At 43.2% G+C, this 108,156-nt stretch overlaps 3 protein-coding genes across 7 annotated transcripts; all 3 read right to left on the bottom strand.

Moving 5' to 3' along the window:
* Window positions 1-22,479: 22,479 nt before the first annotated feature.
* ACTA1 (actin alpha 1, skeletal muscle) lies at window positions 22,480-24,874 on the bottom strand. The gene is made up of 7 exons (XM_076334102.1): window positions 24,784-24,874; window positions 24,553-24,693; window positions 24,058-24,382; window positions 23,756-23,917; window positions 23,344-23,535; window positions 23,042-23,223; window positions 22,480-22,895 (listed from the first exon to the last, which is right to left on the bottom strand). The coding sequence occupies exons 2-7, from the start codon at window positions 24,679-24,681 to the stop codon at window positions 22,752-22,754; spliced, it is 1,134 nt and encodes a 377-aa protein (XP_076190217.1). The 5' UTR covers window positions 24,682-24,693; window positions 24,784-24,874; the 3' UTR covers window positions 22,480-22,751.
* A 4,140-nt stretch (window positions 24,875-29,014) lies between these two features.
* NUP133 (nucleoporin 133) lies at window positions 29,015-66,461 on the bottom strand. Of its 4 annotated transcripts, none has more exons than XM_076334098.1 (26): window positions 66,260-66,461; window positions 63,215-63,333; window positions 62,311-62,414; window positions 61,135-61,242; window positions 59,255-59,386; window positions 56,556-56,726; window positions 55,751-55,906; window positions 55,587-55,657; window positions 54,854-55,001; window positions 53,792-53,939; window positions 52,909-53,066; window positions 51,647-51,738; window positions 48,141-48,304; window positions 46,525-46,619; window positions 46,178-46,402; window positions 45,069-45,191; window positions 44,514-44,613; window positions 43,260-43,502; window positions 41,867-42,000; window positions 40,079-40,237; window positions 38,494-38,629; window positions 36,586-36,704; window positions 35,019-35,099; window positions 32,924-32,988; window positions 30,421-30,509; window positions 29,015-29,372 (listed from the first exon to the last, which is right to left on the bottom strand). In XM_076334098.1, the coding sequence occupies exons 1-26, from the start codon at window positions 66,442-66,444 to the stop codon at window positions 29,236-29,238; spliced, it is 3,462 nt and encodes a 1,153-aa protein (XP_076190213.1). In that variant the 5' UTR covers window positions 66,445-66,461; the 3' UTR covers window positions 29,015-29,235. The 4 variants fall into 4 exon arrangements, with proteins under 4 accessions (XP_076190213.1, XP_076190214.1, XP_076190215.1 ...); XM_076334099.1 differs by having other exon boundaries at window positions 46,525-46,616; XM_076334100.1 differs by lacking the exon at window positions 35,019-35,099.
* A 4,492-nt stretch (window positions 66,462-70,953) lies between these two features.
* Window positions 70,954-101,619, bottom strand: ABCB10 (ATP binding cassette subfamily B member 10). Of its 2 annotated transcripts, none has more exons than XM_076334097.1 (13): window positions 101,496-101,619; window positions 89,334-89,534; window positions 88,791-88,993; window positions 86,999-87,133; window positions 85,219-85,365; window positions 84,274-84,409; window positions 79,374-79,469; window positions 75,931-76,140; window positions 75,565-75,644; window positions 74,031-74,211; window positions 73,733-73,776; window positions 72,179-72,213; window positions 70,954-71,585 (listed from the first exon to the last, which is right to left on the bottom strand). In XM_076334097.1, the coding sequence occupies exons 2-13, from the start codon at window positions 89,494-89,496 to the stop codon at window positions 71,294-71,296; spliced, it is 1,722 nt and encodes a 573-aa protein (XP_076190212.1). In that variant the 5' UTR covers window positions 89,497-89,534; window positions 101,496-101,619; the 3' UTR covers window positions 70,954-71,293. The 2 variants fall into 2 exon arrangements, with proteins under 2 accessions (XP_076190212.1, XP_076190211.1); XM_076334096.1 differs by lacking the exon at window positions 101,496-101,619 and adding an exon at window positions 99,496-99,853.
* Between the last annotated feature and the right edge of the window lie 6,537 nt (window positions 101,620-108,156).

Here is a 108,156-nt window from a genome sequence, read left to right as displayed (position 1 = left end):
AAACCAAAGCACTGCAGCACCGCCAAACACACCACCACCACCACCACCCCCATATTTCGGGAGCAGCACCCAGCGCCAGGCACGGGGCTCACCCGGAGCAGGGCCCTGCAGGCTGCCCCAGCACCGAGGGGCCCCCCTCTGCCCAGCAGCCCCCCCTTACCTGCGCTGCTGCCCCCCGCCCCCGCACCGGGGCGAGTCTTGAGCGGGACAGACCGGCTTCGCGGTCGCCCTCCAGCAGCCGCCTGCTCCGGCGGCCCCGGCTGGGCCTCGCCGTAGGGGTGCCGGAGCCCGGGTGCTTCCCCGGCACCGGCTGAGGCGGGAAACCCACCCTGCCTCCCTGCTGAGGAGGCGGCGTGGCGCAGCCCTGCTCCTGCCGGGGGATATTTAAAACCACCGAGTACGTGCAGTGCGTCAGAATTAACGCATTTGCGACAACAATTGCTTTTTTGTGTAACACCGCGGCCGGGGTGATTGCTGATTTAAGCTCTGTTTCTGCAAGACAAAAAAGATGGGTAGCAGTAGGGGGCCTGCCAAGGGGAGGGGTCCCAAGAGAGCAGGGACCAATCTCCATTTTGCATTAATCTGCTTTAAAAATCCATCTCCAGTGAACGCCAGAACAGGATTCGCCTAATCCAGCCCTGCGTTAGGCGGCCGTGCTCGTCTGGGAAACGAAGCGCTTTGGAGGTAAATGGAGGAAACAGGGCGGCCTCTGCAGCCGGCCTTCGCCCTCCCGCACGCCCGCACAGAGACACGGCCGCGCTGGCGCGGCCACCCGCTGGTTCTCCACCAAACGGCTGCGCCCCTCGGCCCGCGAGCGGTTTCTGGGTGTTTCCTTCTCTCTCTCACACTCCATATTTAAGGCGTCGCACCCGAATCCTGCCCCCGTGGGCTATGATTGTCCCGGGGAGGGTTGCTGCGGTGCCATCGCCACCGCATCGCGCACACTTCACAGCACCCCTCTGAGAGGAGGCAGCATGATCCCCCCTCGTCCAGCCCCAACCCTCTGGCCGACAGGTTGCAAAAGCCCCATTTTGGGTAGCTGCAGACCTGCTGTCCCTCCGCAGCACGCAGCAGGGCTCTGCACAGCGGCTCTCCGTCCGCCTCTCCAGCCACCGCTCCAACACACGGGGGCACTGACGGATTTTCAGAAACAGTTGTAGGAAACGACTTTTTTTTTTTTTTTTAATAAGGAGGCAAACAGTATTTTTGCCTTGCCTTGCCTTGCGCCTCCTCTAACTGGTACAAATGAAAAAAATGCAAGCTGACACGGATATCCAGGATGGAAAACGCTGGCCCAGACTGTTCAGTGTAACAGAAGTGTGGGTGGCCTTAACGTGAGGGGACGGTGTTTATACACGGCACCTCTGCCTGTGCAGCAGATTGATGCAATCCCTGATACAGCTAATGTAACCCAACTGGTTTAGTTTAATCGATGCTCGGACCGAGCAGAATATAGCTCTCAGTTTTTACATGGACCGGTTGAGGCTTTGGAAGCCAGTGGTGCCCTGGGGTGAGGGAGGGGGGCACAGATGTTGCCTGACCTTTGCAGAAGCACTGGGATATTTCCCTCCAGCCCTCACAGCCCCCCAGCCCTTGCAGTTATGGCAACAGCCCCGTGACAGCAGGATATTGGGGAAATCCAGGGTCCCCCCCTGCGATTCAGGAAAACGCAATCGGGAGAGGCCAATTGCATTGGCGTCCAGGGCCTGGTGCCACAGGCAGGCACGTTGTACAGCTGCGTTCATAAACCTATTAAGCTCCATTTTAAAACCAGTTAGAGCTTCTCCAGCTCCCTTCGGCTCTGCCGGCTGCTCTCGGGGGTAGGCAGCAATGGAGCTACAAGGGAGCGGAGCCTGGGCAGCGTGCCTACCGGGAAGACAGGCACAGATATAGCACCCCTGACATGCCAGCCATCACACAACAGCTTCAAAAATGAGTGAGGAACTCCTTCTGAGAGCACCTTCTCGCCATGCTGTGCCGTGCGTGCATGGTGCCTTATCCCAGGCAGATGTACAGGAGCCTTGCCTACGTGCTTCGCTGGAAGAAAACCAGGCAGACGCAGCAGTTTTCCCCCTCTCAGCGCTATCCTGGGGATTACATTTGGGAGCTGCCTCGCTCATTCATTATTCCCACTGAGGGCTCCGGTGGCAGCTGGGTTGTCCCTGCTGCCTTCTCCCATTGCCCTTAGTGGTACCTCTGTGGTCCCACTGCGCTCCAGCCATGCCCTCAGTACCACCTGCTGTAACGGAGGGTGTTTCTTGGAAAATAACAGGGGACAATTGGTATGAAAATACCTGTAACTGAAGACGGCACTAGCGAAGGCTGCCATAGCAGCGCTGGCTAGGGAGGAGAGCAGATTACTCCCCAATTAATCGGGACTCTGGTTTCTTACTCTGATATTCTGCTCAGTCTATACGAGCAGATGACATTAGTGGATTTCATATAAATGGGCGAGGTCTGAGGTTTGCAGCATTTGCTTTCCATCTAGAAAATGCTATTTTGTACAAAATGTCATTTTGAGCCAACCTGCAAAGTATTAGCTTGGCAGTAGTGGTTATGAAAAGGCTGCTGTTGTTCCCAGGTATCATTTCAGAGCAACAATTGATTACGGCTTTTCCTTCCCAAAGAACTTCTGTCCCCAGTTTAGGAAGACACAGCTGTATCGGAGGTACACGGATACTCTCTGATGGCTTCCCTTCCTCATAGAGAAGAAAGGGTTCGCCTTTTGCAGGGCCAAACTTCTCCTGGGGTGCCCAGAAACCTGCCGCCCAGTTATTAACCCGTGTCTCAGCCATCACACATGAAATGCCAGAACCACAAACACCAGATCCTGGCACGCAGTCTGTCAGTTCCCATTCTCTGCATTTTTTCCCTAAACTCTGCACTCTTCAGAGCAGGCGTCTACTCTTCATATCAGCCTGCAAGATGTCAGCACTTCGTGAATAACATAGTATTGTTAGTAGCTGCCTACACCCATCCTCTCCATCGTGCCGTACTGGGTTTAGGGCCTCTATCCCTTGCTGGCGTGAAAATGAGTGCCCGGCTGCCCGTGTGCTACGAGGCAAGCTGCACCTTCACACTCCCGCTCCAGTTTCTCCTTCTCAGCGCATCCCTCCCACCCAACGGTTTGCACACGCATCCCACAGCGCTGGGCAGATTGGCAGCAGCTAGGCTTGGAAAATAACTGGGGACCATTTGTATAAAAAAAACGATGACAGAAGCATGCAGAGATACCCAGCAACGCTGATGTTGAAAACCACACATTACCCAAGGCTGACGCAAGCAGCAGCGGTCGCTGTTGGGCACGTTCCCCGCGGCCTGCCACAATCAATCTTCAGGCTTACAGTGCAGGAACCTCCAGGCAACAGGGCCCAGTGTCCCTCCATCCCAAACGGGCTTCAGAGCACATTCGGCAGCTCTGAGGGAGGATGCTGAGACTGTCCTGGGTGAAGGACAGCTCCTCCCTCACCCCTTCAGCTAGAGCCAAGCGGCTCCGTATGTGCCAGACAAGAATCATTCCACGTCCTCAACACAGCAGCTCTGGATGTTCTCAGCGTAGCTGTATAAACATTATTATTTTTTTAATCCTAATGAGTTTTGGCTTCAACACCTCGTGGCAGAGACTTCCATGGGCTGAGAGTAGCCAGTTATTAAATGATTCCTGGATGAGGAACTACAATATTTATGACGCTGATACTAGCACTAGAATGTCCTCCCTTGCATATTTTGCCAGGTTTTTTCCTTCATTAAAAAACGAAATAAAGACACCACTTGAAATTCTAAACATGTTTTTTCCTTTTAAAGTACTTTTCCCCTGAGGATCTTAGTTATGCCTCTTAATCCTTATTATTGCTCTCCTACAGGTAGCAAACCAGGTGGCCAGGTAAGTCAAGAGTTTCAGACCAGATCAATGGCAGATGGCTGATCAATGCCAAACCCCAGAAGTCCTGATTTCCTCCGCTACCTCCCTTCGAGTGGGAGCACCAGAGCTTCTCTCTAGGGAGGAGAGCAGCCTGGCCTGGGAAACAGTCTTATATCTGTCTGAAATAACCACAGCAAGGTCAACAGCAGAGAGATAACTTGATTTTTATGCAAAAAGTAGCAGGAAAAAAAAAATGAGCGTGTATGTTATTTTGCAGAGTGCTGTCACAGAAAGACACAGGGTAATTGTGTGGGGTAGTTTACAGATGGTTTTGACTTGTAGTCTTTTGCCATTGCACTTCTTTGTGGCTCCGGGCAATAAGGGGGGACAGCGGACAGTTTGTATGTAGTAGGAGTGGAAAATTACATGTCAACACAGCGTTCAGATCGGCAGACTGGCTTCCAGCCAAAACAGGAGCTGCCATGATCTGAAATTGGGCTGCTGAGCTATCGCTTGGGTAAAGTCTGGGGGAGAGAGGAAACAGGGAAAAGAAGGAAGCTGTTTCTCATAGAGAACCGTATTTTCGAAGTATTTAACAGCATAAAATCCAAACCAGCAAGAATATTTTGCCAGGCAGGGAAAAAACACAGGCTTCCTAGACCTGTGAAACTCTGCCTTCACCTAGATCAGTGAAGCTCTGCCAAATACTAGGGGTAGCTGTCCCAGTCACCTCACAAAACAAGCCATCGCGCTGTTAATAGAAGCCTGGTTAATCCCACAGATGCGGGGTCTTTGGTTTCATGGGCTATTATCCCTTTTAAGTCTGCACCAGCTGCCCACAGGGTAACCCTGTCATGAGAGAAGGATCAGAAGAGCCGGTTCAAATGCTCTGCGGGGCAGGTTAGCCAGTGGTACTGCACTGGGCTGCAAAAGTCCCCCAGAACTGCCTGATGCTGTTATCCAGAGCTCTGGGAAATTTAGTCATGGCCGGGATGGGCTGCAACCTGCCGGGAAAGCCCTGCGACCCCCCTTCCAGCAGCTCTGAGCACAAATCTTGTTACTTGTGCAAATGTCTCATTTTCCTTGGAGCAACTTGAAGCTTTTTACCATTACAGCTCTGAGTGGCTGTGCCTCCAAGCACCCACGGCAGCACAGTTTACAGCAACCTCAGCAGCTCCTCCAAGCCTTGTTGATGGTCCGTGCTTTGCATCCACCTTTCTAAGAGATGTAGCTCCTTGGGTCGTGTGCTAGGGATGTGTGCCCAGGAGCAGGGAGAGAGGTCTCCCACTGTCCAGTGTCCTCTGCCTGCTGCAGCAGCAAGCCCTGGACTGGGCACGGAGCAAAGCTGGCTCTTCACCACGTGATGTGAACGCAGCTCAGCTCCCAGCTTAAAAACTGTTACCATGGGCAAAGAACAAGATCCCTACTGGTATCAGTCTTTTTTCCCCCTTTCTTTTCTTCCTAGCTCCTACTCCTTAAGGTTGCAAGGTTGCACACCACTGCTGACAGGTCAAGGGGATCCCAGCAAGGGAACAGATCTTAGGGCCAGCAGTAACGGGGTACTTGTCAAGGTGCTGCCCCCAGCAACACATCTGCAGGCTGCCTACTCAGTCCGAGAAAAATCCAAGTTTACGTGCCAGCCAAGGGAGAGGCAGGAGAATCAGGAGAGATTCCTTGCCTGCTCTCTTTTTATCTCCTGCTTGAGCAGAAGGCTGGCCAGCGAGTCTGAGTCGCTGCCTGGCTGCTGCCCGCTCCCATGGCTGAGGCGAGGAACCGGCTTCCAGCTGTGCAGCTCCCCATAGGCAGTGCAGGGGACCCCGCTCTCAGCTACACACCTGCGTGTTTTCCATGATGGATGTGGGTTTCCCTAGAGGTGGGCACGGCTGGGTAGGAGCAGCGGGGAGTGGGCGCAGGTGGAGGTGGCTGCATGCTTGCCCCGCGCCACCCCACCACATCCCTTCTTCCCAAGTGGCCAGTGAATGGGGTGTAACTCCAAATTCAGCTACTCCCTGAAAATCCACGTGTTCGCTGGCCATCACCAACCTAGGGCTCTTCTAAAGGCTTGGGGCCACTTTTCCCAGCACAGCTCGGTGGCTTTGTGGATGCACCTCCCTCACACACTGCATTCCCCCTTCCCAACAGCCACCCCTTCCCCCTCCAGCAAATTAACCCTTGTTCCCCCATGTTGTCCATCAGATTTGCTTGCATCCCTCTGGTCTGTGCAGGCTGCCTGCTTGCCTTTCTTTCCAACGGAGCAAAATGTGTTTCTTCACAGCTGGATTATCGCAGGTGGACCCAGGAGCTATCACCTCTCATGGATTTCCTGGGTATAATCCTGCTCCAGAAAACCATCTCTGGGCTTCCTCATGCCTCTGTGCCCTTCTAGCTCGTTCCTGCATCCCTCTCCCTCCGAGGTACAGCATGGGAGCAAATAGGAGTGTTGGTGGGGATGTGCTGATTTACTCCTGCAGGGAAGGGAGACTGTCCCCAGATATGTGCCCAGCTCCCAGGCTTCCCTCAGGAGAAAGGGCAGATTTGGTTCAACATTTTGGATCGTGCTGTAGGGACAGGTGCTCTAGCCATGGTGAGGAGGCAGGAGGAGTGCTGGAAGGCAATGTCCGTGTACGTGTCCCCTGCCTTGGTCCCCTCTGCCTTCCCTCACCCTATTTTGCTTTCTTCCTCTCCCCCTCACCAGCTCTGCTCCACACTGTCAGCCTGGCCACATCTCCAGCAGGAGCTGGGGGAGAAGCTGGAGCCAGGATGGGAGGTGAAATGCTATGGGAACCTGCAGCCACCTCTCCTTCTCCATGCTTAAAGGGAATAGTTCAAAACCAAGAAACCCAGTCTGGGAACGTCTGGGTTCTGAAAGTCTGTCAGAAATAACTTGTGTTATTTCTGAAGTTCCCCTGAAAGAAAGGATAAGCAAGGATTCAGGCAGTTCTCCATGTGGAGGGATCTCACTTCCATAAAAAAATCATCAAGGCAGAACTGGGTAATGCTCCAAGTGGCAGAGCCCAACACATTCATTTGCAACATGCAAGACATTATCAAGTTTGTGGTCTCAGTAACACCAACAGGATGCCACCTCCATGAGCCAAGGCAGAAGGCAGCCTGTGTGCACCCATTCAGGGAGAGGCAGGCAGTGGAGAAGTATCTGAGCCCACACACTTTCCTCCAACCTTATCTCAAGCTCATAAAAAGCTGTTCCCCGCTCGTACTCCCATCCCTCTGGAGCTCTGGGACAGCAATCTGGCCACTGGCTGGGATTAATTTTACTGTCGTTCCTGTTTGTGTTCCTTTTTCAATCCCAGGCACATCTTCCTCTCATCCTCTCATTCCTGGACCACAGCACGGCACCTGAGAGGCTGGTACGGCATTTGACACAAGCAAGGGATTACAAATCTCTGGCAGGGGCTGGCCACCTCTGAAAGCCAATCTGTCACTGGGAGAACACAAATTTTGGGGGAGAAAAGGAGGCGCCTGTGCTGTAACCTGCTCCCCATCTCACAACAGTAAGGGAGTGCTGCTGAAATGATCAGCTCTGAAAGATCAGTGCTTCAGACCGTCACCGCTGGGCTAGCGTCACCTCTAGGTGATGGGGACAGAAGCCGTTCCTATAGCTTCAGGCTGTTTTTTCCAGCATAGGAACCTGCATGCCTCACCATTCCCCACATGCAAACCTGGCACCTGCCTGTCATGGGGCCCAGTGCCGGTCCTGAATCTAACACCAGCCTACTCAGTGATGGGACAGTTTCCCAAGCAATAAACTGATGGGTAATAATAAATGCATTGTGGAAAATAATTTAATGGTTAAAAAAACTTCACAGAATTTGCAATGAGAGGGCTAAGGAACAAGCCCAGCTCAAGTGCGTATTCCTGAATCTGATTTTAAACACCAGAAATTAGTGGCAGCTCAGTGTTGATTCTTGGCTGATTTCACTGTTAGTTTGTGAAATCTGTATAACCTAATCTCCCCCTGGAAATGGTCGGCCTTCAACACAGAATAAACCTCATCCAAACATAAACTCCATTTACAGACCTCAGTGGCATGACTGTGTGCTTTGAGGTTGTCCATTGAAGATTGCCCCAGCCGTCTACTTTTTTTCCAAAGCATCTCCAGCACCAGTTCAGAAAAGCCTGCATATTAAAAGCTCTTCCCCAGCCCACCTAGAGAAGCAGACCCCAAGGACCTGCCGGCTCCAGCTGAGGACAAGGGGTGGATGATGGTGCTGTGATGGGGCAGGGGGCAGGAGGAAGGCTATGCCAAGCCCTCAAGAGGAGGTTTCCCTTCCCTGGCACGCAGGAGTCCCAGCCTCTTGACGTGACACTGCTGTGCCCTGCCCAATTTCAGTCCCGAATAAAGCCACTCGCATCGAGGGCTCGGCTCTCTTTGTACCAAACAGGAGCAGGGCTCAGCTGCTGAGCTGAGCTTCTAAATTGCTTCCAAAATTGCACAGGGGCAGCAAAAAGAAGCTGGCAAATGACTGCTGGGAAGGCAAAGTCAGGCTTGGGAACCATGAGCAGTAGGCTGGGGGCAGGCTGACGTCCCCCTTCCCTCCCCGGCTGGCACCTTGGCTTGTCCTCACTTCTACCTGTTTGGGAAGAGCGCTGGCTTGGAGGATGAGCAGTCGGGCCCCATCCTCCCCGCCTCTCACCTAGGAGCTGCCACCTTCTCTGCCTCTTTAAGTCAGGGTAGGGGGGACCTCTCGAGGAACGGCATCCCTAATATGGTCTCAGCTGCACTGACTGGCTGGGGGCTCCCGGAGGAGGAATGGAGCCCCTTATAAAAGCACCCAGGTCCTCCCACAAAGGCAAACCTCCCTGGGCTTTAGTGGAGCTAGAGTGAGGCTTGCTTGATATGGGAATTTTGTCTGCCCTTTGGAGATTATCCAGGCTTTCTTGGGTTTTACACGGTGCGAGGCAGTGGCCTGGGCTCTGCATCACCTGGTGGATGCCAGCTGAGAAAGCCCCTTTTCAAGCAGCTCGCGGCTCCTTCCAGTGTCACTCTGTGGAGGAAACCTGCTGGCACCACCCTGCCTTGCTCCCTGCTCCCCGTTCCTGGCCACCGCAGCAGCAGCACATGCCTCAAAGGGTGCAGACCAGTGCCACCATACCAGCCCCCACCTCATCGCTCCCCTCCATGGCAGGACCTGCAGGAGCTCTGCTTTGGTTTTGCTTCTTCTAAATCTGCCCAAGTGCCCATTCGTGTGCCCCACCGATCACCTCACCGCATCCGTATCCTAAGCAGCATCCTTGGCCCCGGGAGCCATGCATGGGAAGCCCTCTGCCCCGCAGCACCGGCAGGGGCTGGACCCTGCCCACAGCAGGGCCGCCGTGTGCACCATTTCTCCCCTGCCTTACTGGCGGTGGGGAGGTGGCAGCACCCAGGGAGCCGACCCTGGCAGCCCTGATGGGATCAGGGAGGGCGCTGGGCCAGGGGCGGGTCACACGTGAGCTGGGGTGACTGGTGCACCCAGGTCCAGCCCCAACTGTTTCCTAGGGCGTGCACATGGCGGACACTTGGAGGAACACGTGTGCCAGGTACCTGCTGGGATGTCCACCCCAAAAGTAGTACCACCACCCCACATGGCCAACACGAACAAGCGGCAGAAAGGATGGCGCTCTTCTAACAGGTCTTCCCTGCACCAGGGCATCAAAATGAAAAAAGAAAGAAAGAAAAATGAAGGAAAACATTTTACTCGTTCTAGAGAGCAAGTCCCTGCCTTACTCAGAAATAGGAACTCGCTAGCTGCTGACTACGTGTTGGGGCAGCCACCACCGCGGCAGCAGTGGAGAGCACAACAAACGTGCCGGAAAACATGCTGCAGTTCCCCATTTAGAACAGGGCAGTCGGGGGCAAATGCAGCCCTGCTGAAATAGCGCTTCGAAGGGGAGCTAGCCCAGGCAGCCACAGTTTAAAAAAAACACGGGCCTTGAACAAAATGTCACCACCGTGAAGGCATTTTCTCCGGTCCCGCATGAAAAGCATGGCACACCTTTAAATGGACATAAAATGTGCCACCGGCAGGGTGGGTTCTATTTTTAACCCTTTGGAGTCTGCAGATGTGCAAACCCCATGTGTGCAGGTCTCCGCAGCTAGCAAGGGGTGTGCAATCAGCCATTTGGCTATCGGACTGGGAAACGTCCATGTAGTCCGAGGCGCCCCGGGGAGGGCGAGACGCACACTGGCGACCCACCGGTAGCTGCCGGCAGCAGGACAGTGCTGCCACGGAGGCTCAACCCGTCTGTTAGCACCACTGAGAAGCCGGGGAGGCTGGACGCCGGCCATCCTGGCCTGTGGTCTGGCATTGCCCTGCGCCCCACTGCCCCTTCTGCACGGGCAGTAAGCGACATGCACCCGCCAATCCGGCCCTCCTCCATTTCTGTGATTAAACTGCCAGCCTACCTGGGGCGAGGGCGTAGTCTGCAGCCCCTCACGCCGTCCAGCATTTTGTGGAAGATTTCCCATCCTGTCTTAAGGGCTTCCTTATCGGTTCCTTGGAGAAGGCCTAGCTGTTCAGCAGAACACAGTAACAATTTAAAATACAGAAAAAAAAACACTACAGCCATTTCCCCAGGTCTCTCCAGATTAAAATTTTAATACATTTGTCTCCAGACACCTGTTTGTCCCCTCTGGTGCTCTCCATCCTAAAATACTCCAGCAAAGCAGCCTCCCCACAAGGACAGTCACCGAAAAGGCCAGCTGCTCTCCAACGGCAGCTATGGACCCTGCGGCGTCCTTACAAAAAAGATACCTCAAATCTGCCGTCACACGGCTTGGTGCCTGGATTTCGGTTCTTGGGGGAAGGGGAGCAAGTGTAACCCGTGCCCAGCGGGAAATGCATCCCCCCCCGGGCACCAGAAATTATCTTGAGAATGGTTTTGACAAATGGATGCCCTTGAAAAAAACCTGTGCACCACTTGTGAGTGGCTCCCCTAGAGAGTGCTGACATCTGTGTATATTGTTTATAATGAATTATCTACTCGGCACGGGGAACCTGTTGGCTCTGGAGAGTGGTGTTAGGCTGACTTTCATCTCCCCAGCTTGTTGGTGTGAATCCAGCCTGAGCCACCTGTGAACCAGACCTCTCCCTGCACGACCCACCGTGGTGCCCTGAGCCCACAGTGGCACTAGGGGGGGAAGGCAGCTGGACCCCCATTGTCCCCGCCGCCCTGTGCAAAATGAACCGTCGGTGTCCAGAAACACCGCTGTAAGTGTCATCAGGGCTGCACGTGGAGAATTACATGCTGGTTTCCCTTCTCAGGGGGCCAAGGGCGCTGCGGAGGGCTGGTTTTGGAGCAGCGGAGGAGCTGGCTGTGCAGCTTGCCGGCTCCTGCCCCAGCACTGACACTCACCTACCACCCCGGCAAGAAAGAAATGACTGCCACTGCACCCACAGCTCAGCCTGGATCAGGGGTGATGGATAACACGAGGAAATTCAGGGGATACAGAACTAAAAAAGCTGCGCTGAGCTGAGCTCGACGGAGAAGCTCGGTACCAGCTACGTGCTCGCTGAGAGGAAACGCGAGTGTTATCCACGAGCAAATTTGAGCTGTGCATTTTGCTAGCAGCAGCTGACTAGCAGCTAGCTAGTAAAGCTGACGTAGCTTTACTCCTGAGAGAGGAGACCAGGAGTTTGGGACTCTGGGTTGTGCTCCTGGCACTCCCACAGCTGGGTGGACGTCCCTGCCCTCCCCAGGCTCCCGCTCCCCCACCTGCGCAAAGGCAGAGCAGCATCTTCCTCTGGCTGTGAAATACTAATTCACTTGTAGTTGTACTGTTGCCTGCAGTACGGCAGTATGTGATTGCTTCCTTACGCTGTCCCCACGGTGCTCAGACCAACTGCCTGCCCAAGACCTCTGTGGAGGTGCTCAGCAAAGCTGAATGAATGCTACGGCAGCCCGGCCTTGCTAAGCTGGGCAGGAAAGGAATTGCCTTCCTGTGAAGTCCTTCAGAGTCAAACAATGTCCACCAGAAAGCGGTTAGCTCCAGGAGGCACACAGAAAGAGGCAAGCAGGAATAAACCCAGTACCTTCAGACACTAAAGTCTCAGAAACAAGCAACTCTGCAACCCCACTGGTCTGCTTTCCAAGGAAGATTACAGACATGCTGGACCTGCCTACATCGGTATTCTTAATCTTACAGCTACCTCCTAAGGCTCCAAGGAAAACAGAGAAGTAGGTCTCCTGCAAAAATCACCCTCCATCCCTCCCTGTCAAACGTCTCTATGAAGCAGAGCAAGGCCACACGTACCCAAGATTCTCCCTGGACATTGCTCGGGGGACAAGTTGGGCCAAGGATACAAGTAGAAAGAGCCTTCATTAAATAGTAAACAATGAGCAATTTCATTTCCCAAGATATGACAGCTGTGCCAACACAGGGCTCCACGGTCAGCTGAGGCAGAGGGGCACCGTGCCTGGCTACTTCAACGTCACCAGAAAACGAAATAGAAAGACTTCATCTGAACTGGTTTCCTCAAGAGGACTTTTGACTACCTGTTTTTTTGTACAGTCATTCCAGAGGCTTTGCCTGTCCCATGGAGTCTAAATACTCATTTACTTGTAGGGAACTTCGTGTGTGTCCGTGTATGTTACCAAGCACACTGACTGCATCATCCTTCCTTCTGTGAAGGCAGACACGGCCCTCATGCCCCAAGGTGGCCCCGAAGATGAGGACTTGCGTGTGTCCCACATTCAGCCATGGTCTCTCGTTTGCCCGGTGCATTTGCAGATGACCACCATGGAAAAACGACTGACAGGGAAAAAGATGATCATGCATTCATCCAAACCACCCTTTAAAAACCCTTTGCATCTGTTTGTCCCTCTTTGCCCTTTGCCTGTGGAGAGGTGTTGTGGTTTAATCTCAGTTGGCAACTAAGCACCACGCAGCCACTCGCTCACTCCCCCCCACCCGGTGGGATGGGGGAGAGAATTGGAAGAGCACAAGTGAGAAAAAGTTGTGGGTTGAGATAAAAACAGTTTAATAATTGAAATAAAATGATAATAATAATAATATGATAATAATAATAATAATACACAAAGCAAGTGATGCACAGTACAATTGCTCACCACCCGCCGACCGATGCCCAGCCAGTCCCCGAGCAGCGGCCTCCCCCGGCCAGCTTTCCCCAGTTTATGTACTGAGCATGACGTCACATGGTATGGAATGTCCCTGTGGCCAGTTTGGCTGTGCCCCCTCCCAGCTCCTTGTGCACCTCCAGCCTTCTCAGTCGGTAGAGCATGGAAAACTAAAAAGTCCTTGGCTAGTGTAAGCACTACCTAGCAACAACTAAAACATCGGTGCATTATCAACTTTGTTCTCATCCTAAATCCAAAACACTGTACCAGCTACTAGAAAGGAAATTAACTCTATCCCTGCCGAAACCAGGACAAGAGGAGACAGGCAGAACAGGTCAGGACTCTTCCTTCTGCATTTAGTGGCACCACTGCTGCGCTCTCCAGTACGATTTCCACTGCGTACCTCATGCACCCTTGCCCCATCACCCCTGCCCTCCACCTGCTTGATGGGGAGATGTGCACCACTCTGCACGAGTCACTGATTTGGACATTTGAAGAAAACACTGAAAGGGACTCCCTGCACAACCCAGCAGCTGTGCACAGGGGGTCTGGCCGGGTCCTTGTCGGGGACGGATGGCCCATCTCTGCCCCACAGAAGGCAGCAGCAGGCAGGGCACGGGGAGCCTTTTCCTCCCCATTGCAGGGAGCAACACAGACGGTGTCAGAGACCCTGCACCGGCAGTTTACCCTGACGCAATGTCTGGGAGGGCTTCTGCAGGCCGGCATTTGGTAACACGCTTTTTTCCCCAGCTGGAGCCCTGGGGAGGAGGGCACAGCTCTAGAGATGTGTCCGCTCACCCTCCTGCTTGTCTAAGCCCTGTCAGCACTGAGGCACCCCACGGCCGGCTGCCAGCCGGCGGGCAGCGACCCGGAAACAGCACTCGTGTGCAGCAGGGCCCTGGGCAGATGCCGGCGGGGACCCCCACTGAGACTCCGCTCCTCTCCACTAGCAGGGGTAGGGATGAGCTCCAGCAGCTCCACACCCTCCCTCCAGGCACCGTGCATAGGGAGCAAACCACCGGCTTGATCGCAGTCGGGTTTGTGGGCATGCTTCCCTGGGATAACCTTGCCCTGGTCCTCCACACATCCTAAAACACAGGCAGGGGCTTGGCCCAGATGAACCCTCACTCTGCTCTTCTTTCCCCACCTTGCGCCCTGCAGACTGAAGTTGACGGCCCGCGCCTCCTGGACTTTTTCATGGTGAAAAAGCTAAGTGGCACATAAGCTCTGCTCTTCAGAAGGCGGTGGGCGTGCAGAGATTTGCCATGCCCTTTCTAACCTCCCTTACTCTTCTAAATTATTCCCTGTGTCCCATAATACGCCACCAGAATCCCTTCCACAATTTGGAAGGCTTATTTAGCAAGTCAGATATAGCAAGGCATGAATTTATAAATAGAGAGGGGCATGGTTGGGGACTGTGCAACGTGACTCATGAGTCAAACTGCCAGTGAAGAACTTATCAGACATTTGCTTTAAATATTCATTTAGCAATACCAAACCCTGCTCACGGTTACATCTACCATGTAAAAACACCGTTCCCATACACGGTCAGTGTATTTATGGTAATTTCTCCAAAACTACTCAGAAGCCACTTACCGTCTTGCTGGTTAGAGATAAACCAGGGTTGAAAAGGAAAATACCTCCTCGGAGCTTGAGCCTGCCCTCGCTTCCAGCTCTGCAACTCAGCGCTCTTTCCCAGCGCAAAGCCAATGGGACGATGGTAATGTCATAAAACGTTTTCTCCTTAAATGCTTTTTTTTCCACCCATGTATCTTATTTGTCAAAGCTACTACTCCTACAGAATACCTGTGGTCCAGACTTGGGTCTTACTGCTTTTCAATTTTCTTCTATACCCCCATTTGCTCAACCGGTCCTTAATTCAGACTGATTCTTCTGCAGAAAATGGAGAAAAATAGATGTGAATTATGAAATCATCAATAAAATCTCTACAGAACAGGCAATAAATTAAATGCATACATCTTAGACATTTCAGAAAAAGAATATTTTTTAAATCTTTTTCTTCCAGCTGGTCATTTCATGCCCTCAAGCCATGCCAGGTTCTGGACTTACAACAACAAAATTAATTATTCCCTCTTCCTCCCTTCTGCTTCCTCATGTGATTGCTTTTATTGCTATGGCTTTGTTTCTTAATCTGGGACCTGATCATGCAAGCACTTAAACGTTAACCAAATCTGTTGTCCTCTCAGCGGCTTCAGTGAGGATAGCTTGCATGAATCAACTCCAGCACGTTTGCAAATTGTTAAATCGAGGATTTGTCTAACCCAGCAGAGGGTATCTGAGACCGGACAAATGGGCTGAAACTTTGCTGCAACGCTGAAATAGGCACAAATAGTAAAAATTAATACTGAGTGCAATGTCAATACAGGACTCCTGGGAGCCTTCTCCATCGTTTCTGTGCTGCGGATCATCCCAGACACCTTCTCCTTTCATGGCCTCTGTGTCCACAACTCCCAGTATTTGTTCTGTCCTTGCCCAGACCCCCCTGCCCAGGCACGAGCCCTCCCCACGCCACCTGCTGACCTTGCAATATTTTCCATGTTATTCTTTGCTCTCCCCTTTTTATTTTTAAACAATGATGCACATTCAGCAGGTGTGCTCCCTGGGCTGCCCGCTGTCCTGCTTCAGCCTTTGCCTGGGGAAGCTTCAGCCGATGAAGAAACCAAGCGCCTCCAGTTTGGAGAGCTACACCTGGTTTCTGGATCCCGGTCAAGATGTGACAGGAGTTATGTCAAGTTGCTTCTCCACACAGGAACATGTGCAGCAGGCACTAAGGAAAAAAAAAAAAAGCAAGGTGTCAGCAGAGGTTAAGCACCTCAGGGATTAAATGACACCCTTTTTAACTTGGACTTTGGATTTAGGACCAAGTTCCACTTAATGCCATATTTTGCTGTCTAAGCAGATCAATCTTCTTTATTAACCTGTCTGGCATTTAACCCCTCAGATGTGAACAGGGGGATCATAGCCCCTCGACCATGCAGTCTCGGCCAGGATGGGCTGGCTTCAGTGGGCTAACAACAATAAAGGAAAGAGGGAGTAAATCTCAGAGTAGTAGGTCTAAAATCAATTGCCATGTTTTTCCTAAAACATTTATCCCAAGAGAGATTTCTCATATTCTCCCTGAGTTGGCTGGATTGAATACTGTAATCCTCCTAAATTTGCCACTTTTATTGGGTTTGAAAAATAATCTCGTCCCACAGGGCTCTTGCGGGCCAAGTACGGATGCATTGCACCTAGAGCAAGGACAGAAACTGCCGGTGTTTCGGGTTGCTGGTGTGAACAGTTCGGGAGGAAGAGGGCAGTCTGGGCTCTCAGCAAGGCGACGGACTCTCCGGAGGCACAGCTGGAGATCCTCAGCACTGCCGGCGGCTACTGCAGCTTCTGGCTTGTGGCCATGCTTGGAAAACGTTCAGATTTCAAGACTTTCTCTGGTATTTGTGCCAGGAAACTGGGCTGCATGACTTTCAGAGCTAAATTTAGGATTGCAAGTATTTCACATTCCTCAAACACCTTCTATGACAACATCTCAAAACCTTGCATGAACATCAGCTATTCCTCATTATCTTCTTTGAGACGGAAAACAGAAAAGCCACTTTGCTGGCAACAAACGGAGCCACATGTGTTGACTTGCTTGTGGTCACAGAGGAAAACCATGACGGGCTTGGGATGAGAAGGGAAAAAAGGGAAAGAAAAACAACCTCCCAGTGTACACTGCTCAGTTTCTGCAGTCACAGAAACAAGGCGTATCACCTGCGGCAGTGCTGCTGGGATTAGGCAGGAACACCACCATCTCTACTTCAAAATGGTTGGGGTTAGAGAGCTCTGGTAGCTCTCTGTTGGGTTTTTTTGGGGGTAGTGGTTTCCAGGACAAAAAATCCTCATGGAGGAAATACCCTGTTCTACAACCTTTTGAAAAGTGCCCCAATCCCTACACAACCATTCCGAATAACTCGTGGCAAGAAAGTGGATGGCCTCAGTACCTGGACCACACATCATTTTCAGCATGGGACGTGGTGCAGAGTGCGCAGAGCTCCCCGCTGCGCCTTTTGACTGTACTCCACAGGCGGATAGCCTGGTGACAGCATTGTTCTTCACCAGCAAACTCAAACCAGTTTAGATCCTCATGCCCCTGTTATTTTAACCATTCTTTGTGATTATCGTTGCTAAAGGGAATTTAAAAGTCTTACAGAAGCAGATACAGTTGCCCTGGGAAACCTTGTTTGCTTCTTTTGGGTTGACCTGCTTCAGACCTCCTCCCACCTGCATGGCCCGCCATCCCTCCTTCTGCAGACAGCCATCTCCCTGCAGCCGCAGGGAGGTTTGGGAAGGGCAGGACTATCCTGTCATTGTCTGCTCCCCCAGCATGGCTGGCAGTGCTGTGGGTCTTGCACCGCGCTGGCGACCAGCCCTTCCCCTGCTCTCTGGGTGTCCCCTTCCCAGCACTGTCCTAGCCAACGCAACACCAGCAACCTAAACTCAGCACCGGCCACGGTTAATGGCAATGTAAACTCATTTTATTTTGCACGCAAATAGATTAGGTGATGTCTGTATCTGAGGGACCAGTAGGTGTGAGATGAAGGGTCACTATCTCCTGTCACCACCCCAGTGCTGCATGTGGGAGCACCTCTGTCCCTGCCTGCATGCGCCGGGCACCAGGGCAGCTCTTCCCCTGGGAGAAGGACAGAGCTGCAGCCACACGGAGGTCCCCCTACACTCACGTACCTGAAGTCCTCTCAGAGTGCTCCTGCTTTGGTGAAAGAGGGCAACCTAACCAGAAGAGCTACGGGACACAATCTCCTTTGCAAATACAACTCAGGTCCTCATGGAAGAGCCCAGCTGCGTTGCAATGAAATAAACATGCCTTCGTGAGCCAGGGTCAGGCACTGGTGCCTGTTGCCATTCTCCTTATGCTGCTCATCTCTGAGCATGCGTGAGAACCCTTTTATAAGGCAGGCCTCCCCCTTTTCCCTCCAGCAATGCTATTTCTCAGCTTTAAAGCCTTGTTTTCCCTGGAAGGGAGAGAAGCTGCTGGAAGCCAAGCAGTGAGGGCACAGGGGGGCAGGGAGAGCATGTTTGGAGGGTATTATGGGTGCGAGTGATGTGCCAAGGAAGAAAGCTGCTTCCAGGGATCTATATATACGCACCTCCCCGAGGTGGGGTTACAGAGAGGCTCATTCCCGGGCTGCCTGTGGCACTCCCTGAACAACCGCAGCCAGAGCTGCCTCCGAGCCACACACTTCAGTTTCAGAGCATGGCCTTAAGCAGCCGAGACAAGATGGGGTTTGGCTGTGGTCCCTGCAGGCACAAGAGGATAAGCTGCCGAGGGTCGCCGCAGTGCTGGAGGTTTGCAAGCTGCTGGTCCCAGTTCTGCACCGGGCAGTGTAGTTTCAAGGTTGACAGGATGCCTTGGGGTGGGGAAGAAGGAGACCCCCCGGGCAATAAAAGGTTTCTCCATCATCTGCTCATCCCCATCAGACACAGCGCACATCCCCAGTAGGAGCCAGCAATACTCCTGGCTTTCCCCGCTGCAGAGCAATCAGAAGCTGCTTTATTTTTCAGGTCCTGAACAAATAAAAAACAGAGCCTTTGCCAGCTGCAATTGCAACTAATTCCCCAGGCTTCAAGCCGGACCCTTTTGGTCCCCTCAAAGGCTGTTCTGCCCCTGAGGGACTGAAGAGGATCCCAAAACCTGCCAGCAGTTCCTGGGAAAGAGCGAGAAGCCGGGGGATGCTCCGAATGGTCCTGTCACTAAAGCTGCCCACCCTGACTGGCATCTGTCCCACGTGGGAGCCCTCCACACCAGCACTGCCTGCTATTATCCATCGGTTGATCAACAGGTTACAGTCACCCTCATGTGCTCCTTTTTCCAGCCCCAGGAGATGTACCATGGAAATCTAAACATCTGTGTAGCTGTTTTAATTATTTTTTAAAGAAAAATGCCTGTTCAGTTCAGAAAGAAAGAAAGAAAGAAAGAAAGAAACAAACAAACAAACAAACAAACAAACCCTAACAGGCAATGTTCCATTTGATTATTTTTTTCTGTGGATTAATGAAATAGAAACAGCAAAACATTTTCTTATAAAATAAAAGCATTTGAAGTTTTGAACAACTGTGCTTTGAAGGGCTTTGTTTTAATGCTTCACTTTCAAAAATAAAGAATGCCAAAGAATGTGTTGCTTAGAAGTTTCCTGTGAAAAATAATGGTAATTTTCAAGTGGCCTCTATTTTGTCCTTTTACTAATCTCATTGAATAAATATTATCGGCCAAATGCCCACAGGAGATTAACAGTCAACTGAGCACGCAGTGGAGCTGCACTGGTGTCAGTGCTGAGAGGGTGTTCAGGTCCTCTCAGCAAAGCCAAACCCAATAAATACTGTAGGTCAAAGTGCTTTTTGTTTCTGCGGTTTTGGAGTCCCAGGGGAGAAGTGCATCAGGGTGCCAGTTCCCTTTCCCAAATGGGGGACAGAGCCGTGACATTTTGTGGGAGGTGGCCCATCCTGGGCCACCTTTTGCTCTCTGTGCAATGCAGATTACCACATTAGCAAAATCTCTATCAAAACAAAATTAGGAAGCACCTTCAGCTCCCTCATCTTCTCCAGGACCCCCTTTGTTCTTCTGCTCAGAGGCTCCTTCAAGCCTGTCCCTCAGAACCCAGGTTTTCCCTGTTACTTAGCTTCTTAAATAATTTTGCTAACGACCCATACATCTGCAGACCCTGGGGAAGCTTACATCAAAGCCCAGTCATGACCGTGCCAACCGAGCTCATTTAAATAGCCCCACATAATTTTTGTCCCCTCAAGGACTCTTTCTTTCTCCAGATTTTCCATCCCTTGGTGATATTTGCATCCAGGGCAGCTTCTCGCGTTGCCCACTGGGTGCAACTGCGGAGCCAAGCTACAGAGGGTTGTCCTGCACTGGTCCAGCCCCAGATGTAGCAGGCTGCGGGGCAAGCAGTGAGCTACAGCCCCAGAGGATGCTGTTGGCGCAGGCAAGAGCCATTCTGCCATTACCCTCCCTCCCACGGCACGTCGGTGTCCTGCATCCTTCCTTCTATTCGCTTTTACTCCTTTGCGGTCGCATTTATTCCTTTGCCTCTCCCAAAACAGAGGATGCTGGTCCTGGCGATCCTTCGCCTGCCGCCAACAGCACTGTTACAGGCGCAGGGAGGATAATGAAATTCTCGAGAAATGCACAACAAAGACCAAACCCGGACTGCTGTGCACAAGCGAAATTTCCCAAAACGCCTTCCCACCACCAGGGCTTATAAACCATGTGAAAATTCAACTCACCTGTTTCCAAACAATCTGTATCTTCGATTGCTGAAAATCCCAAGCCCAAATACAAAGCTGGTTTCAGATTAAAGAATGTGTTTTGGTTTGAAATTAAAACCTGAACAGGTTTGGTTTGGTAGGCTTAAAAAGTCATTGTGTCTCAGTTCATTGATTGAGCAACAAAAACAATAAACCAGTCATTTTTTTCAGCTGTAAAAAATGCACTTTTTGGCATTTAACTTCAACAGGATGAAATCGGCACTAAGACTATTGAGAATACCTGATGCTGTGGGTTAGTATGAGACAAAATGCTGCTGTTAGAGAGAGCAGACAACGAGATGCCAGTGGCAGCATCAGCCTCCACACGCCAGGCAGTGCCCGTGCAATGCCCTGGCTGCCGGAGGACTGCCCTCTGCCCACGGCTGCGCTCACATGAGCGGTCCTAAACTCAAGTTTGGCACGGCAAAATCTAGGTCTTTGTTCAGAGGGAGCAAGCATCCCCTGCTCCCACTGATTTTGATGGGGCTGGAGGGAGGGTGGCTGGCTCAGCATCACTCTCCCCAAAAATCAGCTCCTTCTGTTGTGGGTTTAGGACCCTAACTTTAATCATGCAGGTGGAAAAGCTGAGTCTGTGCTGGTACCCCACAGCGAGCGCTGTCTAATCCACGAGGCTGCTTTTCTAACTTAACTTTTATATGTTCTTCTAAAATAGCCTTTTAATCAAACAGCAGAAGCAGGTCCTGAAATCCATTTTGTAACACCACTTAAGCCACAACTGAACCTGAGATCAGGGGTCAAGTGCTGAGGACTTAACGTTAGTTAGGCATCTCCCCAGATCCCAACACAGAGCTGTCAGATGAAATATGTGCCACTACGCAACAACTTGCACACACGGCAAGTAAAAGCTCGTGTTTGGTCTTTAAGAAGCAACCGCGTTTCTGCTTTCCAGTCCAACCCCAGTCACTCGGAAAGGGATCTCGGCTCAGGAGCTCCTAGGGCTGCCCAGGGGCCTCCCTGCCCCCAGATACCAGGGAAGGATCAGGCCAGCTCCTCCTGCAGGCTTTTCCTTTGGGATAGGGCTACAAAAAAGTGTACTCACATATGGGTCTCACTTTAATGCAGGTAAAAGCAGCCAAAATACAAAACGTGCACCCTTAGCATAATCTCAGCAGAGCAAAAAACCTTCCTGGGCTGGAAGTTTAGCTGAAAAAATAATCTTTTTTCCCAGCACTGCTGTCTCCGACAGCAAAGGGACACCCCAAAACTCAAGCACTACTTTCCTGCCAGGGCCCTGTGCTCCAGGAGGAGTCCTCCTCCAAAGGCTGCCTGCTCCTGCACACGTGGCCTGACCCAGGGAGCTGTGCCAAGCCTAGCAGGGCTTAAGGGTGGCTCCCCAAGGGACCTGAGTACCTGGTGGGGTGGGGTGGATAGTGGAAGTAAAGGGGGGGGGGGGGCCAGAGACCCCCATCCCAATAAGAGAGAAGTGAGACAGGCAGGGGCAGCTTCCCCACCTCACACTCTGCTCTGCCCCCTCAGAGGCAAAAAGGGCAGGCAAAGGCCTGCAGCAGGGGGAAGCCCCTGGGGTTTTCCTTCAGGCTCCCGGGGAGTCCCTCCGTGAAGGATCCGGCCCCGGGAGGGGCTGGTATGGAAGGGCAGAGGAGGGGGTGGTCCCTTTGCAGGCAGCCCCTCATGTGCGACCACAGGCAAGGGCAAGCATGTCAGGCAGGGTGAGGAAGTGGCCCTGGCTGCCCTCAGCCCCCAAGGGACAGCATGATGGCAGGCGGGCTTCCCATAAGTGGAGTGGAAAGCTTTCTATTTAACCTGCACCCGCCACCTGCCCTCAGCCCCAGCCTTGCCTCCGTCCATCACAGCTTGGAGCTACATGACCATGCCAGGGCTACTTTTTTGGCAGGCTGAGCCAAATAAAATCCTTTGCAAGCCAAGGCTCCAGGTAACCCTTTCCCCCCCTGCGTCTAGGAGGAGCACGCTGCAGAGCAGCGGGCACCCACCTTGCAGCAGCATGATGCAACACACAGGCACCCCCGGGCTGCTCTCAGCACCGCCGAGCTCTCTGCAACCCAAGCAAGTCAGGCAGGGCTGGCCCCTCAGGCTGGGGTCCTGCCCCCTACCCGCTCCTCCTCCCGTCTGGGGAGCTCCAGCCCCACCACCCACTGCCCTCGCTGTTAGACGACGCACTATGTCAGCAAGCGATGGAAGAACCCGAGCAAATGATGACAGAAACAACCGCGTTAGGGGTGTGACAGAATGACTGATGATTTAATGCTTCTTGAAGTTTTTTGTTTCCTTCCACAGGGCATTGGTTTTAAAAACAAACAAAACGAGGTAAAATAAATTAATTTATGTACACTTTACATACACTGTGTCACGTGGAGCTTTGCAGCAACAGTAACCAGAAATCGTTACAAAATAGAAAGTTACATGGCTGTTGCAGGTCCTCGGCAGCCTGCAACCTAGAAGGTTGTCATCCTGAGCGTGGTTGGCAGTGATCACGTAAACATGTTTAGAAGCATTTACGGTGGACAATGGATGGGCCAGCTTCGTCGTATTCCTGCTTTGTGATCCACATCTGCTGGAAGGTGGACAGGGAGGCCAGGATAGAGCCACCGATCCAGACAGAGTACTTACGCTCAGGTGGGGCAATGATCTAGAAAAAGCCAAGAGAGCTGAGATCAGTAAACAAGCAACCGCTGCGGGTGACAGGCAGAGGGGTGTGCACAGCCCCGCGCGCTGTTTGCGGGAGGGCGAGAGAAGGCTACTCCTGCGCCTGGGTCCTTCACGCTCCAGCCTTACCTTGATCTTCATTGTGCTGGGGGCCAGGGCTGTGATCTCCTTTTGCATGCGGTCAGCAATACCTGGGTACATGGTGGTACCCCCAGACATGACATTGTTGGCATACAGGTCCTTCCTGATGTCAATGTCGCACTTCATGATGCTGTTGTAGGTGGTCTCATGGATCCCTGCGGACTCCATACCTGGGCGCCAGGAAGGGGAGAAAAGCGGGCACAAGTTAAGTGCAAAGCAAGAGCGCTATGGGAGGACTCGGGAGAGAGGGGAGAGCTGGTGGGAGGAGAGAGGGAAGGGGGCACACACACCAATGAAGGAAGGCTGGAAGAGGGTTTCTGGGCAGCGGAAACGTTCGTTGCCGATGGTGATGACCTGCCCATCAGGCAGCTCATAGCTCTTTTCGAGGGAGGAGGAAGAGGCAGCAGTGGCCATCTCGTTCTCAAAGTCCAGCGCCACATAGCACAGCTTCTCCTTGATGTCACGGACGATCTCACGTTCAGCTGTGAGGGGGAAGCGAAGGCATCAGTGATTGCAAAGGAGGAACAGGGAATGCTTGCATCTCCTCCATAGGTCTGCTAGGACTCCAGACCCCCAACCACAGGCAAACTCCCAACAGGGAGCGCTCACGGAGCTTGCAATGGGGTGAGAGGCTGCAGCACCCCTGGAGGTGCAAGGGTTGGAAGCGAGGGGGGACATTTTGCAGGAGGGAATAGGGCTTACCTGTGGTGACGAAGGAATAGCCACGCTCAGTCAGGATCTTCATCAGGTAGTCAGTGAGGTCCCGGCCGGCCAGATCCAAGCGCATGATGGCATGGGGAAGGGCGTACCCTTCATAGATGGGGACATTGTGTGTCACACCATCGCCGGAGTCCAGCACGATACCTGGGGAAACAAAAAGCAGCCACCTGAGACACAGCCCACGAAGGGCCCCGCCCTGGGGGACAGAGCACTTGTCAGCTGTAGGGCACCAGTCCTGGGTGTCCTTGCTTGGGGAAAAGGGCCAGCAGGACACTTGCACTCACCGGTGGTACGGCCAGAGGCATACAGGGACAGCACAGCCTGGATGGCCACGTACATGGCAGGGACGTTGAAGGTCTCAAACATGATTTGGGTCATCTTTTCACGGTTGGCTTTGGGGTTAAGGGGGGCCTCAGTGAGCAGGGTGGGGTGCTCCTCAGGGGCCACACGCAGCTCATTGTAGAAGGTGTGGTGCCAGATCTTCTCCATGTCGTCCCAGTTTGTGATGATGCCGTGTTCAATGGGGTACTTCAGGGTCAGGATACCTCTCTTGCTCTGGGCTTCATCTCCTACGTAGGAGTCCTTCTGACCCATACCCACCATGACGCCCTGCAGGGGAGGAAAGGGGGGGCTCAGCAACCTCTCCACGGCCGGCAGCGTGGGGCTCCCCAGCGGGCCAGGCGTCCCCCCTCCACGCAGAGGGCTGGGAGGCAGCAGGGACCCGCAGCCATCGCTGTGCCAGGGCTTGGGGAGATGCTCGGAGTGGGGCGGCGCCGTACCTGGTGGCGGGGGCGGCCCACGATGGAGGGGAACACGGCCCTGGGGGCGTCATCCCCGGCGAAGCCGGCCTTCACCAGGCCGGAGCCGTTGTCGCACACGAGCGCGGTGGTCTCGTCCTCGTCGCACATGGTGTCGGCTGTCTGCGGGGGCACAGGGGCGCAGGCTGAGCCTCACGGCCGGCCGGCAGCCGCAGGGAGGGGGCGGCGGGGCCGGGGCTTGCCGGGGCTTACCTGGGCTGGCTGCGGACGCCGCGCGTCGGGCCGCTGGCAGAGAGGCCTCCCGCTCCTCGCCGGGTAGCTCGTGGGCCGCCGCCGGCCGCCGAGCCTTTTATCGCGGCGGGCGGCGGCGGCGGACGGCCCCCAGGAATGCGGCCCCGGCCGTCGCCATATTTGGGCGTCGGGGCCGGCGCGGCCCCGGCCCGGCGCTGCCCAAAGAAGGCGCTCCTGGCCGCGGCCCAGGTGAGCCAGGCCCGGCCGTATAAGGAGCGTCTGCCGGGCCCCCACCACCACCACCCGCGGCCGGGGCCGAAATAATCCCCCGGCAGCGCCGGGCCCGTTAAGGGCAAAGCAGGTGGGGGCCGCCGCGGCAGCCCCGCCGGGCGCGGGCCCGGGCCCGGGCCTTTCCGCGGGGGCGGCCGGAGCGGGCCCGAGCCCGCCGGGGCGTGAGGGCGGAGCGGGCCGCGGCCCCGCCGGGGGCTCTGTGGGCCGGGGGAGGCGAGGGGCCTTCGGCTGTGCGGCCGCGACTAGCCGCAGCCCAGAAGTTTGGGGCTGCGAAGGGAAATATGGCCCTCAGGGACCTTGCCTGTAGGTACAGGTGAGCGCCAGGGGGGAGGAAGGGAGTCGTGAGAGGAGGCGAAGTGAGAAGGTAGATCTGGGGTTTGCACGTAGTACCATTGTACATGGCGAGGGCCCGTGTAAAAGCCACGGCTTTACACGCTGAGCTAAGCCATGCATTTTTTCTTCGCTGTGATTTAAAAATGGAAAATAAATGCAGGGGATTACATCCGTGAGGCAAACGCCTGAAGAGAAACCCGGTGAAGCATAATCCTGGTGACCGTCTGATCCCAGAAGCCTGACGTAGCGTGAATGCTGGTGCCATTACCGAGTACCCATTGCTGGCCGCTGAGCTCGGCCGGGCAACGCGGTGTCCTCCAGCTATCACTGCGGCTCATCCTTTCCAAAAGGAGCGCAGTCTCACAGGCAAGTCATCTCTGACGAGCTGAAGGTAATGCGTAAGTGAAGAGGAACAGTTCACCTCCTTCAGCTATGGATATTTAAGCAGAGATTCCATGTGGGACACTGGGAAAATTTTATAAGGAAATTCCGGTTACCGACGGAAAGAAGAGGCAGTAACGCAAGCAGATTTGCAGCCCTGTCAATGAGTCGATGCAAATCAACCTTCAAGACCTTCTCTGAAGGCACAACTGGCCAAGGGTAAATCCTTTTAAAATTTAGGGAGTCAGGAGAGGAGGCAGAAGAAATAGTAAGCCAGAAGCGCTCATGCTGTGAGGCGTCTCCTGCAACCAAAGGCATTTTTGCAGCTGATTTCCTCCACTGCAAGGCAGAGCAGAAGGGCCAACAGAGAAAAAGACAATTTTTCTTCTCCTTTATTTAATTTCTGCACCCTCCAGTTTGGCAACGTTCCTCTTTACCTCTGGCTGCTCCCTATTTCATTCTGCTGTAGATTTTCATTTCCTGTCGAGTTATTGTATTAAAGTACACTGGGGATAAAACATGCTATTCTTTCATACTGTTCTTCCACTTCTCGTATTCTTCTTCAGTTCTGTTGTTGACAACTGGCAGTACAAAAATCGGAAGCCTGAAAGCACTTAAAGGCATCGCAGCCATCAAATCTATTTACAGAACTGTAACACTCCGTCGTGGATTCCAAAATATGGTCAGTTGTGTTGAATCAGAAATCAAGTAACAGAAAGCCTAACGTCACTGAAAGATAAACAGTCTTAATCCTTCAATGAAACCTGACACAAGCATAAACCCGCTCTATCCCTTCTGTTTCTTTTAGTTTTCTCTCTACCCCGATCTAGTTTACAGCAAAATGCCCGATAGCAATGTTAAATTCTTATAGTTCTGTGTAAAAGATCATTTGCCGCACTTAGGTCTGATATTTAGCTGGACTCATGGAATGAATTTGGTTTTGGTCCCAAGTCAGAAAACATGTGAAGCTAGTTTCCAGAACAGAGCTGGGCACAAAGACCACCACTATCCACAACGCATAGCTTCTGAAATCGATCACAAATGACAACTGATAAGCTTTCCTGCTACTCTGGTCACAACAGAGGATGGAAGTGCGGATATCCTGTACCCTGTGTGTTTTCCATTACTGAGAAAACAACTATTTACGAAACAACGTATGCTTCCCTATTCAAAAGGAGCTATCCATACTCCTTAAGCCGTTTTAACCAAAACCCCAGCCTTGTTGTCCCAAGTTTATCTGGTTTTGTTACACTTGGAAACAACCTAGAGCTCTGGCATGACCTTCGATATGCGGTGGTAAACGAAGGCATCCTCCCCGTACAGTAATCTGAGACAGGAGTTCTGCACCAGAACAGCTTATTACATAATGAAACGGAGGACGGAGAGGAGGAATAGCCCCAAATCCCAGCCTCTTCGAGCTTCCCAACAGAATAGTGAACCAGCTCAACATTCTTACTACAAGAACATTAAACTTCGGTTTAGACATGGGAGTTATTTTAATGAGGTTTTATTTAAATAAACTCGTTGCCTGTAGCCTTCTGTTTTGGCAGTAGTCAGATGGAAAGCCCTTGTACAAGTGCCAAATGCCTCCCAACCCAGCAATAGAATAAAACATTCGTTGTGAAGCCTACATGGCTGATCGTTTCCTGAGAACCTGGAGAAAGCTTTTACACCGACCGGAATAAACCCATCCCAGCAGAGAAGCCAGGCACTTTGAAACAGATGGATAGCTAAGGATGAACAGAAACGCCTGCTTCTGGAGCAAGCTTTCTGGGGCTCACCCTGCCACTCCTGACAGAATCCGGGTGGTCGACAGTCTAGGAAGGGATGAGATCCCCAAAGCGTTTTACTGCGGACGGTCTATTAAAGAGATTCCTCTTCAAGCAAAATTTAGAGAGTCTAGTAAAAGTTCAGGTGGAACACATTTTGGCAGGGGGTGGCAATCATTTGTTGGATTATTCCCTTTCTCCCAAAATGCTAAGTTTATCACTAATGAGAAACCACCTTTAAAATGACATTTAAACAAGCACGTGGAATTCTTCTAAAGCTTTAAATGACCCACTCCTTTGAAGCCGCAGCTGGGAGTTATACCCGCACTTCTTTCTCCCAGCCATGCAAGGCTGCAGAAGAGTAAAGTTCGCTTCTTAGAACCATCTTAGATGACTGCTAGTGCATTTCTTTCCCATATTAGTTAGAACCTCTCTAGATAAATCTATTCTTCCAAACATGTTCAGACTCTCAGCCCAGCTTACTGTATTAGTACAGGGAGGAGGGGAAGCCACGGAAGGGGAGCTGTGCTTTTAAAACTAGAAACTGGATTCTCTTCAACCAGTTTAACTTCTGACCTTCTCAGCTGTTGGATCAAGTTGTTGCAGCAGGCGTCAAGCCAGACAAGTAAAACATAAGGGCATGCAAGTTGCTCTGCATTCACTCTGGCTGTTGAGCTACTTGCAAAAGAAAGGTACAACATGTCAGATTGAAGTAACTTTTATTTAAAGATTAAAAATCCGCTGCCGATCACAATAATTAAAATTGAAACGTTAAATGGATTTTTTTTATTCCCATGCCAGAGATAACTAAACTGGGGCAGTGGGGTTAAAAAAATAAAAAGTTAGTGGCATCAACCAGTAGAGAACAAGTCGCCGAGTAAGGAAGATGGTGCTGGACTCCCACACTTTCATAACCGCTTTCTAGGTTTCTTCCGAGCCTAGGTTCAAGCAGTTGCTGTGAATGACTGCACGGTGGGCTGCTAATCTCATTCTTACATGTATTCTAGAAATCTGGATGTAGCTTTAATTAAACTTAAATAGATAAAATACTAAAATGTTTTAAAAAAGTTTAATCTTACAGATATAAACTGAAAGAATGGTGTATTTACTGGACCAGAGGACTCTGAATGAGAACTGTGCTTTATTCCTTTCTGTCACGGACAAGCCGAGTGACCAGTGACGAGCCAGTTATCCTTTTTGTGCCAGTAATCTTTAATGCAAAACTGAAATTACCTGGTTTCTACAGCAAAGAGTGTTGTACAAAGAGAGAGTAATCTTCTAGAATAATCATTTGTTTCTTCAGTAAGCTACACAGTCACCCCGCACAAATGTTTTCAGTATGTTCTCTGACTGAAATCATGCCCCAGTGAAGCGAGAGGAAGTTTCCATCTGCTGCAGTAGGTCCCATATTTCACCCTGCGTGTCTGTGGGTCTCAGGCAGGACTCATACCAATGAAGACAGAAAATGAAACAGCAAAGTTTATGAAAGGCACAGAAAACGAAAACTTTATTTTGCTTTTGCCTCAAAACATACCTCTGCTTCCCCTGACTAAAGTGCCAACATCTATAAATTTAAGACCAAGTCTATTACTCGTACAGATTTTATTACAAAGATTTAGCAAAAAAAGAACAGAACGTAAAAAAAGTATACATTAATTTGACAGTTCTTTAGAAAAAACATTTTAAAAAATAGTGAGAATCACGCTTGCCCCTGAACATAGAGTTCGTAGTTTGCCTGTAACACAAACTTGAAGTAACCATTGTATTTCAAGTTGCCAAGTTCATTCGCTTGCAGCAAGTCCTTCAACTCCGGTAAATATTCACTTAACTGAACTCCTACAACACAAAACCTTTTATTACAGCACTGATAAACGTACTTTGCATTAGCAGTTAAGATGATTTTTAAGTAAACACCTGTGCCTGCCTCAGAGTTAAATTACTCTTTTGGAATTGAGAAGTTCTAATTCTATTATACATGTCAAGAAATACAATAAAGCTTAAGTAGCCTGTAAAACTGCAGGTTTGTTTTTTTTTTAAATAATTTCCTACCCAAACAGAGCTTCTCAGTGAATTTATGATTAAACCTAAAATCCTTAAACCTAAAATCCAAGTCTTCACATTACACTTCACCAAAATAAAAGAAATAAAGAAAGAAAAGAAAGAAAAGAAAGATCAGTCATGTAATAAATACTTGTATCATCAGTTGCAACATTTCAGTCTGGGCTGTGGGAATCTTAAAAAAGGAAAGAAATTGACAGGATTGAACGCACAAAACTAGAACTGTTCTGAAGAACTTAATTTTTGTCTTTTTGACATGGCGCCTTCTCTGTTCTGGAAAAAGTTCATATGCAGTAATATTTCAAACAGACTTTGACTCTAAATTGCTTCCCTCCTCTCCCTCCCCCCCAGGTGTAATTTCCATGGCCACAACTTCCCATGGTCAGCTTTGCCTGGGGGTGGGGGGGGTGTATAATCTTTTTTTTTTTCTGCTTTTGGGGAGGGAAAACAAAACCAAACATTTAAGCTAAAATAGATTAAGCTCTTCTGAGTAGCAGACAGTTATTAATCCCTTATCTTACAGAAGATATGTATTTAACTCCAGAAGACATACTTTACTGTACGGTAAGAAACTGCGAAAAATCCAATGGCTACCCTACTGAGCAAATAATTTGCAGGTACTAAGATTATAACCAAGAAATCTGCTCCTCCCTTATCCCCTCAACATTTTACAGAGATAGAATTAGCTCCATATGACTGTAACTATCTAGTGGAATGCATATGGAAGTTTTTATTACTCTGAGAATTTATTAACACTACTTATATATCAGCTTTTGAAACAACTAAACAATTTCAAGAAGTTCAATTATATTTAAATACACTTTACCTTCTTTCAAGAGTTTTTGTAATATTTTCACAAATATACTATCTTTAGATGCTTCAATTGGATCATCTTTACCATCTGAACAGGACCATCTGCAAGTCAAAAGGAATAATTTGTGGAAAGAATTGCACAGATGAAATCAAATGAAAACTAAGAAGAAAAAATATGCAGGAAATTCGATAAATTATCAAAGGTGATTAATACATGTTCACATGTAAGTGTTATGTGCTTGGCTATAGCTCAAAGCAAGAGGTTTTTTCTATCTTGTGTTAATTATTCTTTATTCCAAGAGTAAAACTGCAATAAAATTGCAATACTATAACATAGTCTAGTTAGGAGGACAATAGAAATGCTTCCCATCTTCTAAACTGTAAAAGAAAACATTATTTCTTTGATGAAATAAAAAATATTATCCACCAAGATAAGAATAACCTATTCTCAGTAATTCTATTTTACAATTGAGATGATGCAAGTATAGATTTATTTTTTGGTAGAATAAAGCAAGAGCAGCAATTTGCTAACATATTTGAAAAAAACAAACCAAAAAAGCTAGCACTGAGAAAAGGAAGGAGGAGGGAAAAAACCTGTAAAATCTAAGTTGCAGGCCTGTAACAGCACACGTAGACACAGCACAAATACGGTTTGTCTCATTTGTGATTAAATGTGAAGGTGAAGACTCACAAATGCAAATCTCATCTGTGATAGAAAAACGTGTTTGGGATTTTCTTAAGAGAAAGATTATTTTAAATGACAATTTTTCATCTTTGCAGATCTTTTTGTGTAGCAGTTTTAGGTCAACACCAACCTAACTTCTTTTGCTGTGGTTCTAACCTCCGAGTTGTTAAAATTTCCTGTTCCATATGTTGAACTGACAGACAAAACCAGTTCTCCTATCACTCCCTGAACCAACATGAACCTCCTTGGGCCAATGGGACATGCTTGCAACAGATCTGGACCCTGCTCCCAGAAGCTATTACTGACAAATCCCCTGTACTTCACCGAAACCATGGTTTTACCCTGGATGTCACTTCAACTCCCAGACTTCTAGGATTTCATCTTTAATTCTACTGGGAAGAACATGAGGGAAAGGGACCTGAGGAAACAAATCACGCTTAGGCACAGATGAGGATAGCGAGGAGCCTACCAGAACGTCAGGAGCACGCTCAGCAAGGCTCTCCATTCTACCCAAGAACCTTACCACCATTTGTAGCTGTCAAGCTAGAAAACAGATGCCATCCTTAAAAGTAGGTACTGCAACATGTCAAATGCTTACTTTTGCACACAGATGAAAGTTAACACTACCTCTTTTGAAATAGCAATCAACCCCTTCGTAAGCCTTTGTGAGCCTTGCTGGACTGGAAACTCAACTGGGACATCAAGTTTTCTAAACACTGTTCAGTGCAAAGTGATCTCAAATTGCATCTGGTTAGCTAGCGGAGTGGGCAAAATCTTGTCAGCATTATACGTGATTTGAATGGTTTAAATATTATGCCTAAAACTCTGTTCTCGGCCCAGGGTAGACAAGACATAAACCAATTATTGGACTGGTGCCATGCAGGAGTTCTGGATTCTTCTGTCTTGAAAATAACGGGAAGGGAAGAAAACCCTTGGAATAGTGTGAACCTGTTTCTGCATATTACTTGTGTCACGTGCGACAATAACTTAGTCACGCAACTAGGAATTTATTTTCTACAGACCACTGTCCTTTGGAATCTACCCTACGCATAAGCGTGAATTCAAATGCTGCTTATTTCCATTTTAATCACAAATGGCACAGTGCATTTGGAATGTATTCTCTCCTCATCTTTTCTTCCTTAGGTCCTCTTGGAACACGGATAGGAGCTAGAAAAGCTGGGTAACTTCTGAAAATTAGAAAGGAAAGGGAGGAAATGCCATCTGAGTTATTTAACCTGGGAGAGAACAGTAGCACTGCTTGGTGAGAAGATTCTTCTGACCAATTGGGTTCAGCCTGTATTTGGTGTTGAACGTCCGTAAGAGTGGCTCTTTTAAGCAGTATTTAAGGCTTCGATCTCTTACAGTCAAGAATGCAGCTTTAACTCAAAAAGGTCACGAACTTGTCGATGTGGTTCAATGGCCAAAAATGAGTGAAACAGAAGTTTGCAGGAGTGACCTCTGCACATCTTGCTCTTAAAAAGCTTCTAGTTGAGATGCTTCAAAGGAAAAAAAAGTTTCAGCATCGGTCATTTCTTTTACCCTAGCAAAGGGTTCAAGAATGAAAGCTGCATGGGTGCATTTCTGTCTCAGGTGCTGAGAATGCACAGTAGGTTGCCAGTGAGCTAAGCAAACAAAGTACTACAGATTTTTTTTGCTAGGGTTTCACTTTACAAATAAAAAGACACATTCAGATCAGATACTTTATACTTTACTAACCTCATACTATGAAATTCTATCTTTTCAGTGAGCTATAGTATACTAATATATATACTAATTCTGGAAAAGCTATGTCACAAATACTCCCAGTAATTTATATTCATATTGGACTTACCCATCTCTTTGGAGAGCCTTACAGAGAATTTTAAGTTTAAGATCGTTTACATCCACTTCCTCTTCCTTCAATTCATATAAGGAGAAAAGACAGGTAAGTTGTTTTTGTTTTTTTTTTTTTTTAAAGAAATAATCACTCTGTCACACAGATTATAGCAATGAATTAGATTCTTCAATTACTGAACACTGTTTTTAAGCACGTGCTATTTTAACAAATGACACGATCAGACTGTTGAAACACCAAAGACTGTTCATTTCCATTTGAAAACATGGCTCAGACTTTCTACATCACCCCATGACTGCCGAAGACTACCTACCTCAATTTGAAAAAGGGCCTATTTTAAAGCACATGAACAAATACCAATTTGTAAAACAGTGTATTCTAGGCAAGTTTTATTTTAAAATGTGCTAAATGGTGACTGAAGTCAAGGCTCTTTTTTCAACATGGCCAAGCTAACTAGCACGCATTAGTGTCCACGTTAGGATGTATGTTTTATGAATATATTAGTAAATGTCTTCAGAGAGACACATTTGTATTAGAAATGGCAGTCCCTGCATTGCACAGAAACTTTGAGATAACTGGTGTCAGAGCCCGTTTTAAAATATAACGTCAGAAAAAAGACCACATTTTTTTCCGCCTCTCAACGTCCTGAAGCATCACATCTACTTTAAATTCCCCTCATAGGAGATAAAAGAAACCACGAACTCTTCAATTTAGAAGCCTGGAAGCAAGAGGATGGGTCTCGACTTTATGATACGCTTTTGGAAGAGAAAAGCAGGGAAAACTAGGGAACAGCTAGTTTTTAGACTCTAGTCTAAACCACCATCTCGAATTTGCGCTGAACGGTTCTACTCAAGTTGTTAGAGACGCAAGTATCTGAGCAAAAAGTCACTTTGAATCTCATGTTTTTAGAGTGACATTTATTTTATCTAGATGTAAAAAACCAGTATAGTTCTCTCAGTGTTCATGAATTGTGTTGACAAAATTTAAGAGGAAAACTAATTTAAAAGAAAGAACCAAATGAGTTCACTCAAGTTTATTTTACTGCAAAATATCATTATTTGGACTATTTATGTTGTAAAAATGAAGGAAGTTAGAAAAAAAGCATTGAAACTTTCTTTTTAAACTAAAGAAAACTAACTCAGAGTAACATGCTACTCTAAGTAGTAATACTCTTTCCTCAGTACACAAAACATAATATAGTACTAAACACAGGACAAGCAAACATATTCATACATAAAGCGAAAAAAAACCCTAGTTAATAACAGTAATGTTATTCAAAACAAAATTTGATAAAAGAAATGCAATTAAAAATTATTGAAAAATCAATTTAAGTTTTAAAAACAATTTAATTATGAAGACATTTATAATTGTCAAACCAAAGTTATTGAAGGCCAACAAAATGGCACAATGGTGTTTACAAAGCACTACTACAGAGAGGATTTTAACTTGGAGCCCTACCCAGACTAGCAGGAATTAGGATAATCAGAAGAGAGCTCTCATTTTCAATTAGTATGGAATACTTTCACTGAAATACAACTTCAGCTTTTTAGCAAAGACTGTTGTTAATTCAGGTTTGATGCTCCTCAGAAGTTGATTTCTTCGTGCTTAGCGGAAAATTACTCCTGACAAGATACTAGATCATACAACGAGATGCAGTGAGAAAACAGATAGCAAATCTGTGGTTCAATGCTATTTACGTGTTAAAAAGCTGGTGACTATCCCACATTATCTCATGACAATCAGAGAAACTGCCAATAGGGAAGACGCAAGAACTAAACTACTGAAAACAGAAGATCTTCGTCCTATTTGGAGAAAGCCTGTAGGGCAGCAAGGCTCTAAGAAAGAAACTATAGACTATAAATGGGAAGTGAAGATGAAGAGTGTCATTTTTCTTAAATGATCTAAACCACATTTGGCATTAAGTCTCCAGTGACTTAAAAACAAACTGAAAAAACACATCAGGGGTTATTTTTAATTACCGTACACTAAGCTAATATGTTAACTAACTACAGATGCACCATCCTAGCTTAAATAATAATAATTTAAAAAAAAAAAGTCTCTGGATTAGAAATCCTTCAAAAACTTTTCCTACCTCATCAATATATTCCAGTAGATCAAGTGCTTTCTTGAAGTCATACTCATTGGCCCTTCTGTTCTCATCACATATGTATATCTATGATACGAGAGATTAACGTAGAGAATTATTTTTAGCCTACAAACTAATGTAACTGATATCATGGACAACTCATTGTGGGAAGACCACCATATATTTTCCGCTTACGTGACCTTCTCATGAAAATATGTCTTGATTCAACTGCAAGTGTTTTTATAGTAAGGAATATACTTAAGGTTTTAGAGCAGCATTCCACCTACATGACAATGGTCTGTGGACAAATGATATTGGATATAAGGCTGCTAGGTTTCAAATTTAAATGCCATTTAAGGCTGTAACATTCCTGGACTATTGTAGCCAGAGCTCAGCTCCACAAATAAGCTCTCAGAATTATTTCGGTAATTAAGCTCAAAGCAGTGCTTAAGCACACGTACTGCCTTTCACCTTTTAAAAACAGAAAAGTTTGCTATCAATATTTCATCCCCACTCCCCAACAAAATTCTAAATTAGTACTTTAAAGGAAAATTAACGTTAACGCTCTTTTTATTCACACTTTCCGAGTTTCATTCTCGCGTTGCAAGTAGGAAGTATAAACATTGGTTTGACAATAGAGAGAATTCAGAAGGAAAACTGTCACGGTGCTAGAGCTTGCCAACTCATGAGTGACACTTCCTAGTCTCCCCTAATTCCACAGATAGTCTCACTTAAAGATACAGGTAATGACTTCAGAATCTGCTATTAGCATTGTTATAAGAAGATGAGGAGAATGTAAACAAGCACACTATCAGCTTTTGATTTTCCACAGGATTACAGGAAAAGTAAGGACTTGCAAAATAGACACCTAGACAGGACCTGATTTGTTTTACAATGTGTCGTTGTTGCTCATTGAATATTTTTTGTGTGCATCACTGGGTGGTAAAAATACGCTGCCAACAAGCAGAAACAATAAGGTTACTGGTGGCTGGCTACCACCAGAAAGGGGTGTGGAAAGGGAGTCAGCGCTATTAGTGATCCCAGTACTGGAGCAGTTCATGTTTTTGTTTCGTATGGGTTGGGGGTTTTTTTTGGTTTGTTTTTGAAAAAGAAGGGAAAAAAAAATGGAAAGACTTCAGGTGCCTCTTTGCAACAGGTGACCAAAAGCCTCTTCCTGCTTCTAGCCCTTTCTTTTTCTAGATTGCAGCTTGTTCCTTCTGCCTTCCAAGTTCTGCCCTACTGAGAATGTAACAGAAGGTAAAAATTGTCTCATAGCCAAAAACTGGCTTAGACCGGTAAATCAACTGGCACTGATTTGATTTGCTTTTTCTTCTAGCAGCACTCTAAAGCACACGTTCAACAAAAAGAAATTTGAACTAAAAACAGCATTCTGCAGTTTGGTGCTGGTAGAAACTAAGCAAAGATAAACAAATTCATGCATCAGACCTTTAGGTGCTTAGCAAGTCATGTAAGGGATAAAGACAGCTGTGCTCTTCTCATTTATTTTATTGCACAGAGGCAGAAAACATACTGGAACTTTACCTGTGTAATGAAGAAAACATGAGATACTTACGTCAATGAGCTGAGATGCAGACAACACTGGCATATCGTTGAGGTTCAACTGTTTCTCTGCCAGTAATTGTTCAGGAAGTGTCTCCTGATGTAACAGAAAGCGTTCCTGTTCTGATATTTCTTGTAGTCATTTAAGGAAATGAATGTTTCATGTTATTAATGGAACAGTAATAACAGTCAAGTCACAATATTATTCAGGTCTACAAGTGTTTGTTACGAAGCATTCTATTTGGACGCTTATCTATGTTCCTGAAGCACATAATTACTTCCACTTCAATATTGTCATCCTGGTGAACTAGTTCTTACTTTCCACTCAGGCTGCCAGTGTAACGCAGACTGATAACTCTTCTTTTTTCTCAAAACCACAAAATGAATACATAGGATTGGAGGGAAGTTGTTGCACTATGCAGGAAGGTAAGTTGGTTGCAATTTTTAGGAGCTACCTTTTGGCTGAAGACTTGTGCCATGGACCTGCTCCATCTCATGAATTATTCCACTTTTGATTGTTTTATTTTCCAGTATAATCTGCTTCAGGGTTATAAACTTATTAGGTGGAAACAATCAAAATGGAATAATTTCAGCCACAGTATGTGAACGCTCCCCCCCCCAAGTTCCATCGCACGGTAGAAAGGAGCATTTTATCTGTTTAAACGGATAAGCAGAACGCAGCAGAAATAATTACTCTTCATCAGTAGAAAACTGATACAAAAAGACCGTAAGTTTTAAAAGCTATGTCATGTGTCATACGGAAGCATGTAGCAGAGTAAAATCCAGACCAAGTTTTGAGAGTCCATTACTCTACTGAAATAAAGCTTTCATTTCCTCATTTTTCTATGGTTTTCCTATTTAAAGGTGAGATTCTTCACATTAGTATAGGTTTTTCTCACAGCAGTGAGAAAAACAAATTTCAACTTCAAGATTTCATGCAATGCTATATCATTTAAAGGGCAGATGATATATTATTATTACAAGCTAAAAATAATTTGTGAAGCCTACTTAGTTATCATAATTATCCCCAGCCTTTTTCAACAGGATTTCTTTTAAGAATTGTACAAAACATAATGGATAAATATGCAGATAAATAGAAGTAGGCTTGAGTAGTAACCTTGAGTAATATTTCAAAGCTTTCCCCTGGTGGCCAGTATTAGCTTAACTATTAGTGCAGAATTGCTTTTTCACAAACTCACAGCAACATGTGCTGCACAAACAGTATCAGGAAAAGGGTATTTTCCAAAGCGATAGGAATGGCAGAGCAGTGGAACTGTTGCATTTGGTAATGAAGCAGAATAGGTATTCCTACTTTTCCCATTAACAACTTTTCAGCTACAGCATAATGAAACACTGTCACTGTAACCTTTCTAGATACAGAGAGAGAGTAAGATGCTGAGAAAGCACTTCTTGATCACGAATATATATATTTGCGGGTACATTATTACAATACAACATAGTTACAGGATTTCCTTGTACAGCCTAAGAGTCTCAGAACTTGAGAAGAATTCAAACTTGAGAGCCACTCAATGAACAGGCTTTAAGAAAGTAAATCATTTTTACCTTGCAACTGAAATATAAAAATGCAGCTTCATCTACTTCAGAACCGTCTAATGACTTCTCAAAAAGACTGTGCAGCTTCTTATTTATGCCAATATTTTGTGTTATTAGAAAAAGTGAAAAGGTACAAATTTCCCTTGCTCATAGTCCTAACTCACAGGTGAAGGTGAATACTAAGGTTACTGCCTTATGCTGTATTCCTTATCCTTCCTGCAATGAGCAACATCATCAGCCCGTTTATCCCTACCACATTAAGTTAGTGAATTTATTAGGCTGAGGGCTCTATCTGCAAAATTAACATGATTCTAATTCAGTAACATTATTAGTCTATTCTTCGCTTTGCTCTGGTTTTATTTCTTACCTTCTATTTTCTCTTGCAGTATATCTTCTGAGAAGTCAGATGCCAGTGCAGCTAATTTGCTCAAGCCAAGAAGTGTTTTCTTCTTCGCAAAATATCGGGTCTCCATATTTGCTAAAGTCTGCAACGTTCTGTGAGCCTGAAATTAATAAAGATGTTAGGAACCAGTTTTAGAATTTAACATCAGAAGGTTAACAGATAAGGATTTAATCTGAACTGCAGCCTCACAGCTATTTATTGTTTGTAATACTATAACCCTTATTTTTAAGAGTCGTATAACTTGCACATTAAAACTCTGCATTACACTATTCAGGAAGAGATATAGATCTCTACTCAAATTATATCCAAAAAACATTTTCATTACTAATCAAGAAAAATTATCTTATGATCAAAGGATAAATTGCAACTTCACATATTATACCTCTGGGATCTTATTCAAGGCTTTGCCATAAAAGCCAGGCAAATATGCTTTGAACAGGACAACTCTGCATACAGATTGATTTACTTGTTAATTCAGGAATTTGAAAAACAGAATTATACGTGTAACCGCTGCAGCAACCACATATTTAGGCAAGAATTTGTCTGTCAGACAAAGGAACAGAAAATTTCTGAGCACCTACTCAGAAATAAACTATCTAGACTGAATTACTTGTATATTTTAGAATCCTTTTCCCCTCTTCATAATGCTTTGCTATAAAAGACAAAACCTCAGTCAACACAAACGGAATATTACAAGACTCTCAGGGTGGGTTTGGGGTTTTTCTTGTTGTTGTTGGTTGGGTTTTTTGTTGGTTTGTTTTTTGTTTTTGTGTGTTTTTTTTTTAAGGGGCATGAAGTATTATCAACCTATAATTTGCAGTAGGATAAACGTTTCCATGCTCTGTGTGCTTAATAGATGTCCACATGGATTGAAAGACGACATTTTTCTTTAGAATTAGTTCATTTTCTGAAGTGAAATACATTCATAAATCTAGCAGAAGGAAGGGAAGACTGACCAACAGGAAGTAGGGAAAGAACAACTGGACAGCCTACAAGGCAACAAAGAATCAAGTTTAAAAACAATGTCGTATTAACCAATCCACATGCACATTAGCTATTAAAAAAAAATTGCTTTTATACTATGAATATAAGTGATTAAAGTAATCAATACCTTTTTTTACTTTTGTGATACCTCCAAATTCCTTTGCTTTAAATAGTTAGTTTTGAAATATGAATTTCAGTTTTTCCCTTGCTGGATAATCTGATAATGCTATTAATATTCACTGTAAACTCCCAATTCCACCAACGTGGTGATCACGTAGCCATATAAGACTTCCTTGATGCAAAGTATTAGTCACCAACAAGGGATGAAAAGCAGCCCTAATTTCCATTACATGGTGCGGTGGCTTATATGATATACCAGGTGGTGCCTGGAGGAAGGCTTTTGGTACTCCATTAATAATCCATGTCATCTCTCCCTTAAGTCACCTAGATAAGCTGTCTTCTTTTGGTGATGAAGAGCCAGAACTAGATAAATTTGCCTACTTGAATATGTACTTGACTCATTTAACATATGGTATTTCTGTTTGGTTGTATTAAGAGATCCTACCTTTTGCAAATCCTGACTATTGATTTCATGTAACCAGCTCAGATGCTCATGAGCTTGCAAGAAACTGGCCAGCTGTCCGTGCTGAGCAATAGGCTGAGATAACAGCTTCCCTCGCTTCCCTTTTTCTAAATACCAGCGAAACAGGAAATCTGAAAAATTCTGAAGATAATAGGAATATGAGTAGATTTTTAAAGTTACATTTAAATATCTTGTTTGTCTTCTAAGGCAAAATGTTTCATAAAATACAATTGGTAAGAACATGGTAAGAACCTGCTTAACAAAACAAGGCAGACACACAAAAAAAATAACATACTGCTGATGAAAAAACCTAAGAGTTCTGATAGAAATAGTGTTTAAAGAATTCATCAGCTACAGTGCTGATACACACGGCACGGTTCATCCTTCAATGGAAATGAAGGAAATGCCAAATATAAATTCTTCATGTTAACCCACAAGAATGGAAACAGGCATCACATCACCCACAATTCTAATCTTATTTTTTTACCTGTTACTTCCCCCCTGCCTCAGAACTCTGTGCTTACTACTTCCTTTCATATACGTTTGCTTCTGCTGTCACTGTTTTTGAAACATTCCCTCCTACTTCCACCAACTGAACCTACAACCTTACTTCTCTCGGTCATTGTTAAAAACGAATGTCTTTTTTTTAAAAAAACACCTATTTTATCTTCAAAAACTTCAATGTGACATAACTAATCAAGGTTTATGTTTGAGATTTAACTTAGCGTTTTCAGAGTAATTTTAGAATAATGCTAAATTTTAATTGCATTAACAATTTAGAAAATAAAGTTTGAAGAGGCCACCAGTCTGATATTCTATCCATCAGACTTGATCTATTCAGCTCTACATTTGCTAAAGTAACTTTTCAGAAAGTGTTACTTTTTTCCTTAAAAAAAAAGCCTCTGAAAAGAACAAACAGAGAATTTATCCTCTTCTTTTGACAGTATATGTGCGTATTTAACCTTCACTATTAAAAACGTTTACTATAATTTCTGTTACTAATACTTTTGCTTGTTCTTATTAAACAACCTTTCTCTACTCTCTTTATTAGGAAACCTGTAGACTGCAGGATTTCTCTTTTCATAGTTGTTGAGGAAAGCTAAACAAATTGATCTCGCCAACTCTCAAATTAGGAAACTTTTATCCCAGTCCCCCTCACTTCAAGCAGCCTCTGTTGCCTTTTCCTCAAGCTTTCCAATTTTTCAGCACACTCAGAGGTTTTTACACCAGATTTTGACAGACATTGGAAACATTGTCTAACAAGTACCTGGCAGGCCAATAAAAAAAGACCACAGCAACATCCCTATCTTCCTACTCTTCTTAACTACTTTTCTATTTATACATTTAACAATCTCATCTTCTCTTTTGGAAATTATCCTTAAATTCATATTACATTAGTTTAATAAAACAGCAGTGCACTGACTACAGCACCTCCGTGAACAAGTCACAAAATGCCGAAAGATGTTAAGAGTGAGACAATGTGTTTGAGGCACAAAGAAGGTCCCATGGAAAGCCACTGCCCATACAGCTAGCACGTGTATTTCTGCTGACATGCTTTGCAGTCTCGGGGTAAAATATGCCATTGAGTTCTGCACAGTGAATCTCGACTCCAATTTTCCACATTACCCCCATATGTATATGTGTAAATACACACGCATTAAAAAAACAGACACACATCGCCCGCGCCCCCCCCCCATCATAACTTTTGCAACATTTCAGGTGCAAACGTATTATAAAACACCGTCTAAAGGAATGAGAAGAAAGAGTTACCTGATCTGCAAACTGACTCATGTAACGTTGTAATCTGGCCTGGTTGTCTGTCTGCTCACACATTTGCACCAGGATATCAAAATCACAGTACTTCTCTGCTAAAGCAGCTGCCATCTGATACTGTCCCAGGGAAACTAAGTAACCAAGAAGAAAAAGAAGTTGTGTCAGACAAGCTCATCTCTGGCTGTTGGATGACTGAGAGCAGAGACCAGAAAAATGAAAACAAGTTTCAAGCGTTTACATCACAGAGATACTTACACGTTCCCAAAGAAACATTCACCTTACTGCATCGATACTCTGTGCACACACAAGCTCACATACCTACCACCTCTGTCCCCCAATACAAGAGGGAAGAAGAGAAGTTTAGAATACTAAACGGCCAGTATACATCCTATTTTTTCTCTGAAAATTAGCAGCATCTGCTATTTGTGCTTTTGGGGGGGGGAGGGGGGAATCAACCCATGACTTAATATCTCTATTAATATCCACTTGATCACGCAAAGCAACCAAGCAGCAGGCAAAGGCTTTTGATAACAAACAGAACAAGTAAAGACAGCATATTTTGAATACAGATCCTATTATTTAAAATCTTTCATTTTGGCTCAAATACATTAGAGTGAGCAGAACATGCAATTTTGTCTGTAAGGAAATATTAACTTTAGATTGAACATAATGATATAAAATGTATTTACAAGCTAACAGAGCCCATGAATGTCAGTAAAACTGACAATGATAGTTTAAGAGACTTTTCTTAAGGTTTAAGAATGTTAAAAGGCAGGGATTATTAGACTGTTCAATTTATAGCATTCATTTTTAGTCTAAAAAAATTAAACTTTATAAGCTTACTAAAATGTATTTGCTCAGAGTTATTTCCACTTAACAAGGGGTCTTTGCTTTCAATTGCTCATTAAAGACTCGATCACATCTGACATGTTAAACAGCAGGTTTGATTATTAAATAATCAAGATTCGAAAAGTAACTTTTTCTTGAAAAAAACTAAACAAACTTTCAGGCATATAAATTTATGTCAACTAGCAACAATATAAACATTTAGAAATCGATTTATAGGCTACTTTCAGCCAGCTGGCACAAGATAAATTTCTGCAGAAAAATATAACAAGTTAGCAAAAGAAAAAAAAATTCAAGCAGCAACGTGTCTTATTAGAGGTATGGGCACGGGTGCAGTCTCAGATGCAATTCTGTAATCTGTTGTTATTTTGTAAATATCCCATTAAATCATAAAAACAGCCATTTATACTCTGAAGGCAAACACGTAGAACAAATACAATTCATACACAGATGCCATTTACATGGCATCTCCATCAGATTTGCATCATTTCCTCATCGAACGGAACATTTAATCCCTGCATTAAGGAAAACAGACAGTACTTACGGAGAGGAGACAAGAGTTCTGATCTTTTCTGCACATATTCCATTTCCACATTGCTGTATCTCTCTTGATCAGCAGGGCGGTCCACAGATTTCAGCTGAGAAACATAGCCATCTAGAAAACAATCCAGTAGTGCCACCAACTGTTCAGCCACAACGCTACGGAGGTTACTGTCCACCTGGGGATACACCATCTTCAGAATGATTCCGTGCTGACGTATTATTGCTGTACGAAGGCCACTAGATGCTTGGGAAAATTACACAGTGAACATTAAAACAATAATCATATCACCACAGGAATCTATGTTGAAGTATAACAAAAACATTAGTACGTATAATTTAAAAAATATAAAGAAAAAAGCTAATAAACATTTTAAAAATCAAAGCAATACTATAAAAAAAACCCCAAAACCCAAAACAAACACATACTCCCATCTACCTTTACATATTAAATTTGGCCAAAATGTAGTAAACAAAAAAGAACAGAAACAAAACCACCTCCTGAACTACACAGATCTACATTGTCAACTATCAATACCAGCTATTTTTCAGAAGAGAATCACTTGCGCGATCTGTAAGCGAAGTAGAGAATACACACAAGGAAAAGGCAACTTCTGTTAACCTTATTTAAATACTTGGGTGTAGTCATCAAGATATAACACACCCAAATAGCTTGCATGGGTCCTGCTTTTCAGAAGATTTTTATTTTGGGAGCACTAAACAAGTGTGGTTTATATGTAGAGGCCACAGGGAAGCTTAAGCACCAACTGGAAAGTGCTTGCTTCTGCAAACATTTGTTCTGATAGTTTTTCATGTTATTAAACCATCAAAACAAAACACTTAAGGAAGTGGAGAATCATCAGTCCTTTTAAAACAGTTATAGATCACATTTTACGATTCATTTTAATGCTATGTATCCCACAGGTCTGCCAACCAGAACCAGTGCATGCTTAAAAAAAAAATAAAATAAAAAAAAAAAAAAATCAGCTTTGTCTCCCAAACTTTGTTTTTGTAGTCAAATTTGCAATGCAAGTTTTAAAGAATTATCATCAATACTGGACAAAATAAGCGTTCATTGATTCATTCCATTTCATTCACCAAATGAAAGCTTTAGCTTCTCCTATTCTTACTGACAACCTTGTAGCAGCTTTTAACAGCAAGTTTAACATTCAGATTGAAATTCTTGTGTTCTGAAACTCATGAAAAGTATTTTTATTTAGGATAGATAGTTAATGAACTAGTAATAATAATTTCTCACCTGTCCATGGAATATATTCAGGTTCTCTTTCTGGAAGCTCTCCTGTTTTATATAAAGAGGCTCTAGATTGACGATACTGACAGGCAGCTTGCAGCATGTCCTATTTAAGGGCAAGGACATAAGTACTTTAAAGTCTACCTGCATATACACAGACTGTAAAAGATGTCGTCTTTTATAATTCTGAAATATTCTTTTAATATCCCCCTTCTTTCTACACCACTTTCTCAGTTGTATAGAAGAGTACATACTGACTGAGCAAGAAACCCCGGTGCTCAAGCATAAGCTCTTCGCTCTTTGCTACGTACTCATGCTTTCACAACTTCCAACAATGCTGCAACTTCTCAAATTCTCTTCAGCAGTGGCTCAGGAGGAAAAGGAATGTCCCTAATTCTGCATGAGACCATCTTTTCCTTCTTAATATATTTGGACATGTGAAAAGTGCATTCACTTTTGCTCTCATATCAGTAACTCAGATGTACTGCACTCAACTTGTTGAGTGCTCTTCAATATTTACCTTCCCCTCCCACAAACATTTTAGTGAATGCAGTTCTGTACCTTAATGATGTTGTTCACGTTGACAACTATCTGGGCCCATTCAATTGATTCAATAGGCATATCTTTCAGGATTTGTTCCTCTTCTTCTAGTAAGCATTCAAAGATGGAATCTATCTGGGACACCTTAAAGATAGAAAGAAAAATTGCACTGAGCACAAACACATCCATTACCAGCTGATACCTGAAAGCCAAGTTATGAGTTGTGTAGAAAAATAAACAAATATTAGTAGAAACCACATCAATAGCCAAATATTAAAAGGTATCAACTACTCAAATGGATAATGAACTCATCAGCTTATATTTCATACAATACTCAGAATACATGAATTGCCTTATATCTGCACTTAAATCTGGAAGAAAAAAAAATATCCTCTTTTTTGAAGGCAACTCCATAAACTTTCATTAAGCATATTCCTCCATATTCTTATGAAACATTTGGCAGTAGAACCTTTGTTAGATAAGTATACTGGATAACATACCTGCTTTAAAATAGCAGACTATTATTTCTATTTTCTTTTACATTTATTTTTCTCCATTAGCAACTACTGTCCTCTACAGGAAAAAACTTCCTAAGAATAAATGTTTTGTGTATAGTTCTTCTCAAGAAGGAAGAAAGAAATAAAGACTGGGCACTTGACTGGAATGCGGCATAAAATGAGAACTAGTTTAGATTCACTAATGTTAGAGAGGGCAAAAAATTATGAGAGACTGAATTCCATCCAGGATAGCTCATCAAAGCAGCTCTCCTATCTGGAAAGCTTCATACTCTTCAGTTCACCCCTTAAGAATGATAATTTAGCATACGTTTTCTGATGTGCCGGAGAATTTCACTTGTCTTTTTTATTGCTCATCCATGTAGGTTAGTTGGAAATAATAACAACTTTACTTCTGCTGCATGAAATTCATCAGAATTCATGTTTCAGCTGCAGACATAAAAAAGTATGTACACTAAAGTGAGGAAAATATTACCACACCATCCCTATTTAAAGGGAAATTGTGTAAAGTTGAACTGATTTTTAAAGGGAAAAGTTTCAAAGTACACATTAAAGCACTGCAACTTTTACTACATGCGATACTATACAATGATTCAGAAATAACAGGTTTCTTACCTCTCGAAAGAACACATCTGCAGGGGTAAGACTTGGTGGAATGTCACACTCCCTTTTGTTTAATGCGATCAGTATAGCAGCATTCACTAGATCAGGGAGCCTGGAGTGGTGATTCTTGAGAACAACAGCTGCTGCTAGTTTCTCTGCGTGCTCACAGAGCAACAATCGAGTTGCCATCAGCATCCCTCGTACTGAAAAACTGCCCAGACGTTCAAATACACCAACCTTTTATTAAAAAAAAAAATGAAACACCACATGCACTTTAAACAGTGTTCTAGAAGAATTACTTTAAGACAAAGTAATACTCTACTGTGTGTGCCAATACCAAAAGAAGAGTAGAATTTTACCTGATGAAGAAACTCAATGAAGAAGGAATGTGCTTTTGTCTTATCCTCTAGCTGATGAAGAAGAATGAGAGATGTGGTGCTGAAACCAGCTGCTTCTAAAAAGAGAAAAATCTTAGATCAGAGCACTTGATATCTTCACTTCTTGGGTAACTATTTTTTTTTGCCTCTGAGGTTTTTTGAACTCTACCATAGCTGAAGTAAAGCCTTTAGAAGAAATAAAGTATCTTTAGATCAGTACAACTATTCTGAAGCACTCAATTCATTATGCTGCTAAAGTAGCAGCTCACCAGCTTATTCAAGTTCTAGTAAGATTCAGATTCAAATTTTTATCTTTATTATGGACTAGCTATTGCTAAATTTATTATGCCCTAGACCACAGCTACTACAAAATAAAGCGTTAACAGGCATTCAGACCTAATTGACACTGCATTGCCTGCACAATTCCACTGCACAACATAAGTGGTTGCCCAGCACTGTTCTACTTTTCTTCTTCCTCAAATGAGCTTGCGTCTGAAAAGCCACCTAACATTTCCATCCGGACAATCAGGTCCTTAAAGGAGTCAGTAAGGATGATGGAAGCTTCCTCCTGAGTATCCTCACAAGTATCTCACCTCAGCAGAGTTCTCCAGAGCCCAAGTTATTTTCCTATTTCAGAATTTTTGTATATTCTAAGTGTGCTTTAAACCAAAAGACTACCAAGATACAAAACCTCCGAAGAACTATCACTATGAGCAAAATTAGCAACACTATTTCCAAGAAGCTATCAATTTTCACTTCTTGCTTTAGCCAGGAATAAATGCAGATAAGCCACCAAATTAGAAATAAAGTTGATTCAGAAAATACTAAGGATCTGATGCCTGACAATTTCTAACCAGCTGCCACACAGAAACAACAGCAGGAAGCATCAGCCATCTGTAACTATTTACTACATGAACTTTCAAACTAAGTCTCTGCCTAGTAACTGGCAACTGCTGCCTAGAGGTCCCGAGGACCGCTTCAAATTAACACCGTTCGTAAGAGACAGGGAAGCATGAACAAAGAAGTTTCTTGCTGAAAACGTGTCTGCTTTAATCCTTTACGTACAACAAATACTCCAAAATAAATTTCTCTAGACCTCTTTTAGGCAGACATAAATACCAACGCCCCACAGGGATACGAGCTCACTCTACCCAGGATCCAAGCCTACCACAAGCTGTGCAGCCACGCTGACAAAGGGCTAAGCATGAGCAAATAAGCTCTTTCTCTCAACGTATCTATTTGTGGAAAATACTTTAGATCTATCCAAGGAATCATGGAAACACTAAAGTGACGCCACCTGTTCCTTGCATAAAGTACCCTTCTCAGAAATGTTTTCTTTGCTGTTTGTGTTTACTATATGAAGTCAAGAACTAACCACAGTAGACTGCAAGTTTATCTGGCAGCCTCATAGGACACATCTTTTAGCCTTTCTGGAAATATGTCGAGTGGTGGAAGAGGGCAAGGGACACCTATGCCTTTTTTGCAAAGCTTAAATTATAATTTTATCTAGAGTACTATAGACAGCTTTTCACCAAAAAAAACCCCCAACAACCAACACAAAAAACCCCAACAAAAAACCCCCACATCATTAAGTTTACCTTCAGGTACAGATTCAGCCCATCTTGGATCAGAGGCAGGGTAATCATCCATTAAGTCCACACTGATCTGAGTCACTGCCCTATCCAGTTCAGCATCAGAATCCAGATCTGAACTACTTGGAAAGAGCTCAACTACCATGCTTTGTGCATTGACTATATCTTTCCTGAAATGAAAGAAATACAAAGTATGTGAAATAAAAACGATAGGATTATAGGAACAAGAACCACTCAATTAGTAGGATTTTCTGATATGCTTTTTGTAAAGTGATTATAAACATTTAGATGCTTTAGATTATAAACATCAAGCATTGTTTGGGCTATCTTTAAACTAATTACGGATAAAAGGTCTTCTGATTCTTTTAAAGCAAGTAGGCTGCACAATCTATAAAACAAAAAAGCACAAGCCAGGAAGTGTTTCAAGTCACTTTTTATCCTATTATCCCTATTATCATAGAATGGTTTGGATTGGAAGGGATCTTAAAGGTCATCTAGTTCCAACCCCCTCCTTGCCATGGGCAGGTATACCTTCCACTAGACCAGGTTGCTCAAAGCCCCATCCAACCTGGCCTTGATGGCCAGGGATGGCACATCCACAACTTCTCTGGGCAACCTGCTCCAGTGCCTCACCACCCTCATAGTGAAGAATTTCTTCCTAATACCTAATCCAAATCTACCCTCTTTCAGTTTAAAGCCATTACCCCTTGTCCTATCACTACATGCATTTGTAAAAAGTCCTTCTCCAGCTTTCCTGTAGGCCCCTTTCAGGTACTGGAAGGCTGCTAATAAGGCCTCCCTGGAGCCTTCTCTTCTCCAGGCTGAACAACCCCAACGCTCTCAGCCTGTCCTCATCTGGGAGGTGCTCCAGCCCCCTGATCATCTTTCATGGCCCTCCTCTGGACTCGCTCCAACAGGTCCATGTCCTTCTTATGTTGGGGGCCCTAGAGCTGGATGCAGTACTCCAGGTGGGGTCTCGTGAGAGCAGAGCAGAGGGGCAGAATCACCTCCCTCGACCTGCTGGCCACGCTTCTTTGGATGCGGCCCAGGATGTGATTGGCTTTCTGGGCTGCAAGCACACATTGCTGGGTCATGTTGAGCTTTTCGTCAACCAACACTCCCAAGTCCTTCTCCTCAGGGCTGCTCTCAATCCATCTCTGCCCAGCCTGTATTTGTGCTTGGGATTGCCCTGAACCATGTGCAGGACCTTGCACCTGACCTTGTTGAACTTCATGAGGTTCGCACGGGCCCACCTCTCAAGCCTGTCCAGGTCCCTCTGGATGGTATCCCTTCCCTCCAGCGTGTCGACCGCACCACACAGCTTGGTGTTGTCAGCAAACTTGCTGAGGGTGCACTCAACCTCACTGTCCATGTCGCTGCCAAAGGTGTTAAATAGCGCTGGTCCCAATACTGACCCCTGAGGAACACCACTCATCTCTGGTCTCCACTTGGACATGGAGCCGTTGACCGCAACTCTTTGAGTGCGACCATCCAGCCAATTCCTTATCCACCAAGTGGTCCATCCATCAAACCCATGTCTCTCCAATTTAGAGACAAGGACGTCGTGCAGGACACTGTCAAATACTTTGCACAAGTCCAGGTATTATTATTATCAAGAGAATTATTGTTATTTAAGAGAAAAGATTCATCATACAGAGCTAAGTCTGGATGTCTCTGGTAGCTAAGTCACCAAATTTCTATTGCTTGCTTTAAAATCCTCTCAAGAGTACACGTAATCACTCCCACAAATGGCAATAGAGTAAAAGCTCTCAGGAAAATGCTTCAGCAAATATAACGCATTATTCTTATTTCCTATAATTTCAGAGAATCCTATTCTATTCAGGTCAATAAGAGTAAGAAGTATCCAAATGCTTAAACCTCCAACATATGAAGTTTTACTGAAGAACTCTATGTAAGAAGTATGCAATATTCACAAAAAGCACTGATTTGATTTTGTGACTAAAAATTATAGTATTCCAACTGAGAAGGGATACTGTGATTCCAATACATTACCTGATTTTGGAAATATTTATACTTTTCATGAGACTTTCAGTTTGAATGTTTATATGACCAAGATATCTTGAAATGAAAAACAGCAGTGCATCCAGAAATTGCACAAAGGTTTACTAAAGCAAACTATACTTTTAAAAACTGGAATATACTGAATCTTCTATTAAACAACCTTCCATTATTTGCTCTGCATCAACTGCTTGGCCATCTGGACAGGCCATTGCCACATCTGTTCTGTGGAAGATTTCTCCGTTCATTTTACCATACTATTTGTCTGGAAAAAGTCTGAATCAATACTATACACATCGAATTATTAATTTCTTCTGGTTTCATAAATAACCCAAATTTTAATCAAATTAACATTAAACTTTCATACTGTTTCACACTGTTTTCCTTACTACCTCCTACTTTCTTCTGACCCTGTTTCCAACCCCCTTGTTCACATCCTCAGTGATATCAACTTTCATATTCGTTATCTGTGCTCTCAGACCTTAGCTACTCCAGTCACCTCAGGACTACAGCCATCTTCAGCAGCAGTTCTGTTTACTGACATGTCCACTTGTGAATACATGTAGATCTTCTTTCCAAATTCTGTGCATGTTTACAGATCTTGTCTTGATATCCTTTATTATATATGCCTAATCCCCTTCATAATCTTCTACCTCACATGCAGCTCTATGTCAAAAGCACTCCTACTTCCTGTTATCTTAAATCTGTTCTTTCCAAGTTTTAAGACTAAGGAGATTAGTCCTAAGAGGGTTTGTGGGTTGGTTGGTTTTTGTGTTTGTTTTTTTTAATAAATATATATTGAAAACAATCCCCTTTAAATATAACTAAGCTAAGTCTACAGCTCTGTTTATCTTCTTACCTCTCCTCTTCCTCCTTTGTTTACATCACTCATCTCAACATCAAACCTTTCAGAGGCATTGCGTGCCTCCCAACAGTCAGGTTGCTTTAATCAGGATAGTTTGACGAACAGTGTATTTCCTTCCACTCCCACTCCCCCCATATCAGTCAATCTAAAAAAAGATATCATCTTGCCACAGAATCTGTCATGCTAGTTATTCTTTGTGGCCACGTAAATAGTAATTAAACATATTCGAAAGTATTACTGAAAACAGCTATGCAAATAAAAATGAGGAAGAAAATGAAAGAATGTTTTTTAACAACAAAACACCACTTACTAAAAGAATAAAGAAGTCAAAATAACAAAGTTTAAAGTTGTTTCACTGGCAGTAATGTAACATCACAGAATTTACACAGAGTAAGCAAAAAGTTATTGAGATTGTAGAAGTCTGCTCCTTTCTAGTGCACGTATCACTTCTTCACTAGCTCAAGATTTATCTAACACTTTCCTAATAAAGATGTGCACGTGTCATTAAAATAGCTTTAATTAAAACAGCACAAGAGTATCTTTACCAAGACAATCTCTTACTCAAATATCAGAGTGCCTTCAAGAATAGGAAACAAAGCAAGCCTTAAAAAACAAGTGCAATTTCTACCTGCAGTACTGTAGAAAAGCACCTTTCAGTAATTTAGTCTTATCTTCTTGAGCTATAATTTCTAGCCTGCCAGTTGCGTCAAACGCAGGACTCTGAAAATGCAAAGTAAGAACTTCAGCTGAAAGACAAATATCAATCTTCATTATGAAATGAAAACAATTTTTCTAAGTAGCAACAACATAGATTTAAAATAAAAATGCCACCTGGAAGCAGTTGTGTTTATTACACCAAACATAAACCCATAAGATACATTACAATGAAAGTCACACCGTGGTTTGACCTCAACCATTTTAGTAAAATTCACACAAACTGCAAAGGAACTTAGGGCAAATTGTTTCACCAGTCAAACTTTTTATGGTAATTTTAAACATTTTAATAATCAAAACCAACATTTTTGACAGAAATTAAAAAGGTATTCATGAGTACTATCACCCACAAAAACAATATAAGTGCAGACAAATCTAAATAGAGATTAGTTCAATAAGAAAAATATAGTTCCATCTGAGCAATCACCACAAAGTGGAAGACCACTAAAATACTAGTAATAATAGCTGATTTAAAGGTGATTTAATTGGAATAAGGATCGAAACTCACTATTACCCCATAGAAATATTTGCCAATTTATATTGTAACAACTTTTCTATCCTTCCCTCCCACTCCAGGGACATCTCCAGGGCACATACATTTTAAACAGAACACATTCGATGTAAATAAGAGCTTAATAAATGCACATTGCACAAAATATCGACAAAAATACTTCAACATTTTTATAAGACTATATTAAAAAAAATATATATAACGGAGCAGAAACAATATTCAGCCACTATATAGCCCTTCTCAGCTTAGCCTCCAAGCTTTTCACAGCACAATAAGAAAAAAGTGTCTCATGCACAAAGGAACTGACACAAAAGACTGAAGAAACCATACTGATCAAAAAGTGAGAACAAAGTCTGAGTCTCTGCAGTAGCGTTATATCAGGCCTAGTGACATATAGTAATGCATCCACGTGAAAAAAAAATACAAATTTCATAGAAATCTCAACTTCAAAACAAAGGAAAACAAAAAAGTTACTCAAATTGGCAGATGTTGTAGAATTTCTTAGGTTTTGAAAACTGCCTTCATTACAAGTGTTTGAGTCTCTATTTAAAAAAAAACTTTAAAACTCAAACAAGCTAGGATTTCCACAGTGAAAATTCAAAACTGCCAGAAAAACATTTTATTTCTACCCTCAGTTTTCAACCAGCCAAGCAAACAACCATTACCTCACTTCTTGGTCCAGCAACAGAAGAGGACAGGGAATCTTCAAGGTCTTCAGGAAGCACAGAAATGTTTTCCCTGGACAAGATGGTGATAAGTCCACTTTTTTTGGTAAAGAAGATGGGGAGGCTAGTACAGGAACCTGCTCCTAAAATGCTATCTCCTAAGATGAGGGTGGGGTGGGGAGAAAAAGAAAAAAAAAAAAAAAAAGGCACATAAATGCCACTAATTCAAGACAAAAATGTAACAGCTTCATAGACAATTATTAAATTTTGTCATGAACCAACCAACCGTAACTGACAACTGCACTTGACTTACAGAAATTGTGGATACTATTTGCTACTCAAGATGCAGATTTCCAGATACTGCAAGTTTAAAAGAAAAAAAAAAAGAAAAAAAATCTAGATTCAGGTGATTCAAATTCTACCTAAGGACCAGTGTGCGCATCCTACTTGAAGATGCCTCTGAAGGTCAAGGATGACATACTTAGAGGCAGCTGACACAGGCACCTAGTATGAATTTTAGGCTGACACAAAGTTAACTTCAAGAAAGAAAAAAAATTAAAAAAATCCACAGTGAATGTTGGGGAAAAAAAAAAGGGGCAAAAAAACCCCACAAACAAAAACCCCACCCTTTCATACACCAAGAGTGAGGATCTACTTCATTTTCATCCGAAACGCTGTAGAGTAAGCAGTAACAATACTGGATGTCACGTCAGTGCTTTCTCCATACACTCATGAGAAACTCCCAACTTGAAAGATTTAATAAAGAGAAAAAGGAGCATAAATATATAAATGATTCTGCCCTCTGAGAAATCTAAATACTGTAAAAATATTCAATGAGAAAGTATCAACGAATTGTGATTCCCCCGCTGCCCCCGCATGTTACCTTGTATGCCAAATATGATTTTCTCCTGTGGTAAAGAAATTCTTCCAGTTCCAGTGGAACAAGCAAACACTTCATCTTCCTTATAGAGGTAAGCAGCATGGCTAAAATAATCTGGGACTACCAGACAGCACAACACTTCCTCTTCTGACTGAAAGAGTTACATATGAACAATGTCACATACGTAATCAAAACCTTAAACAAACATCTAACATTTTAAAGGCTGATCTGAGTTGCCTGAATTTGTTTTAATTTTAAACAAGATATGGATGTAACTTATAACCTAAAAAACCAAACAAAACCACTTTTAATTTGCCCTAAAACTTAAGATCCTGGGTTTTTTTTCTTCCATATATTTTTTTCTTCCATATATTTTTTTTCTTCCATATCTTAAATTCTTGCTAATTTCACATGGAGAGATAAGTAAACAGGTCAATTATTCTACAGTTTTCACACTCTCCTTCCATCTTAAGATTCAATTTTAAGATGCCATTACAGGTAGAGGGGAGAAGGGGAAGAGCAGAAGTTGTTTACCAAAGAAAGTTAATACCCAAGTTTATGCTTCCAGAAGAGATAGCACAGACGAGGTACACTAAGGACAACCAACGTGTTCTCCCCTCCCAGCAAGCCAGCTGTCTAGCAAGGACCAAAATACAGGTCTCTCAATTCCTTGTCCTGCTACAAGAGTCTGTCAACAGAGTCTGAGATCTGTTCTAAATAGATTGCATGAGTATACCATAAAATTACTCTGTAGAAACTTTCACAGACAGGACAAAAATTAAAATAAATCAGTAATAATCAGATGTTTAGACTTCTATTTTTGAGGCTTTTTTATCTTATACTTTAAAATGTAAAGCATAAACTTTACATACAGTTACTATTAAACATTAAAAGATGCTAGTACACATTTTCCTCACAATACTACGAATAAATACTTCCAAGAACAACCTTAAGACAGAGGACTTGATTTTTCCTTTAGATGAAAATCTGATAGCTGATTTATGTACAGGAATATTCTGAAACACTGTGCATTCTTAACTCAGTTTCAGACCCTCATTTGCATACCTGAAAAGATGGATTATACTGTGTGACCTCCACAACAACATCATCAGACATCTGGTAGCCTTTATCTTCTACTGTTATCAGAGTGTAGTAGACAAGACATGGACAATCTCCAGGATGCCATGCTGCAGCAAGTATCACCAGTCCATCACTATTCAACAACAGGTATCACACCGTTGAGAGATGATTATTACATATTTTACTTGCTCAAACTCTACCACTCACAAAAACAGATATTTAAGTACAATCACAAATAAGTATTTTCCAATACCGTATTTTTTTAATAGAAGGAAAGACTATACTATTTGTTCTTTCAAGCTGTTTTATTAACAGTATTCATACTGCAGCACAAACTGAACCAAGGCAGTTGTGATTTTATGCAATTAAATTAAATACAAGAGATTCTGAATTCTCTGCACTTGCTGGAACAAGTTACAATTGCTTACTTGCTGCCTTTGTAACATCAAGACAAAACGAATACCCAAACCTGATAAAATGACACTAAAAAAGTGAAAGGAATTATTCTTAGGTACAAACTTGTAATGCTAAAGAGATGATAGCATGAAGTATAGGATAACCTAGTTATCTAATACGACGTGCTTATTTTATCAACAGTGACACTCAAGTAAAATTAAATTGCAATAACTTACATAAAGTTTTTGCAAGAAAACAGAACACTTTAATTAAACACATCTCATTAATGTAAGTCTTACCAAATGCAAGCGTACTTCCTTACCGATTCTGTTGCAAATCCATGTATTGTATATTTACTCCTCCTTTAATATCTTCATAGTTACTTTCAGAACCCTAAAAAAACAATACATCTGACTTATAACTATATATAAATAGGCTATTAATTAAACAAACACATAAACCCTTTCCAGGTGAGTTGGCTCTTACCCAAATTGCATCTGTAATATGTTCTTTCAGGATTCTGTTGATATCCCAGCTGAGAGTATAACGTTCTGATGAATCATCAATCTCCCATTTGTTTAGATTCAAACTTGTTAGCATGTAAAAGCTTGATCTCTCTTCGTCCCAAAGAACGCTAGAAATCTGCATTTAAAAAAGAAAAATCTAAAAAGGTTAAAGCACAGCCTTAATATTTGGCTACAACAATCTACACCACTCTCAGTCCACAAAAAAAAAATCACTTCCTTGGGCAACCTACACAAGTTACATTACAAGATAAGAGTATTAACAATAATTTCCAAGACAAGTCTTATTTTATAGATATAAGAACATCTATAGTAAGTGTGTTTCTTATACTTTCTTCCAACTTCTGTGGAGTTCATTGACAAAGCTCAACCTAATCACCAACCCTTGGCAACACTAAATCAGAAAAGTAAAATTACAGGTTACTGTTAGTTTCTTCAAGTAGTGGTGAGGCTATTACTAGAAAGAGGCAAGACTTTGAATCATTGCATAATACCCAGGAAGTATTACTACTTTAAAGTCTCCTTTTATTCAGATCTAAAGAGCAAGCCAGCATTCTCCTTTACAAAGCATACAGATTTATTTGGTTTCTGTCTGTCTTTCAAATTTCAAAGAAATAGAAGTAAAATAAATGACTTGAGTCTTGTCTCTCTTTTTGGTCATCATACATCCTTACACAGTCTTTTCTTTTTTCTGTCTTAAATACTGAGGCTAGAAATTACAGAGAGAAATTAAAGCAGATTACTATATGAATGTTTTTCAGGCTTACCATGGCATCATGTCCAGGAGACAATATACCCAGAAGAGAAGAAACCTTTCTACCAATTCCAGAAAACATGCCCTGACCCTGTGGCAGGGCATGCTGATGAATCTTGCCAGAACTATCTGGTATCAATCGAACTAGCTGGCCTCTGGAGGACGATAAAATAAAGCTTCCTCCCTAACAAAAAGAAAAAGCAACTATATTAAAAAAAATAAAAATCACATTCCTGAAACAATTCTATTGCCAGATAAAATTCTTTATGTCAGCTCATAAGGGTAAACACTAAACAAGAACAAGACACAAGGCATCCATAGTACCTGAGAGCTAACAAAGAAGAAAAAAAAAAGCAGTTATCACATAAAAAGGCTGCTTAAACAAACTTTCCACATCATTCTCTATGCTTGAATCAGTGCAGCGTACACCTCACAGTACACTTTTTTTAATTTTAAACCATATTTTTGAAAAATATGAAAATATATTTAATCAATCTCTACAGGCACTACTACATGTAACATTCATATGTTGAACTACAAATTAAAAAATAAATAACATTCATCTTGCATGTGTGCATTTAAAACCTGAAGTGTTATTAAGCACACTATAGCTTTTTTTTTTTTTTTTTAAATAGCATCCTATCCTACAGGACACTAATCTAAATGAACTGCATATCAAATCCTCCATCTGGTTATGTCAAAAAAGACTGGTGTAGGTAATTAAAAAATGAGTAGTGCATTAGTGAATGTGTAACTGAGAAAAGATATCACAATGCTAGTGTCAGACCAGGAAAGAAAACAATATGCAGATACAAAGAAAGAAGTTGTTTTCTGTTGGGGTTGTTTTGGTTGGTTTTTTTGTTGTTGGTTTTGATTTTTGTTTTGGGTTTTTTTTTTAAGAAATAATAAACATTAGCACTAAGTCAAACATCTGACTGGTACTTAGGGCTGGCAGAGACTCATTTTCTTATTGCATCCACGAAACTCCATTTCAGTTTAACAACAGAACTAAAATCTCATTTAATCCTAATGATGAAAAATAGCGTTACCTTTGCACTAAGAAAATGTGAAAAGTCTTGTACGTTATGCAAAATATGCACTCCATTGTAGGTGCTTATATACCTCATTTAGGAGGCAGAGACTTCTGTTAGTGCATCTCTTGCCTGTCCTAACGGGTGCCTCTACATTAGCACTTTAATTAGTATCAAGAGCCTGTTTCTGAAGCGACCTTTTCTGAAGCAACCCCACACACTACCTGCTGGATCACGTCACGTCACAGAGCAGTCTGAGTGTACCAGCTGTACACCCTTTGAATGAAACTAAGCTGAAAGAGGGGCTCTGACCACTAACAGATATTCATTTCATGCAGCTAGGCTGGAACTAGTTTAAAGTAACAACCCCCTCCCCCCAAATGGCCAGGGTAGACACTGGCATTGCCTCAGCACTAACCTTGTTACTTTATAGATTCTCAACTATTGCCTTTCGCTACTTGCTAACATAGATGTAGCCTTCATGCCCTCTGCCACCAAGGCATTAAAAAAAAGGTGCCTTCAATTCAAAACTGACCGAAGTTTGTATGTTACAGGGAACAAACAAAGCCTGTTAGATATACAACAATTTTCAAAAAAAAGGAATGCTAAGGGCCTGAAGGTTGCTGAAAGAATGAACTGTTCTGTACAGGAAATGCTCACAAAATTAAAAAAAAAAAAAAGCACCATTTTCATCATCATACTACATAAAATTTTGCTAAAGGTTAAATCTGCCCAGTGACAGGATGACTAATTAAGTACAGTTGTCATACACGTAATAATGCAGCTTTAGAACATTGATTAATAAAAGGGTTCTGCTCTGAAAAAAATAAAAAAAAGTTCCTCTAGCTCTGAATTCACACTGATGTCAATGTTTCAACTACAGGTATGATAAGACCTTGCTTTCCTCATCTTGGTATCTGAAACTTGGGCACAATTCAACTCTAATAGGGTAGACACGTATTAGTGTTTCTTAACATCTTGAAACTCTTAGGAAATCTGTTAGGTTTACAAATGTTTATGACATGCTGATGCCCTAAAATAATATTTATAATACAGGATATGAACAGTAGATGTTGAAAAGGTCATGAGATAAAATGTAATTTAATTGATAATAACTACTTTTGAAGATAACACATACTGTAACACACATTGAATTTTTGGATATATTCCATTTTGAGAGTTTTCCCCATTTAGGGACATCAACAGCAGAAAACAGAATTTCTAAGAACAACTCATAATATACTTGTTCATTACTTTCATACAGAAATCTCTCAAATTCCATCACTAGTGAGCTATACCACAAGACGCTGAGCATGTGGTCTGCGGATTCAGATGAAGTAGTTCTCTGTTTTTGTGATAGCAGGGTTTCTACCACTGGGAGTAATCACAGTAGTAATACTGACACTCCTCATAGGCTGAGGTACCAAACCAGTCCTGTCAACCTTGTGGTTGAATCCTGCATGCTTCCCCAATTTAACATTATTGTTCATGACTACCAGTCATCTCTGCTACTTAAGATCATCACACTCATCAACAATCTCTGAAATTACTCCTCAGAATGTTTGATAGTTTGCTTTGCAACACTCATTGGAGATTTAGGACTGATAGTGTGGAGCATGCTTTTTAATTTTTAAATTAGGAATTAAAGCAGTATTTTAACATAAATCATACTGTACCGTACCTTTACTGCTGTTAGGAAACTGCACAGAGAGCCTCCAAAGTCTGTAAAAGTCTCCGTATAGGAACCTTCATGTGCAAGGTTGGGCCAGTAGCGCACAGAACCTTCGCTGGTAGCAACCATTATTGCCAGAGACTTGAAGTGAGAAAATAATTAACAGAACGTGCAAGATAATAATAATCAGACTGCAGCTTTAACTAAAACATGTTATTTTACATATCAAGATTGTGGGTGACAAACACACAAAAAAGTAGTAAATACATATGGATGCACACTGACAAACCCAGAACTGAACTGCAAATGATTCTGTAGCATAACTTAATACGTGCAGGGAATGTTATACTCGCTTATTTTGCTAACAATAATATTTTCTACTGGTTCTTGCTCCTGATAATTCAGGGTCTGCTATTGAAATGCAAACAAAACTTACAGTTGCAAGACAGAAAAGAGCCTGTGGAGAATTCCAGATGCCAAGAGTTATAAGCCACTATGGAAGACTTAAAATGCAGACTGTAATTTAACGAAGAAGCTGCTCTAGTGTCATTAAGAGAAATACCAAATCACACGGTGGCTCTTCTCTTCATAAAGACATAAGCCCACAGTGTGCCTACATTAGGGCTTCTGACTCGGGAAATCACTCAGATACCAAATTCAAAGCGTGAAGCAAGAGACTGTGTTCAAGTAGAGATTTAGACAGAAAGCATTGTACCTAATCTACTGGTTGTTGAAAAAAATCACAGAACAATAGAATAACTGTAGCTGAGAGCTGTTACTGAGCTCCTTGGAGTTTTCTAACTGATTTTTGACCAGACACAGATCTTCACAAAGGAAAGCAGTTGGCTAATGAACATCATAACAATTAAAAAACCACCACAGAATACATTGTCTTCTGTGATTCCTGTCTGTTATTTAATAATTTTCATTTTAGTGAAATATTTTCTACCACTAATATTTCTACTTCACTCTGTAAAATCATAGTATCTATGCATAGCTCACAAGCTGAAGAAAGATGAAATAAAAAAAAAAAAATCTTGGTTTAGGTGTATTACTTCCTCTTAAGCTTCTTTAGGTATGACTAAGTCATAGAGCATTTGGAGTTTTATGAGCTAATCACAAGATACTAAGATTGCTTTTCATCATCTGGAAGTGTAATACAATAACAAGTCAAAAGAAAAGAACTTATTACATATCCTGTGCTGCTTCTTCCTTCCAAAGACAACTGCCTGTCCAGTTTTATTAGAGCACCACATATATTAACTGAAAACTACACCCAAACTGAAAATGAGAGCTTCTTGTCTTCATGGATGATAGTAACAGACACATTAACATATTTTCAGAAAACTTAACTGATCTTCAAACCTCACCCTCTAGCACAGTATGTTACGAAAAGGCACTTAGGAAAGTAATCAGTCAAGACAGATTAAATCATCTGCCTTCCCCGTGCCAGCTTCCTGGCCAAGGGATGGTGCTGGTGTTATTCTTCTCATCCATGTGTACTCAGAATTAAACCACTGCTGACCACCTTTTTTCAGCCAGCATGCATTTAAACTGCACTTGCTTAGACTGAATATTTGTTTGCCCTGGTGTTTGTTAACACAATACTTCCTAGTTTACTGTATTTTTATTTGTTATGAAAGCAGACCAAGTAATCCTTAGGAAAACTATTATTTAGTCTGATCCTATAACATGTACATGGTGTAATTTGAAAAGACTAGCAGAATTTTGTTTATTACAAACATATTTATTGCAAACTATCAATCCTGACCTTTTGAATAGATAGCACAACACCAAACGCAGTTTTCAAATAAGTACTTGATAAAATAGGATATATTCAAAGTTACTCTAAAAGTATTTTTAAACACTAAAATTTAAAAGCTGATCACCTGCAGAGAAGGCGCTTCACCTGAGGAACTGAGACAAGATATAGCTGCTAAACTAGAACTCCACTGGAAGTCACTGGGTGGCAGCTGCAGTTCCTTGCACAGAGATAACTGTAAGAAACAAAGAGATACCATAATAAATATGAGACTGGAAGAACTTATTCCTCTGCCATAAGTCTTTAGACTTTTTGACCCTGCTAACAATTAATTTCCAACTAGCCCAGACACTGTGTAAGGGAACCAAAAGAATGTCACAAGACATTTTCAGCAAGGTTGTCACAACCAGCAAACAGCTAAAAAACACCTACTTGTACATTTTCAAACATCACTGTTTTTCTTTAGTTATTTCTGAATGTTTCTCACAACACTACAATATTGAATTATTTCTTTCAGAGGTGCAATTATTTGACCATTCCTTAATACAATATGCTAACAAGGCAGCAAAACAAAATTAAACTAGAAGTGCTTGAGAAAGCTCACTAGGTATTAACAGAGTGGATAGGGGAAACACTCCCCCCCCCCAAAGTTAAACAATCAGAAAAATTTTAATCCCTTGAAAAATCTCTACAAGTACCAGAATGTGTATACCTGACACTCCACTACATGTGCAGAATATGTATAATTAACATACATTGCACTAATTGGAAGATACTGATTTTGTAACTACAGGTTTCCCCTGACCATACTTGCTATTCACTGAAATTACGCTGAAAGAAACACTGCCCAGAGGGAAAAAAAAATTCTTGACATAAGAAACCTAGATGAAACATACGTTCAGCACAGCTGAAACTAACCTTTTTTTTTTTTTGACAAGTTGAAAATCAGTCCCAGAATAATCTAAACCAATCTGTCACATATCAACTAGTTTTTAACTATTAAAATAAGCTTTATCAAGACTATCTAACATAAGAAACACATCTATTAAAAAGCAAAGAATTAACCTTAGTGTTAAGGTGACAATTAAAACTGAAGAGAGGAATATAACAAAGTTAAGCTCCCTCAAAAGCCTGAATTTCAGTTACTGTTGCTAGTATGACTTCATACCAACCCCACTGCTTTTGGGGGAAACCAGACGAACTCCAATTTATAAAGAAACTCTTGCTTTAAAAAAACACAACTGAATTACTTGTTCAACTAGCATAAAATATAGAAGTTTTTCCATCTTGATCTTTCAGTTACCTTAGCTACTGGAGACTGACCAATCTTCCAGATAATCAGCCTCTCTTTATGGACTAGCCAGGCCCATCCACTTTCATCCACTTGAACACTCAGCTGGTCATCAGCTACACAAAAAGTAATTTTTTTAAAGCATTCAGATTTTTTAAAACACTGCAGAGTAACCTTAAAACCAATAAACCTTCATTCTCATATGAAAATAAGAAATATATTTTCTATTAAATTAAATTCCATGCTAGAATTTCCATGTATTTGATTAAGATACCAAATTACCACATATAGTTTAAAAATCCATTTGACAAACGCTCAACTTTTGAGAGTGAAAAGCAAGACAATCCTAGAAGCTATTTCCATCAATTTACAGCAGATTATAATAGCTTTGTAAATTGCTCAGCAATTTTTAAGATACGCATTTTTGGTTCCTCTTATATCTACTATAAAAAGAAAACTTATCTACAGGGAGAAATTGCTTAGGAGACCAATTTCTTGAACTCAGGGAAAGGTTTGTATCACTGGGGCTTTTAGAAGTGATAACAAATGTGGATTAAAAGAAAAAAAAAATTAGAGCATCCACTCTAAGTCACAACAGAACCAAAACAAGTGAAAAAGGTGAGAAAGAACCAATAAGCAAAAGTTACTAAAAAACTACTATTGGCTTTCTTTATAACCTTGGACTTTACGGTATATTGGTTAAGACAGCACCTGAAGGATATTTACATGCATCCATACCCACCATGGGTGTTATTACAATTATAGTTACATAGTTAACCAAGCTGGAGTCAAACCAAGGCACAAACATTTCAGTTTCCACTGTAAAGTCAGCATTTAAATGGCATCAACAACATGTTAACACTTCTCTCACCTGTCAATTTTCACGAGAAATATAACAGATAAAATCAGTTCTTACCATCAGCCTTCTTCAGGGCTTCCATAACCTTAACAGGCAGAGAGGATCCAAAAGCCTTAACATCATAGTTAATAGTCTCACTTGCTGAGGGATGCTGGATAACTCTGGTAGGAGTCGCTCTTAAACAAAAAAAAAGTTATAGTTAGGTTTTTATTGTTTCTTCATCAGTTTCAACAGACATTCACTTCATTAGTATCTGGTTAGAAATAGTTGTGATGAGATGGGTTTATGTAAAATAAACGTGGTCCCTCTGGGAGCACCATCTAAAGCAGCAATTTGGTGGCCTCCTTACAAGTCGTTAGCTGTCACCAAGTTCCTTTATTTTTTAAAGAACCGATTTTGAATATGCATTCCTCCCCCAGCAACAAAATCACTGTCCAACTTCTCTACGTTCTGGTTATCTATAGAATAAAGCTATCCACAGTGCCAGGAGAAGCTCAACAGAAGTTGGTCCCTGACTGCAGGGCCTGTTTCCATCCCCAGTCCTAACACTGCTGGGCAGTACGCACTGTGCGACACTTTGAACACCCGTGGCAGGTTGGATCAGCTAGCACTTCTGCTGCCCTTGTTTCACTGTGGAGACTGCAGTTCTTATCTGTTTCAGTCATTATTTGTTTCACAATATAATTTCTAAAAGCTGCTTTGCATCTTCCCCCACCTTCTCTCTCTGGAACAGCATAGGTCTGTCTTGTCTTTTGAACATGGTTAAGTGGGTAAATTTCTCTGCTTTTAGAAGATACTGCCCTTTTTTTATTTCTCCTCACAAGTAAAATGATGTCACAGACCTCCCCAGTGTGAAGTGCCAAAAGATGATGATACACAGCTAGAAGACAAGCCTGACACCCGGTTTGGAAAAACACCGTATTAAACAGACCTGAAGTAAAAGTTTCCCAAAACTGAAAATGGGCAATCTTGTTTATCTCAACAACAAATAGCTGCTCCTGAGAAAAGAGATTCTGAAATTGATCTGGGGCTCGTATTAAATCTCAGTTTTGATTCACATGGAAGGGAGAAGAGGGGAAGCTGAGGAAAGGGTGGGGAGAACCGCGTAAACTTTGACAGTTTTATCTTCTTTTTAAATACAAAGGTTCTTATATTTTCATATTTTTCCTATACCAGGGATACATCTGAGGAACCCTCAAATTCAAATGCTAGTAAGAGATATTTATAACACTGAACATGGGGTATTGTATATGTATAGTTTTAATGTACAATACCACTTTTAAAGAACCTTAAAACTGTTCAACTATGAAATGTTTTAGTCAGAATCTGTTACCATGAGAACAGAGTATATGAAATATCCTACAAAGAATCTGAGAGCACCTGAGAAACCACAGACTAATAAAGTCTTACTACTCCTGTAGGAAAGTAAATGAGCAAAATGAGTAAACATAGATTAGTAACTCTCATAGATTTTTTCTTTTTTTCCTTTTCATACAGAAAAGTCATGCCTAACAGTTCTATCAGAATTTTCTGAAAAAAAGGCAGTGAATACAATCCAGACAATATTAAGTACTTCAATTTCCCAAAATCTTTCAAAAAGATCCCTTATCAAAGATTCCTAAAGAAATCAAGCTGGGAGGTATGAGGAAAAGTCTTACTTTGTAGACCAAACCCTGTATAAAAGAAAGCAAAAAGCAAAAATAATACAGAGGAAAGAAAGGCTAACTTATACACTGCAGGAAAGTTTCCCTTCTATAAATCTGCACTGGCATCTAAAATCTTCAGCACAGTTGTAAAAGAAACCAACTACCAGAGTGACAGCGTCTTGACAGTACAATATTTTTTAGGACAGTCAAACAGAATATCTGACTTACTAAATACAGGCTAAAAGGCAAAACAGAAAACATCATGACAACTCCGCTTCTTGAGTACTAGGGTGACCTAGCATGCACACATCTCAAAAGGATACTGTAGAAAACCTACTGAAAAGAGATTTAAGGATCATCAGGGATACAGAATATCTTACAATACATCCCAACAGAAAAACAAATGGTAAAACTGCATTCGTGAAACAGTAATGTTGTAACCTACAATGGCTTGAGCATGCAAAAATGAGGCAGAGTTTGCAAAGAGAGACGAAATATTTTGTTAAACCTTCTTGTATAGATAGTTGAAAGCAAGAGCTTTCAGGCAGAGCCCTCTCATTAGGCTCATTTAGAAGCATGCCTTGATACATTTACTGAGGCACAGGATCAATATAATCTAATTGCTGACTCTTACACATGACCAAATGACACTTTTTCCCCTCCTTTTACTCAGTAAGGTCAAATGATTTTATCTAACTAAAAGCCTCCGTGTCTGCATCTGGGTTTTGGCTGTGTTTGTAAGACTCGAGGAAGAGATTCAGACGGCAAGCACTTGAACACCTGGCCCTTTTTTTTTTTTTTTTCAATTATGATACTTTTTTGCTACTTTTTAAAATCACTAGCCTAACTTCCTATTAGCTCTCTCAACAATTAGTGCTACTTCAGCAAACAGAGAGCGAGTCCGTTCAGACCCTCAGTAATAGTAATCTAACTGCGTATGACAGACTCTCGCCCCAAGTAACAACCGAGCAAGTCTCCCCTGAGCGACGAGGCGGATGACGGGACTTGCAGCCAGTCTACTCTGCACGCCTGCAGCAAGGGGCAACGCCACTTCTGGTCGCTGTGGCTCTCCGGTCTGGTGGCCGGAGAGCGCCCGGCGGAGGAGCAGAGGCGCCCGGGGCACACGCCGCCGGGCAGCTCTGCACGCTCCCTCCCCCGCCCCTCAGGGGGCCGGGAGGCGGCTGCACCACGGGCAGCGGTCCCCGCAAGCCCCGGCTGCAGCGCCTGCCGCGGAACCCCAGCAACGGAAGGCTCGGGGTCTGTTCCAGAAACGGGAAAAGAAGAGATGGGGAAACCCTCAGGGTCCGAGCGGCGCGGCCCGAGGCGGGCGGCAGCCCGGGGAGGCCCGGCCCCGCCTCGGAGCGCGCCGGGAGGGGCGGGGCCGGGGCCCAGGCAACGGCCCGGCGGGAAAATGCGGCTCGCGCCCCCTCGCCCCAGCCCGGGGCCCGGGACTCACCGGGCGGAGAGGGAGCCGCTCCTCCGCGCCACCGGGGAGAACAGCACCGGGGAGCTGGCTGCCGCCACGACGGCCAGGTTCCTCCTGCCGCCCGGCCGGGAGAGAGGGCTGGGGGCGGCGCTGCCGAGGTTCCTGCGGGCCGACCCGCCGGGGGTCCGCGGGGAGGCGGGAGCCGAAGGGAACATGGCTGGGGAGAGAGGCGCGGTGCCGGCACTGGGCTCCCGCCGGGCGCCGGCTGACCGCGTCACTGCCGGGCGGGGCGAGGAAGAGCGGCGCGCGGCGCAGCCCCTGCCGGGGAGCGGCGGAGACCACGCGCCAGCGGCCCGCTCAGGCGGCGGCCCGGCCTTCGCGCCCCGCCGACAGCCTTCCCGGCTCTGCCTGACACAGCCCGGCAGCGGGAGGCTGCCCTCGTAAATACATCGCAGTTGTTACAGGCTCAAGCGGTAACGCAGAAATTGTCCGATTTCCACCTTAGCTGCACCAGTGCTCCTGCCGCCCTCAGAAGAGGATTTTTCCTCTCCGGAGAGGGAGAGCAGAACGAGAGCGCTTCAAGCCCGCCGGCACGTCGCGACCTGCGGAGGATGGCTGTTTTAGCTAAATTTCCAATTAACGAAAAACACGGAGAAAACATATTCCGTGCAAACCTTGGTATGTTTCACATCTATGGTAAATAACAATCATGCGCTACAGCTATTCAGTGGTATAGAATTAGATTTTCATCTTGAAGGGGAACTAAATTTTCTCACTGAAAGAAAATAGTCAACGACATTGGTTTGTATGAAGAGGCTTTCAGAAGGTACGTATGTTCCATCTACTTGGGGAAGAAGCTGAGTTGTTTGTATATTATCAGTGAAGCTAATGAGTTAAGATAAAATTAACTAAAACCAGGATATTCAAAAATTTCCCATCATTTTCCAAAAATACGTTCTTTGATTAAAAAGAGTTACGGCTGTTAAGCTTTCTATGTGGATTGTGGTCCAATATGACTGAACCTGAAATGCAGAGGAGATAAACTTGGGATGCTTCATCTGCCAGTAGTGAAGTATGAGGCACCTGTCTGCTTCAGAGCTTTGCCTTTTAACTTCACCCCGTCTCCTTTTGCTTTGATTTTATGGGAAAAGCAAAATAGGAACATTTAGTGGAGCTTCACTACACTGTTACATTAATGTGGTATCCTTCCATGTAGCCGCCTCTATTATACTTCATGCGGCGATGCTAAATCATCATGTTTCATCATGAAAAACGAACTAACCAACCAAACCAGAAAGTGCACACACAAACAAGCAAACAGGGAAAAACTGAGTAAAATTCAAGCTGCCATCCGTATTTCCCAACACCCATGAACGGTGACATTCAAATTATTTTAAAAACTGAAAGCTCCCCTTCACATCTCGTTTCTAAAATATTTAAGGTGACGCAGTGTCAGCAGTCGTTTTTTGCCAATTGAATCCTGTATACACTTTGCTACACTTCCTCGGGGAATTACTCGGCTGCCTTTCGCTGTCCCAGCCCTGTGTTAGGAGCTCCATCTTCAGGAGAGAGGATACAACTCAACCCTTAAACCTCATTTTTGACACAGAACTGGTTTATGCTGATATCGGTTAGAGACTTAACCAGTTTTTGAACTGGGACACGTGTGGTATTTGTTTGTCACGTGAAAAGGTGAATGTCCAGCAGGCAATTCTGACAATACTGACCTAGTGGGGACTTGAACTAAGAGAATGGAAATAGTGGATTTACATTAGAGCCACAACTTCAAAATATATGGGATTGATAATCTTTTTACTTCTGATTTTATTTATTGATCGATGGATTGAAAAACAGTGTAGAAAATACTGCTTGGGTAGACTAGCCACAAATAGCTGCCTACCTATTTAGAAAGAAAATTAGTTTGAAGGGATAGCAGCAAACTCCATCATCTGCAGAGCAAACAAAATTCTCATGAATTGGTTAACTGAATACAGAGTTCCCTAACAGGTCAGAGTATTAATCTATTAGACCATTGCGTCATGAGTTTAAGACCCCGTAAGCAACTGGAAACAATTCTCCCCATTCAAGACAGCTGAAAATGTCAAGCAGTGGAAATGCAAAGACAGAATTGGCGGAGATCACAAAGGCAGGATATTCTCTTCTATTACTCCCCTAATTGGAACCCGCTCCCTTTTCAAAGATTGCAGTATTGACAGAGAAGAGGCTCTCTGTGTCAGAAGATTAAAGCAAAAAGTTGCATCAGCTACTTGAAACCTGAAAGTTCTTTCAGAGATGCCAATCATTCACTGCAGTGATGATGCTGTGATCAGTACTCTATTTAAGCATTAAAATAAATAGTTTAATAAGTAGTTTAAGTAATAAAGTTACTCAAGACACTTTATTTTCAGTGTCTTATTTCAGGAAAACATTCATGCTGTCAAGAATCAGAAAACTAATTAGGAACACAGTAAAGGGATTAAGCGTACATTGAGAGCTGACCTTTCATTAAGTCTCCAAAAACTCAACCCTAACCAATACATTCAATTTAGCAAGGTAGTTTTGAAAGCAGTTAAGATACAGTCTTTAAGCCCCAAAAGCTTTGTACCAAAAAGCTTTGTAAGCTTTGCTGCTACAAGGACACTTTGAAACCTCTACCAATTCCGAATAAGGCCTGGCCTTTCCTTCAGGAAATGTTGGGTAAGTTTGATTTGACTTAGATTGTATCTACCTGCGATCAAAAGCATTTCTGAGTACCTTTTGGCCTTTGGAATACAGAGCAGCACAGCTGTGTTTTGAGCTGTTAATACCATCCCTCACGGAACTGAACCTTTTCCTACTAACAGTAGCTTAAACAAAACAAATAGCAGATATACATTATTACTAAAACCTGAAGGGGGCAACGATGGAAAATACAGTCAGTGAGTGTAAGAAAGTTTGGTTTATACTTCTTTCTGATGCGCAGTCAGATACTCTCATGTTAAGCCTTTTCTACATTCCATGGCCCCTTTTTGCCCCATGGACCACACTACACAAGACAGCAGCATGAAATAGTGGTCCTCAGCAAAAGACGCCTATCAGGATTGTTACAGATACACCAACAGTTTCCACCTTAGACAGGAAGGTCTTCAACTCTTGTAACAAAAAGAATGCAATACTTCAAATTTTCTCTTTCTCACACCTTTTTTCCTCATTAAGCTACTAGGGCTCCTACAGTTCAAAATGCAACCATACCCAGGGTTGACCAACACTGCTGTGGAAGTATCCAGCACGCCATGTGTGCACATCACATACACTGTAGGTGTGTAAACCACAAATCTGAAGTTGTCCAGCAAAGCTTTCTACTTGCAGATTACTGACACTGTTTTCTCACCTTGTTGAGGTCTGTGGTTTGTTCCAAGGAGCATTTTGAGTGGTTCTAACCTGAACAAAGTCTGTTATCCAATGTTATTCATTCACCTTTCTGTGGACTAGAGCTTTTCTACAGCTTTTCACATTTTTTCTGTAGACTGCAACACCTGCCAGAACAACTAATGAACAAGAGACATAAAACATTCATTCAGTTCGGCTGCAAGTAATTCCTGTAACCTGTGTAAACACATGAATAAAGGGGCTCGTTGCATCTCACATAAGGAGATATTACATGAATAAAGATTAAAGTTCAAGCCGCTCTAAATACATTATAAAGAGAATAATTAGTAGTCAACACTGAAATTAAACATTGGGTCAGTGGTATTTTTGGCATATCTTTAATACAATATCTGCTTCTAGTAAAACTGTATCAGAAGATAAAATTACATCTAGATGTAATTTTATTTTCATTCCTTAGCACAGGGATCTCTTTAGCGTTTTCACTATATTCCACAAAGTGCCATTAATGGCACATTAGGTAAACATTTTAAGCTTGCTCAGCCCTAGGTATCTCACCTATTGCCAATAAAGTTTTCCAGCAACAAGTTTTCCTAGCATAGATGAGTTTTAATGTGACCTGGAAAGTTTCTAGCTTTTATAAATTATCTTGTGGGGTTTTGCATCTTCAGAAAGTCTAGAGAGAGTCTATTGGAAGAGATTCTTAAATTAGAAACATGAAGCCTACTCTTTACTGCCAAGTGTACCCTCCTGCAGTTATTCAAATTAATGTAATGCTATTATTTTACTAGTTGTTCTTGAGAAGGTAGTTTACTAGTTGTCCCTAATAAGGTAGTTAGGCAAAACCTGGGATTTCTATGAATGAAGTTTTAAGTAACAATGAAAAACTTAGATATGCCTTAAAAAAAGGACAAAAACTTACATATGTAAGAGCGTGTTCTTTTGGACCTCATCTTAGAAAGGAAGTGAAACTAAAGAACTGGGAAAATAGAGAAGGGAAGAAAATGCATGCAAATTTTAGATTTTCCTGTGCTGACTTAATATACTAATACACTTCCTTTGTCCTTATGTAAAGTCAGTTAGGTTTTTTTTTTGGTTGCTCTTTTTGTTGTTTGTTTGGTTTTTAAAGAACTTTCCTCCAACTCATGCTTCCATGCTCTCTAAAATGTGTTCTCATATGTAATTCTCTACAGTAGCTGTAGATGGTGATCATAATCAACTTTCACATTTCAGAACAAATGGTAACTGACAAAACTTTCAGAGTCTGTTAGTATCACGCATTTTTGAATTCCAGCATTTTAAGACTACTGACAGGCACAGAAAGCAAAAGTTCCTTGAAAAGGGAAGAGACAATGATATGAAAATGATAAAATTGTCATTTAATTACCCTTAAAATACTGAACTTACTTGAGAACGCAGCACATCATCACACAGTGCATTACAGCAAACAAGATTCTAAATGGTCTCAATTAACATAACACACAGCAGAAAGATCTACACACTGAAATTATCTCAATGTGATAGACATTTTAAAAAGTTGCAATAATTATTAAAAAGCTTTCAATACAAAGTTTAAACACATTTAAGTTTCAAAAGAATATTTTGTACATTTTGGAAAAATATAACATTTACTTTACATAACTGGAACATAAGTTATACTCTTTGTAGTTTGTAAGCTTCCATTATTCATACATTCTCTCATACATTTTCTTTTAATACATCGTTTTCTCTGGATTGTAAATCTAATGCAAAAGTATCACTATTCTGAAGAAAAGCTTGTTTCTGCATTAGTTTCCTGAAAAGTCCATTTGGATTTGCAAGTAGTTCCTCATGTTTTCCACATTCAAGAATTCTACCCTGGCCAAGGACTGCAACAAAATCAGCATTCTGAATAGTAGACAGACGATGAGCAATGATTAGGACTGTCCTCCCTTCCATCAGCCGGTCCAGAGCTTCTTGCACTAGATACTCATTTTCAGCATCCAAAGCACTAGTAAGAAATGGGAAGCAGGGAGGGGAGAGAGGAGGATATTTGCTATTTTAAGACAGGTTAGTTTTGTATGCATTAGGCTTATTTTGCTAAAACTGCAAACCCTTGCTATTGCTGGTGAAGATGAACCAATGGAACTGCAGGAAAGTTTTGTGAATATGCTTAGTGCGCACGTCCAAGTTATAGGCATTACATATTTTCATATGCAAAAATATGCATGAAGAAATAACACTAAATTAATCCAGTGGAAAAAATTAAGTTACACTGCAGTATAATCATCTCTCTTTAACACCAAGATCTTCGTTTAAACTAAAGATACAAAAAAGCAAGTTACATACTACAAATTTAACTCCATGAAAAATTACAATACAGTGTACCAGCTATCCTTCCCACTTTGCATAAACAGCTTTTATCACAGGTCTCCTAACCAACTCACACATTCTAGAATGCACATTATTTTTCTCTACCCACAAAAAGAAGGGGCTAGATAATTTGTGCAAGGACATGCAGAGAAAGAAAGAAGAGAGAACACCTCACATATCTGAGTTTTACAGATAGGTAATTTCTAAGTTTCCATTTATTTTCTTTCTTACCTTGTTGCTTCATCTAACAGAAGAATTTTAGGATTCTGAAGAAGGAAGTAGAATTGGTTATAATAACAATTAGACAAGATCTGAATATTTATATCAAGAGAGAACAGGATTCATACAGCTTAAAACTCCAAGTAAATGTACTTATTTCATTGAAAGAACTGAGTGTAATTCAAAGCATTACTTTTAAGAAGTCTAAATGCTAAGAGGACAAAACAGAAACAACACTCTTCCATCTTGAAATTTTGCAAACTAAAGTAAAAGAACACTATTACCAGATCACTATTTGACAGGTACAAACTAAAGGTGGGAGATGATTTTTAATGCATGCTTGGCAGCACTGTGGTCAAAAGTTCAATTTCCTATTTACTGCTCTTACGTGGATCTTTCACAGCGGCTGAGCTACCCTCTGCTTGCAGTCAGTCTGCTATATGTAACTGTCTAGTAACAAAAAAAATAACAAAAGCCTACCAACAAGGAGTATTTCACCCACAGATGAAATACATAGTACTTAAGAACTAGCATTTAAGAACTCTTCCCAATTAAATAAAAAAATAAAATAAAAAAAAAATCACCAGCTCTCAAATCCCTAAGAAGCCTCTTCTGAATTACAGTACATAATCCAAACTTGCTTGATCGAGTTGACAGTAAAAGCTTCAGACTTTATCTGGAAGAGAAGGGACTCCACTGCACCCCCCAATCACATATATATCAACTACTCATTTATTTTTTTTTTTATTCCCCCCAAAATAAAGTCTCTACTCCCATGAACTGTACTTGACATGAAATGCAATCAGCTTTTCAGCATTCGTGGTAAAAGAGAACTGGTATAATGAAAAATTCCCAGCAATCTAACAGAACTGGGCATGCTAGGATGCTAGAGACCCGTGCGGCTTAACATGAATGTAAGCTGGGTTCAGTAAGGCTCAAAACTTCCAGCTGAGCATCAGCACCAAACTGCCTCCCTGCAAGGCCCCGTGGCTGTCCCTGAACCAAACTCCCTGTCCTTCTGATCCTCAGAAGCCGCCTCAAATTTGCACAGCACAGAGCCTGCCCTAAAGCTAGACCCATGCCAAACCTCAAAAAAAAAAAAAAAAGACACAACATTGTGCCTGAAATAGTGTCTTGTCCCAAATCCAGACCAGCTCCCCTCAAAGCCAAGATGGGGCATCTATAGTGCTAGTAAGCTGCAACCCAGAAAAATCAACCCATGAATGACAGAGATCTGAACACAGAGACAGAAGTGTCATGTATGAGTTTACGAGCACCACATTCTTAAAGTCTTCCTTCACCCTTGGCCTGGTCTTATGAAAGTGAGCCATTATGCAGTGATTTGCCATCAGTCTTGGCAAGAATTATCGAAAAACATGACTGAAAGATAGGAAGAAACACTTACATAAGTAAATTGTCTTCAGTTAAACCACTCAGCCCTTTCAAACGTCCTCATTAATGTAAGAGATACTATTTTCTTTTTAAACCCATTGAAAGACCTCCTCCTTTTTAACCCTTCCCACCTCCCCACTGAGTAGTTAAATAGCTATTTCGGTACTGGCTTACCTTGAGCAGAGCTCGAGCAATCGCAATTCGTTGCTTCTGTCCACCTAGGGGAAAAAGCTCAGTAAATGGAAATAGGAAGAGAGATGTGAAGTAATTTTAACTGAATGCTTGGGCTGAGCAGAATTAGGCACATGTACTTTGGGGGGGGGGGGGAGGGGGGGGTGGAGATGAAGGAGGGATTTTTTTAATACTTATGGCAGGCTATGACTTGGAGAAAAAAATGGTAACAAAAAATAACAGAATTTTTACTTCACTCTATAGCATCAAGATTTTTAAAATAAGCAATGTAAAGATGTACCTGAAAGCAAAATGCCTTTTTCTCCAACTACAGTGTCAAACCCTTTTGGAAAATCTCTGATAAAACTAGCAGCATTAGCTATTTCAGCAACTTTCTGAATCTCCTCTGCAGTCACAGTAGAAGGATCCTCTGCACCATAGGCAATATTTTCAGCAATAGAACAGGAGAACAGAATTGGTTCCTGATAAATTCAAAAACACAACTAATATGGTAGATCTGCAGTTACATGCATGTATTGTCTATATCTCAAATAACATAAATCCCACTTAAAAGACACAGCATTACTTTCTATTCTATCCATACAAAAGAATATGTAAGCTAGAGTTAATCGAATTAAAAACGAACAAATAAATCTAACACCAAAATAGGCAGTGAAAACCAATTTAAAAAAAAGTTGCTTTTTTAACTGACAAAACGTAACATAACCCTCAATTCCTAATATTTGAGGAAGAGTTCAGAAAGAGCTATTCATCCAAACATCAGAAAACCGCCCTTTGTACTTTACTACATATCATCATTTGCAACAATGATGATTCTTCTCTTAATCTCTACACAGATTTCATGGCATTTTGTGCATTTAATTTATATTAAAGCTTAAAACAGAGAAGAGGACTGGCAGATAGGACAAGAGATGTAAAATGGGAAAATGTCTGAAACAAGGTAAGTCTGCTCTGTTTATAAAATAAAGAAGAGTCATGCTATAGTATGAATACCAGTATGAATCTCCTACTGGTAACTCAAGTGGAATACATACATTCAAAAATAAAAATGCTGATGTGCCCACAGGAAAATCATTTTTGCACAAAAGCTTTTGGTGGCATTACTACATAAAGTAGATGTTTTGAAATGCAACATATACCCAGTTATCCTTATGCTTTTAACCAGAACATCAACCTAACAGTTAACTGCACTGTGAAGCATCTGGGGAGAAGAGGGAAGGAACATGCATATTTTAACTGGTCAAATAGTTTATTTTTAAGAGACCACTGAACATCTCTCTCTGTACTTCCAGAGTTTGGGGGTTGCTAGGGAAGGAGCACTACAAGTGTAAGTGCCAACAGTGCTGTATTTTCATGCTTTCCTAATGGAATTGTGTTTGCCTGGAAACAACACAGGGCACAGAAGGTCAGTTTTCAAATGGTTGTGTAAAATATGATTGTGTAACTGCCATTAATACAAAATGTGATTAAATGGTAAGCTTCGTGTTACTTTCTTCAAATCACAGCAAACTTAGAGATGGTCATAGGTATACAATTTGCAACAATGTACCTTCCAGTCTCCACATGCACACTTTTCTTCTAAGCTAACGCTTTGAATCTCTATGATTATGTAAAAAAAAAAGACTGCAGAATAATGGGACTAGCTCTGAATACTTATTTTTAGAAGAAAGCATGCACAACAGCAGTTATGGTGAGATGGAGGGATTTCACTGAGAAGCAAGATTATATAGTTTTAAAAAGAAGAAAAGTGAGGCACAGCTAGTTGATCACACACAGTTAGTTCATTCACTTAGAAATTTTTTTTTCTTCCTTACCTGACTCACTGTACCAATCTTTGTCCTGAACCACAGTGGATTTAACTGACGGATATCAAAGCCATCAACAGTGATAGTACCTTAAATTAAGAAACAGTAAAGTCAAGTGTGTACTGACAAGTACTGAAAAGAGCCGGAAAGAACAGTTGAGAACAACAACCCTAGGGGAATCACTCACTGGTGGATCAGAAATGCAAAGCTATGCAGGCATCATGACAAGGTAACCATACAACCCAGAGGGAAGCACGGTGCATCAGTGGAATAGTCACATCAGGACCTCACGCACAGGAACCCCAACTGTTCATAAGATGTATCTGAGATGCAGAGCATCAGTTGTCACGAATGAGAGTAACACACAAAACATACCTGAGATAGGATCATACAGCCTCAGCAGAAGGGATACAATAGTCGATTTCCCTGTACCACTTGGGCCAACCAGAGCCATAACAGAGCCAGCCGGAATGGAAAGGCTAAAATCTTTGAAAATGGATGTTTCTGGACGTGTTGGATATGCAAACTCAACATCCTTGAATTCCAAAGCACCTCTGAATGTGTCTTTGCCTAATGTGATTCCCTCTGTATGACAAAGAATAAAATACAGAAACGTGAACAGAAACAAAAATCAGCTCAGCCCTCCTAGAACTTGATTTACAGACACCCAACAGAAATATCTATCTCCATGTTAAATCTAGGGGTAACTGCAAGCCACAAGTCAGGACCACAGGGGTTATATTTCAGCCATGACTGAATCAGTGTGGTACACCACTCGTTCCTGAATGCAATTTCAGGTTGCTCACCAGCAGTGAACCTGCAAGAGGGAGAATTTGCATCTTGCACCTAGCAACTAACAATGTTCACCTCTAGTAGAATTATCTGAATTTTTAAACATATTATAAACAATTTAAGTTTTGTCAATTAGGAACAATGAAATAAAATGGCATTGTTGAAAGCCAAAGTCCCGTTGCCATAGAACAGATGCAAAAAGAAAAATATTGCAAATCGCTTACCGCCCTTTCACCGAGCCACAAAAGTCACCTGAAACACCCTCCTCTTTGAACAAGAGCAGTTCCCTCTCCACTACCTGTTAACTGGGTAGCTTTTAAGCAGAGGCTGTCACCAGAATAAAGCTGCTGCTATGTTTGTTCCATTAATGGCCATTTTTTAGATTTTTTTTTTTTTAAAGTGGAAAGTATATTTAATAAATTCAGGACAACAGTGTATTCAAAGACCAATCAGAGGCATAACTCTTAGGCAACAGTTCACTGAAACTAAAATCTCAGTTTGTGAAATACCGTAACAAACCATCATGAATGAATGATTGCCAAAGTTAAATAAAACCAACTTCTCTCTCGAGCACAGCATTTGATTTAAACAATTATCTGAAAAGACTACCAGTACTAGAAAAAGCTTATAAATAGCTAAAACAAAGAAACACAATTTCTTCAAGCCCTGTTAAATCCCAGCTAAACATATCCATACAAAGCAAACTAAGTGGACAGTGGTGCTGCATTCCTGAAGGACAGACTCTCTAACTCTCTCTAACTGACGAAGTTCCTACTGGTTTTGTGAAAACTGGCAGCACCAGAGCAACACCCAAGTAGTGTTTGTTCATGCTAAAGATGTGATTCAAAACCCTTAATTCTTTTCAGATGCAATACATGAGTAACCCCCAACTAGCCACAGCACATGTTTGGTTAAACAGGTAACTGTGGATAGGAAACACAGACACCCATCGGTAGGAATCAAAATTTCACTAGTCCTGCTGTTCCTAGAGCAAATAATTTATTTTGCTTTTCTTTCTATCAGATTCCCTCCTCTTCTCAGGCTTTCGGTTTAATGGTAGTAGCGTAGAAATGGCAAAGGCAAGAGCATACAATTTCAGACTCCTTCCTTGACTTTAATCCATGGACATGCACATTGTAACTTGTTTGTTAGGTAAAAGCACAATGGTCTTCTGTAAACCTCCCTTTGGGAAAAGAAATGTATTTGCTAAATCCCGTGCTAGCAGCATAATCCTTACTATTATCAAAGTAACAAGTAATTACTTATCTTTATTCTCAGTTCCAGTTATTGCACAGTCTATTCCATGACCTGAAACACTGAAATCTACTGCAATACAGGAAGTCTGGTACCACAAGTCCTTCCTCTATATATTACTGTAAAAATATCTAAAAGCTATATACAGGATTATGCTTGTTTCTTGTTTGGATTCTAGATACAGGGAAAAGAGACATTATAATTTGTTCCTGAGATATCTGTTGTTACCAGCAACAGCTACAGTTCCACGAAAATAAAACCTAAGTAGCCCAGAGAGTAGATGTTTCAGGTGGGTTTGGACAGTAGAGAAATAGTCTCTTGGGTTTATTTTCTGATGAGCCAGAAATCAACTATAATTGCTTTTTGAGACAAAGGTTTATATCTTTTCCTATGTACTTAGTTTATAGTGAAAGGAAACTTAGAAGGAGCTTTCTGTAAGCCTATGCTACGTGGACATCTGAAACTTTGTCCGATTTATGTTCGGTCTACAAAATAAAGATTGTTTTCTGGATGTCACTATTGGTGTAATTGAACAATTCGATACCTTCAGTGGGAAAGACAACTTCTGCCCCAATACTACTGCTTACTCTGCACTGGCGCCACTGTAAAGATGAAGACCACTGAAATAATCCAGATTAAAAAAAAAAAATCACATCCAAATGATGATGAAATCAACAGTCGCACTGAGTCTATGAAGGGTACAGCAAACTGCAGCGTGGCACTGGATAGTCAGTCATGGCAGGAAGTTTAAGCCAGCTTCATTGCTAAAGACAAGAGTGTGCAGCTATCCCTTCGTTAGCCAGTTGGTGGTTACCTTTTGGGCAAACGGCTGGTATTCTAAGTCTGCCTCCATCCATTGGAGACAATACTGTTACTTTTCACTGGCTATGTAAAGCCTGTGCACATTGAAAAGCATCCTACAGACAGGCTTGCAGCTGTGAAGAGAAAGGAGACAGAGGCCAGACTGTGACTTGGTGTCCATCAGATTAAGAACTTGAGGAATTCCAGTGCAGGGAGACAAAAGCAGAACAGAAATTTGAAGCACAGCATTTCAAAAGAACCCCTCTGTATCAACCAACTCAAAAGATAAATCTCTATTCCCTAAAGCCAGAGCTCACTCAAAAAAATGTTAGGTCTGTTGGATGTTCTTTTCTGACTCTTCCTCTTACAGCAGCCCTTAAAAAGTTTCTAAATTAGAGGACCATACAAAACTTAGAGGGAAACTACAGTGTTGACAGCTCATCTGGACTCTGCTATATTGCATTTCTTAACAACATACAGAGCTGGTGAAAACTCATGTATGACTTTTGCTTAGTGGGATGCAGCTGATTAAACAAAACAACAATTCACACAGAAAGTATCTTCTACAAGTAGATCATTAAACTACTTTAATGGAGACAGGCAAATGCTGTTTATACAAAATATACTCAATACTGGAGGGCGTTGTCTGGCTTCCAAACAACAAAGCTGTAAATAAGGCGTTGCTGGCAATATATTTTTATTGACTGTATTTAAACATTACTACATATTCTGAATTAATTAAAGAAAAAAAAAAACCACCAGATTTTCAGCTTCTAAAACTTCTGATTAAACGAAATCTTCATCAGCTGTTTCATAGTTAGGAAAAGCCAGAAGAGTTACCACTGTATCTACTTTTTTTCCAAAAGAATGTAAGATGGTACTGCCTTTAAGTATTACACACCTGTTTCTGAAGTACTGCTGACCAGTAAGAGAAAAATCAACCTATGAACAATAACAAACCAAGGACCCACCTTCAAATGGAAGTTGGGGCTTCCTTTCAATAAGTTCCCATAGACGTCCACCAGCACCTAGTCCTTTCATTAGTTCGGAATAAAAGGAGCTTAGACCTAAACAAAAAGCAGACCAGTATCATGCATCCATATGGAATGGAAGACATAGGAGACATTAAATTTGCATTATACTTTTCATCACCAGTATCGAAGCATCAGACGTGTAGGGGATCTTTTACTCCAACACGCTATCAGACGTTGATTTAAATCCTGTCTAGTCTCACTTCAGAGCTACCCATAACCCTTATTGACCATTCTTATTTATATCTGTAAAACAAATCATTCTGAAGAAATATAGAAGAAGTTACTACACGTAAGCTTGCATATACTCAAAAGCAAAGCAACTCTTTTTCATTCATCTGTCAGGAAGAACAGCATCCAACTTTAGAGAAACAGCCTTGCATACAACCAGCTATTATTTTCAAAATCATTCAGTAGAACGGAGCACTCTGAACGCCTTTCTTTGTCAGAGAGGGTTATACTACTATAGGAGAGCCTGGCTGAGTCAGCCACAGGGGAGGGGGGGCACAAAACCTAAGGCTGAACTGACACTTGAGAAGCTATGTGGAGAATGGACAATGCAAAGAAATATGTCTCCCAAGTCAGCGTGCTTCAAACATTACTGGAGAAAGCAAAGCTAAGGACAAGGCTTGCATATAGTACTGGGTCCCAGCTCTTAGCAGCTGTGCGAATCATCTTGGAGCTGGCATGGCTGAAGGGCTTTCCAGCTGAAATAAACTCAGAAACCAACCTAGAACCAAAAATGGAGTAAGACATAAATATAAAATGTCTTATTTCTTCATTTTTTGTGTGTCTTTCAAAATAGAAAAACCAATTTCAAAATCTCTGAATTCCAACAGAATAAACATACAGAATAAACCACTTCCACCTTAAAATGCATATAGTGTTAAGAGTGATTTCAGGAGGGCAGAAAACCCAAGGTATATTAAAATATGTTTACTGGTTTATTGTTGCAGAGCAACAAGCCCAGCACAAGGTCATGAGTCTGTAATTGTAGACAGGGCATTTCATCATGCTGCTGCTGAGGACTATCTGAAAGGCACTAGCCATGGTGAGAAGCTGTCTGCTTGGAAAAAAGAGCCAAAGCATCTACGTCCTAGAGCAGGGCACAGGGGAGAAGGCAGGAGCCTCACAGAGTGCCTTGAAACTGAGACACTGAGGATTGCAAATTCACAACCACTCATTAAAAAAAACATTATATAATATGGACAGCAAATACTAATTAGAAAATGTTTTTAATTTTCATAACCTGTCTTCAGTATTTGGTAGAAAACACAGCAAACTGTTACAACAAAAAGAGGCAAAGTCCCAAATTATGCAGTGAACTTCACAGTTCATTGCATTAACTCCTATATGTATTGATGATGATATATACTGAGCAGACTTAGCACTCTGAAGATTTATATGCTTTGTAGGCATCAAGGAACGCAGGCCTCTTGTGGGGCAAGACACCTTTACTTCAGAGTCCCCATGAGAATGAGCTCTGTGCTCATCTGTGCTCTCTCTATATTCTTCAATAATCTTAAGTAGAATTTAAAAAGGTGTTTTTATCACAAATAAAAGTTAGTTCAATGACATTTTATCAGTGTTTCTAACCTTATTTTTCATTTATTTAACATTAATTTATCCTATGTTTTCAAACTGTCAGGTATCTGTCTGTTGACCAAACTTGAATGATTTAAGCAGAGAGGAAAGGGTCGATGATAACTTCCTTCTCCAAGTGGTAGAGGAGCCAATGAGAGGTGCTATGCTGGACCTTGTTCTCACCAACAAGGAGGGGCTGGTGGGGAATGTGAAGCTCAAGGGCAGCCTGGGCTGCAGCGACCACAAAATGGTGGGGTTCAAGATCCTCAGGGCACCGAGGAGGGCGCACAGCAAGCTCACTACCCTGGACTTCAGGAGAGCAGACTTTGGCCTCTTCAGGGATCTGCTTGGTAGAGTGCCATGGGACAAAGCCCTGGAGGGAAGAGGGGCCCAAGAAAGCTGGGTAATATTCAAGGATCACCTCCTCCAAGCTCAGGAGCGATGCATCCCAACAAAGAGGAAGTCAGGCAAAAATGCCAGGAGGCCTGCATGGATGAACAAGGAGCTCCTGGACAAACTCCAACACAAAAAGGAAGCCTACAGAGGGTGGAAGCAAGGACAGGAAGCCTGGGAGGAATACAGAGAAATTGTCCAAGCAGCCAGGGATCAGGTTAGGAAAGCTAAAGCCCTGGTAGAATTAAATCTGGCCAGGGACATCAAGGGCAACATGAAAAGATTCTATAGGTACATCGGGGATAAAAGGAAGACGAGGGAAAATGTGGGCCCTCTCCGGAATGAAACGGGAGACCTGGTTACCCGGGACATGGAGAAGGCAGAGGTACTCAATGACTTTTTTGCCTCGGTCTTCACCGGTAAGTGCTTGAGCCTCACCGCCCAAGCCACAGAAGGCAAAGGCAGGGACTGGGAGAATGAAGAGCCACCCACTGTGGGAGAACATCAGGTTCGAGACCATCTAAGACACCTGAAGGTGCCATGGGACCTATGAGATCCATCCGCAGGTCCTGAAGGAACTGGCGGATGAAGTTGCCAAGCCACTATCCATCGTATTTGAGAAGTCGTGGCAGTCCGGTGAAGTTCCCACTGACTGGAAAAGGGGAAACATAACCCCCATTTTTAAAAAGGGAAAAAAGGAAGACCCGGGGAACTACAGGCCAGTCAGTCTCACCTCTGTGCCTGGGAAGATCATGGAGCAGATCCTCCTGGAAGCTGTGCTAAGGCACATGGAGGACAGGGAGGTGATTCGAGACAGCCAGCATGGCTTCACCAAGGGCAAGTCCTGCCTGACCAACCTAGTGGCCTTCTATGATGGAGTGACTACATCAGTGGACACAGGAAGGGCTACAGATGTCGTCTATCTGGATGCCTGTAAGGCCTTTGACAGGGTCCCCCACAACATCCTTCTCTCTAAACTGGAGAGGTATGGATTTGATGGGTGGACTGTCTGGTGGGTGAGGAATTGGTTAGATGGTCGCATCCAGAAGGTAGTGGTCAACGGCTCAATGTCCAGATGGAGACTGGTGACGAGTGGCGTCCCACAGGGGTCCATATTGGGACCGGTACAGTTTAATATCTTCATCAGTGACACAGACAGTGGGATCAAGTGCACCCTCAGCAAGTTTGCAGATGACACCAAGCTGAGTGGTGTGATCGACATGCCAGAGGGACGGGATGCCATCCAGAGGGACCTGGACAAGCTCGAGAAGTGGGCGCGTGTGAACCTCATGAGGTTTAACAAGGCCAAGTGCAAGGTCCTGCACCTGGGTCGGGGCAACCCCCCATATCAATACAGGCTGGGGAATGAAGGGATTCAGAGCAGCCCTGCCGAGAAGGACTTGGGGGTACTGGTGGATGAAAAGCTGGACATGAGCCAGCAATGTGCGCTCGCAGCCCAGAAGTCCAATCGTATCCTGGGCCGCATCAAAAGAAGCCTGGCCAGCAGGTCGAGGGAGGTGATTCTGCCCCTCTGCTCTGCGCTGGTGAGATGCCACCTGGAGTACTGCATCCAGCTCTGGAGCCCTCAGCATAAGAAAGACACGGACCTGTTGGAGCGTGTCCAGAGGAGGCCCACGAAAACGGTCAGGGGGATGGAACACCTCTCCTATGAAGAAAGGCTGAGAGCGTTGGGGTTGTTCAGCCTCGAGAAGAGAAGGCTTTGGGGAGACCTTATTGCAGCCTTTCAGTACTTAAAGGGGGCTTATAAAAAAGATGGCAGCAAACTTTTTAGCAGGGCCTGTTGCGACAGGACAAGGGGGAATGGCTTTAAAGGGGGGTAGATATAGGCTAGATATAAGGAAGAAATTTTTTATGCTGAGGGTGGTGAAACACTGGAACAGGTTGCCCAGAGAGGTGGTGGATGCCCCATCCCTGGAAACATTCAAGGTCAGGTTGGACAGGGCTCTGAGCAACCTGATCTAGTTGAAGGTGTCCCTGCCCACAGCAGGGGGGTTGGACTAGATGACCTTTAAGGTCCCTTCCAACCTAAACTATTCTATGATTTGGTAGTTGGAATGGGTGCCACTGGAATTTTGATATCCAAGGAAGCAGGTTTTGTGAATTTTGCCCTCAGGCACATCTTTGTGCTTTCCATGATATCAGGCTTGGTCTTAGAAAAGAAGAGTATAGATGAGCTGCATTGCCCTGCTGGTCTATCAGAAGTAACAGACTCATTTTAAAGAAGAACCCGTCCAATCAGTTATCAAAGTACCTTATCTTCATTTTTGCCTGTATGCAGTAGTGAAGACTGCTCTGTCAAAAAGATGAACAGTTTGTTTCTGGGCCAGTAGATTACAGAGTCTGAGCTTCAAGGAGGAGTCAGTCAGTAAGGAAAAACAAAAGGTTAGCACCAGAGTGTAGTGTTCTGCTGGCACTTTGTTTACTCTTCCAGCTCAAGATACTCTATACTGAATTATAGCTGAATTCTACATGCCTTTCTAAATAGAGTACATTTAACACAGACCCACATGTTTTGTAAAAAATATAATACCAGTATTATTTCTTTACACAATATACCAAGTATCTTAATTTAGACCCAAAGAAAACTAAAGTAATATGTATGTGTCACATACACACATTGAAAAAATAACCTCTGTACTCCTTTGGGAAAACGGAAGGCTTATATTAAGTTATAAATTATTATTTTCATTAACTTCAGAAAAAAATTATGTATGATTTCTTGGGAAGATCATTTGGAAGAGACTTTTTAAGAAAACCAGATCTTTTAAGAGCTTCTTCCCTCCTACCCCCATACTGACTGTAATGCTTTGAAGTGAAGAAAATCTAATTTCTCATTCCATACCTCCAATGCTTATTCCAACCCAGAAAGCATACATTAGGAAAGATGAGAGTTCACCAACTGTCATGTAGGCACTGCCCATTAGTAATCCTCCTTTGTATAAGACTGAGAGGACAATTAAGTTTCCAGAAAGGCCAGTCTAAGGAAAAAGAAAAAGAGGAAAAGGCAAATTTTGTCACATGTCTTAAACTTCATCCTCTAAAATGTTGTTTCAGAATTTTCCTTCTAATAAAAGAATTCCCATACTATGGGTATCTAGATTTTGAGAGGACTGAGTTAAATTTGAACAAAATCAATTCTAAAGCAAACCAAGCCAACAGCCAGCCACATACCCAGCGGCACTGCACTGTGCTATCCAACAAGTGTTCAAGAAGCAAGCAACTCTTTTTTGTTTGTTTTGGTTTTTTTTTTTTTTTTACCTCATTCCCCAAGATGGAAAGGAACACCAAACATTATTCTCAACCATCATTAGAAGAGTTGATAGTCTGCAGTTACGTTGCAGTTTTAGAATACTATTAAGCAAACTCACTGCAAGCTGTTATGGAAAAATGCAATCCCACTCTTCCTCCCCAACCTGCGCACTCCCCAGCTTCCTTTGCATTGATGCTCATCTCATCAGGAAGCCAAACCTGTAAAACGCTAAGGGTGGGGGAACGTTTCCATTGGTTTAGTTTGCTGAATAGGAGGTATGGGCTCAGATAAATAGTATCAAGCTATGGGGTGTGAGGAAGAAATAGAGACTTAAACTGGCTTTATCATACCACTGTATCTTGAGGCGCAGTTTCACAGCAATTTAGACTGATTTAAGTCCAGTCTTCCCACAGATTCACGTAGGTTCAATTTACACTCAAATCATTTATTTGCAGATTTATACGTAGCCTCATGAATTTTAAAACAATTGACACTTGGCATAAAATGGTCAGTTTACTTTCATCAAAATACACTTACTGCTCCAAAGAAGCCTGCCCGAGCTAGTGCCTCTTTTTTAGCCAGCTGTAGCACATAATCAACTTTATTTGTATACTTCTCCATTTCAGCCACTTCTTGTCCAAAAGCTCGAACTGTTCTTATGTTTCCAATACGCTCTTCAGCTAACTACATTAAAGCAAAGAACAAAACAAATACACACAGACACACAATTTGGAGTGTTCATATTACAGAACATTTGAAAGTTAAACCAGTATCACTACACTAATCTCCAAATACATTCCTTTGGATACCACTGGAAAATTTCTCATGCCCTCCTCCCCCCACCCTCCTTTTTTTTTTTCTTTTTTAATTCTATTAAGTTAAAAGTAAGCTGCGCACGCAGGCAGTTTAAAAAGAACTTCAAGATTGTCTTGACTTAAGTGTTAGCAGAGAAAAAAAAAAAAGTAGGGTTAAAAAAAACTCACCTTAATTTGATGTGAACAACACACATAAGAAAATTACTATTCACAGTAACTGGCAATAACAACATGGGAAGGGGAAAAATAAAGAATATTCTATTCTACGCTAAATCATGCAAGAAAGCCTGCAGTTATTTCCTGAAATAATTCCACTCATTTGATCAAAGAACACTGGGAATTAATTTAGCTCAACTACTAATGTCCCATTTCAACTCGGTATTTTATTTTAACTCCTAAACAGCAAAGTATGAATTCTAAAATTACCTCAATTGTAACCAATTAGACTAAGTTGTTAATAGACACTGTGATGGTCTTACAAAAAACAAGGCCCTCTTTTGTGAGTAAAAATATGATATAAAAATGTAATTCTCCCTCTTCCATCCCCCATTCAACCTGAAAATTTGAATGGAACACTAAAATTGCTTGTTCATGTGAAGTCCCACACCTGGTTTACAAAGGCACGAGCTTCCCTTCAACACAGGATGAGGAAGATAAACAGAAGAGGGCTAATCTTCCTTTGGCACAGTCAATTTGCAGAAGTCCTAGAGAGGACATCCCAAGTTTAAAACAGCTGACAACTGTGGCTATTTTAACTAGGTCTTTCCTAATTATATTTCTATGCATTTTAAAGATGCTTCCCTACCCTCAGCCTGTGAGAAAAAGGTCACTACCACTACTATTTCTCTGATAGTGCTCTGCAATATTTCAGTGCAGTCAGCAAACAATGAAGGCCCCTCTACAACAGCCTGTTTAGAAGCAACAGCTTCCTCTACTTTCCTCACAAACATCTGGGTATGTGCTGAGATGCCCAGAAAAGTTTAAAAAAAGTCAAGCCTCATAAATATTAAAGAGCTGACAATTAGGTCAAACGTCAAGGATTCATTCCAGAGAAGGACTTGTTAAGCAAGGTTCTTTTAAAAGACGGATCCATCTAGGATGTTTCTGATGGCTTCAAACTCATAACCATAGTCCAAGAAAAGTGTTTGTCAAACCTAGGTACCAAATTACCCAGGACTTCATAGGCTGATTTTTTTTATGCTCTCACACAGCTAAAGCCTAACCTCCTTATCCTTTCCTGCATTTCCAAACTCACAAGGCCTGGTACCTCCACGTTATATTGTTATGCATAGCTCTTTACAAAGCATGGTTATTTTGAGATCTATGAGTAAGTGTTACTGAAGTTTACCTTTCGTACTGTTCAGGTGCAAAACTACAGGCTCAGCATAGCTTAGGGCAATAACAGTACAATTATCTTCAGAAGATTTGTACTTCAGAGATATTAACCTAAATACACTAGAGCAACTTTGAAGTTAACTAGAAAGCATCTGTTAAAAGATTACCTGTGTTGCTTCTGCAAGAGAATCTTGGGTCATTTTAGTAAGTTTTCGCAAGTATCTTCCATAAATAACAGCCAGGACAGCCAAGGGTGGCACAACACTCAGAACAAATGCAGCAAGGCTAGGTGACACAAAAAACTAGAAGAAAAAAGTATGTGTCAGGGATTAGCATTCAGATTAAAAATAACCCACTGGAGTACTGAAGTGCAACTTCCCTCGCAAGAGTTTTCTAAAACTAGTAGGATTGTAATTTAGTGCTGCCATGCTTTCATTTAGCATGTTTCATTTCTTCCAGGCAAAATATCCATTCCTCCACAGCATTTAGGGAATGTATCCCACGGTTAGAACAAAGGATTATAAGCCAAGGGGTCTGGATTTCATTTCTAGCTTTCTCACTGGTTTGCTGTGTGGTCTTAGCCAAGTATCTTAACCTGCCAGTAAACAGGCCTACCAGGAAACCTCTTGGGGTTGCTGAAAGACATAAGCTATTACATAGTTTCTAAAGCGCTTTCACAACTTTTTAATAGATGGTGCAATACAGAAAGTTTGAGTAGAGAAATATTGTACACTACTTCTGGGTAACCAAGTAACAGATGGAGTCACCAATGCTCCCTAGCACCCACAAATTCTCATAACCTGGAATAATGGATTTAATTTACTGTGGCAAAACCTTATCACTCATAACAATCATCATCAAAGCTCCTAAATAGGTTCTTTTCATAGATTTATTGAAATTAGATCTAACGTGTTTTCATTTCATCTTGCTTTCTGTATTGAAAAGAGAAAAATCTCCAGAAAAATTCAAAATTTACTTAATTGACATGCTTTATAATTATTTCGTAATAATCTCTTTTTGCTGTGCAAGCTTTTATAGTCCACCTTTTAACACTGCATCATGGCAGCATTTTTGAGCAGAATGCCTTATATAAAGTTATTGCAGTTAATCTATGGTAAGATAAAACCTTAGACTCTATTTGCATAGATAAATACAGAAAGCCGTAATTTTTATCAGTGACAAAGTATTAAAGCTTTAAAGCTTCATAGTGGAAACTCTTAACAGTTTTTAATAACATCAATCTTGGAAGCTTATTTTTATGAGGAGACTTTTTGCTATCTGTTTTTAACTCCAGGTAGACAGCAGAAATTAGCACACTTTCATTTAAGATAATTGCCACCAACGTATCTTTTCTCAGATAAGCATAAAAAAATTAATGACACAAAAAACATCAAGGGAAGTCAGATTTTTATATAAACCAACTGACCACCGAGGAATATTAACCGATGCACTGCGCTGAAGCCTTCATTGACATGCTTCCTATATATTCTTTACTGACAGACTAAAGCAGAAAGACTAACACTTGTTGCAAAAATCGCCAGCAGTAATTTGATATTCAGTGCTGCCTTTGCTCACCTAGGCCTTAACCAGAACCAACCAACTTCAATGACTTTTACATCAGGCCCTTCACACCCTGTTCTACCTACAACCATGGGAACGTTATCACTGATTTTAGTATCTTCAGTAAGAACAGAGTTAAGCTATTTGCCTGCTATACTTTGCTTGATAAATTTAGGCAGCAACAGCAGTTCATTTCAAACCCTCATTCTCCATATTTTGGCTTTTGAGTAAACATCAAGTGGCTACAGGCACATCACCTATTGCAATGCAGTACACGGATAACCAGTGAAATACACTTGTATCCAGTTTCTGGACTGAATCACATTCACACATTTCCTAACAGAACTGAAACAAACTCGAAACTCCAAGAAGTGACAAGCAGGGAAGAGACCACCGTACCATCATTCCAACCCCCACAGATGCCTGTGCTCCTGCCCTGAGCCCATCTGAGAGGTTTTCAGTCACTGAACGGCCCAAGAGGGCTGTATCTGAAGATAAGCGGTTTATCAGCTCTCCTGTTCTGGTCTTGTCAAAGAAAGCGGTTTCTTGCTTCAGAATAGAGGAGAACATGGTTGTTCTCAAACGTTTCACAATTCTTTGTCCTGTCAGAAACAGAAGTCAGTCAAGCATGGCACACAAGACTACACAGACACTGACAATATAAAAATCACAGGATTACGCAGCACTGAACAAGTCACATTACAGAGTTTTAATACACCAGAAGATAGTGAGCTTTAAGATGTCACGTAACAGTGAATAAAAATGAACAATTATTCCAGCATACTTATCTTTGCACTATTAGTTTACCTTTGATCTGGTAAAAAAAGCTACTGATTCCAAGAGGATCTCTCAGACAGTGCCAAGAATTTATTTCAGATCATTAGGTAACCTGACTCTGTGAAAAGAAGATGACTCATTAGCACTTTTTGCTTCTGTTTTTACCTGCAGTCTGCATGAGGTAGACACGAGTAGCATTAGCAGCAGCACCACATAAAAAGATTCCACTCAGCAAGGCACACAGGCTGGTCAGGCTGTCAGTGAAGTCTTCACTGGGATTTGTATAAATAACATCAATAACTTTACCCAGAAAGAAAGGGGCTGACATGGTAATGACACTGGAAACTGTCAGAAAGCCAACAGCAGCTGCAAATCAACGAGAAAAAGGAAAAGAAAATTATTCTGAATTTGCAAGATCATTAATAGTACATATGAGGTAATTTTTCACTGGAAATTTCTATTAAGCTTGCAAGTGCCAGCACTGAATAATTAGCATTCTTTTAGGCCCAGTTCTGAACGAGACATTTTAAGTCACTGCATAAATTAACTTAGGCAAGGCACATTTAAGATCCTGAAAGCCTGTGCATACAAGCACAGTCCTGAAATTGCTTCTCTTGTCTAACCTTCCCCACCACCACTCGACGACGTTAACTCTTTACAGATGTCACCCTCAGAGAGCATTCACAGCTAGCAAGTCTCCGTATCTCTCACATAATCCTTCACTCCTGTTTGGTTTGGTTTTTATTATTCATGCTTGCTACCTCGATGCTTCCAACTGTCTATTTCTGAGATAGCAATGGACCGAAGTAAAGATCTGATCTGAGAACTGTCTAAAACATGCAATTTTATTTAGAAAAGCACCCAAACAAACAAAACCCATTTGATTTACTCTTGACTGGCAAAATTTATATACTTTTGTTTTGTTTTACTCTTTACTATTGCTGGTCTAAAAGAAAAATAACGTAAGTTTGAATGGAAGTATGTTTGCTGATGAGCAGAGCTCTTGAATTCCAGTTGCAAGATCATCCATGGAAGAACCTGTGTAACTGTTTGAAGCTGGATCACAGAGTATGAAAAATTGCGCTGGACCAAGACTTAGCCTTTTGAGCTTTAATCTGCAAAGAAATTTCTTGAGCCAAGAACACAGCTTGATTCTGAAAAGACAAGACAAGCTTGGAAGGCTGAGAACTAGAAAAAAACCCTCTTAATTGAAAACTGAACAAACTTGATATGAAAACCACTGAACCACAACAAACAATACCATTTATACAGCATAATTTTCCAACAGCCAACCCCACACTTAAAGCAACCATTCATAGCATTGCTACAAAACTACTAGCAGATAATGCCTTTAAACGCAAAAAGACACTGTACTGAAAAACCTGAAGTTGCCTGAGTTTTAATTCCATTCTACTGAGCTTCTTGTATCGCTTCTATGATGAAGACAGCACAGCCTCCCAGCAGCGCACTGCTGTAAGCAATATTTTTAACATCTGTCACAAATGGTTTGATGCCTCTTACCACCTCCACACACACGTGGAAAGCTTTGTTTCAGTTTGTACTTGAAGGGTAAATACAGCTGTGCATTTATGATGAAGAATTCAAGGTACAAAAAATGCGTACCTGCCACCACCTGAAGCACACACTTCTCTGCACCTTCACTGCAGTGCCCCAGAGCAGTCCTGGGAGAGCTCCACATACTGCCCAAACAAGCTTTATCCTTGCCATTGTGTCCAACCTGCTGCCTGTGGTTCTTATTCAAGATTTGTTTGAGATCTTTCCATTGCATTACACTCAGGCCAGCCAGCATGTTAAAGATAAAGGACGCGGATCTTTAACTTGAAGCTATAGAAACTAGAAGAAGCCAGAGTAGAAAGGGAAGGACTTCCTGCTGCAAACTTAGGTGATCCATGCCATAGACACATCTCATAAGCATATTATTTACTACCTAAAACTTCCTAAGAATGAGTGACCTTATTAACAGGCTGGCTGCATTGGTGTATTCAAACTGTGAAGCAGCGGGAAAAATCCAACAAAAGCCAGGTCATCTCCTGTCAGGAAAAGCTGGTCTGTAAGGCAGCTGGAGATGGTCAAAAGCATTGCTTATAAGCACAGTGCTGCATGGCAACTCAGTCTCCACTAGTCCAGACAATTTCTCAGTTACGGATGGAACTGGACAACTGCATATATAAATATTCACTGAAGGAAGAGGACTGTATGGCTAAAAATCCCGTATGTCTCTGTCTAGCGGTACAGCCTTCCTGGCTTGGATTTACCTTCAGCTCTTCATTCAAACTAGCATAGGTTTCACTGTAATTACTTCCAACGGCCTTAACTGAACTAAAAGCAAACACTAGTACATAAAGCAAACGGAAGACTACTAAACTACTTAAACATTAGACAAAGTTTCAATAATATATTGAAACAATGCAGTCCTGAAGATTAAAGCTTATATAATCCAGATGTCACTTTTAATTTTCCCCTTAAGCAATTTACCTGCCTATATTAACTTAATCACAAATCACATGCAAAGTAAGGTTCCCTAATGGAAACTCTCACTTTGATTATACCAGCTGAACAACTAGAAAATAGCACAGATGCCAGGCTGTTGCTCTTTTTTTGTTGTTTTAAACTGTTGACTAATTGAAGAAATAGGAATCCGCAAACACGCATTCTATCTCCCCATTCAAAGAAGGGCTGGTATTGTGATAACTGGCTAAAGGGAGGAGTACGAGGTGTTCAGCAACCAGATATGAAGACACTTCAGTGACACTGAAGGTTGTTACTGACAGAAAAAAGGTCAGAGTAAACTTTATAGTATTAATTTCACATAGTTTACTCTGTTACCCAGAAAATTATGTCAAACGAGTGTATTTTGCAAGCTTTATTTTTTAGAGTAAATCTGTTTTGTAGGCTATGAGATGAAAATAAAGAAAATGTGAGGCAGATCAGTGGAACTTCTATAAAACCAGGGCTACATCAAAGTGGCAACAGAAGCAAAGACAAGGCAAGCTGGCTCCAGCAGCAGCTAAGCAGCTCTTGGAAATCTTAGGCAAACATTTTGCTTGTCTACTTGCACGGAAATCCAGATCACTGCACAGACAAAGTGATGCCTTTATCACTATTGAGATCAATGTGCTCTCTGTTAAGGCTAATGTGGGCTTGCTTCTTGACAGCAGATCTGCAACTTCATTTCATAGTAGATGTATTCGGGGGCAAGGAATCGGTCACCAATAAACCAGGACGTTTACAAGCAGTAACTAGGCAGAGCTATCAGAAACCTCTCTTCAGAACAAGGACTAAGTGACTCCAAAGAGTCATAAACCAATTTTCTACATGCAAGAAGAACACCAAGACAGCGAAAGTTTCTAATTTTCCTGGTCCTTACCAGAGCATCCTTCTCACCCAGTACGGTATGTGGAAAAGTACAAAGCCAAAAAATTGCTTGCAAGCCTGTTGGGGGAAGGGCTATTTTAAACGCAAATACATAAAGATTTAACCTCAGATGAATTAAGATCATTCAAGCCAATCAGAGATGAAGGACAGAAAAATGAGGTAATGATGATGTTTGGCAGTGCGTGGTAACACAGCAACAGGACACAGTACCTAGTTTTTACTATTCAGTAAGGCTATCAATGTTACCTCCCAGAACCTTTTAAGTATTTTACTGGTTTCATTTGAAGATCAGGGCTGGCAGGTCAGAAAGCAAGCTTTGGATTTGCGAGAAGTACCCTTCTACCAGTAACTGAGAATATCTGTCCTTTACCAGTTATCTATGCAGTTTTATTCTAACACACAGTGACTTTTTTAGCTTAACACTGAATTTCCACAAGGGCATTTGGAGTGATGAATAAAAGTCTACTGTATTCTATGATGCACATGCATGGGGATTGAGCTCTTCAGTTGTTCTTTTATGGTAGAAAGATGCACTGATGAATTTTATATTTGTTGGTTAAATAAAGTTCATTTCCATTTGGTGAATCTTGGCCCACAAGGAATTTGTTTTGGACTGGCTAAAGGACCGGTATCAACCCTGCGAAGAGTCAGTTCTGCAAATATTTATTTCAAGATAGAGTCTTCTTCCAAAGTACACTGTAAGTACTTAAGGATGTTCTGTATAGTTCTAGGTTAGGTATGACTGGTGTGGTTTTCTTTCTGTATTAAAGTAAATTCATATATGATATCTGGACTGCACCTATTATTATGCAAGAACCACCTTTTAGAATTGTCTCCCTTACATTACTAGGAACAATGTAATACTGTGCTCAGAAAAAAATACAGTGCGTGTCTGACAGCACCGTTGTATACTGCATTCCTGGTGCATTTTGGAAAGCTGCTAGATTTTTGGGTGTAGTGTTAATTTGCAGGTATTGTCAATATACTGAATCTTGCAAGTTACTATTTCCAATGATGATCACGGTTTTTAGAAAACGTTTATAGGAGTACTTTACAGACAGTTTGATGTGGTTATTGAATCTGTGATGTTTTTTCTTTTCTTTTGTTATTTTTTTAAGCATGAAAGAGCAGTTCAGGTTTCCAAATGGCAAAGACTGTTTTTTTTGGTACAACAACAATACAGTTGCACAACTTACTGAAAATACCTTCAAGACAGCTCATGAAAAGGCTAGCATACTGTGGGTCTGACTGACCAGGATTATACAACAGTTTGGAGAAATTAACAGTTGCAGAAAATTGCTGTGGGACAGAATTAAACGAGAGAGACAGGCAATACCTTTGAGATAGTATCTCAAGAACAAGATGGGTGTCCAGGGTTTGGGGGGCACAGCGAGATACCAGCACAGGAGCGAGCCCCAGAGTATCAGCTGGTGGCATCCCTCATGCTCAGAACATTTACATGATGCAACTTACAGAAGAAGTCTACCACCTTGGAAAAAAGCCTGCTCTTTGAGTCATGAGGTGTTCAGGATTGTCAGAAATCACCCTCAGTAGCTCCTCAGTGAGGCTCCTATGATCAAACAGGACAGACCTGCCAGGGGTCCTTTGCTATGGAGCAAAGAAAACATCAAGGAGCCTTTGCAGAGTAGTCTATAGAGGGCTTGTCAGAAGAGCTTTCAGAGAAGATATTTAATGGGAGAAGTGTCCTTCCAGGCAGAGCAGAACATGGTGATTTGAGGAAGCCCAAGAAAGGGAAGAGCAAGTAAGACTGCGACTTTGCACAGGAGAGGAGGAAGAGGTAGCGAGGCACACAGCCTGGCAGAAGGCCTATGCAGAGCTGTGCAAAACCTCCGCTTGAAAGCAAAGATGGAGGCTTGACTCTGGCTGTAAGCAAGTATCTTCACTTTCTCTTAAGATGGCATCTCTATTTTACAATTTGTTATTATCAATACAAACAGTACCACAAGCTAGTCTTTTTAAGACACCCAAAACCAAGAGGGAGTACAACTTTTTTTTTACTGTGCGTTTAAAATTAAGGCATTTAACTTGTTCATATTTATCTTGTGTAGAAGACAGTCTTTATGTCAGACCAATCTAGCTATTATTCCTTCTGTCTTCAAAATTTACACCAATAGTGCAGCAAAAACATTCCCCAGAGACATTAAGTTGTAAGCACCTAACTGATCACAGTGGTCAGCAGCTACCGTTTCTGCAATGTCTTACCTAAATAGCTCCATTAACAGTTCACCAACAATTTGAAATAAAGAACTGTCACCAACTAGCCACAGAAAAGCAAGCTTTTTGTGATAAAGCTACAAGGCTGCTTGGACCTTTTATAAGCTTCATACTGAACACTGACAAAATCAGAAGAAAAACCAGATGGGAAAACACCAAAAAAACCATGTAGCCTGTTTGATTTCTACAAAAGGCACACTGCACATGAGAAAACAATCAGTAAGTTACCCCTGTTTACAACATACATATAGGAATTACGATTTTAAAACCACAAGAATTGCCTTCAGAAAATTCAAGTTAAGTGTGGTTGTTGAGTTGCTTTTAGATGAGCAGAACCACTTTACAGTAACTAAATACAGTAACAAAAAACAGTGGCCACATACGTGGACTTGAGAGGTGAACCCAAATTTTGGCCAGGAATGTCCCAGCTACCGGGTGACAGCACAGAAACAGCAAGATTGACAAGACTGGGGTTCAAACCACGTTCCAAAGAGAAGGGTATTCTATTACCTGTAAGCCCCTCTGCTCCCACTAGCTTCCTTCCCATTACGCACACTACAGAATTAATTCGACTCACTGTCAAGGTTTGAATGGGTGTATGAAAACTCATTTTTCAGAGAGATGCCACTTGTCTAACTTTTAATTAATTTTTAAATGGAGGGAGGAAAAGTATATCCTTAACAGTGCATGGATTGTCTGCTGATGTTCAAACTCATGCTACAAAGCTTAGAAGAGCAAAAGTTTCAAAGTTAAACCATTTAAATGTTACTACAAACTAAACACATTATCTGGCTGATTTAATTTCCTAAAATAACTGAAGTTGTCAAAGATACTCCTACTCAAGTATTTAACACAAGAAATGTCAGCTTCTACAAGTATAAATAACCGAAAGCATGACTTTCTAGTAGCAATACTCACAGCTGATGTGTTCTACATTTCTATCTGCATCTTGTATTAAAAAAAAAAAAAAATCAAGTTGCTCGCTACCTCAATCATCCCCAATCAAAGGAATTATTAAAATAGTTTCTGAACTACTTTACAAAGAATATACCTAAAAAATTCATGTAGTCGTAGGTATAACATTTTTTTAATTGCCTTTCTTTAAGAATTGTTTTTATAGGGATTTATTCCTTATTAGAAACTACAAAAGACACATCTACAGCAATCCAGTATTGCTCATTCAAGAATGAGAAAGTGCATCACCTGGTCTAACTTCAAAGTACAGAAAAATCAGATTATGAATAAGGCAGTGCTCCTCTGATTTCATGGCAAATTCTAACTTATAGGAAAACAGCTATTACAAATTATGCCCAAAATTCTAAAATAAAATTTATGAAATAACATTTCTTGCACATCTCTCGAGAAGACCTGCGTACAAAACAAACCTTCTTTCTTTGACTCAGTGCGTAGTAAGTGTTATACAGGGAAAGGGCACACTTTGTTATTGGATTAAAAATTTCAGAGTTCCTTGTGCTTACTTTACAATTCAATAGAACTATTGTTTCCTTCGAGTGTGGTTTGGATAAAGCGCAACAGACAGTTTCTCACAGGGAGAAACAAGGAGGCAGGAGGAAATAAAAGGGATCATTTTGAAAAGGCATTTTTGTGGCCTTGCACACGCAGCAGGATTTAATAATTTCAACAATGGCCCTGTCCTCTTCCCTGGGAATTGAATTTAACTGAAGACACAGGTTTACCTGACCTGACTGCCCAGGATAAGCCAAAAAAATCCTAAAATGACTTCCTTCCTTTTTGAAATCTGGGAAGTATTACAGAATTTACAAACTCTTAATTTCACTACATAAAACTGTGGCCACTAACAGAGTGAATTCCCATCATGGTATTTAGCCATCTTTTTACCACTTTTAACAAGAACAGCAAAATTTAACACACGTGTCCTGTTTAAAATACATTCACAGCTCTACCCAGCTCTAGAAGTAACTGAAGATGAAACATGGAACATATTACACTGATCCTTTTTTTTTTTTTTTTTGGACAGTATCATATTTGGTACATTTATTTTCATCCCTAAGAGCCTCCGGAGGGTCAGAACCTCCTTCTGCGAGGAGAGCATTGCAAGAAGTGCTGCGTGCCAGCGCACAGGAACTCCTGGCCAGAACACACTGCTTCCTGAGCCAGTGGATGGTGAAGAGGCCCTGCATAAAACAAGATGCGACCGTTTCTTTTGGTGCCAGTCACAACCGGAGCAGGTCACCCTCACCTCCTCAGCTGACACCATTTCCCCACCCCACTGATGGGTGATCCTAGTCTTGCTCAACTTCCTCACAAATCATCATCCTCTGCTCCCCAGGCCTCCAGTCATCACTGCATCTGCTTCATCTCCTGTGACCGTGAATTTCAATGCACAACTGCAACGAGCAGAATATCATGACCCGTGCCACATGGAATCACAGAAAAGCTATGTATCACTTCACAGTGGTAATGCTACACACCCATGTTATCAACTACTGGTTATAGAAAATGCAAAAGATCTGTTTCTTGCAAAACAAAACTGCACCTGTAAAGCCTCTGAAGAGATCCCACAGCATTTGCTTACCATTTATATGGACTTGAAGAGGAAATTAAATGTTTTATCCTAGGTTCATTGTTTCATACAGTGAAACCATTAACCTTCCTCTTTCTTTGAATGCAGGAAAAACAGAGATACTGAGTTTTTAAGGACTAGTTTCTCAGTACAAAGATGCAACAGGAACAAAATGCAACATAACGTATTTTAGATACAGTGGGCAGATGTGATTTCCCTACAATCACCGACAATGCATTTTACCCATATTTGTTATTCCTGCACTCTATAATGACCCAAAGTATTTTCCTTGTTAGCTTTTCCATCCTCCCACTTAATTACAACAAGAAAAGTTGCCCTTAAGTAGAGTGTCAATAAAGAAAAATTTTACATAAATTTACTCCTCTCCCAGAACCAAGACCAACAGAACATTGAAAAACAGTTATTACGTTTGCGTATTTTTTCCATCCTCATGATTTGATATTATCAAGTTGTTGGGTTGTAGGGTTTTTTTAAAACTTTAACTCAGGCCATTTTGTTATCTCAAAAGACAAAACTGCATGTAGCTGATTTTTAGTAACTGTGACAGTTGATTTACTTAGATAAAACCATCAGCAGACTGCACAGATTAAGGATACTTAGCCCTATTTTAAAACACAATTACAAACAAGTATGACATACCCTGCCTGTGATAAACAAGCTGACAGCAAGTGCCCAGTAAAGAGAACTACATTAAGTTCTCGGATAGCTAGGAGCCTTTGGCCTCCTAAAAGCCATCCTTAAAATAACTGATTTATTTATTTGTTTCAATTTCAATGGGAAAACCAAAGAACTTCTTTGTAAAATCAGCAGGTAATCTATCTGATCAGATACTCGCTTCTTCACCAAAATCTGAATAGACTGAACATTAGTTACTGGCAAAGGGCTTTTTACTTTTTAGTCCATAAGCCAATGAAGAAAAATAATCCTCAGCGAGACTAAAGCCTTACCGAACATTATACCTTTTCCCCTCTCCATCCAGCCCTAGCCCATCAACTTGCCACTGCTTTTATTCTGCACAACCAAGATAGTGGTATTAGCTGCATTAAACAGGTGTTCACAGCACAGACTAATTTCTTATTTTGGCTATGTAATGCCAATATGTAATGAAGCTCTGTAACTATCCACTGTGAATAAACTCTCGTACAAAGTATTTCATATTTCTCAAAACCACCTCTTTATGCAACCTCACCTCTTTTCTCTCGAACACCATTTACCCATTCCATGGGAACTACCCAAGTTTTTGCAAAGGCCTACAGGCCTCACACCACCATGACAGCATGTATGCTGTCCACCAGTAAAGGTGGTTGTAAAAAAAACAAACCACATAATAATTTGATATTGTTTTCTTACTAACAACTATTATCCTATTATCCCCATGAGAAGCAATGTCAAGAAAAGTTTGTTTCTACTCTTTATAGGTAATACCACTCTGTTAAGGGCGCAATTTATACAACCATGGTGTTTGACTTCACCATGTAGACACTAAAAATAAATAAATATATCGTTTTCAAAACAACTTACAAAAGTTCTAGGCAAGAAATTCGTGGGAGACAGAACTCCAATTTATCTAACACGTTTTTTAAAAAAAGCTTAGGATTCCCCTTTTTACTTCATTCCATGTAGTCTCAGGCCCGAGTCTGCAGGCTGCTTGTGAAGCCAGCATTGAACACGCAGAGAGGCACTAACCAACACTGCTAGCAAAACAGAGTTCTGCAACTTCAAAAACTTTTGCCTTCCCTTCAAAACAACAACAAATTAAGGGATGGCGGGGGTAGAATGCATGTTTTTAGCTTTTTACACGTATCAAATGCTCGCTTAAAGATTTCACGCTGTGCTCTGATGCTACCAGATGCGCCAGTTCGGGAGGGAAATACGACCTTCTCCTTCACCCCGGCCGCGGGCCGCTCCGGGCTGTGCCCCCCGGGCAGCGCCCCCGCGCCGTGGGCAGGCGGTTGGGCGGCGGGGCGGGACCCCCACCCAGGCTGCGCACCTCGGCCCCGGGAGACCCGCCGGGCGGGGCGAGGGGAGCCCCGCGCGGCCGCGGCGGCCCGCCGTCCCCTCCCCGCTCGGACAAAGCCCCAGGGCGGCCCCCGGCGCGGCGGCGGGGCAGCCCCGGGCCGCGGCCGGTACCTGTCAGTCTCCAGCGCTCGGGGTGCGCCAGGGCCAGCAGCCTCCGAGCCTCGAAGCGCGGCGGGGCGCCGGCAGCCCCCCGCGGCGGCGCCGGGGTCTCCGCGCCCGCGGCGGCGCTCAGGGGGCGCGGGGCGCTGCCCGCCGCCGCGGGCGGGAAGAGGAGGAGACAGCGGCGGCGGCAGCACGGCGCGCCCGGCGGCAGCGGCGGCGGGGGAGGCGGCGTCCCGCACCTGCTGGCCGGGCGCGGCGGGGCGCGGAGGCCGGCGGCCCCGCCGGCGGCCCGGACCCAGGGGGGTGGCGGCGCCGCCCGCCGCAGCAGCGGCAGCAGCCAGGGCAGGCGCGGCGCGTAGCCCGCCATGCGGCCGGCGCGGCGGAGCCGAGGCGGCGGCGGCGCTGCTGCTACTGCAGCCGGTCCCCGCCGCGCGGGTCTGCGGCAGGAGGAGGCGCCTCCGAGCCGCCGCCGCCGCCCATGGGCCGGCAGCCGGGGACCCGCGGCGGCTCGGGCCCAAGCCGGCCTGCGGCGCGCTGATAAGGCTGCGGTTGTCGGCCTCCTCCCGGTCACCGGGCCGTGCCTCGGCGCCCAGCCAGCGCCCTCTGCCGCCGCCCGGCCCGGGGAGGGAATGGGGCCGGGCCCCGTCGAAATGGCGCCCGAGTCTGCCCTGCCCGGTGACGGCAGGGTCCCACCTGGGAGGGGGCCGGGGGCTGAGGCACCCGACCCCGGGAGAAGGAAGGGGGGACTCTGCCCTGCTCGCCCGGACCCTACCTCGGGAGGGAGTTTGCCCCCTTCCCCTGTTCCTCCCTCCCAGGCCTGTGTGGGTCATGCCAGGGCGGGCCATCTCAGGCTGGCCATCAGGCCTTGGTGGCCTGTGTCCACAGTGCATCCTGCCTCTGTCCGTGGGTTTGGTTTTGGTCTGGACAAGAGAAAACCTCCAGCCAGAGGAGAGCTCCAGCCTTTCGGAGGCACCATGTGCCCAACCCCGTGCTCGGGCTGGCGGCTATGGGATCCATATGAACAGGCCTTACGTGCTCAGGCTCGGACTAGAGGCTACAGGATCCAGATGAACAGCCCTTCGCCGTTACTATTTTCTTCGCGTGTTACTGCTCAGGGTACAAACCATCTTCCAAATAATCTGCTGCCCCCAACCCTGATTTAAGAAAAGGAAGCTGAGTCAGCGGGGATGCAGCTTTCCTGAGGCTCTGCAGTACTGGAAGCCAGAGCAGGGAACTGACCCCAGCGTCCTGTTTTCCCCGCTGGAGAGCCCAGCGTAGGGATACTGCCGCTTTACTTTTAAAATTTTGAGTCAAGCTTCTTTGTGAATTAGTTAACATCAGCTCGTGAGATTTGGTTTGCAAAAGCACTGTTTGAACAGCCACGCTTTAAAGTCTGCAAATGAGTAAAACTGTATTAAAAGATCAGGAGAAAATGTGAATACAGTCTTTTGCTACCACAAATGATACAGCCAAACTCCCAGTATTTAGGGAAATTGAGGGGTTAGCGCACCCAGCGAGCACGCTGAGGGATGGAGCCTCAATCCTGGGAAAACCACCACCTTGCCGGAGCGGTTTCCCTTGATATTTGAGTAAATTAGCATAAACCTTCCTCGCAGCCCTCGGGTGACGGCTGAAACAGTTTGAGACCCACGCTGCGAGGGCAGCGGCACGGCAGCCCCACCCGAGACGTTTGTTTTTCCCCCTTTCTCACAGCCGGCCTCCCTGCCCCTCACAACGCCGCCCTTCTGAGGCTGCGAGGCGCAGCTGTGTATTTCGGTGAAATCCCGCGATCGTTTTCCAGCGCTTGCGGTGCCTCACAGAACCAACGCGAACAAAGCCCCCGGACGGCGGAGCACCGGGGCCAGCTTTCGGCTGCCGAGGCTGGCAGCAAGGGGCGGGGTGACGCACGGTGACCGGCGCCAGGCGCACGCATGCCAGCGGGTGTTCGGGCCGTCGCCGACCCCGCTTCACGCGAGGCCCCCGAGAGGAGTGCCCGTGTGGGAGCTTACCCCGACCCGCTCCACGGGCACCAGGGGAGAGGCTTCACCGGCTCCGGGCGAGCAACGCCTCGCTTTTAATTAACGCTTCGCCCAACGTTTCCGTTAGGGACGGGCCGCTGCGCCTTCCCCTCAGCGCTCCGCGCCGCGGCGGCCCGCCAGGCGGAGCGTGAGGCGGTTTTTCACGCCGCTTCCCCGCGGAGAACACCCGGGGGACGTTTTTGGCGCTCGCGACTTCCCCGAGCTGCCCTCGAAACAGAGGCACAACCAATCGATCCCTCGGGCGAGGAGCGAGACTGGCAGGACGGGGCGGAGCTGCTCCGGGCCGGGCCGGGCCGGGCCGAGCCGAACGGGCCGCCCGCCTTGTGCCGGCCCGGCCCGGCCTTAGGGGAAGAGACGTCGGCCTCGGCCTCGGCCTCGCTCCGCGCGGAGCCGTCGCGCCCGGGGCGGGTGGAATCTTGACCTGAACGTCCCCCCGTCCCCAGTTTTAGGGCGGTTTCAGTGTTTCTGGTTAATTGGCTCTCCGTTTGAAAAGGCAGCGCAGCGCGTTGCCGCCTCCCGTGGGCAAGGGGAGGGCCCGGTCAGCGCCCTTACGCGGCCTTGGCCCGACCAAACCCGCGTTTCCTGAACAAAGGGGCTTTTTGGAGCAAAATTATGTGAGATAGTCTGTAAAGGGGGGAAAGGCCCAATAAAATAAGATTTTTTTAATAGGAGGGATGGTTAGTTGAGCCTGTTGTGGCCTGTGAGGAGCTGCATGCCGTTTCAGGCTGTGTGCCATGGTGCTCCCCGGGGCCCAGCGCCATTCCCTATGGCTGCCCGGACACACCACGTCCCTCACACCAGCCCCAGGCTGGCCACCCCACATCTCCAGGGGCTGGGGATTAATTGGGGTCTGGGACACAGTACAGAGTGCAAACCTCCAGCCTGGGTGCAATACCGAGTGTTTGGGCTCTTGCCAAACCTGCCACAGCCCGGGCCCTGCGGGGCGCTGGAAGGTGTGGACAGGAAACCCAGTGAATGCAGGGGAGGATACAGGTGAAAGGGAGGCAGGTGCAAGCACTGCGAGAAGGGCACACTCAGGGAAGTTTGCAGAGAGGTGAGGTTATGTCTTCCAGAAAAGCTTCAGGTGCTGTGGGCTGTCCTGCCCAGCCTGTGCTGTCCCCAGGTTATCTGACTGGGTGTACGAGAGCTGATGGGGTTGGATGTTGTAGATTAAACTGCAAATGCTAAATTTATATTTAGTTATTGCACAATACTGAAATAGTTTTGTAGCCTGTTCTGCATCTGTAAGGAGAAACAACTAGGCACTGCAGGACAAAAGCCTTTGCATCGAGTGGAGCAAGCAGTACAAGAGCAACACAGAGCATTGAAATCCCACAATACATGTTCTTTTGCAGTGCCATTTGAAGGCAAATGAAATATCTCCATCGTGAAATTAAACCTGATTGAAGCATGGAGTTCCCACTGCCAGATGCACAGTGCACCCGAGCCGGAGGTGTACACGCAGCTCGAGCAGCGAGGCATGCAGGGTGGGGCTCTGGCATCCCTGCATGTAGATGTCACCAAGATGCGTGAGGTGATCTCTTGATAAAATTTTGCAGGTAAGAAGCACCACGTGCTCGCAATAAAACAATCCATACAGATACAAACAGTGCTTCAGGAAGGCAGGTTCTCTGCACTTGTGTTTCCTGCACTGGCTGCAGGATGAGGGCTGTTGGAGAACACAGGATGTTTTCTCTTGAGAGTCTTTGGAGAAGTAATAAATAATGATGGATAAGTAATTAAAAAAAAAAAGAGGAAGCCAAGCACCCCCTACCTTCTCCAGGACAAGGAGCTCTGACTGGCAAAGGTGACGGGAAGTTTAGATGCAGCACAGCTTTATGTTCCAGTTTGTTTAGGCTTTGCTTCTGGGGGAAAAAAATAGTGTAAAAAAACACAACCACCCCCAAACTCACAGATGGTTATACAGTCATCCTAAGTGGTCATGAAATATTTGCACTAGTGCAGTGGAGTTGCCAGGAGGGAAAAGAGCGCCTAAAATTCTGGCTATTCTTTTCCATTTTTTTTACCACATGCAGATTGCTCTGCTATTGCCTTAAGCAAAAATGGCAAAAGCAACAGCAGTCCAGCACATAAGTCTCCAGCTAAGCCACTCACCAATACAAAAAAATGAGCAAAAGCTGTGCAAACATGCTTCGTTTCAACTCCAACAATGGTTTGAAGTTGTGATGTGTTAACCTAAAGTACTACAAAGTCACATGTGTGCTCACAACTCCAGACCTTGGGGTGCCTGAGCTAATGGTTTGAGCTTGGCTGCTTTCTGGTGTTGAACTACATGCAGCTCCAGGATTTATGCTAGTTCTAAAGGGCAAGTTGTCATTACATGAGTTTTGCTGTGCTTTTCTGGATGCTGGACAAATGGCCATCCTCCAGATGCAGTTGGCACGAGTTTGTCTGGGGTTGTCTTACAGCGTGACCCCAGTTTATCACTGCAGCAAGCACATGGCAGTTTCTGCCCTTCTTTGCACTGTCCTTTCCCTCTCCATGAACTATGAAGCACCACTAGCTATTGCAGAGCCAGGTCCAGAGCTGGCCTAAGGCAGACATCAGATTGGACAGGTACTATCACTGCTCTCCAGAGACCAAGAAACTCCTTCTGGCAAGAGTGGTTTGTTATCTAGCGGCCTCGTTCCCCTTAGTGTCCACCTACCTCTCCTCTGTCCGTTGCTTTTAGGAACTTCCTGAGACTTATGTGCAGCCCAGCCTTTGGATGCTACAGCGGGAGCATTGCTGTGCCACTCACTGCTGCCTACGTAGCCCACTTGCCTAAGTGTAAAAGAGAAAGTAGAGTCTGATCTGGCACCTTCCAAATCAGGGGCAGGGGGTTCAGGGTATCCCCCAAATATCCCAAAGAATATCACAAGATCTAAGGCTTCTCTCAGATGGAAACAGGTAGTTCAGTATGCTACAGCCTACCTCTGTTAAACAATGTTAAGCCACAGGAAAAAAAACAAAACAAAACCCAGGCTTGATTAAGGAAATATTTACAGGCAATTTATGAGCAAGGAAGGCAGCTTGATTATTTCAACAAGCTGCCTGACCAGCCCTGCCACCCTACAAAAGCTGGAGTTGGTGGGGGGAAGAAGTGATAGCAAAGAAATAGAAGTGGACACCATCATGATCCTAGTCTCGTGACCTGACACTCACAGCTTCTGTGCCGCCTCCCATCCCATTCTCCAGAGCTGGGGTAGCAATACCGGTACACCTCCTCCCTTAGCGGGGTAGAGGGATTCAGATGGAGTTTCTTCCTCCTGTTCTCAGGCAAAGTGTCAGAGGAGCACTGCCCATGTGCCGATATGCTTGTACAGCACCAAACACCATAAAGTCCTGTTCTTAGCTGGTCCCCCGGCTCTGTATGCTAAAATATGTTTGTTATCAGGCTTGTCATAAACAGAGGATCATGACTTCCCTGAAGATCACAAACCTATGCAATGAGAAGACAATTTTATCCTAAACAGAACTGCAAAGATCTGGACTAGGTAGGAAAGCAGGGCTACCGATAAAGCACTTTTCTGAGGAAGTCTTCCTCCTCGTCTAACCCTCAGCTTAATGCAGCTGATCCCTTCTCCTGTTTGAAAACAGGATGCATGTTTTAGTTATAGAGTTACACCTATAATATCAAGTTATAGAAATAGCTTCCACAGCTGCCTTGTTCAAGAATGTCACCGTCCTGAGAGAATATGTCTGCAGGATGACAGACACAGTGGATAACGCCTTGTCTTAAACTGGGCGCTTAGAATATACCACCTTTTCTGTGCAACTGTGGCTCAGTGCTGTTGTATAGCAGTGTCCAGGAAACAGAAAGCCAGATGCATGTTTAAAATTGTTAAAAAAGATTACCAGTCTGGAGACAAATTTTACCAGTATTTTGTACTTGAAATACATTGAGCGTGGCGAGCATTGTTGAGTTATTTCAGTCAGTTTGGGCTCCTGTCCAGTACTTTAAAAAAAACCTCATAGCTAACGTGCGGCATGATGGGATAGTCTTTGGCGAGGGACATCCAGGCAGTTAATTTAACTGTCAGATCGGTGTCTTGTAATGGTACAGTTTTAGAGCCTGGCTCACCGCGAGCAACTAGACACCACTCAGAAGGAAGGCCATTTCAGGACTTTGTTGAAGAACCCACTGAGCCTGGAGGACTAACAAAGTCAGCGACAGTTGAAACAAGGTTAGCAAAACGGCCTGAAGTCCTTCTTATTTTTCTTGGCTAACCCAAAGGACCTGTTAATGGAAATATCATTTCTGTAAAATGTTTTTAGACTTAAAAGACACTTGTAAGAGACAGCTTTTTCACAAAGGAACCAGAATGGGGAGGAACGGGGTGAACATCACCATTCGGGAAGTTAAGACGTTTAGACTGAACAGCGTGGCAGCACACTGCTCAGAAGATAGATGTCGGTGTTGGAAGTGGGAAGGGCAACTTTAACATAGACCTGTGAATGGGTGTAGCAGTTTGTTTATTAGAACAAATAGCCTTTCCTTTCATCAGTATTCAGTGACTAAGCACGGGCTTGTACCTCAGCTGTGTCCATGTTTACTGTGGCCTGGACTACCTGACACCTTTTGAAAGGGTGTTTTGCTGTTCATTGCCTTTATCAATTCCAGAGGTTAAGGAACAGAACAAAATTATCAGATAACGGACGTCAAAACCAAGGAAATACTCTCCCCCCTCATAAAATCAAGGTGTAGAACTTCTTGCTGCAGCAAACTGTGGAAGCTACAAGTATATAGCTGATTAATAAATGGGATGAGACAAAATTAATGGAAACTAAATCCATCAGCGGCTATTGCAGATACATAGCCTAGAGCTCTGGAGGTCTACTAAAAAAAACCAAAACTGAAAAACAACAAACAGTAACTGTGAGAAGACAGGAGTGTGTAAACCATGGAAGGATCGCTGTCTATATGTCCTCTTTCTCCGAGCATCTCATGTTAGCCACTGGCTGACACCATGCAGTGCTCGGTGCACTGTGCATCATCCAGGAGGCGCATGAAGTAAGCAGAGCTTTGCAAGGGAAGGGGTACCCAGTTATGCAACTGAGAACTGCGTTACACGCAGACTCACAAGCAGCAACAGTCCCTGCTATGATGCTTATTAATATTTGAGTGCTTAACTATGTCAACTTAAATGCTTTTGTGGGTTTTATGATACATATTTAAAATAGAATAAGGAAGGGGTCTGTGCAAATGCAGACTTATTTCTCAACTACACAGTTAATAGAGATTACAGCCCAAATTTTGCTAGACTTAATGGTATTCCTTCCTCCCACTCATATTTTCCTCCCAGTTCTGCCTTCAAATTCAGCCTCTCAATCAATTGCAGATATTTCTTACATTCTAGATTATTTCCTGGCTTCCTGCCTTCAAAGATTTACATTCCATGAGCACCAAAAACTGTCCACACAGTACATAGAAGTTTATAGGTTTGAAGCACATCATTAGTGATAATTGTTTTTCCAACACCTCAGAAATCACTTTTACATCTTTTAGCCTACGTACATATAATAGGATTTGCTTCCTAAGCCTCTTTACTCTTACTTGTCACTTTTGTATGCAAAATACTTCAGAATAACCCAGCTAATAAAAAGCCCAATTCCACTGTAGAAGTAAGATGTTAAAGGGAAACTTTGTTCTCTGCCCATCTCACTTTTATTCCCCCCCACCACAACCCCTTTTTGCTTGCTGTTTGCTCTACTTCAGGACCAAAAGTCCAGCTGCTCTAAATCTGAACACTGCTCAGGACATATGGCAACAAACAGTAAAATGAGTTCCAGTGAACACTGGTGAGCCATATCCTTCCTAGGTATTCACACAGGTGTTCAGCGAAGCACTTTGATACTTTGCTATGATACAAAAGCAGTCATTTCTCAATGAAATCTTTGGGCTAGAATCTACAGAGTCGAGCAAAAACACTCAAAACAGCCATAGAGATTACTACAGGTTGAAGAATACAATGCGTTTAGTCTGGTGAGCAGTATCAGCTCAATAGATCTGAAGGAGAAGGTCTCTCTAGAGACCTGCATAGCACAAAGCATCAGCAATACAATCATCTCCCATACTGTTTTTTTTACAAAATGCCTGATCCTGGTCTGGGATTGTTGAGCTGCTTCACACTTTTGATATCCAGCTGTCAGACGATTAGCAGTGCCATTCAACTCCAAGCGTACAGAGGGGTTTCTGGCACTCGCAGAGCTGAGCTGCAGCACACACTGTTACTAATCTCAGAAAGGTCAAATGCTTTTCTGATAAAAGGTTTTGGTCATTTACCAACCTAAGTAGGCCAAAAAAAAAAAAAGAGGCAATTGTGAGCTGTCATCTAAACTCTTAGATTGTTTGGATGTTCTTAAGAGAATTCTCTCATGAAAGTCCAGAAGGTCTGAAGGAAGCCAAAGGGAATTATCATTTAATACTGACAGCCTGTTTAGAAGACATTAGGATTGTGCCTCTGCTCGAAAGAGGCATTTCAGAACATCAAACCACAAAGTAAAGGTCATGCAGCACTACAGAATGAGGCCTTTTGGTGCACAGTATCAACCTCAGGGGGTACCTAGATCCTCCACGTGCATTTCAGCTGACCTACAAAGCTGTGTCAATGCTCTACTCCATGACCTG

The sequence above is a fragment of the Aptenodytes patagonicus genome, chromosome 3, assembly GCF_965638725.1.
Source record: "Aptenodytes patagonicus chromosome 3, bAptPat1.pri.cur, whole genome shotgun sequence".
NCBI lineage: Eukaryota > Metazoa > Chordata > Aves > Sphenisciformes > Spheniscidae > Aptenodytes > Aptenodytes patagonicus.
The sequence above is the reverse complement of the archived record's forward strand: the minus strand, read 5'-3'. Positions and strand labels throughout refer to the sequence as shown.

What these genes read in the sequence shown, in the direction of transcription:
- ABCB10 (XM_076334096.1), bottom strand. Translation starts at nt 99,853, where the DNA reads ATGGCGGGCTACGCGCCGCGCCTGCCCTGGCTGCTGCCGCTGCTGCGG. An exon ending in CTACCTCATGCAGACTGCAG is followed by an intron (nt 88,994 to 89,333) that starts GTAAAAACAGAA and finishes TGTTTCTGACAG; the next exon opens with GACAAAGAATTGTGAAACGT. An exon ending in AGATTGGTACAGTGAGTCAG is followed by an intron (nt 74,212 to 75,564) that starts GTAAGGAAGAAA and finishes TGAATTTATCAG; the next exon opens with GAACCAATTCTGTTCTCCTG.
- NUP133 (XM_076334098.1), bottom strand. Translation starts at nt 66,444, where the DNA reads ATGTTCCCTTCGGCTCCCGCCTCCCCGCGGACCCCCGGCGGGTCGGCC. An exon ending in AATCATATTTGGCATACAAG is followed by an intron (nt 53,067 to 53,791) that starts GTAACATGCGGG and finishes CCCTCATCTTAG; the next exon opens with GAGATAGCATTTTAGGAGCA. An exon ending in AAGGCTCTCCAAAGAGATGG is followed by an intron (nt 30,510 to 32,923) that starts GTAAGTCCAATA and finishes TTTGACTTGCAG; the next exon opens with ATGGTCCTGTTCAGATGGTA.
- ACTA1 (XM_076334102.1), bottom strand. Translation starts at nt 24,681, where the DNA reads ATGTGCGACGAGGACGAGACCACCGCGCTCGTGTGCGACAACGGCTCC. An exon ending in CTTCCAGCCTTCCTTCATTG is followed by an intron (nt 23,224 to 23,343) that starts GTGTGTGTGCCC and finishes CCTGGCGCCCAG; the next exon opens with GTATGGAGTCCGCAGGGATC. An exon ending in CCAGCACAATGAAGATCAAG is followed by an intron (nt 22,896 to 23,041) that starts GTAAGGCTGGAG and finishes GGCTTTTTCTAG; the next exon opens with ATCATTGCCCCACCTGAGCG.